Source organism: Melanerpes formicivorus, unplaced genomic scaffold (assembly GCF_026170545.1).
Source record: "Melanerpes formicivorus ecotype bairdi unplaced genomic scaffold, bMelFor1.0.p_v2 SCAF_13, whole genome shotgun sequence".
NCBI lineage: Eukaryota > Metazoa > Chordata > Aves > Piciformes > Picidae > Melanerpes > Melanerpes formicivorus.
In genome coordinates this window covers 14,138,411-14,282,589 of record NW_027142365.1, presented here as the reverse complement: position 1 = coordinate 14,282,589, position 144,179 = coordinate 14,138,411, and the positions used below count along the sequence as shown (strand labels likewise).

The window sequence follows — 144,179 nt, the reverse complement described above, 5'->3', positions numbered from 1 at the left end:
AACAAAACTGATATCTCCTGTGGGAATAAAATCCAAACAGAAAAAGAGAGATGGAGAAAGAGAGAGAGACTTAGGCTTAATCTTCCTTATTATTTGATAAGAAGCATTTTCTGAGTAAAGGTACAAGCCAGCTGTGGTTCTGATCACTCCAGTATGCTGTTCCATACCTGAGAGTAGAAAATGTTTCAAATATTTAACAAATCAGGGCTAATTATACGGAATAATTGAATCCTTAATATAAAGCCAGAGAGACTTTATTCTTCTAACGTTACTTGCTGCTGATGTGAATACCATGAGAAGAGATAAAGCCACAGACCTGTTAGTACAAAGGAGACAGTAAAAAATTACTTTCAGTTTTGAGAAAGTATGCTCTGGATGTAAGGTAATTATTAAAGTTCAGTTCCCTTTTTTGTTGTCATGTGTCATCCTCCCCCCTCCCAAAAAAAGAAAGTTATTTTAATTACTGCTTTTTTATACCAAGTGTCTGTTTTACTGAAGAGAAGAAATTACTTTCTTTTTCAAGCAATGCCTACTAGAAATGAGAGTTCCTCAAGGGCAGTGTTTCATTGGTTAAGCCTTTATATATATATATATATATATAAAATCATATGTCATAACATTTCACAGGATTCATGAGGTTCAAAGGCAGAAACAACTGGAAGTTCTGATCTGGAGCCAACAATAAAACCCCTGTCTAGGGTTGGAGTAATTTTTGCCTTTTTAAACCCCAGATATAGGAAAAGTAGGAAATGTTGTTTGTTACCATAAGAGCTACCATGAGTTATGAGTATTTGCATACATTAACATGCACTGAAAGCACAGCCATTCAGAACAAACAAGGTTCATTATGAAGACAAACATGCAGAGTATGACTGAGTGACAATCTACACAATGGCTGATTTAAACTTTATCAGTCTCCTCCATTCACCCACCATTTTTCTCACCTAGGAATAATAGCTGAAGATTCCTTACATCTCTTTGGCCACTTTTTATTTTTGATAAACCCTGGGCTTGCCTCTGTTTAGGTGAGAGAATGCACTAGGCATTGCTGAAACCTCTGATACGGTCTCTGACTTCTAACAGGCAACCTTAAATGAATCTCTCTCAAGTAGTGGAATAGGTAGGAAAATGGTTTAGCAAAAAGACATACACAGTTCCCTTAAACAGTTCAACTTTTAAGGCATGTCTGCATGCATTCCTACTGCCTGTGACAATAGTAACACTTCCTTTCAGCCTAATAGGTCCTGAGCCCCATCCTTTGTCTGCTGATTAACTGCTCTATTCATTGACCAGACCACTAATTGCATGCTCCTTATAGTTACCCTACATTACTGTAAGAATTAATGAGACACAATTACAGCTCCCAGAAATCTCAGGCCTAGCCAACTGCAAAGCACTCCAACTGAATAAGAACTCCCCAAGAAGAAAGAGAAAAATTCAGCCCATTGTTCACAGGAAGCTGAATGTTTTTTTGTTAAAAAATTGTATTTATTTGAAGCTGTTTCATAATTAGGCCCTGGAGAAGGGGGGAGGAAAAAGAGAGAGAGGGAGAAAATAGAGAAAGAACTTGGGAACCAGCATTCACTGAGAAATCACAGTGGATGCACAGAGATGGGCAGACAGCTCAGATACAAGGAGAAAAAGCATAAGGGATGGAGTGCAAGAAAAATGAGTGTTGTGAATACTATAAACATCTATAACCCATCAGCTACTTAAACAGGGCATGTCCCATTGTATGGGAATTACCACTAATACAGGCTTGCATTTGACTAATATAGATTCAAGCTTGAAGAATGCAAAAGACGCACAGGGCATGCTTCTGCAGTCATGTCTCTACTATGACATGCAGGAAGAGGATTTTAATTTCCCACTCCCAGAATTTAATATGCATTAGAAGTCGGTGTCATTAGCCATGAAAGTCAAAAGGATGGACAGAAAATGAGGTTTTTTGAAAACCAGCCATATTGAAAACTGCACTCACATTTAATCTGTGTAATCAACAGCCACTGCTATTCAAAGTCTTAGTGACTACAATCACTACCTATTAGCCTGTAAGTAGTTCAAAAGCTATTATTCTCACTTGAACAATTTTGCAATACACAAGAGACAGCATTAAGTTAAGCAAATTAACATACAAGCCAAGTTCTTTGTTGTGAAGTTGTCTTCTTCCATTGGTTTGCCTTCAACATTATTTTCACCATATAAATTTGATTTAAATTTCACATATAGTTTGACAAAGCCACTGGTACTTAAAGCAGAGTTTGAAATGCAGCACTAGACTTTCTAGTCCCATTTCCCAGGGTACAATTTATAGCAGGCACTGAGACCCCAAACTAAAAATGTCACAGACCAGCACTGCTACATTCCAGAATCAACACCTTTGGAGAGAGACAACACTTTTTGTATGACTCTACAGGGATTCTCAATAATTGCACCTAACTGCTGTAACAGTTTAAATTCATGGAAAAGGGATGTTCTTCTGATACTGTCGCTCACTGATAGCGCAGCAGAACGCTTGCCTGCATGAAGCAGACAGTCACCACCATGTGGTGCTGAATCCCAAGCAGGAAACAAGACACGAATATGGATCAGAGACCTTTGTGTTCAGCGTATAATAAGTCCAATATCCCTGTCACAGAACAGCAATCATTAACTCGGGGATCTTTTGTTAAATAGCCCCTGTGGCTGGACTGGTAACAGCAGGGACTGAATTTGCAATTTCTATATCTCAAAATATCTGCCTTTTATGATTATGATCGCATCCAATGCCATAGTTACATCTCTACTTAACATCTTCAAGACTAGATTCAAATCTAACAGGAAGACTGCTAGCCTGCAACGTCATGCATTTCCAAATCTCTAGGATTTGAAGTAAAAATACTGTTTTCTCTTAACCTTGGCTGATTAATCAACCTCAGTGCAGGACCACAGAGCTTACATATGCAGGTTTGGCTCTGTCAGTATTATTTGAAATACACTTTCCATATATCTTGAAAGTGTCTTTGAGGAAAAAGGAAACCTTTGTCTCAAAACATCACCCATCTTGTTCAAGCTATTCCTCTTTCAAGTCCCCAGAAAGGAACAAGTCCAAATTCCTGCAGAGTGTTGTGACCTCAACCTTCAACAAGTGTGATCAGGAATTATTTCTGCTGGTGCTAATAATGTATTCCTGTATCTGGTCCAGCCTTCATTTCTGATGTTATAAAATAACTTGAACAAATACAAAATATGCATGTGCTTGAGGCTAGCTGTAATTTTTAGTTAAGGTCTCTTTCTGCATAAGAGGAACATCAAGAGCCCACTCTTTAGGTCATCAATTCCAGCTAAGGTAGAACATCTAGATGAAAGATAATTGAGTTGCACAGGAACTGCATCTTAAGAAACAAAGATTTCAAGTCATAAACTGATGTCACTTGCAGAATTTCTACTCTCTTGTTCCAATACCAAATTCTTTAGAGCTGTGATCTACAGCGCGGTGCACAGGATCAGCAAAGAATAATTCTGATCCATCGAGTGCCGCTACATGATTACTTTTTCTGGAACTGACTGACCCATGGGATCTTACATTTTTGTACCTCTCATTCTTCAGTTTGTCTGTTGGACATCACACACTTCATTGGTAGGGAGATTCCTTCCTTCCTTTTCCTTGTTACATCTGCATCCAGCCTCCTCTTCTCCAGCAAGTAGTTCAGTTAAATAATCCTAATGCCTATACTGTCTCTTGAGTGTGGTCCCAAAACTTTCTACAAGCCTGGAATCACCGATAGGACAGGTGACTCACATGCAAATCCATGCATTGGCAGGCATTATTCATGCAACCTGCAGCTGTACGACAACCCTGGAGACAGAAGATGAACAGGAGACCGAGATCACATACTACTCTTAGAGTTGCTTAAGAGGTTGTTGTTCAGAGCAACGTAAGCAAAGGCTATGATGTATCATCCCTGTGTGGAGAGTTGGACTTGCATATGAGTCCCTACAGGATGGGCCCCACATCTGATTTACACAGGATAATACAGAAATTATACCAACAAGACTCCTCTTCTTCCCAAGCAACTTATACCTGTCCCTCAAGAGAAGTGAAATGTACAGGTAAAAGAACTTCTTACACAGCTTCGGCACTCAGGTTTTTGCTAGCATAGCTATGTCAGCAAAAAAATTATATCCCTCCCTGACAGGGCTCCTTGATAACACTTTTAAGTGCAAACCAGGTGTCAGTTTTTCTGTCATAGCTGGAATGGAGTTCTGCACTAGTCATGTGCTAGATATGTAGCCTTTCATGACCTGGAAAAGCCCTTGCTTCCAAGAAGGTCATATCCCATGATCATGTTTTCCACAGGCATAATTGCTCATGAGCACTGATTAATACAGCACTAATATAACAAGTCTAGTCAGTCAAAATATGAGTTCAGCCAACAAGCCACTTACATTCCTCATTCCCATCTGAAAAATGTTTCTTTACACTACACTGAAGCCACCAAAAAATCCAGTGCATTGGAAGCACCACCACGTCTATGTGAAAATGTGCTGTAATTTTTAGATTAGACCAAAAATAATGTAATATCTATAAACCTCTGGACATTTCAGTTGGCTGCATTTGGCATTCAAAAAGATTTACATTATTCTAAGAACCGATTCTATTAACTTGGTCCAGAAAGCAATCGACTACCATAAATCAGCTTTACTCTTGCAAATGAAGGGAAACAATTTTGCCATCAGGCATCAACATGCTCTCTTCCATCCTCACCTTATTTACTGCCTGCCCAACACTTTTTCCAATTCAAGGTATTTAGGCTCCTAACTCCTACTTAGGATCTTAAACTCTTCACTCAGTTCTACAGGAACTCAGCCACCTCCACATCTCTTAGGTTTCGTCAGTGTAGATGTCTCTCTGATGCCGGTCTCCCTGTATGAGGCAGCCAGAAGAGTATTAGGAAGAAAATCCTAATGCACCACTGGCTCAGAACAAAACTCCCACTCTGCCATAAAAACATTTAAAGTCCTACACATCAGACATTTAATGAGCATTAGATGAGCAGAGTATTGAAGAAATGCAGAGTATGGGGGAAAGGAAGTTACAGGCAATTACTTACTGAACCTCCCCACAGGTTCAGAAAATTCCTCTGTAAAGCTGCCAGCCTTTCTTCCCCCTCTGCCCTGGTGAAACCACACCCACAATACTGTATCCAGTTCTAGGCTCCCCAGTTCAAGAGAGACAGGGATCTGCTGGGGAGTATTCAACAGAGAGCTACAAGGATGATCAGGGGACTTGAACATCTCTGCTGTGAAGACTGAGACCTGGGGCTGTTTAGTCTGAAGAAAAGGCTGAGAGGTGATCTTATCAATGTCTATAAATATCTGAGGGATGGGTGTCAAAACAAAGGTGCCAGGCTCTTTTGGGTGGCGCTCAGTGACAGGACAAGGAACAACAGGAGGTACAAGCCAGAACACAGGAGGTTCCACCACAACATGAGGAGGCTCTTCTGTATGGTGAGGGTGACAGAGCACTGGAACAGGCTGCCCAGAGAGGCTGTGGGGTCTCCTTCTTTGGAGACTTTAAAAACCCACCTGGATGCATTCCTGTGTGTCCTGCCCTAGATGATCTTGCCTTGGCAGGGGAGTTGGACTGGGTGATGTCTGGAGGCCCGTTCTCACCCCTCACATTCTGTGATTATTGTGCACCATTTGTACTACTGCAGAGCCTACAAGCTCAAGTCATGTATCAGTCCCACAGGTATGCAAAGAAAAGAAAAAACAGAAAAGAAAAAAAGAACATGCCTCATGCCTACAGATCTGAGGAAATTAATTCAAGCCAAATATTAGCCATAATACATTTGTTAAAAACATTTATTGGCTTGGAGTAGATCTAATTACTATCATCCATTGTAGAAGTATCATAAAAGTATTCTTCATACTGCAGTTGAACAGGCTTAGAAAGGAGGAATTTGCATTAAACCATAAGGAGGAATACGAATTTTTGCAGCATTACTGGAGATCATCAGGAGAAAAGCCCTCTCTGTATGCAGTATTTTTTTTAATAGGTAGCTAGAAAAAGTATATTCCATGTAAATGACTTATTGAAAAAAAAACAGAAGAAATGGGAACCACTCCAATAATTAAAATGTTAGAGAGCTTTCTGATATAAACATGAGGATGTTTGTTTATATTCCCCACCAATAAGCTACCTTTCTGTTCAGACACCTTGTGTAAAGATACTTCACTCTTACCATGCACAAAAATAACTTATGAGAATGCAGCAAAGGGAATTTGCATCTTTCAATCAACCTGTTACTAATATCTTCACAGGCTAAACTATATTTTAATGGAGGCCTTGTCAGCAACAAGCGGGTTAATACTTTCTTTTTCGTCACACTTGGATTTTATTTCCTTTACATCATGATCTACCTTGCAAGTTTAAGAAATGCATCATTTATTCATGACCTCTACTTCCTTTCAGACCCCCTCAGTTACACAGATGACCAGGTTATAGAAAAATCAAGTGGTTTGTCTGGTAACAGTTAGTGTCAAAACAAACTACATACATTGCATTTCTGTTAGCTCAAGTCATGACAAAAATAAACTGAACTGCAAACAACCCAAACCCCAATGCTTGCTTTATGTTTTTAGAGAATAAACTCTCATAATTAAACTTTCTACTTTTCCAAGTAGCTGACTATGTATTCCTGCACAGCAGGAGGTTCTCTCCACAGACATATTGACTTGGACAATAAACAAAGCAGAAATCTCTGACTGGAATTTACAGCTATATTTAACTATGCATATTGTTAGTAAAATTTGCATATCTGTCTTTCAACATTAAGAAGGGGAAAAAAAGTTTAAATTCAATGAATTTGGGCACTGCATTGCTTAGCAAAGAAAAAAAAAGATTTAAGTTGTAATTTCCATACTTACTGAGGGTGTATGTCAAAGGAAATCTGTGCAAAAAAAATCCTTTTGCTGCCTTGATGAGATTAGAAAGATGACAGCATGTTAACAAAGATAGCTTAAACGGTATCAATAAAATACCGCCGAAGGGCCACTAAATTCTTGAAAACATTTGCAGCATCCCTTATCTCTGTTCTTCAACCACAAAACACTTAGAACCAGTTAACATATTTTGAAGAAATATCACCCACCTTTTCCCCGCTGTGTCAATTTTCCCCACAGAGCCCTAACAGATCACTCAGCACTGCCTTTGTACAGTTAAAGATGGCAGAATCTTTGACTGATAGTTTTTCACTGATTTTTTTCTTTTGTCACAGCAGTAACTGTGAGTCATCAGTGCTTCCTTTATTTTTGTGTCTCTTTTCACAGCATCCTGGAATATCTGGTTGCCTTAGGAATTGGATTTAAAGGAATTAGAGGTTTCAATTCCTTTACAAGTAAGTTACTTCACCTGGGTCTGCCGATCCACGATAATAAGATATTGAGGTGCAGCTGGACCAGCATAAAATGGTTTAGATCAGCACAAATACTTACACACTGAAGAAAGACAGTCTTACTACTATGAGGTACTTTTCCAGTATAAATGCTGGATGTATTGCAGGGATTAGACTGCTGGTTTGGGTGGGTGGGTTTTGTTGACATTTTTGTCATTACTTGTAGTAGCAGTACTGCTTTCTTTTAAACTGAAGCAGTGACATTTTATCAGTAAAGCTCTCATTAAATTGTGAAAATTCTCACACTACAGTGTGTGCTCTATGGCTTTCCATATTTGCACTTGCTCTGAGCTGGACTTGAAAGGTGTTTCTAACTTCTGCAGAGGCCTTCAGAGTGTGGCTACTCCTCAGCTGGAGAATGCAGAAGGCATAAACAGCTTTCTGGCAAAAGTGAGGAACTTGGTCATCACCTACAGTTGAGTGGCCCAGTTTTTCTCTTCTTCAATTTCAGACAAAGCAAACACAACCATTAGCACTGAAGCAATAAGATTTCGAACACCCCAGTGAGATGCACAGATCAGCTCACACCTCTCAAAGTCACTTCTAGCGTACCTTGCAGACTTGAGAAGGAGACCTCCAAATCCTGTTTCTGAAATTTTCCTCCAAATACAACTATTTTTTTTTCTTTTTTAATAAACAAGGTATGCTGTGAGAGAAGCACACCACAACCAGCACCTCCAACACTCAGGCTGTTGCTGTAAACAGCTTCATATCATCATAAGGTCTGAGGTTGATGAGACTATAAAATAATTGCCACAGGATACTATCTTTTGTGAGTGACTTGGAAGTCACCAATGCATTATCTGCATTCTGCTCCAACACAGCAAACCAATAAACAAAAACTATGACCTCCAGCAAGGTAATCATGAGATACTGAGAGCTCACCAGCATATCTTCTTGACACACAATCTTAGTGGGAGTCAAGGCCCTCAATTCTCCAATTCCAAATTGCTGAATATGAAACCAAACCAACAATTAAACATTTCAGAATCAGGCACCAAAATTAATGTGTTAAAGATTAATTCACTCACAGACTGTGTGTACATGGTCACCTCATGGGGCCATCACCAGGAAGACAACAGATCTTCTTAGAAGAACTGGCTTTACCTGAGGCTAATTAGCAGATATGCTGACTGTAAATAAAAGCAGGAGGTGGTAAACAGAAAAGAATAGGAAGTTGATGGGGCTCCCAGCTGATGCTGTGTGTCAATAAACGTCAGCTGGAACTTAGACGCTGCTTTTGTAGTCTCTTAAGGAAATCATCATTACCACATTACTATGAAAAACAGTCTAACCTAATCTCCATGCATCATGCTAGGGAAGATATTTTTTATCACCTCTACATTTGTTAATTACAAATCCAAGCATACTGAAGTTTTGTTCTACATACATGCTGAAAAGATTCTGGTATTCACTGCCCGTTCTCTGCTCCACAGCCCCAAAAGTGAATTCCCACTGCAAGTTGGATTTTGTTTGGTGTTTCCTAACCCCCTCTCCTATTTAAAGACCTGATTTCACAAACCTTTTCTCAAGAAAGCAGACACTTTAAAATAAGCAGGATCACTGACCTGAGGGTAGATTATTTTGCATAAGAAAGTTCTGCAGGACATAATCTTCTCTTTTTCTTGATATTTATTTAGAATAGAATAAACCAAACCAGGTTGGAAGAGACCTTCAAGATCATCGCGTCCAACCCATCAACCAATCCAACCCACCCAAACAGCTAACCCATGGCACCAAGTACCCCATCAAGTCTCCTCCTGAACACCATCAATGACGGCGACTCCATCACCTCCTTGGGCAGCCCATTCCAATGGGCAATCACTCTTTCTGTATAGAACTTCTTCCTAATATCCAACCTGAACCTCCCCTGGCGCAGCCTGAGACTGTGTCCTCTTGTTCTGGTACTGGCTGCCTGGGAGAAGAGATCATCATCCGCCTGTCTACAACCTCCCTTCAGGTAGCTGTAGAGAGCAATAAGGTCACCCCTGAGTCTCCTCTTCTCCAGGCTGAGCAACCCCAGCTCCCTCAGCCTCTCCTCATAGGGATTGTGTTCCAAACCCCTCCCCAGCTTTGTTGCCCTTCTCTGGACTCGTTCCAGCAAGTCAACATCCTTCCTAAACTGAGGGGTCCAGAAGGTGTGGCCTAACCAGTGCAGTGGACAGGGGCAGAATGACCTCCCTGCTCCTGCTGGCCACACTGTTCCTGAAAAAGGCCAGGATGACATTGGCCCTCTTGGCTGCCTGGGCACACTGCAGGCTCATGTTCAGCCTGCCATCGACCAGTACCCCCAGGTCCCTCTCTGCCTGGCTGCTCTCCAGCCACTCTGACCCCAGCCTGTAGCACTGCATGGGGTTGTTGTGGCCAATGTGCAGAACCCTGCACTTGGATGTGTTCAATCTCATGCCGTTGGATTCTGCCCATCTGTCCAGCCTGTTGAGGTCCCTCTGCAGAGCCTCTCTACCCTCCAGCAGATCAACTCCTGCCCCCAGCTTGGTGTTGTCAGCAAATTTACTGATGATGGACTCAATGCCCTCATCCAGATCATCAATAAAGATGTTAAAGAGCACAGGGCCCAGCACTGATCCCTGGGGCACACCACTACCTACTCCTTAAATGAAAGACATTAAGTAGTCTCAGTCCAATTACTTGTGCACACATGTTTATTTCATACCCAGTTACTTCCCACAGTTCTTTCAATTTCAATAGTGAAGAGATTTTGCTTGCTTCTCACTTCTTGATACTACCACGAAGATTCAGATTAAGGTACACAAATGATGTGAGAGAGGTTGCACTATTCTGACTATTCTTAACACACTTTTATGGACAAAATTCTAACCTCTCACTTCACACAATTTCTGAGATCCTTTTGAAAGAATTTACATATTTTCACATACCTTTTAGGAAAAATGTGGACATAATATTTTTTGCTGTTTCTTCCAACTCATGAATTCTAATGTACTAAAATTTCTTTCTTCTAAAATGACTACTTGAAGTAAAGTTCATTGATTGTGTAGCACTGTGCTTCAAACAAGTATCTGGATTCCACATATGAACAGCTGGAAAGTGCTACCACCATAGAAGCTCACTCTTATATGTCAACATTATTTCTCTTCTCTATCCTCTTTCCCAACAAACTCACAAACCAAACCATTTTGATTGAAAACAAAAAGTCTTATTAAAAAAACCGCTAGTGTAGCATCCCATTAAATCTGTGGCTCACCTACCTTATGTGGCAGAACTTCTCTATCAACTAGATTTACCATTTAAATTATAGTAGATCACTTTGAGGGATTCCCTACTTCCAGCACTCCCTTCAAAGAGGAAAGACCATGGCACAGTATTGAAGGTGCTAGGCAGCCTTAGCCTTGCAGACTAGGACCAGTAGATGTCCAGATTATAGCACTGGAAGAGGATTACAGTAATATTTTTCAAATCAAGAGGTTTTAGTTTTCAGTCAAAGCCTTCCAGTCCTCTGAATTCTGTCAATGCATGTAGTTTTTCCTGAAAAATAAAGACAAAAGTGAAAAAAAAGTTTGTATTTTTCAATCAAAAATCCAAGCAAGATATTCCATAGGTCTAACAAGCTCCTGTTCATTTAATTCCAGTTTACCCTGTCTGTAAAAATACTCTTTCTTCATGCTTCCATTTACCCTGTCCTCAAAAAGTTCCACAGTTTCATAGTTTTGTTCAATGCATGGGCCATGCAAAATCCCCTGTGCCTTGTAGCTAACCAGCATCTGTTCTGACAGTCTCTGGATAACACTCTGTGGCCTGCAATAGGAAGATCAGCCTAGACAGCCCCTTCTGGGTTTAATCCATGAAATTACTGCCTTCAGTCAAGGCCTCATTCTAAGAAGGTTATTGAATTCTTCTTTTCAACCATTTTTATAAAAGCACCATTCATTGAGCTATCCAATGCAGACAATTCCACACTAAAATTTATTGGAGAACATTAGGTTGGAATTAAAAAGCTACTTTTAGGTTGGAACTCTGCAGTTACAAATATCTGCATTAAAAAAAAACCAAAAAATAATAACATCAAGAGCCAATTTACTAATCTCAAACTAAAATGAGCAACCCAATCTAGTGGAACCCTTGGCAAGGGATTTGGCACTAGAAGATCCTTGAGGTCCCTTCCAACCCTGACAACTCTGTGATTCTGTAAAATGCCTGGTAGTTACCATTGCCCAGCTTGCCCAAATGCAAAGTCTCACATGCAGACTCATCTTAAACTTATGTTTGAGGGACCAGTGATACATCTACGTTTGGAGGAGAGGCAACAAATATTTGTGGCAACAAAGACTAGTCAAATGGGTTTGCAAAAGGTTGTAGTATTTGTAACATTCTTGCTGGCTTTATATTTCTGCACAAATTGATGAGCAGACATCTGTTTGGAAATCCCTGCAAAAAGTGCTCTCAAGTAACGTGTATTGCTATAGCAAAGCTCAGCTTTTCAGAAAGAGCAGCTGCTGTATTTTCTGGAATAAACACACAAACCATTTTGAAGACTTGACCCTTGATTCCTTCCTCTCAGTACTTCTAATGACTTCAAGGAAGTCTCAATATATGAGGAACACAAAATAGGCTCTGATTCCATATCTTTGAGCGATCCAGGCTGCTTTTCAGTCACAGAAAGTAAAGCAGCCTCCCCACAGCTGTGCTGTTTCATATACCTGAAAGACAATTCCAAAAATTATCATGGTCTTACTAGGGAATTTGGATATGCAGTCATTACGAAATTGCCATAAAGTTCCATATTACCAATTTTGTCATTACTGAACAGCTTCAAGACACACAGGATCTTTGTGCTGCACCTCTTTTCACACTGTAAAAAAACCAAGAGCATTTGAATGACAGTAGAAATGAAGCCAAATGTACTGTTGAGAAACTTGGTATTCTCTTATTTCTAGGAGAGTTATAGTGTAACTCTAAACTGTAACATTCAGCATGTCTCCTGAGTTTCCTCGCTGAAATATAGCAATGGAAATTTTACAGCATCTGTGTTGGTTTTGGAAGCCATCACCTCACATCTGCTGTCTCTGTAGTGCAGAGCTTAAGTTCAGCGTAAAAAGGTACTTTGTAACAGACCGTAGTCAACCTGACAGAGCAGTAATTTACAGCCTCGCCCAGCTCTGCTGACGAGACTCACTCGTTTACATTCTGGAGAGAATTTTAAATAAGGCAACCTTCAAGCAGCCACCAGCCTTAACAGTCACTCCTTAAAATGGAGCATCGCATCCAGGACTGGAAAGGGTCCGTCACAAAGATCTCAGAGAGATGACAAACTGGTCATTCCTTTTACTTCACTGGGCAATCTTCAATCTCCTACCATTTTCAGTAGGGTATTAACCAAGTTAGCACTAAAATAACTTTGGGGGGAAAAAAGTCTGATTCTGACCAGAAATAACAACGAACGTATAGTAGTAGGGCTGATTTCACAGCCCGGGCTGTGAAACGCAGAGGAGCGCGGCCACGTCCTCCAAGCACTTCCCCGTCCCGTCTGTGCGCAAAATCTTCCCTCAGGTGGGCGCTGGAGTCGAGAAAGAGGTTTTGCAAATTACTGCCGTGATTACAGAGTAAATGTGTTTATTGCCCCATCATTGCCCATTTCCTCTTAACAGGGTAATCCGTGCGCTCGTTTAAACAACCAGACAGGCAGGCAGGAGTGGAGAGGATCCTGTTGGCATAGCCAACAAACTTGGGATTGCTGTTTTGTTTTGCCCCAAGTGCTTAATTCCCTCCCGGCGCCCGCTCCACTTCTACCGCACCGCCTCCCGAGGCATGCTCGCCCCCTCGCCCCCGCTCCACTTCTCCCGGTTTGAAACCCGGCGAATCACAAAATTTCATGCCGCCGAAAGACAAACCCCGCCGCGCCGCCACCCCGAGCGGCGTGTTCCCGAGATTACAGTCATTACAGCCCCAGCGTGAGCTCCACACGAGCGCGAAGCGCAACAGCGCGTCAATTAACAAACAAACGCCCCGTCCTGGGAGGACGACAACCCCCCGGGACGGCCCCGCCGCGCACCGAACCCGCGCCCGCTGCACAACGCCGCTCCCCTTAAGGTGGTCTGGCTATGGAAGAACAACCATAATTCTCCACTCCCCTTTCCCTGGAGCGGGCCGGCAACAGCAGCAATTTTCCTTCAGGGCTGCTCCAAGGCCGCCGGGAGCAACGGGCAGCCTGGCGCCGGCCTCCGCCCGCGCTGCTGCGGGGCAGGAGCCAGCCCGCGGCCTGACGCGGAGGCGCCTGCGCTAGGCGCAGGGCATGGAGCCTCGGCTCTCTCAGGCCCTAACGGCTGCCGCTGTTCGGCCCCTTTGCCGGGAGCGGGGGAGCCCTACGGGTGGCCGGCGAGAGCAACCGCGTTGCACCTCAGCAGGCAGGCGCCCCGGCTCTACCGCGCCGGGGCCACCGCGCGGGTCAGAGAGCCCTAGGTAGTTGCACGCAGCTCTTCAGCCAGTCACCGCCTCCGGCGCCGGGCTGACGCGAAAGCCTGGGGTGCTGCGTCCCTGCCAGAACCGGTCTCGTGGACTCCCGACCGGACCGCAGGACACCCGCCAGGGGCAGCCGCGGCGTGGGGCTGTGGTTGCGTTCGGTCCCTCCCTTGGCTGAACGGGCAGCAGCTCGAAGCTACCAGCTAGCTATGCAACCCCGCTGCAGAAGCTGCCCTTGCCGGGAAGCGTTCACCTGCCGGGGCGCGGGGCCCTGTCCGCAGTCCTAAGGGGAACTCCGCCACCGGCTGCTCCCCGCTGCGTGGGTACCTGCAAGCCCCATGTGTGTGTCCGCTCACTGAGCTGTTCTGCCTGGCAAGTGCGCTCCTACTCGCGACTAGCCGTCACTCCGGAACTCTAGATACATGAACCTGACATTTTGTCCCTGATACTCAACCTTGGGCATGACCTCTGGTGCAGGAACACGAACAGTGCTTGTCGGCTGTGCGCTGTACACGCGTGTACCGACAGGTGTGCGCTGGGGCGTCTTTAGAGACGCGGGAAGCCCGAGGCGGCGAGGCCAGGTGCCAGCCAAGCACCGCGCGGTGCCACCGGGTCCGCAGCTTCGCCGGCGCTCCCGTCTGCTTCACCGACACGTGCCACAGCCAGCCCCAGCACGGCCTCAGCGTCGCGGGGCAGGACACCCAGCACACGCCAAGCGGTACCAGCGTTTGCAACGCTCAAACCAGAAAAGGCTGGCAACTCCCGCAGGCACCAAAGATTCAACAAAACAGCGCGTCCGCGGAGACTCCGGGCAGTTGCTGAACCGCTGCTGCTCCTGGAGTAAATCTGACTTGACCGAGAGCCCTTAGCGACAAGAAAGAAGCGCTGTACAGCAGCCCACGCACTCGGCAGGGAGCGCTTCCGAATGCAGAACCGCACCTTCCGGTAGGGACAGAAACCTGTACAACGCTGAGAAACCCTACCGCCGCGTCCCTCGCGGCTCAGGGGTTCGAGGTGCACCCACCGTGCTCACAGCTGGGGCACCGGCTCCACCTTAAGGAGGGCTGGGGGCCGGCCCCCCTGCCGCCCGCCCGAGCCTCACTGATAGGCGGCCGAGGCCGCGGAGGTGGGGCCTGGCGACACTAGCTATAAATATTCATGAGCGCGCGGTAGCCGGAGTGGCGCTGCCGGGGCCTGAACGCGAGAAGTTGTGCCGAGGCGCCACTGCGATCGCTCCACGGCTCAGGTGGCGCAATCGCGGCCAGGGGCGCCCGGCAGCCGGCTTACCCTGCAGAGAAAAGGGCGGTAGAGAGCGCGGACCGGCCGGTTGGCGACCAGCCGCAGAGTCGGGCAGGCGGCAGGAAGAGCTGCTCCGGCCGCCGTAGCACCGGCCCTGTTGCTGCCCGCCCGCTTGGGGCGGTGGGAGCGTGGGGCCGCGGGACACACTGTCTGGTCCCCGGGACGCCTCAGCCATCTTGACCGCGCCGCGCGGGGGCTGACGGCGGAACTTCTTTGTCGCTGCTGCTCCGTGCCCGGCCGGCACTGGAGCAGCGGCTAGAAAAGCGGCGATTCCCTCTGTGCAGCCATCCCCGCGAAGAACCATGCGACGGCGGCTGAGGGGCCTTCCTTGAGCGGACCCCCGTTCTCTGGCTCAGCGTTGGGGCTTGCTGGCGGCTCCACCTAACCGGGTGCGAGAAGGGCTGCTTGCCACCCCCCCGGGCGACGGAGCCCCGCGAGGGCTGCGAGCCCTCTCACCTGCAGCCGGTACGGAGGGGACCGCCCTCCGCCCCCCGGAGGGGTAGCTGGGGCGGGGGGCTCCTGTGGCGCCGCGCTCCCGGCGGCTGCTGAGCGGGACGGGAGAAGAGCCGAGTTGCCGCCCGTCACGGAGCATGGAGTGGAGTTACCTGTTGGAAATCGCCTCGCTGCTCGCCGCCCTGTCCCTACTGCAGCGCGCTGGCTGCGCCGCCGCCTCGGCCGCCGCCGCGTCCTCCTCTTCGACCAAGGAGCTGTCGTGCCAGGAGATTACCGTGCCCCTGTGCAAGGGCATCGGCTACAACTACACCTACATGCCCAACCAGTTCAACCACGACACGCAGGATGAGGCCGGGCTGGAGGTGCACCAGTTCTGGCCGCTGGTGGAGATCCAGTGCTCCAGCGACCTGCGCTTCTTTCTCTGCAGCATGTACACCCCTATCTGCCTGGAGGACTACAAGAAGCCGCTGCCGCCCTGCCGCAGCGTCTGCGAGCGGGCCAAGGCCGGCTGCGCCCCGCTCATGCGCCAGTACGGCTTCGCCTGGCCCGACAGGATGCGCTGCGACCGCCTCCCTGAACAGGGCAGCCCAGACACCCTCTGCATGGACTACAACCGCACGGACCTTACCACGGCCGCCCCGCCGCCCGCCAAGCCTCCGCCCCGCGGCGCCAAACCCGGCGGCCCTGCCAAAGCGCCCCCCGCCGCCGCTCCGCCGGCCGAAGCCCCGCGCAAGCCGCGGCCGCCGCCGCCCTGCGAACCGGGCTGCCAGTGCCGGGCGCCCATGGTGTCCGTGTCCAGCGAGCGGCATCCTCTCTACAACCGCGTCAAGACGGGGCAGATCGCCAACTGCGCCCTGCCGTGCCACAATCCCTACTTCAGCCCCGACGAGCGCGCCTTCACCGCCTTCTGGATCGGGCTCTGGTCCGTTCTCTGCTTCCTCTCCACCTTTGCCACCGTCTCCACCTTCCTTATCGACATGGAGCGCTTCAAGTACCCCGAGCGCCCCATCATCTTCCTGGCCGCTTGCTACCTCTTCGTCTCCCTGGGCTACCTGGTGCGCCTGGTGGCGGGACACGAGAAGGTGGCGTGCAGCGGCGGGGCGGGGGCGGGCGGCGCGGGGGCCGGGGCTGCGGGGGCCGGCGGCGGTGCGGCTGCGGGGGCGGCGGCGGCGGGGGGGCGCGGCGCGGCGGGCGGGGCGGCCGAGCTGCAGCCGGAGCTGGCGGTGGCCGAGCACGTGCGGTACGAGAGCACCGGCCCGGCGCTGTGCACTGTAGTCTTCCTGCTCGTCTACTTCTTCGGCATGGCCAGCTCCATCTGGTGGGTCATCCTCTCCCTCACCTGGTTCCTTGCTGCCGGCATGAAGTGGGGCAATGAAGCCATCGCTGGCTACGCGCAGTATTTCCACCTGGCCGCCTGGCTGCTGCCCAGTGTCAAGTCCATCGCGGTGCTGGCACTCAGCTCCGTGGACGGTGACCCCGTGGCTGGCATCTGCTATGTGGGCAACCAGAGCCTGGAGAACTTAAGGGGCTTCGTGCTGGCACCACTGCTCATCTACTTGGCCATTGGTTCCATGTTCTTGCTTGCGGGCTTCGTCTCACTCTTTCGCATCCGCAGCGTCATCAAGCAGCAAGGTGGCCCCACCAAGACTCACAAGCTGGAGAAGTTGATGATACGCTTGGGGCTCTTCACTGTGCTCTACACCGTACCAGCTGCCAGCGTGGTGGCCTGCCTTTTCTATGAGCAGCACAACCGGCCCCGCTGGGAGGCCACGCACAACTGCCCTTGCTTGCGTGACCAGCAGCCCGACCAGGCCCGCCGCCCTGACTATGCTGTCTTCATGCTCAAGTACTTCATGTGCCTGGTGGTGGGCATCACCTCCGGTGTCTGGGTCTGGTCTGGCAAGACCCTCGAGTCCTGGAGGGCCCTCTGCACCCGCTGCTGCTGGGCCAGCAAAGGTGCTGCTGTGGCGGGGGGCACAGGGGCAGGAGCAGGTGGGCAGGCAGCAATCGCCGCAGCAGGAGGACTTGGGGCTGGAGGTGGTGGCTCCCTCTACAGCGATGTCAGCACTGGACTGACGTGGAGATCAGGCACTGCCAGCTCTGTCTCCTACCCCAAGCAGATGCCCCTGTCTCAAGTGTAAGGAAGGAGTAAAGAGGCCAAAGGTTAGAGAATGAAGGACACTGGCCTGCCTAAAATGCCCTCTCACTGTTTGGTGCCATTAATGAACCTCTAATGGTCCTTATTAGCCACAGCTTGTATAGAACAATGCAGCTGGCAGAGGCTCCAGCCCCCTCCTCTTCCCCCTCCATTCATATGCAGGGAGCATGTACTTCAAGGAGCCAGCTTATTATTTTGCTGGCAGAGGAGGGTAGAGGCTCACCCATGTCTTGAAGAGGGCAAGGCAAAGCGGCTTCTGATTGATTCTAGACTAACAGCAGTTCTTTCCTTATGGGAGGGAGGGCCGTTCTTCCGCCCATCCTGAGGTGGGAGCTTGCTGGGACTGCAGGTTTTTGGGATATTGATGACCAGGCAAATGCCTTACAATACAGACTGAATCAAAACTTGTCTTAATTATACACCCCAGCTAAATACGGGTTTCCTACATTAAAGGATGTATTTATATAATTATTTGTTACCTTGTACAGATGTGTAAGATATGTATATATCCAAAGCTATACAGTCTGTAAATTTTTTTTGTAAAAAAGTTTAGAGGCTACCCCTGTAAGAGCAAATATGAGTATTCTATTTTGTCAATAAAAATGACTTTTGATAAATTACTTTTTTCGAGCTTTCTTCCTGCTCCTGCACCGGGTATTCCAGCTGCCATGCCTTTAGGTACAGTATACATCTGTGCTCCAGTCATTACTGTGTAATAGATGACTGCCTCTGTTAAAGCAGTGAGATACATAGGCACAAGGGAACAGAACAAAACAAAACTAATCAGCAAGTTGTATTGAAAAAGTGCTTACCCAAACTGGGAGGTGCCTTACCATATTCTCCTTTGCTTTTTGAAAATGACAGTGTCTTCGTACCAAGACTTTACAGAAGGGTCCCCTCACATGGCATGTTAAGTATCCTTTTAAAATGGCTGTTATTTTAGGAATGTGCACACACTTCTCCTATCTGTTGTCTCCAGTTCTGTAAGCACCTGCCTTCCTGGGGATGCATGCCGAAGTGTAAAAGGTTAATGTTCAAAATTCATAGATCATGTACTACAGTGGGACAGCGAGTTGAGATTTGTTAGTTCAATCTCGTTTTAACAGATTAAACTAACATCTTAACTTTTGTATATCAAATATGGTCCTTTTTCAAGAGAAAAGGTATTGTTCTTCTGTCAGGACTAAGCTAATTTATTTGAGCAGAAGGCTGTTGAATTAACAGAAGAATGCTTTAGCAATTGTTGAACTTTTTACCTGTCTGCCCAGTGGCTCAGAACATCATTCCTTTAAGAGGAGCTAAATGAATAGGGTTAATCTGTAGGGAACTTGGTTTCTTTTGAGTTTGGGAAAACTTTGATCTTTTCTCTTCACCAAATGTGATGTATAGTCTGAAGTTTCTTTCCCTGCTGCCCAGTTCCTCTTGTTGCAGACCAATTGGCCACCATGGAGCCTTAAAGTTCTTCAATTAAAGGGACGTGGGACTTTTTTTTTTTCCACTTTTTCTTTTTTTTTTTACTTTTTAAAAAATTTTATTTTAAGAGGAAGACTTGTAACAGTTAGTGAACACCAGAGGGAAAAGGGAGAGCAGCCTTTTAAACAGCTTTTCCCTGCATTGTTAGCCAGACTGCAGGCAGCAAGGCATGGCTTGGAGCATTATAGAAAAGGGCTATGAATGCCCTACAGGTGGTCTGCTCACATAATCTCCCCAATTTAAAACATTTTCCTTTACAGGACAATTGCATTACAAAACTCCCTTCTCTTTTGCTCCTAATTGAACCAAGGAACAACTACAAGATTTTCTTTAAAAACATGAGTGTCTTAAAAAAAAATATATATCTAGTAACTACATTCTGTTTTCTAGAACGCAATCGCTCAGAATACTCGGAGTAAAAGCTGCATTAGACATGATTCCTGATATTTTTATGCCTTGTGCTTATATTCTGTCAAATTAGCAATCATTTAAAAGCAATTGGTTAGGTTGGGTCCTAGTAGTGAAAAGATAGCCCCGGGTCCCTTATTAAGCTGTCAATCATGATAAGAGATGGGCAGCTACCCTGCTAATGACACAGATATCAGTCGTGATTTGTGGGAAAAACCTTGTTCCATTGAGCACTGACTTGATTATTGGTATCCCTTTGAAAGATCTCCTAACTTAATAGACTCCACCACTTCCACAAAGTTACCAGGATCATGAAAAGGAGGAATTTAAAATGCTAGTCTTTAACTTCTTGGAGGGAAAAATTGTCTTAGCTTCTCAAATGCAAAAGATGTTCAGTTGGGATGTATGTTTGCTGCCTATCTATGCAGCAATTGACCAGGATCAGAGTGTTGATTATACCTGTAAGTTGAAAAGGCCCTACTCTTCTCCTGTATTGCTGGAAGCATTTTTTAACAGTTGAAACATTTAAACCAACATTTAAACCAATGTAGCAATTTGCCCTGCTGTTAGTGGGTCTACAGCAAGAGGTCTTCTTCCTGCTGGGGAAGCCCCATGTATCAAAGCACAAGCACATTTTCAGGTAAAACTCTGTGTTACTTCCCGGGCTAGCAGGCTCTAGCTAGGAAAATTGGAGAAACAGAGCCACAGCTATTCTGTGAGGATTTGTTTAGGTAGGTCTCTGCACGCAGCTGGTGCAGGTTGCTAGTACTGAGATAAAAGCATTTCTGCTAACAGGTAGGAAGTGGCCCTGTGGCTTAACTTACCCTAGAAGGAGCTAAGAGATGCTGCAGGTGGATTTAGGAAGGGAGCCTCACATCTAGTTAGGTTAACAAGGTGTCTGCTTTGTATGAGAGTAATAACACAAAGGTGAAAATGAGAAAAAAAATCAAAGTGCTAGAAACAAGAGCCTGGAGAAATGGTGCTAAAGAAGTTAATTTACAGGTGCAGATTATTTTGAATTAAGATTTGTGCCTTAAGAAGAAAAAAATTCAGAAAAAACAACAGCAAGGTGTTTAGGTATACCAGAAATAAAACCACACAACTACACACAACTTCACATTATTATGACACCCCTTATCAGACTTCAAGTTTGCTATGAAGACCCAAAAAGTGAGGTGGTAGGAATTGTGTTAACTTTCAAGGTCTGATGATGAACTGCCTTTGTCCTGAATTTGTCCAAGAGCTACTAAAACAGACCCAGCAGCCCCATGGCCCAAGCCCCTAGCAGTGGAGCAGGATTGCCCTTGACATCGCTGCTGGCATGGGCTTGCCCATGGGTGATGGCAGCACCCACACACCTGGCAGCTCTGGAGAGCTAAGGGAGAGCTTCATTATCACTAATGTAGCTCCATAGTACAATTTACATAGCAACATTTGGAAAGTTGGATAGATGAGCAACTAAGAGCCTCTTGCAGCTCACAGAAAGGTCTAACTGCTCTGTTAAGAAGAGAGAAACAAGGCTTGGGGTTTTTTCTTCTCCAGTAAGTAACATACCTTTAATGTTCATTTTCTTTCCATGACTCCTCTCTGCTATACATGTTCTGCATCTCTGCTTCAATAGGAAATCCCGTGGATTATTCTCCTTGTGCCGTAATGACTGAATAATGCTGGCAGCCTCCAAAGGAACTGTCTCAGCTGCCAGTGGGCCTTTTAAAAAAGGCAGAGCAGCACAGGTGTGCTGCAGAGCCTCAGGAGGGGCACCACACTTGCTCTAAACCCTGCTGCTGAGGCCCTGGGAGATACCTGGAAGTGATGTGCAAAATTTTCCCTGTGCAGGGATAGCCTCTCTTTGGTAATGAATCATGGAAGGGAGAAGACTTCAAGCAGGGAGGAACTGGGAAAAGTGGTCAGACTTTTGAGAAGGTTGTGAAGGCTGAAACTGGTACTTAAAGTATCAGGGTGCTTACCCATTAAAGCATTCTTCAGATGTCCTGAAAAGAACCCCAGGTGGAGCAAAAAAGCTGGAGGCAGGGGCACCTCTGTGTGCGTGCCACCCACATTGTGCTTCACCCCAGTTTCAGAGCCCAGGCCCTTTCCAGATTTCCTTGGACAAACATCTTGCTAGGCACCTGAAGGTAGTTTGTAGGAAAAATCAACAACAGTTTTTCCCCCAAGAGGAATCACATGCTGGGAGCCAAAGCTGAATGCCCAAATTTAAAAAGGAATCAGAGAAAGCAATTGTTACTAGAGTCCTTGGGAGAATCCTAGGGCTACTTTGAAATATAAAAACTCCAATACAAACCCAGTGTTTGATCCTGGTGACTGTGCTCAACATGCTTCTTTCACAAGCACATGTCTGCCCAGTAAGTTGACTTTAATCAATAAAGAGAAGTAATTTCATATGGGACTGACAAGCCACCTAATATAGGGGGAAAATGAACTGGTGATAATGAGTATTGAAAAAGTACAAAAGATAGTCCTAGAGTGAAAGCTTACCTACAATAAAGATTATGTTGGAGGAAAGCTCAGTGCGGGCCAGTCTAACCAGCTTGTAGAATCACAACCAGTTTCTAAAGTGCCTGTTACAACCTGCCTGTAGCATGCCCTGCTCCTGCACCCCATTTCCAGAGCCACACAGCCTGGGCTTTTCTAGGCACACACTTCTTTCAGTCCCACCCTCCATGTCCAACTAAGTTTCTGTCCCAAGAGGGAAGGAAGTGAGGAACAATTTCTCTCCATTGCCCATCCTGGCCATCTTCCCTCTCTTTTTGCCTTGCATATTTCAACTAGATGGTATGATAAAAATAGCATACCTCTTCCTAGAATTAAAAAGGCTGGGCAGCAAATGTCACCTTAAAAGCAACAGGATGAGCCTAATAAGAATAAAGAAAGTAATTTACAAGTGATGGTCTAAGGAAGAAATATTAAGCAAGGCAGACTCCCTGCATGATGATTTCTAGGCAGCCTTTAAGAGAACTCAATTAGAAATGTTCAGACAGCTTTATTTATTTAAGCTTTTATAAATGCCCATCATTACTGTAATCAGGAATATGAATTTCACTAGTTCAGCAGAAAGGATTGCACATCATGCATGCTATGGTGGTATGGAAATAACTAGTGTCTGGTATTAAAATGTGGAACCATAATCTGAGGTGACTAAGGATAGTCAAATCAGTTCAGAAACTAGCACCTAAGGTCAAATGCTGAACCAAGGGTTTTGAAGGCTGAGATAATACTTTCTCATTCCTACAAGTCAGTTATCTATGATCTCAAAACACTCACATTCACCAGTGAATTAACAGTCAAATTTCTTCTTGGGAGACACAAATTGTGCTAGTAATACCCAGCCTAACAAAACTTAACTGCAAGTCTAGGGGAAGAATATGGATTTCCTGACTCCTATCTTCAATACCACTCCATTTTACAAGCACACCCTCACACCTATGTCCTTCCCACCAGTTTCCCTCCAGCGCTCCCCCGCAAGGCCATGGTCCCGTACAACCATAGTGGATGCAGTTTCTCAGGAACAGCACCAAATCGATCTCCAGTTTTCAGTAAAGCTGACACCCTCAAACACCAATCCTGCTATTGCCTTCACAACTTGTAAAATACCCTGGACCTTACATGGGTCCTGGGTGAGAGATGCGATCCTTTTCACCGGGAAGATACGAAGAGACCTGAAGGAGTCAGGTGAAAAGAAACAGGGCACCGTAGGGTCACCCCGTGAGACTTGCCAAGCCAAACCTGGGCTACGTGTGCTGAAGGGATGTTGTAAATTCGGCTTTTAGAAGACTAGATGAAAATTACTCATTCTTCCCGTTCTCTAAGGCAGACAGGTCTGGAAAAGAGGGCTTACGACAGTTTTGAAGTTGCATCGGGCAAGAAATCCCGGCAAACGGAGGAACTCCCGTGGGAATCAGTGTGCTGCAGAAGGTTCGGCGGGCGGCGGTGGCTGGAGCGGGACCTGGCAGGGGCCCTCCGCTCTGCTCGCCATCCAGCAGTGCCCCCAACTGGCAGAGGCTGGGAATTTCACGCCGGGGCCCTTGCCCTGCTCTCTGCCCTCGGTAGCGACGCGCTCAGCTCTGCGCTGCCGCTGGTGCGCGGCGGAGGCCGTGGGGAGGGTGATGCCTCTTCCGCGGCACTTGCCGCGGCAAGCACTGACCTGGCACACACCTCCTGCGGCCACCCTCCGGATAGAGCGGAGTGGCACTTCAACCAGCGAGGGAAAATACAGAACTAGGCTGTCCTTCCTTAGAACATATGTTTAGTCAGAAAAAGGTGGGCAAGTTATTTTTCATACTCAGTAGATTACCCAGCAGAAAGCTGGACTGTCTCTCTTGGATGCTACCTGGTATAATTTATTGCAGGGAAAAAAAAACTAATAGCTGTCCTTTCCAATTGTTTTTGCTTTATATGTGACTTATTCGATGTTTCCATGTATGTTTTAAATGCCCTACCTAGATGTTCTTTACTCCAAACATTTGTCATTGCGAAATTACCCCTAACATTCTTCACCAAGAAGCATTAGCCTCAATTATTCTTTCCATTCGATGTTTACACACATACAAACAAAATAAACCTAGGACTAGTACTGGGTGCATTTTTAACATCTTCTGAAATTGGAAGGATTCATTTTCATGCTGTGAACTGATTTGATTCAAAATGCATGTTAGATGTGATACCCTCATCATTTCTCAATGGTTGAAGTCGAGAGAATCCCTTTCAATGTAAAGCAGAAAATGTAGCAATCTGTCTTACAAAACTCAGCAACTGACTTTGGCTTTCTGTCCAAATACAGGGTGGGAATAAAACTAAATCTGACTTTTTGGAAGGGAATGCTTCTCATCCAGCAACAGAACCTGCAGCTTTGGGGCACTGCTGCCATTTGGAGCTACAGCCTCCCAGCACCGTGCAGGGGGCAGACCAACCCCTCAGCAGGCAGCTGCTCTACTTTCTTTTCCAAAACCTGCTGGGCAGAAAACACATTTTCTGTTGAGATTTAAGCTGAGGATACCTTTTTGTAAAACTCTAGGGAAGTGGTATTTGGCCCTTAACAATTTGGTAAACAGCAATTTTCCAAAGTATGAAGCAAGGCCTTGGGAATAGTCAGATCGGGAAACCACGGAGACCCACAAGGAGCTTCATTGCTGCCATCCTCTAGCTCATTAGCGAACAAGAATTGTATGTGTTGTTTTTAGCAGCTAAAGAGTTATTTATGGCTTCTATGTTCTCAAGCCAAAGTGAGTGAGAGGTGCAACCAGGGCAAACGCATCAGAGCAATGCAAATCACTGACAAGGCATCATGAATGCAAGCTGAGCAGAATTTAAATACAATCCATGAATGAGAGGAAAGATTTGCATGAGGGAAAGAATCATTAGAATCTGATTTAACAAGCAGTATATAAAATGGGCCTTTGCAGCTTCAAATGAAGCAAAGCACATTCACATTATACATTCTTAATGGAAAAGAAGAAAAAAAAAAGGGGAAAAAAACAACTAAACAACAAAATCACAAAACCCCTAATTTATTAGTAGAGCTTGGAATAGAAATGGTTTTCACAGAATACATTTAGATCCTGATTCAGAATCTTGTGCTTGATTGCTTTCTTGAATAGAAGTCCATCATAAGCATGTAGGGTGGTAAGGACTATTTAAGTGCATGCCAAAGTCCTATTGATTTCAGTGAGATTTTATAAGGTGCTTAAAGTAAGGGTATATGTTTTCCTAGGACAAGAGTGCTTTTCTGAGTCAGGGTTTAACTCATGAATTTACACAATGCTTTCAAACGTAATTCCTTCTGGGAAAACAGGATAGATAAGAACCATACAAAATGTAATTTTAATATATATATATATATTTTTAATGTCTCAAAAGAAGCTAATGGAAAAACATCCTGGAGAGAATTGTTCAGGGTAGAATTTTCTTTAAGGTCCAAAAGCCAACAGTGAAAACAAAAAAAAAACCCTGTCAAAGTTGAGAGTGAATGCTGTTCATAGAACAGCTTTTATAGACCCTTCATCCCAACTAAATGATGGAAGATATTGAATATAAGGTGTTCTGTAGATCATACTAGCCTCTTGGAAGAACTGGGATATGCTGGCTTACATGAAGTTATATTCTATCTTTGAGAAAAGTAAGAGAATTGCTTTTAAGAAACTCCTGCTATTTTTTTTTACCCCCAGTCATTTGTCACAAACACTGGACAGAAAAACCTTATTTAACGTCTCCAAAAATGCAGTGTGTCTACCTGTAACTATCTTGAGGTGACAGATTGTGATGTGCTGTGTTTTCTGATACTAAGAGATGATATTTCTCTGTCAACAGTGGATAATCTTTTAGTTTCTATTGAAGCATCACTCTAGCTGTGTATTTACATCTCCTAGCATACTCCTGTGGAACTGCAGCACTTCTTTTTAAGCATTTCTCTCAAGTAAGTCATTAGCAACAAAACACAGTAGAATGAAAAGATTTCATTTTGCAGCTGTGGGGCCATATTGACTGTCCTTGTGAAAGTTAAGAATTCAGTGTCAACTTTTCCTTCTGCATTTTAGAAGATTTCAGAGTGTTGCAGTAGTGACTCGCGAGAGGTCTTTCTGAAATCTGTGAAAAGTATGAGCAGTGTGGGTTTGGTTTTCCTGCTCTTTTCCTAAATAATTCTGCAGTGAAATGTTTGACATCCTATGATATTCCAGGTTAATAGCAACATTATACCCCTGACTTTGCTTTCCCTGTCTCTTTTGCTGAGCAAACCCCCTATCACATTTGATGAAATACAACATCCTCTTCAGTAGTACTTCTCCAAGCTGTGATCATTGTTTAAATATTTATTGATGGTTTAAATGACCATTTTCTCTTCCCCCACCCCAGCAAGTGTCATGTTTAGGTGAAGACTGAAGTTCAGCTTAAGACTAAGACATCTAAATTCAGGTAGGTATCTAAACACGAGTGAGGTATTTTTTAAAGATAAGCTATCACATAACCCCCTGCTGCAGTCAATACAGTGTTAGTAATGTAGTCTGTGAGTCCTCTCCCAGGCAACCAGCACCAGAACAAGAGGACACAGCTTCAAGCTGCACCAGGGGAAGTTCAGGCTCAGGGTGAGGAGAAAGTTCTTCACAGAGAGAGTTGTTAGCCGTTGGAATGGGCTGCCCAGGGAGGTGGTGGAGTCACCGTCCCTGGAGGTGTTCAAGAGGGGATTGGATGTGGCACTTGAAGCCATGGTTTAGTAGTCGTGAGGTCTTGGGTGAGAGGTTGGACTTGATGATCTTTGAGATCTCTTCCAACCTTATTGATTCTTTGATTCTATGATTCCTGACAGGTGAGTCAATTCCCTCTGAAATGAACTTGTGGGTCTTAATTCAGCTGCCCTTGCACAGGCTCCAGGTGGGCCTTAATTCACTTGACAGACATAGGTTCCAGGTAGTCCTGGAGACTCTTACCCAGTGTCTATCTGCCTCTCTGAATGTTCATGGGTGTCATGTAATATCTCAGTTACCCTTTGGCATCTCCGAGGATACTTTGTGGGCAATTGATGCACATTGTCTGCCAAGGATTTTGGAGGAGTTATGATTATACCACTAAGAGGCCTTGTCAAGAATAATTCATTCAGTACAACAATAATTTCTTGGAAAGGTATCACCTCTTTTGTCAGTCCCCTCATCTGTAATGGTATCTATGTGCTTTCTTCTACCACTTTGCAGTGTATTAACTTCTGTTCCTTATTTTAAACATTTATATTGCTGCTGCTTCATATCCTGGCAACGTTTGAGGGAGGCTGTTTTAGCCTTTGGTTAGCTCCCTTTCTTCATTTTTCCTCATTTATCCAAACTTTAGGACGGCTGAAAGTACGTAACCATGTATCCTTAAACCATGCAAGTTCCACCAGCTCCTCTAGAGAGCAGCAAATATGTTCAAATGAAACAGTAATGTGATTCAACCTCATGTTCCCTGAGACACAATCTTTATTAACTAAGCTAGCTAAGTACTAATAAAGAGCAAAGAGCTAGAAGGAATGGAGAATTACTCGAGTCTGGCATTTTGAGACATTGTCTGAGCCCTGGCACTTAGTGTGGATGCAGCACCCTACTCTCTGTAGGCCCTGCTTGAGCCCAACCCCAACTCACCGACATCACAATGCAGAGGAGAGAAGGCAATGGGGATGCAGCCAGGGCCAGGACTATGTTTGGATGTCCACCAGATCTGGGGGCTGATACCATTTGAAGGATTTTTTTTTTCCAGAGAGAAAACATCATAATGTTGTTCTAAGGGGCTGGTAATATTTCTGTTCAGAAGTCATGAAATATGTTTCAGAAGTAATGAAATATGTTTCTCAGGCAGTTCATTTGGAGCAATTATTTCCTATTTATCTGCACATTTCAGAGTCTATTGCTACAGACTCTGAAAATTGAGCTGGATTTCTTCTACATTGACATAGTTCTGTGTTTCATATCACTCCGGCCCATGGAGTGGATAATTGTTATCGCTTCTATCTATCTTACCAAATCCTCTGTATTTAGATAATTCATTAATTTAGGTTAACTTTTTAATTTCATACGGATTTGTGCTCTATGGGATCAGCTCTGAGTGACTGGTGGGAGACAGGAGTGGGGCTCTGTAATGCAAATTCTGTTGATTTTTCCTCAGCCATTCAATGATCAGGATCCTTTACAGACTATGCACCATGATTTATGTGAAAGTCTCTCTACAATCAAGTACCTATCAATGTATCACATTTGGTAAACTGCATTATAAATATTCAATGTTTGTATTTCAGGAAAATTCTTTAGAAAGAGGTTTGCTGAAGCAGGGGGGAAAAAAAAAAGAAAAGAAAAGGAAAAAAAAATGGTTGGATTTGTGAATATGAGTTGTCCATACACCTACCTTGGTATACATCCACTAGCACACAGAGATAGCACACAGAGCTTTAGGAATAAGCAGGTATCAGAAAGAAGGAGCTAACTGCATTACACTCTGACTTCCAGAGAAATGAGCAGGAGTGGGTGTCTGAGTGGGTGCTCAATTTGTCAGGACAAGAAGGGCATTGCTTAACAAGCCTACTGGGGTTCTAAAAACATCTTATTCTGGCTTCTTTAAAACAAATAAATAAGGCAAGCCTACCTTCAGTACGAGGAAAAGGCAAGAAATCACAGATGAATATGTAAAAATACATTCTGCTAGGTCAAAATCTTTTCTTTCCTTCCATTACTTTTATTTCTTTGTCAAAAGTAACACATTCAGTGAAAGAAAGTCCCCAAACACGTTGTCTACAGTCTTGCAGGCAAAATAAGTTGCTACACACATAGCGAAACCAGAAGCGAAAGGGCTTGCTTCTGATTCCTGAGCCCAAATCCTCCATCTTTATCAAGAACACCATATATAAACTTCACTTTCTTAAAAAAAAAGAAAAGCTCAGAATCTCAGAATCTGCTGTCATTTTCACTCAGTAAATTGTTCATCAGTGAAAGCTTTTCAAAGGGAATCCAATATTCAACCTATAGCATTAAGCTACGGAACCTGAATTAGAAACAGCTCTCTGTATCCTGGCATTTCCATGCTGTGAATGGCAGAGGATCACAAAAGAGTCCTGGAAGTTAGCACTGTAGGTGCACTCCCGTCATTGAATTATAGCTATAGAGATGGCCTGGGACATTCTGCCTGTCAGACCCAAATGGTCAGAAAGTAAAGTGGGAGAAGGCAAAAGCTGGTGAAGTAGACTGCGACTGTAAACCACTTATGTGGACACTGGACAATTATAAAGATACAATTCATGATTTCTGATCAAATTTCTTTCTGCTTTCAGCTGATCTGATGTTTCAGAACTGGCATTGCTGTGCATCACAGGCCAAGAGTTCATTCTATGCTTTTGAACAGAGCCTGTCTAATCCGCAGAACATTTTAGCAACTCAATTACCAGGTAAGAGCATTACATTGTAAATTTACTTCTCTGTCAGTTGAACATCAGGCTATTAAAAGCAGTACAAAAGACAGAAGTTAAAGAGCAGCCTTTTCAACCTATTCTCCTTCCCTATTTTTGGAAAGGCATGTCTGTATTGCCCTAAAATACTACAAGCAGTAATAATTATTTGTTCTCCATTGTAATAATGATATTAAAATAATGTGCAATTAAAATAGTCTTCAAAGATCCCTTCTAGAAAGATAATCACTGCAATAATGTGTCACACCAGAGCAGGTAATTTTAATAACTTGAAAGAATACACTGAGGATCTCTCCACATTGTTAACTTCAGATTTAATACTTACTTATTCTGGTCTGAACTGAAAGTTTCATGGAGAACAATTGCTGCTAATGGGAAATGATACATTCCCTAGGCAGTTGTCTACGGCATAGTTCACAAGAGAAGAGAGAATCACAGCTTCTCGTTATGCTGATGAATCACAGTGACCCAACCTAGGGTGTGAGGAAAAGAAGATAGAGTGATGATCCCCAGGTGAAACTTGAGGTTTGGCTTTTACTTTGTGTTTCTAAAATGTATTTCAAACTCAAATTATGGGTCTTGTTTAGAAATTATTCTCTTGTTTTTAAATCTATCTCATAGAGAACTAAAAAGTTTTGTGGTTTTTTTTCTTTATATCATGTTGATACTGCAGAAACTCCCAGTGATACTTTTGCTGCATGGAAAATGTAGATTCCATGTCTCTGACAGCCTACTAGTATTTATTTAGCAAGAGAAGTGCTAAGATGCAGTCAAAGATCCTCTGAAAACAACATTTTGTTTAGACATTTTATAATTTTCCAAGAAAAACTGTATTTCCCACATGAAAACTGTCTTATCACAGGTTTCCTGACCAGATCAAACTTACTGCCAGGCAGCTCCATTCCTTTCTGTATAGTCCTGTGTTCAGTACTGCATGAGGCTGCATAAACAATATCTTAGGTGCTGGTCCATAAACTCACCTCAAGGTGCAAGTGGTGCCTGTGCTGCTGCTCTGAATGCAAGACAAACCTTCCCCAGGGCAGCATGAGGACTACTGTGTTTTCAGTGCATCTTCTGAAATGCTTTTCTGAAGTCAGTGGGTTAAGGACAGATTTAAAGACCACTGGCAAACATAACAAGTTTGCTGTTTTGCAGTTTTGTTGGGGTTTGGTTGGTTGTGGGGGTTTTGTGTGGGTTTTTTTGCTTGATTGGTTTTGTTTGGAGGGGGGTGGGGCCTGAGTTGGCCTGAGTGGGGTTGGCCTGAGAGAACTTACAAACCCAGATCACAAATTTAAAAGACTAAATATTTTCTTAAACAACAGCTTGTTGCTTTCTTGATCCATTTCTACTGCATCTTTGACTTACTGTTTCTAGGACATCTAGGCATCTTTACTGCACCTTAACATTCAGTGATATTGAATATATGGAGAAATTAGAGGTTATCCTCTTGGTTCAGTCAAACAGATTTCCTTTCCTATTTTCTCCTCCCCACTGGGAATGGCCCCTACTAAGGATCATTTCTAATTCACTTTGGAAGCTCAGAGCATTTCAAACACATTTCCCTTGGTTTTCCCTTGCTAGTATATCCACCCAGCCTGTAAACCCTTGTCTCTGTAATTAATAAATGTGACTCAGAAATAGTTGTTAGAAGAGATCTGGAGACATTTCCTTAGGAGCAGGTTGTTGGTGACAGAAGTTTCTCCTCACTCCACAGTGAAAAGCCCACGTGAATCCTGCTCTTTCAATACGCAGGTTTTGTAAATACATTTAATGCTTGCTACATTGACTCTGAATTACAAGTGAAAGGTGCCACAAATCCCAAAAGCAGACAGATCTGCAGCTAAGTGACACAAACCAAAAGCCCCATCCCACAAGAAGAAACTGCAAATGGAATAAGGAAGACGTTCACTAATTTAACTTCCCATTCCAAACACAAACTGGATCTTTCTGACTTGAAATGAGACTCCTCAGTTATTACAATCTGTCTAGCTGGAGATACCAAAAAAGCAAACTGTCCAGCCACCATGCATTTATTATTCATCCTACCCCTATTTATATCTCATGCTGAAGGATGTGTGTGATAAGACCAAATCCATATTTGATCCTTGAATTCCTTCTCACAACTGAGAAGCAGCAATGAATCCTAAAAGGTTTCATTGGTGCAAGGTTTTGTCATGGTGTGTGTAATCAGCACAGACCTCGTTAAAGAGGCTCTGGAGGATGAGAAGTTTAAATATTTTATGGTTTTCTGCCTATTGTAAGTTTAATAATTAATGCTGCTCCTACCTTGGAAATGACAAATCATACAACAAGCACACACATGATAAAAGAAACAAACACAACTAATAGAGAGGAAAAAACCTTACTTAGAAGATAGGAATTAAAACCCTCTGTAGCATAGCTCAAGGTCCCAAAGAACTTTGCTGGCAGAAGCAAAGTCTGCCTCCCAACCCAAAGAGCTGCCCATCCATTATCAACCTACTTAATTTTGAGGAGGATACAGAAAGTGAGGGATAATTAAGTGCTAGTCTTTACCTTGCATATGGGAAAGATGATACACAGGTGTTGTGAGCCTGTCTTGAAGACTTCTGCACCCACAGAAAAGGAAGAATGTGAAAGGTGTTATCCCTTGATGTCCTGCACAGGGGGGCCAGCCATGAAGTCATTACAGAAACTAGACCAAGACTAGAGCTGTGCCTAGGACTAAACAGTGTTGTAGCTATTCCAGCTCCTAGCAATATGTACAAAAATGAGCTCTTGCTACCCTCTGAATAATCTGTTTTATAAGACACTACCTCAAGTACATTTCTCTGAGTACATGCTCCTCCACATTCATTCCCACTGATGATCTGCAGCTTATATGCAACCTTCAACCTTCACTGACTCGTAGGTAAAAGAAAACTCAACTCACACACCACTGTGCTTCAGTGCTGGACCAGGCTTATGTAAATGCAACAGAATTAGCACTCAAGGAAAGCACAAAGCATGACAGCAATAAAATCTTCTGTGATTCACTCAGTTTAGACACATTGTCAGTGCAGAAGTCTGTCAGACAAAGAGGGTGAGCACTTTGATATAGACATTGCCACTACATCTTTCTTTCAGGGTAGAAACCATTTTCTTTAAGCCCAAGCCTGAGCTAATCACACTGTGGGAGAAGTAGGTACACCTGGAATAGTGACTCATGTTACCTTCAGAGATGCCTAAAACTGGTCTTGTGATTCATTCTCCCTACTGAAATCAATAGCCCAGGGTGACTATTTCAGATTGAGTCATGTAACACCTTGTAGACATGTCAGTAGTACATGTCAGTCCCCTGCTCTATCAAGCTGCTGGAGCATTCCCTGACACCCTTTTGGGGCTTACATCTCCTAGTCATCTGCTGAACAATTCCTGAGCACAGGACCATTCCCAACAATTAATCTGGATGCAGCCACCTCGTTTTATGTATTTAGCTATTTGAGTTGAACAATACAGACATGGTCTGGCTGTGCCAGCTGACATCAGGGTTAGGCAAAGGTACTGCCATGGCATTGCTAACTAGCATAGGCATAACCTTCCATCAGTAAGGTCCAGGGTTGGTTTTGTGTGGTTTGGGTTTGATTTTTTTTTTCACATTAACATTTTACTACAAAATATGCATTTTTATTTTAGTCACTGTCTACTCTTCGTGCCTTGAGGGGGCTTTGAGAATTTAGTATGAGGAGATAAATAAACCTTCCAGCAGGAGACAATGTACAACTCTGCTTAAAAGTCATGCCTTTCCTAAGCTCATTCTTTTACAATAAAACTAGGCTAGGCTAAAGAAATGTTCACACATACTTCTGGAAAACCAGGGCAATCACATCAGCAACAGTTTACAACTTTTTTAAGTCACTCAAAGTCAGAAAAACATACAGATGCTACAGTTTCCAAAGAACAGCTCCCTTAATTCAGTATCCTTCAAAATCTTATCCAAGGCTTTTGCTGCCTCATCAGTGGAAGGAGCACAGCATATCAGAGTGTCTCTGCAGTGTAACTACAGCCAAGACATCCAGCTGAAACTACCTGAAACCACCTCAGTGTTACAATGATTTGCCCTGCCAGGATCATAGGGTAGCGTTCACTCAGGGCTCTATACCCATTCTGACTTTTTTGACCTCAAGCAACTAGTACTGCTGTAATTTGATTGTGCATCAGGGTTTTTCAGTTCAGCTGAAGGATAATAGACTAAGAGCTTGCTCTGAACTAGAGAGGAAGAAACTCCAAGGTGAGACTTGCTCTGAGGTCTCAAAGTCAGGGCAGTATCTTTAATGGAGTCTTGCTGAAATCTGGGTCTCACTTGCCTGCATGTAGTCGCCTGGTGGCCACCAGCACACAAAGGTTCCTCAGTGCTGTCTTGCTTAACAATAGGGTCCCCTGATACACAGAGCTTAGCACTTTTGCTGTTAAGGTTAGTTCTGGCCATTTGCTGAGACACCACTTCAGGATGACAGACAGCCTCTTCTTCCTCTCCAGAGAGAAGTGAGCAGGAGCCATCGCTGGTCTGGCTGCTATTTGGTACCACACAGTCTTGATTTTGAGGTGAAGAGCTACCATGCTGTACTGGAGGACTATTCAAAATGCACTCATCCTCTACATGGAGGTTTGCCAGCAGCTTGTTCTTTTGGTTTCTTGCTGTCATTCTCTGGAGAGCACAGACAAGATCAACAAGGCTAAGCAGAAAGGACAGACCACTGACCCCCCAGATGAAAACCATCATGATGGATTTCTCAGTGGGCCGAGAAATATAACAGTCAACTGTGCTGGTGCAAGGGGAATGGTAGCAGGAAAAGCGATCAGGAACAAGAAAGCCAAAAAGAAAATATTGCACAGCTGCAAAGGCAGCTTCCAGCAGTGTCCTAAAAAAAAGATGAAGGGTATATGCTCGAGAAAAATTAAGTACACTCAGGTTGTGGGCACCACAATCTGATCTATTGACCACGGCACATCTACCGAGCTCTTTCAGGTCTTCAGGGCTTGACAACTCCTTTTTCTCTTTGCATCCATGCACCAAACCTTGCATTCTTACAATGTGCATAGCTACCTTGTGCAAAACATAAACACTGAATGCAGCATAAGGTAACAGGATAGACACAGTCTGAATGAGCCAGAATCTGAAGTGAGATACAGGAGAGAACAAGTCATAGCAAACGTTGGAGCAGCCTGGTTGCAGGGTGTTGCAGACAAAGCGCTCCTGCTCATCTTGGTAGAGTGGATAGCCTGCTAGCACTACCACTGCCATTCGCAGCAGAAGCATCAACATTAGCCAGACCTTTCCTAGAAGAGAAGAACAGGTAAGAAACAGAATCAGAGCACTGAGAAGGAAAGGAAGGTCTGATGTAGAGGCAATCTCTCTACACACCAGACATTTGAAGAAATAGACTCTTGTAATCAGTCTCCCCTGTTAAAAGCTCCTCTTTGGCTTGGAAAAAGGTTGATGATATGAAAGCTACAAGGGACATCATCAGAGAAACCTGCTGCTCCTGGCCAAACAATACATGGAGGGACTGTTTACAAAAGCATGTAGTGATAGGATGAGGGGCAATGGTTTTAAACCAGAGCAAGGTTGACCTAGGTTGGACATTAGGAGGAATTTCTTTACAATGAGGGTAATGAAATATTCTAGCAGGTGTTGAAGGCCCCATCTCTGGAGACATTCAAGGCCAAACTTCATAGAATAACAGAATTGTCAGGGTTGGAAGGGACCCCAAAGATCATGCAGTTGCAGCCCCCCTGCCACAGGGAGGGACACCACACACTAGACCAGGTTGCTGAGAGCCCCATGCAGCCTGGCCATAAAAAACTCCAGGGATGGAACTTGATGGAGTCCTGAGCAACCTAAAGTCAGAGATGTTCCTGCTCACTGCAGAGTGGGTTGGACAAGAAGAGCTTTGAGGGTCTCTTCCAACTTGATGCATTCTGTGAGTCTATAATTCTGTGATATCACCTAACCACAAATAAACTGAGGCCTTTCCATTTTATCTTTGATCACCCAAACTTCAGTGGTGGTTTTGCTGTGTTGCCACAGTCCTGCTTACTCTCCTTTCAGCGTAGTGTGGGCCAATAGGGAACACCAGCTGTACAGAATCAGTCATCTTTAGCCAGCAAGGTTTCGTCCTTAGGTAGCCTTTCTTCCCTGCAAGGACCTCAAGGTGTTTGAAGCCCCTCAGTTAATTAAGCTCAAAACACCATATGCTATTTCCCTATCAATTTTTCATTAGACCATGTACAGTGGGGAGTACTGATTAAGAAAAATCAATGGATCCTTAGGAAGTAGTTTAGTGTGACATACATTGTAGTGATAACCCCTCCATGCAATAACCTCCCTAGTGACTCAGTCTTGATTAAACATGCTATAACAAGCCCCTTCACTGACCCCCTTGCTGCTTAGCTGGATACTCCCTGCAATGCACAGCACAAACTACAGCAACCCTCCCCAGCTGGAGGCAAAGGGTCTTTGAAAGGCCCTTGAAAGTTTTTCTCTGGCTCAGACTTTGCTCAAAGTAGCCTATGGAAAAAAAACCAAGTGTCTTATTTAAGTAAGAAGAGGGGGGAAAGAGAAGCATTGAAATGACTGTTAGCTGAGGAAAAAAAAAACCCAACCAACCAGCCATCTGTATTTTGGGTTTTAAATGCATGGGAACTTTATAAAAACCAAAAAATGAAAATCAATGGTAATTAACTACAAGAGTAATAAACCACAATCATCTTCCTGTAAAAGAGAAGTGGTTGAGGTTTTTAGGTGTTTGGGTTTTTTTTTTGCTGTTTTTACTTTCTTTAAACTTTTTAATTCATCACTAATCTATTGGATACATTCCACTGTTCACTTTAGGCAGCATCAATAAAGTGTTACTTCTGAGTATTTTGACCACAGCGCCTGTGACAGCTGCTGGAGCTAGCTGGAAGCCTAAACACCAACAGGAGCCAAATTTTAAAACCCTGCCAGAATTTTTTACATAAATTTCAGAAAATAGCTATCAGAGAGGGAGCAAGGATCTGTTTCACAAGAAATGAAGTACATTAGCCACTCACATCATATATCTAAATAACAGCTTCCCAGCATGAGGATCACGGAGATACTGCTAGCAATTAGTCAGCTATCGGTAGGACATTTGGGTGGCCTCAGGAACGGAAAAGAGCTCTTTTAAAGCACTTACCCACAATAGTCACATTATAGTTGAGTGTGACAATCAAAAGTCCCAGCGAGTCCCAGTGCTCCATGTTTGAGCAAGTTCACAACGCTGCCAGCTCCTGGTGTCCTATCAACGTTGGCTTTTCCAGAGGAGGTTAGACCTAGACAGGGAATTAATAATTAAATAATAAATAAATAAGTCAAAATAAAATAATTCTTCGTGAGGGTCAAGGAGCAACCCAGCCACACCAACGTACTGATGACAGATTATTTTGGTGATTTGCACAGGACTGTTTAGTTTTGAATTATTGGAACAAATCTTCTTAAGGCTTTAAGAGTTTGTCTTGCAAAGGCTCTGGCTTCTCAGATTGCTCCTACCTCTTGTGTGGATCCTCTGTCCAGAAAACTGCAAGCAGACAAATGACGACAGGAGTCCCCTCTGCCATTGTAGACTATTCTTACCCTCCCGGGACATACCAGCCTCCTGGCATTGCTGAGATATTTCAGTGGTGAAAAACGGGGAGAGGGGAGAGAGGAAGAAAAGTACAGACCAGAAAATAACAGATACCCTTCTGTCTCCCCATGAGAACTGCAGATGGATAATAGAAGGAAGGACAAGCATCCCTATGTTTGAAAGGCACTTTCAGCTTAGCTCACTGGAAGCTATTCCAATGCAATTTCCCAAAGCAATTTTATTTCTAAAACACCGCCTCCCTGACAGGACATCATGGCCCTGTCAATCACAGCCACACCATATTTCCTCCTGTGTGCTGAGCCAGCCAGCAGGCTGAGCCTCCCTGCAGGCATGATGAAAAACAGGGGAAGCATGCAAAAAAAAATACATAAAATTAAACCCCCCTAAGGGTAGGGGCTGGTTTCTAAGATGCCACAAGTCACTTACTTTTAATTTATATCAGTTCTTTCTGCCTGAACTGCTTGGTACACTGGATGTCACTCAGAAGATCCTGCGGCTGGTTGCCCAGCGTTCTGAAGCCCCAGCAAGCCACTGCAGCAATGATGGAGTGAGCTGTCTCCTCAGAGCAGGACACCCCACGGGCTGAAGGCTCCTTGAGTGCTAGGTGCAGTTGCACACTATGTCCTTGACACTGTGTGGCTGCATAGGATAGGATAGGATAGGATAGGATAGGATAGGATAGGATAGGATAGGATAGGATAGGATAGGATAGGATAGCATAGGATAGGATAGGATAGGATAGCATAGGATAGGATAGCATAGGATAGGATAGAATAGAATAGAATAGAATAGAATAGAATAGAATAGAATAGAATAGAATAGAATAGAATAGAGTAGAATAGAATAGAATAGAATAGAATAGAATAGAATAGAATAGACCACACCAGACCAGGTTGGACCCCAGGAAAAAAAACACATGGGTCAAAATAAGAGTCTCAGCTTTTCTTTTCTCACTGTTATTGTACCCAGTTCCTCTGGGGAAAATAATCTACTACCACCCACTATTAAACTACTTAGGGGATGTTACTCTGCCATTTTGAGTCTGCTGCAATAGGGACAAATGTCATGACACCTACTGCCAGGAAAGACTATCACAATAAATAGGAAAACAACTGAAAAAGGACTCTGTGCATGACACAGCAAGAGAGAAAAGTGATGTCATGACAACCTGACACCTGAGGGCTGCCAGCAGTCCAGGCACAAGCTTTCCACTGCAGCCCTTCTCATGTGCTTCAACGCAGCACTGTGTGCCTGGGGGAGCAAGGTGAGTTGGCACAGACACTGAGCTGTGTGCTGACACTGCTTGAGTTATGGCCACTGTAACTAGGCTAAGCTTTATGGCCGAACACATCTTACCTGGAAAAAGGGTGAAACTAACCATTTCATAGAGTCAGTTGCCACTGTGCAAAGACTTTCTCCCCAGCTTTCTGCTCACAGGGCATACAATGCCTTGTCAGAACACTCTAGGCATCCCCTCTGTAGTGAGCCCCATCCTAAGGTAACCATAAAACTGGAGTCTGAAAGGATAGCACTTCAGAATTCTTCATCCAATAACTGCAGAGATATTTTTAACTGCAGTAGTAAATATGCAGGAGTTTCCCTGGTTTCAGAGTTGATTTATGTAAATATTTGCCAAACAACCTTTTCTTCTGTTACCAAGTTTTATTTATGGTGTGTGATGATGATTTTATCTTCATTTCCACACTCCTCCCCACTTCATTGTTTTGCAAAGATGTATGTGTAGGAGGAGAAGCTTGGGAAGGAGGGGAAGCTGAAGGAAAGGAACAGAGAAGAGATGCAAATGGCCAAGATATAAATTATGCTGAGATATGAAGGTATTCCTGGTGAAACATCCTTTGTCAAAAATAGCACCAGGAATGCCAAGAGGGTGGCAGGCTCAGCAGCTGCATCCACACAATAGACTATAAATTGTCCCTGTCAATATTACCAGTTAAAATACTCTTGCTCTCTGTTGCTGTGAGACCTCTACCATGTGTGAAAGAGGGATAGCAGCTAGGGATTTAAAGCCCTAAACGCTTGCCTACAGAAATATACCAGGCAACATCTAATCCCTCAGCATGCATGTGCTGAGGTAGGAAGACCCATTTGCTTAGAAAGCAAGCAACATCACCCTCCAGACTCCCCAGGAAGCCTAACCTAGGGCTAGATTTATGTCAGAAAGCTTAAAGTCTATTTTAGCTTTTCCAGACAACTTTGGCTTTTTGATTTTAGCTTTTCCAGACAGCTCATAATTCAGTCAAACCCTTCCCTTTTGGTGGTGTGTCCACTTCCCAAGTTCTGACTGGAAGAGACCCAGACTGTCTAGCAATCTAGAACACATCAGAGCCAATTTTGACTTATTGTACCTTGAGGCCTCCTTTGACCATAACCTGAAGCACTTTGGTAAAAGAATGGCAGGAAGCATAAATATAGCCAATACTGGGGCATGGCTAGCAGGGGTAAAAACTGCCTTTGAAGCACCAAGATGTCTACAGAAGGGCAAAACCACAGGCCATGGACCTGCTCTGCAAGTCTCTGTCATCAGTCTAGCTTTGGGCTACAGGCTGAGGTGATCATTACAAAGAGTTTGGTCTTGGCAAAACCACAGACTATAATTTCTTCATTCTCTCACCCAGCACTGTCTTTCATGCCAGAGTTCTCATCCAAGGATACCCAATACTGGATATGGAGATATTCAACATAACAATTCCCCTTGCTTATTATTTATCTTTAGCTGTTGCCTGTATTCACTGTTTGTCTGTAAAGGCTGTAAGTGAATAGGGAGAGCAATATTTATAGACAAAGAAAGACTCTGGCTCTGCAGTACCACCAGTTGGCATGGCACCATGTTTCACATCAGATGGGGATGAGATGCACAACCCCATCCCTTCGTGCACAGTCCAGTACTAGAACCTCACAGACAACTACTTCCAGGCTCTAAAGTGGTGCAATGTGTGAACTTATATTGAATTCTAGTTAAGTAAGAAAGGCAAGCAGAAAACACCAACATGGGTTTAGATAAAGCTAAACTCTGGAATCCAGTGGTATATCATCACATCTGAATTTAGGAGGGGTCCTAACAGCCATTGGAAAGCTTTTAGAGATCAGCAATGAAATACAAGAAGATGTAATGAAATCTATTTTAAAATTCACAACTGCTGTCCACATTTCTAACCCCTTACCAGAGATCCAGGGTTTGATCCTGCAGACATTCACAGACGTGACTCTATCACTGTGAGTGGCTCACTGAACCTTTCTGAACTACTGGAAATGCTCCTCACTGTAGATCTGGGCCACGTCTCTAGGCTAAGACCTGGGCTGCTTGGTACAAAGCCCAGCAAACACATTTATAGAATCATAGAATCAGTCAGGGTTGGAAGGGACCACAAGGATCACCTAGTTCCAACCCCGCTGCCATGGACAGGGACACCTCACACTAGATCAGGCTGGCCAAAGCCTCATCCAGCCTGGTCTTAAACACCTCCAGGGATGGGGTCTCAATCACCTCCCTGGACAACCCATTCCAGGGCTTCATCACTCTCATGGTGAAGAACTTCCTCACATCCAGTCTGAATTTCCCCACCTCCAGCTTCATTCCATTCCCCCTAGTCCTATCACTACCTGAGATCCTGAGAAGTCCCTCCCCAGCCTTCTTGTAGGCCCCCTTCAGATACTGGAAGGCCACAATAAGGTCCCCTCGGAGCCTTCTTTTCTCCAGACTGAACAGCCCCAACTCCTTCAGTCTGTCCTCACAGGAGAGGAGCCCTCTGATCATCTAGACCTTGGCTCAGAATGACATCCAGAGGTGAGGTACAGTTAGCTTGAAACTGCTTTGGGATTTCTCAATCCAGGATCAAATTGGTCACTCAAAGGGTGCCACTGTCAGCATCATATCCTAAAAAAGCCCAGAAATAGGAGGCATTCCTCTGGTAGAGCAAATCCCACACCTGTCTTACCCAGTCAACACCTACACTGATGACAGGTAAACACAGTGAAGTGGGAGTTACTACAGGAGATTGCACCCTACACAGCACCTGGCAATAAAGAAGCTTCCTTCTACCAATTTAATTAGTGTGAAGTCAAAACGGGTCAGCATAGCAGCCTCCCTAATAGAGAAGGGGATCTGGCATTTCAGTTCAGAGTCTTTGGCAGATAATTAGGAAACAAAACCCACAGATGCATATCTAATATTAGAGTCTATTTAGATTTTTTTCTAGTTAGCAAAAAATGACCTATTAGTGACAAATCTTGCAGTTGTTTGGGCTCTTCAGATGGTGATCTGTCAATTCAGGGGAAAATGAAACCCATCATTCAGAAGGGACAATAAAACATTAAAAGGCAATTAATCTTCATGGTCCTACCTTTAAAATCTGTTAAACACAGCAGAAGGGTGAGAGAATGAAAACATGCCAGCCACAAAGGAACAATAGTAAGGAAGTAATAGGAAAAGCTGCCCAGAACAAATGTTCTTTTTAAGGTATACATAGTGCAGATGCCTGCACATAAACATGTAAGACAATCTTCAAAGCAATCCCATGCTGCATACAAAAGCCTTCTATAGCATAGAGATAGTGTAGGAGCCAACACAGCATGGAGAGCCCTTGTTCTGCACGACGCTGCACACTTTGCATTCCCTGGGACCTCTCTCCATCTGCCACTCAGCTAGCACTGCAGGGGAATACACTCAGAAGTACATTCTCCCCTAAGCAACCATTGTAGCATTAGGGACATGGAGAAAGCAAGAAAATTGTAACTCCAGAATTAGGGCTGTGAAGCCTACACACACTGATGCAGGGGTGGTGAATACTTTCTATTATGAATTATTCAATAGGGAGCTTAAACAATGTGGTCCTACTCCCCACTGCTCAATCTTAGGCTCACTGGTGCCCAGAAGTGGCATTATGCAGAACGTCTTTTAGGAAGCTTCCTAAGAACATGTCCCTCTTAGCTATTTTGTCTACCTTCCGTTCCCAGGAAGGTGATGCATATGCATGTGCTCAAAGATACATAAATGTCTATGAATGTATGTGTGAAACAGCTCTGAAGACCATCCAGAACAGTGGAGTTCAGCTCATTTTCACTGCTCATATTGACTGGACTTGACCTGATAACTTTCACACAAGCTCTGACATCTTGCACTTAACCCTGATGCCCACAGTGCAGTGCGTACATCTTGTTGTCTCCCTCTGCTAATTTAATCAATCTAAAAAAAAAGACTGTATTTTACTGCATGTTCTGAAGGATTTCAACTATTCTCTTGCTTTCTCTCAAACAGATTCCCTTACAATAAATATTTGTAATAATGGGAAGATCCTCTTTCTAAAGGGTACTTGCTTCTAAGAGGACAAGAAATGAAAAAGGCAGTTTTCCTTCAGACCGGTCCAGCAATCTCCAAGCTATCCAGCTGAGAACTTTAAACATTTCAGGACTGATCTGAAGGGAAATTAAGCAATGGGAAGTACATTCTCATTCAGAAGCCCAGGGCCAATTTCTTCCAAAGTGCTTAATTTTACTAAGTAGTAAAAGTACAAAGTGAGTCCACGGGATTCTCAAAGGCACATTATTAATACCTGCTTAACTCCCACTGCAGTAGGTAGCTACACAAGCATGAAACCTGCTCTACACAGTGCAAATGGAAACTGGAAAGTTCTAGAATCCTGTGTTTTATAATGAAGCTTCATCATGGTGGTGTGTGCATGTTCCACTAGTGCCCAACACCTAACAGTAATGAGAGGCTGAATTCCCACATGGGTCCCAAGACAGCAATGGTCAGACAGGCAAAAAGCACGGTGGGCTGGGATCACGTGAACTGTTTAAGCAAGAAAAAATGCCTTAAGTAACTGGAACACAGATTTCATAATGAACAGAGGCTAGGAAGAATCTCTTTGGCTGACTATGCTTTAAATTTAGTGCTTACATGCTATCACTTCTCAGTATGGACGCTGCTAAGTTTGTGGAGAGCAAATACAACACGCACAACAAATGGGGCTATTGTGCTGGTGCTGGATGCCAGTAAATTAATCTGTCATCTTAGATTTAACATACAGGCAGCCACTGCAGAATTCAAACAAGAGTTCTTTACACCTTCTTGTATTTCATGGCTGATCATTTTAGGAAACAAAACCTATGCTGTTGTCTGTTACTGAACACTGACAATGCTTTTCCTACCTGGGCATTCAAACCAAGCACTGAGCACCATGGGGAGAAGGTTAAACTAACACAGAAATGGAAGAGGGGAGCCGAAAAGAGAAATGTCATTTTCTTTTCTCTCCAGCCTTCCTGTAGGATCCCTTCACGTATCGAAAGGCAGCTCTAAGGTCCCCTAAGGGTCTTCTCTTCTCCAGGCTGAACAACCCCAGCTCCCTCAGCCTATCCTCATAGCAGAGGTGCTCCAGTCCTCGGATCATCTTTGTGGCCCTGCTCTGGACTCGCTCCAACAGATCTCTGTCCTTATAATGGGACACTGGAGTCTGCTGAAGAAATCAGTTCCAGTTTTCCTCTGTTCCCTCCCATTGCTCTGAAGCTTTCAGTTTATTCTGTAATTTGCAAAAAGTTGATTGTTCATGCTACATTGTGAAGGGGAAAGTGCCAAACCCTGCAATCTCATATCGCTGGATTTACCTATTCTTAGTAAGTCAAAGAATGCAGACAAATGCATTCCTTGGGGGGATGGGGGGTGGGCAACCAACAGGTTCAAATGACATTTAAAATAATTGCTTTTTCTATTAGCAACTGCCACAGAAATTCCTTATCTAATGCTATTAATAATAATAAGAAAAAAATGTTCACATATTGAAATTGCCAAGGAAAACTCAGCTCATTTAAAATGCTATGAAAAAATAAACAATGAGCCTGAAACAGAAAAAAATAGAAGCTGATAATTATTTGCAGCCTATGGATTTCAGAGAAAATCCACAACTGATTTCTTGCCCTGGTCTCTGGTTTAAAAGAAGTTGTTTTAAGAAAAAGTCATAATGTCCCAGCTGGGCATCAGATATCTAAGCACCCAGCTCTAGCTAATGCATGGGTTAGCAATCTGCACGCTTTAAGGAGCAGAACAACTTCGTTATGCCACATGCCAGCAAACAGAGCAGAACAGAAAAGGCCTTTCTGATGTAATGACAGGCCACCACAGAAAAGCAATGATTTCATGGTCTAGATTTCTCATAGGTCAGAAACACTGAGGATGTTCTCACCGAGGTTCAGATGTTGATTCATTACTGAAGAGAGAAGCAGAAGAATCAGGCCAGTCCTTTGTTCACCGAAGCTCAGTGTCAGGGTGACACAGCCAGAGTTACTCTAGATGAAGTCAATACTGCTGCTTTATGCTTTGTAACATTTATTTCTGTTCAGCTGAGTAAATCATTGATCCAAAGCCTTAAACCCAAACAGATCTGGAAGATCACTTTACCCGACAATGTTCAACAGTATCAAGGTTTACCCAACATTCTCCCTAGATTAAACAAATCATTCCTCTAGCTTTAGAGGACAGATTTAGAATTGGTGCCCTATAAAGCACCATTAAAGTACAAATTCAAGTTCTGGATTCATTCCTATAGCAGAATGTAAGGAACAGTCATAAGTAAGTTAAATATTTAACATTGCAAACACTGGTGATGATTTGGATATTTAACATAGAATCATAGAATCACCTGGTTGAAAACAGACCTGAAGATCAGCGAGTTCCTGTACCCAATTGTTAGGCCAAATCTTTTCACTTCTGTGCAAAGCAACTATGTAAAGAAGCGGGAAGATAATTTTCCATCTCTGGTCACAACTCTGCTAGTGCTAATGAGGAATTACTGTAACTACAACAATGGACTTGGAGTTGGTTGAGGGAGTTTGGGGAGGTGGAAGGTGTGTGGGGTGTCTGCAATTCTCATTCTCCCAGCCTATGGCTTCGCAAACATGTACTGGGAGGTGTCACAAGTAGGAGACTCACTTTACCCCTCTCTTTACAGTGTTCATGCTGATGAAGCCTCACAGCACTACCAAACCACATCCAGCAGCTTTTGCTCTTAACAGGAGCTCTTCTACTTTTTTGTTTTGTTTTTTTGGTAAAGGCTGCCTTCAAACATTCTTGACCTTATACTAGAACTTGCTGAAGTCTGTTAAGCTTTAGGATGAACCTTTATTTTAAGACCACAAAGGGAACAGGATGCAATTATGTAAGCAAGGTGACCACCACAACATTCCAAGCACTGCTGGAGTGTGTATCGACATCAAGCCAATCCTGCAAGTCTAATGCTCACTATTCAAGATTGTTTGGTGTATTTTATGTTCCATCTTGCCCAGTAGAGCTTGGTCTTCCTCCTCCCAGAATTCATGGTAGTATGATCTGCACATCCTGTCCCACTGAAGGGAGGCAATTATCCCTCAAGATCCTTGCCTAAAAAATTAGCATCATCATGCTACCTAAAGGATCATCATTGCCTCTTGGTATTATCACAAAGATACAAATATAAGTATCTCCCATTATTTCCTGACCTAAAACTATGCACACATAATTATGCCTCATGACCTTTCTAGCATATCAGTCCCCATTTTTTGCCCTTTTTTGTCCACAGAAGAATGCTTAGTTTGTCTTAAATACATGAAAGAGAAGTCCATGGTCACAGGATGATCTGTATTGTTTAAATAAAAGGCAGGGAGTGTATCACAGCTTCCAGCTCCCAAGATATTGTTTCCATGGAGAATAATTTGGACCAATGTCTAAAATAAAGGGGCATAAAAACCCAGAGGCAATGAAGCAAGACAAGAGAAGAGACAGAGAAAAATCAGCACCAGACTAAAGAGTGCTGCAGCGCCTCCTAAGTGAAGGAAGTATCTTACCTGATGCCTGGTTAGTAAAGCACTCATGTCACACATGCTAAGTCTTCATCTGCCTTTTGAAGAGGTGTTTCACTGCTAGGGAATTCAAAGTGGACAGCAGTGCTAGTTCAAACATTTTCTATCTTCAAAGTTTTCCTGCAGTAGTTACTGCAGCACCCCAGTTTGTCAAAGATGCAAGGAAAAAAGACCTGAAACCTCATTATGTAAATACATGGAGTAAAGGAGGTAAGCACATTGTGAAAGGGTACTTCACAAACACCAGTTCTGACATTTTACTGTTATTTGCTGTTCTCCATCTGTAGAGAACACTGACATCCTCACAGAAGATTCAGTCCAGTGTCTTCTTGATTAAGCTTTACAAATTCTTTATGGAGATTCTGGGTAACTCATATGGGAAACACAGGTAGAGCAAGTCAGGATAAAGGCTGATGAAGACTCAGATCTTTCAAGGTCCCTTTCAACCTTGATTGTGTATATTGTCACTTGTCAGCTCACCAAGAAGTTTGCTTAGCATATCATCACCCAAGAGTATCTCCACCTGTAACAGCTGAAAGTCTCCACCAATAATCCTGAAACACATTAGACAAGGTATAAAGGGTATGAAACCACCACCACCCCCTTTTGTTATTTTTCACATCAAATTCGATCAGATCAACCCTTCTAGAAGGAACACAAGACATACATTCTATTTATACTGCTCTGTCACCTACCTTGCTTCAGTCTGCCATCCTGCTGCTTCTTCCTTTAATGAGAAGAGCCTAGCTTTCCTTGCTAACACCTTCAGCCATTTTCAAACTGCAGGTCTGGGACTCACCAAGCACTTCCTGTGTGTTCACATAAGAAGATCCAGAAAACCAGGTTCATAGGATAAATTAAATTAAATAAGCTAAGGGGAATTAATCCATATATGCTGATCTCTCCCCCTGCCCCCCAACCCTCCCCCCAAAAAAATAATTCCTGAAAGGGACACCATTACCCTGCCGTGGGGCAGGATTCAGTATGTTTTTAGCAACAGAAAATATGTCTCATTTGAAGGACTGATAGAGTGCGTGGAAGGTGGACAAAGAGATCTGATTTTGTCTTCTTTTTACACTTTCATGAGGTGCCTCCAGCATGCACAGCTCCAAGGAACATTGTCTGTCAGAATGATATATATCACTGACAAAAAAATGAAATCTAAGTGATACAGAGACAAGTCTGCAGAAGCATCTCTGTCTGCAGAGGGATGCATGAATTAAAATCCCTGACAAGCCATCCAGTTAGCAATGCATAAATGACCAAATGAATGACCCACTGGCTCAAACACACAGAATCATAGGATCACAGAATGGTAGAGTTTGGAAAGGACCTCTGAAGATCATCAAGTCCAATCCCCCTGCCAGAGCAGGATCACCAAGGGCAGATCACACAGGAATGATTCCAGACAGGTCTTGAAAGTCTCCAGAGAAGGAGATTCCACAACCTTTCTGGGCAACCTGTTCCAGGGCTTTGTCACCCTTACAGTAACAAAGTTTTTCTTCATGTTGAGGTGGAACTTTCTGTGTTCTAGTTTGTATCCACTGTGCCTTGTCCTATCACAGGACACAACTGAAAAGAGCCTGGCCCCTTCTTCTTGACACCCATCCTTCGGATATTTATAAACATCAGTATGATCTCCTCTCAGTCTCTTCTTCTCCAGACTAAACAGCCTCAGGTATCTCACAGCCTTTCCTTGTCAGACAGATGTTCTGGTCCCTTAATCATCCTTGTATACAAATAATTCTTTAAGACAATGATGCTTGAAGGGACAGGTTTATTACACCTCTTATGCCTTTTTGTTCCTGAGCCAGTGAACAAAGCAGTAATGAAAACAAACCTTCATCCAGAAAACATTTACAGCAGGTTCTGAACTGAAAACCACAATGTATTTGTGCTCTTATTTAAAGCACTTCTTAGGCCACACCTTGGGTCCTGTGTCCAGTTCTGGGCTCCTCAGGTTAGGAAAGATGTTGAGTTGCTGGAAGGTGGCCAGAGGAGGGCGACAAACCTGGGGAGGGGTCTGGAGCACAGCCCTGTGAGGAGAGGCTAAGGGAGCTGGGGTTGCTTAGCCTGGAGAAGAGGAGGCTCAGGGGAGACCTTAATGCTCTTTACAACTACCTGAAGGGAGATTGTGGACAGGTGGAGGTTGGTCTCTTCTCCCAGGCAAGCAGCACCAGAACAAGAGCATACAGTCTCAAGCTGCACCAGGGGAGGTTTAGGCTGGAGGTTAGGAAGAAATTCTACACAGAGAGAGTGATTGCCCATTGGAATGGGCTGCCCAGGGAGGTGGTGGAGTCACCATCATTGGAGGCGTTTAGGAGGAGACTTTATAGGGTGCTTGGTTGCATGGTTTAGTTGGTTAGGTGGTGTTGGATAATAGGTTGGACGCAATGATCGTGAAGGTCTCTTCCACCCTGGTCTGGTCTAATCAATTCCATTCTCGGTTTGCTTCTCCTCCCTTCTCGCACCCAGGCGGTTCTCCAACCTTGCAATGGCATTTTCCATATGGTAGTGTTTAAAACAAACTACACTAAACCACAACATAATCCTAAAGAATGTTTAATTTTTAATGATACGGTATAGAACACCTTGCAAACCAAAGACACTCACTAAGATTCACTGATAGGTACTGTATTTTTGGCAACCCTGGAACAAATCAGAAGTTAAGGGAAAACAAAAAGAAAAAAAGGCAAAGAACTATTCTGTACCCATGAGGAAAGAAACCATCCATCTCTACGCAGAGGGGGGGGGAAAAAATCCACACTTACAGCAGATTTTTTTTTTTCCTTTTAATTCTTAGTGCAAGAAACATAACCAAGTTAATCACAGAATCAGTACTAATTAAGAATATGGAAAATTCTCCTATACAGAGGTAGAGTCCAGTGCACAAGGCTAAAACGATATTCAATAGTCTAAACAAGACTGAGCCAGGTTTTACGGAATCCACTTTTTAAAATATCAGACTGTATGTACATACATACAATAAATAGACTATACAATCTTTAGAGTAGTTTAATAAACTTCACAAAAAAAAATTCTAGCAGATGCATCGAGATCTTTACAGAATCCAAGGTTCATTATCTCTTATCGCCCAGAGAAATGGATGAAATCAATAGTCCCGATATCAAGTTGAATGGAAAGTACTTTAGCAAAGTGTTGACAAATCAAAATATTTCACCTCTTTTAAAGCCTAAATGGATGCATTTCAAATGCTCTGAAAACATGGTCCTTTTGATACCATCTGTAAAGAGGTTCCAAATGCTGTGATTTCCGTTTGTGTTGTTACTATAAACACTTTCCTTACATTCCATGTTCAAGGGGGAAAATGGACTTGGATACTCACAGTTCTGAGGCGTTGGCACAATGAGAAGTGATGAGAATTAGATTATTTTAAAGGCCCAAAGGACATCAGGAGAATTTATGGACAAAGCCTTCATGTCTCAAACTACACAAACCAGTAACAGAAAGTTAGAAGGAAACTGTTTGGTATTACAATTTCAATCCTATCATTGCCTCTCTAGCTGGAGGCATATGATTAGCATTGCACTGGAAGTCAAGTGTGCATCTCTGGGCCCCTAGGTTTGCTACAAGCCCACAGGGCTTAATAAAACAAATATGGAATCTTTATGGTTCACCACAGTAGTGCATAAATCAAGGACCTCTGTTGCCATTCACTTCAGTGATAGTCACAGGATTTCAAGGAACTGAGAGTTTGCAGCTGTATCTTTCTAAAGTGTGCAGAAAAAATGTGGGGGAAACAAAACCACAATGGAGTATTGTAAAGCAAAGATGCTTCTACTGATAAGTTATCTTCTAGAAAAGGTTCTTACAAATCCCAAGGGGGCAACAGCCACTGTAAGAGGGAATTAGTAACAACAGAAGAGCTGAATAATCAGAGCTGCAAATCATGTTCACAGTTTGGTTACCTTTAATTTCTGTAAGCACCTACACTGAAAAACACCAGGGTCTGTATTTTAGCTTGCAAACAGATCTGCTTGTGACAAATACCTTGTTCAGATTTTCTACAGGCCTTCTCACTGGAACCATTGTTTGTTTTTTTTTAATTCTTTTTTATTTTATACAAACAGACTCACTTTTGATTTAAAGTAAACACATAAAAATGGAGGATATTGCTTGCAACAATGGACTTGGAGGTGAAGGAATGAACTAGTCAGGCCATACAAGCAAAAAAACCTAAACCAAACCAAACCAAACAAGCTCTGTCTAAATGAATTCTGCTAAACTTCTAATGCTATGAAAATCTGCAAAAGGATCATAAAATCTCTTGCAAATTTCAGAGATTTGGCCCAAGTCTTATCATCATCATCATCTGAATACTTTAGTAACTGTATCTTTCTATTAAGGAAAAATAAATGATTCCAAGAACTCAGGAAGGCACACACACCCAAGTATACTATAAATAAAACATGAAGATCTTCTGATCCCTGTACACACTTTTGGTTCAGTACTATGGTCAAGTTCTCTCTTTTGCAAAACAATAAAAGGCATACAAGAAATATAACATATGCATAATAATGATGGAGAATAATGCTAGTAAGACAGTTTACAGAGCAAAGTGCAGTGAAAAAACCCAACGCTGTTTATTCAGGGGCTTGTGCTACTAGTAAATACAGACTTTGTATTTGCTGCTGTGCAAGGGGAAGAATTTATCCTGGGAAGCAGCAATAAGGAACATAAAAAAACCCAACAAAAAAGGCAGCAACAACAACAACAAAAAAAGATATTATTAAGAGAAACCTTTAAGATGGACTCTCCCAACTTCGCTCCTCTAGTGCACAGTCATCTGACTACACGGTGTGTTTTCATGCTGCCATTTCCCTTCATGAGTACAGCACATTAGAAAATGGCACAGTTCTTAAATAGTTGTCTGCTTCTACTTCATTTGTTTGTTTGTTTGCTTCTTCTTCCAAGCACCTGTTTTGCTGTTTTCCTCATAAAAAGGGTAAAGCTGTTAGTGAAAAGTGAGAAAACAAACCACCTGTTACCCATCTTCTCTGCCAAACACCGGCTCCTCCACGTCTCCTTCCGCTAGGTATTTTGCTCATGTGCTACACAATGGGGAGGCACTGTAAAGGCAGCTTGCCAGATTTAAAAAGAAAAAGAAATCAAAAAGTCTTGGTTTGTTTGTTGTGTATTTATCTTCTTGCCCCCAAGCCCACCCCGAAAAAATATGGATGGATGAAACAGTACATCTGTAGGAATATTCCAGTCTCCTCTGTCAGGGGATAATAGCAGGGCACCACCTAACCACAGTCAGATTGTCAGCACTGACTGACCGTTTCTTTGCAGCTTTCCTGAAGTCCTTATACTTATCTTCACACAAGCGGGAAATGGCCTGGAAGAGAAAAAGAATGGAAACATCTCAATTGCACTGACCACAGCCAGACAGGTAAAATACACTAAACTTTGCTTGAGCGTGTCCAGAGAAGGGCAACAAAGCCGGTGAGGGGTCTGGAACACAAGCCCTATGAGGAGCAGCTGAAGGAGCTGGGGTTTAGCCTGGAGAACAGAAGGCTCAGGGGAAACCTTATTGCTGTCTACAACTACCTGAAGGGAGGTTGTAGCCAGGTGGGGGCTGGTCTCTTCTCCCAGACAACCTGTGCCAGAACAAGAGGACACAGTCTCAAGCTGCACCAGGGGAAGTTTAGTCTGGATGTTAGGAAGAAGTTCTTCCCAGAAAGAGAGATTGGCCATTGGAATGTGCTGCCCAGGGAGGTGGTGGAGTCACCATCCCTGGGAGTGTTTAAAAAGAGACTGGATGAGGCACTTAGTGCCATGGTTTAGTCAATTAGATGGTGTTGGGTGATAGGTTGGACATGATGATCTCAAAGGTCTTTTCCAACCTGGTTGATTCTGTATTCTGTATTCTACATAGAGGTAGAATTACAAAAAGTCACTTCACTAAGCAAAAGATGGGAACAGCTTTACTTCATTCACCTTAAATGAAAGAAACGTAACTGCTTGTGAAGGCCTCAGTGAGCATATCCCAAGCCTCTTCTTTCCAGGTTAACTGTCACAAATCTCACTGAGGTAGCCTGACAATGCTCACCCACTGCTATATGGTAACTCAGCATAGAACGGCTTAGGTTGGAAGGGACTTCAGATATAATCTACTCCAACCTCCCTGCCATGGGCAGGGATACCTCTCAACTAGACTCAGCTGTTCAAGGCCTCATCCAGCCTGGCCTTCAACACCCCCAGGGAGGAGGCAGCCACAACTTGCCTGGCCAACATATTGCAGAATCTCACCACCCTCATACTGAAGAGCTTCTTCCCAAGATCCACTCTAACCCTGTTCTCCCCCCCAGCTTCAAACCATTCCCCCTTGTCCTATACCTAGACACCCTCATGAAAAGTCCCTCTGCAGCCCTGCTGTAGGATCCCTTCAGGTACCGGAAGGCAGCTCTAAGGTCCTTATATGTTGAAAACTTGACAAAACAATTGTGAGAACTGAGAGTATATTTTGGAAGTTTAAATAAGGATGGCAGTTATTTTGTTTTTCATTTCCTAAGAAGTCTTGTAATGATAATTTTCTCTGCTGACAAATGGTCTGGCAGACTACTCACCCTTCTGTGCTTACACAGCTGACATTCACTTGCCCTTCAGAAGGGGAGAATGATTCCTACATTACCAGGTTATTTCATACAGTGCCAGCTGGAGATGTAACTCATATTCAGAATAATTTAATTTGCACTGAAAATACATGGAAATGTTTAAAAAAAATCTTTCAAAGAGAGAGACAAACTATTAAAATGCTGACTACTACTATGCTGCATTAGAGTCAACTCTAGCCATGTTTAAAACAAATGTTTGTTATGGACCTCATATGCACAAATATACTGTGTCTGCTAGAGTTCATATGGCTGGGACAGGCTATGGTTGGCATCAGTAGGGATGACAGCTCTGGTAATCAGACATGCAGAACTGCAGAGAAAGCTCACTGCAAGGAGTACTCAAGGTCAAATGGAGAAATAAGATGAACTAAAACACTATTTTTGTTTACTCAGGATTGCTTTTAAGTGCTGTCTTAAGATAGGATGTTTTAAAAAAAAGTACTGTCCAAACAAATCCAGTACCAGTGTTTGATTATAAAATGAGGCAACACAAACAGCCTGACTACACTGACCATAATTGTCTTTCTTGATCTTCACTTCTATAGCACTGAAATTTGTAGCAGTGAAGTTTATTAGTCCTGCAAAGGGCAGAGGCAGATGTGACAGAAGCACACAACTCACAGCTGAGAGAAAGTTCACCTAATGCTTAGGTCAAGCCAGACACAAAACATGGTTAATAAAACCCCAAATCAAACCTAGGCACAAAAGCTACCACCACCAAAAAGAAACTAGTTGCTAGTTTTCAGTTAGACATTGAATTTCCTTGTGTTGAGATCATTCTTGAACATAGTTCTCTTTCTTGGTGCACATAAAGAGAACAATAGAATAAAATAAAGCAGATGTTCCTGCTGCTTTGTAGGCCATAACTTAATTCACTTAAAAACTGCTTAGTAACATTTTATTGCCCTCTACAACTACCTGAGGGGTGGTTGTAGCTGGGAAGGGGTTGGTCTCTTCTCCCAGGCAACCAGCACCAGAACAAGGGGACACAGTCTCAAGCTGCGCCAGGGGAGGTTCAGACTCGAGGTGAGGAGGAAGTTCTTCACCGAGCGAGTCATTCGTCATTGGAACGGGTTGCCCAGGGAGGTGGTTGAGTCACCATCTCTGGAGGCGTTCAAGAGGAGACTGGACGTGGCACTTGGTGCCATGGTCTAGTCATGGGGTCTGTGTTGATAGGTTGGACTCGATGATCCTCGAGGTCCTTTCCAACCTAAGTTACACTGTGATACTATCCATATTAACCAGGAGCTCGATGCACCAAGAAAGTTTAAGTAATTCAACAGATGAAAAGGATATCATCCTGAAACAATGTGCCATGGCATGGCAAATAGGTATACTGAGGTGAAGCTCAGCTTCATTCAGCTGCTAAATCAGCCTATTACCTTAGGCATCAAACAGCCAGAGAAGGTGATCACTTCCAAACTGCCTGGTTCACAGGAAAAACGTTGTTCTGGCACTTGGTGAAACAAAATGAAATTTCTCTTGGAAGTGGCACTTCCTATTTGGCATCTCTAGTCTCCGGTGATTAATTGTATGGATAAGAAACACATTGCTGTTTAAAGCAAGTTTATATCTAAAGATGCCTCTTAATTTGCAAATAATATACAAAATTGACATTTGGAGCCAGGCTGGAACATATGGGGAAGCAAGACAAAAGCAGAAAGCTGTAAATATTTATTATTGTTCTTCAGTTAAAAATAATTCCAAGTAGTTTATACACACTTTTCTGTCATCTGATATTTCTGTTGCTTGTATTGCTAGTCAAAGAAACCAGTTTTTGATGGTCACGAGAGGCTGTGTCTCACACAAAATGAAACCATTCCTAAAAGCAGGAGCACTGCTCAATCATGTGAAATTTTGTTGGATTTGACTGCAATTATCTGTAATCAGCTAGGAAAATGCATACTTCTGTAAAGCCTTTGACACAGTCCCTCACAACATCCTTCTCTTTAAGCTGGAGAGATATGGATTTGATGCTGGATTGCCCAGTGGCTAACAAATTGGTTGGATGGTCGCATCCAAAGCGTGTTGGTCAACAGCTTGATGTATAGATGGTGCCAGGTGGTATCCCTCAAGGGTCTGTACTGGGAGCAGTGCTCTTCAATATCTTCAGCAATGATATCGACAGCATGATAGAGGCACCTTCAGCAGGTTTGCACATGATCCCAAGCAGAGTGGTGTGGTTGGTAAGTCTGAAGAAGAGGATGCCATCCAGAAGGACCTGGACAGGCTGGAGGGAATTTCATGAGGTTCCATGAGGCAAAGGGTAAGGTTCCAGGGGATGGTGAAATTGAGTGTAGCCCTGCAGAAAAGGACTTGGGGGTGCTGCTGGATGAAAAAGCTGCACATCAGTGTGAGCTTGCAGCCCAAAAGGCAAATGGAATCCTGGGCTGCACCAAAAAAAGCATGACCAGCAGGTTGAGAGGGGTAATTCTGCCACTTTGCTGTGCTTTGCACACCTCACTTGGACTACTGTGTCCAGCTCTGGAGCCCTCAATACAGGATGGACATGGACCTGATGGAGCGGGTCGAGGAGGGCATAAAAATGATCAGGGGGAGGAAACACCTCTACTACAAGGATGGGCTGAGGGAGCTGGGGTTGTTCAGCCTGGAAAAGAAAAGGCTCTGGGGAGACCTAATAGCAGCCTTCTGGTACCTGAAGGGATCCTACAAGAAGGCTGCTGGGGGACTGTTTACAAAGGCCTGGAGGATGAAGCTTTGCCTCTGGTGATGGGAGCAGGGAAGCAAAAAGGAGCAAGGAGAAACACAACAGCAGTATAAATTTTGGCTGCATGCAGATGTTTGTGCAGGGTAGAAAGGCAGCAGGACTGGCTATGGCTTCACTGCTGGGAATGCACAAAAGCACACAACTGTGAGTTCTGCAATATCCTCAAAAACTGGACCAATCAGGGAGAATTCACCAGAGAAACAGCAGAGTCTGGAAGGTTTTTGTGTAAGGAAAATGTGGACAGAAGAAGAAGAAGGTGTGATGCTGGGGGTTCTCGATTGATGGAGAATGAAAAGAAGAGCAATCACATTACTCCTGACAAAAGAGCAGGGGAGTTTTGCTCTCTCTTTTCTTCTTGGCTAAGAGGGTTCTGAACACACACACTGCAACCAATCACTGTGACACTGGGAAGCTGGAGGGATATAAAGACATTTCTCTACTTGCAGCTTACATATTTTTCTTCTCTTTTTCGTCTGCTTGATCTGTAGGACTGCACCTCTTGAGGGTCAAGAAAATACAGCACATAGTTCAAAGGGTTTGAACTGTGTGCTCAAGCACTATCCTAACAATAAAAAGCTGTGACAACACAGAGTCAGTTAAATTGGGAGGGCACTAACAAAAGCGCTTACAAAATCCAGCCTTCAAATGAGCACAGTGCTAAGATCACAAGCAGGAACAGGGTAGGCACACTTTGTTATGTTACCCCAGAGAGCAAAATCTGACTCATATTTGTCTCAGTACATGGGAGAATAACCAGGTGCAAGAGTAGGAAATAACAAAATTGTGGACTGAGGCTGGAAATCCAACAACCTTCTTGGCAGAAAAACCTTTCCCATAGCAGAAAATAGTTCTCAGGAGAAGCAAAGGAAGCCTTGACATTTGACATAATTAAAAGGCAGGAGAAAATACACTACAGCATATGCTGGTTGGAACAAAGAGCACTGGCACATGGACAGACTGGATGGTCTAATGAAAGGTTATTTGCCATTTTTAACTTGTATGGTTTCATACTAAAAAGCAAGGTTGTCAAAAAAAAAATGGGGTCATCAAAATGGTTTCTGGCTACTAGGTGGACTGGTATAACAAATCCAGGAGACTTTTGGGCCAGAGGCTGGTAAAGGCTACAAAACAAAACAACCATTCATTTAGTCATTTATAAGACAAAGCTGCTCTTTAAGTGTTAGTTTTGAGAGCAATAAGTAAGGGAAAACATCTACTACAGATGCTCCAGAAAGCAATGTTATTTTTAGCAACTACTGTAACCTTTTAAAACACCTCTAAGTTGATGGATCTTGTCCAGCATTTCCATTTGATGGGAACAGTATTTACTAGACTTGTCCTTAGTCTTTTTGGGGATGTTTTTCCAGCACAGCTATGTCAATCTCATACTACTTGCAGTAACAGCAACATAGACCTAATACTCCTGCTTTAGATGCATAAAAGTGCTTGAAATGGCAAAAGTAGCAAAAATGTCTTGTAATATAACCACTTCTCTATGCAAGAGCTTTCATGATCTCAAAGCCCAGTAAATAAGTGGTTGCAAATCTTAGGACTGAGCAAGGTCTTTTCAGTTTACCAGACAAGGCAAATCTTTCCACTTGCTGTAAGTCTGGTGTCTTCCATCATAGACTGCAGCTTTTCTACTGCTGTCAGAAGTGTCACAGCCTGTATGGCACTACATCTACTGAGGGATCCAGGTAACTGTTTTAAAAAGAAACCTCTGGGCTGAACAGTACACAGGAGACCTAGAAAAGTGCTGCAAATGCATTTTCACAACTCTTGGCAAGCTAATAACTGTGCTCAACAAAGTAAGATATAAATTACGCTGTCAACAAGTTTCAAGGACACACTGATGACAACCAAGTATTGCCAGGGAACAAGGCAGCTCCCATCCCGTTCTGTCCTCCTGGTCATAGAACAGGGGCAAGGAGCTGGTAGACCAAGGTGGTTTCACAGCAGATCCTCATCCTCTTCCCTCAAGCAGCTAGCCGGGCTGCTTTACAGAGAACATCAGACAGCAGCACAAAGCATCCCCAGCACAGGAATATTTTTGATAATATGGATTTATTTTTAAGGTATTCCATTATTTCTTTTAATCTATCTAGTCCAGAAGAACCATCAGTGTTCTCTGGGTATTTAAAGTAACTTCCTATTTCCTTTTTTCCCTTAAGGTTTTAGGAGCTATCATAGTTACCCTCAGCTGCAACTGACGGTGTGGGGAAACACTGTGTGCTATATTATCTTCAGCAGGTATGTAATGGCACTTATTGTCAAGATCCATAACCTACTATCTTAGTAAACTACCCCTTTTCATTTAAGTTTTACAGTTTCAATGAATTTTCATTTTAAAAAATTCTCAATTGTAACAACATCTGATGCACTTACATCACGCTCCATGCACAGAAGTAAGTTACATTCTTACCAGACCTGAGAAACTTAGAAAGGCCATTTAGAAAGAATGAGAAATATGAGCTCAGTGAAATCTGCTTAGATTCCTTCCCCACCACTTTCTATTCCAATTACAGTCACAAATGAGCCAAGTAACTCCCTTGCATCATCTTCCTCACACAAAAAATGTACACAGTACAGCCTGCTTGCTTTACAGGAGCACCTGGAGTTTCAGAACGTGCAAAGCTCACTCTAACCCAGAGGCAGCCTACCTCCAGTGCAAAGCACATATATAATTAAAGACATGCAATGTTAAAAGCAGTTACAAGCAACAAAAAGTATGCACACTCATGCAATAATGCCCTTGTTTGGAAATCTGTATCAGAAAGCTCAGGAAAAAGAGATTCCAGTCTTGCAATGGGGCTGATGCTTTTAAAATTCCTCCTGTGTCTGTGGCAATTCTCAGTGCCCTGCATTTCACAGGTCCAGACCATCTCACCCAGTGCTTGCTGCACATGGTACACTCAGGTCTCATAGGCATTCACCATTTATTCACCAAAGAGGTGTGCTCATTCTGTTTTTCTGTTACAGAGAAAAACACCACAAGAGATAACAGACTCTACATGTAATGAAGTAGTAGAAGATAACAAGTGCATGAAACAGTTATTCTCAGCAATATTTATTAATATTCTGTCTTTTATGGTGGATAATCAGTTTCAAGAAATCAACCCAACACACAGAACTAGGCTGTGAACAGTCACTGTAAAACTTGTGGGTACTTTTACAAGGCCAGTTCAGACAACTGCAACTGGAAAAGAAATGGAAAGCAAGACAAGGTATGAAGCAAATCAGGCTAAAAAAAGATGTCCCTACATCCATGAATACCCAAAGCACAACCGAAGCACTTACACAATAACCTAATCTCATGGCAACATTTAGGAAGATGTGGGGGAAGGGAGAAACAATGCCAAAATTCCAAATTCCCCCAGCTGTGAGCAATCTAAAGAGAAAGAGTCTTACCTCAAGTTTATATGCCCTGTCCCTGCTGAGCGGCTCCAAAGGAGAACTCAGGTTGTTTGCTTCTGCCAGGGAGCGCAAATCAAAATAATACTTGGCATAAACACTGGAGGGAACATTAATATTGAACTGCAGCAGCTCAAGAAACTGACGTTCCAGCTCATTCCTGAAAAAAGAAGGTAAAGGTGAAGACATAGTTCAGACTCTGCTTTCTGAATGCAGTTTACTTTCAATTGCACATGCTATAAACCAAGTTCATTTCTTGTTCTTGCCAGATGCAATTATGCTAGCCTAAGGTCTGACCTAGTCTACCAAGTTCTACTGGCATACATAAGCCAATGAGGAATATGAAAGATGCTGAACTTTGCAGCTGCTACTGCAATGCCAACCAAATCCAGATACAAACCTTTGCTAGTGGAAGGGCACCTTAATCAGTTTAGCTAACACAGTCTGGGAAAGAAAACCTCCCTTGTAGTTTCTGCTGTACCTCCACTAGGTGGATCTGCACACACAGCTATGCAAACACAACAGGCAGTCATGCCCAAGGTTTGTCAGACAGTTCTCACAAATGCTGGAAATTAACACTTACATTACTGAAAAATGTATTTATTCTCTCCAGCTTTTCACAATCAATCACTTAGAATGAAGCAATTTTTCCTAGAACACACTAGTGAGCATTTGTTTTTCACTGCCTAAAACAAATGTGCTCATCAAAATACCAGATAGGAAGAGAGGTCCTCCTTGAGCTCCCACTCTGTGAAAACTTTGGTATGGCAATACATTATTACCTACACCAGCACACTGGAAAGTATGGTAAGAAATCAGCAAATCAACAAAACTAAGGACTGGAAATCACAAAACGTTAGGGGTTGGAAGAGACCACAAAACATCATCCAGTCCAACCCCCCTGCCAGAGCAGGATCACCTAGGGCAGGTCACACAAAAACACATCTAGGCAAGTTTTGAGAGTCTCCAGAGAAGGAGACTCTACAACCTCTCTGGGCAGCCTGTTCCAATGCTCTGTCACCCTCCCTATGCCAGTGGTAAAATACACTTCAATCAGAAAAACAAAAGCAATTTGTGTCCTCTATGTAAGCAACTGTCACAGACCTCATGCCATCTATCAGCATCCACCATGCTTAGATACAAGGCAGATATACAAACTTTACATAACTTATGAGAGAGCTTCCTGTCTCCCTCATACACACAGCTCTTTGCATTCATTCACCAGAGATAAGCACACTGCACTCACATGTCTTCAACCGTGATATCTTTCAGGATCTGGCAGTAATCCACGTTCCACACTGCCTGGTCGTCCCAAACTTTGGATGCCAGTAGAATCGCACCCAGGACAATTCTCTTCCAGTTTGCTGGGCAAATATCTATCTCTGCATAAGTTAAAAGTCTTTCAAGATATACCTGTGGAAACAAAGTTGAAACTTAATCCATTTTGCTATTAAGCAGGGATGAAAAAGAGAACTACTGTTCTATTCTCATAAGCCCATTCCAGCAATTTTAAAAGATTAATTGCTCTCCAAAAGATTCCTTTGTGAAAGCTGCAGGTTTAAATACAGAAATAAGGCATCAATGAGAATAATTAGTAACAGATGAAAAGTTGCACCGAAGTAAAAAGCGTGCACATACTTAATACTACCTTCCCATCAGCACATACTTCAGAAATCAGATGTAACAATTAAATAGGAGCTTGTTCAGCATTATTCTTACAAGATCTTCACTGCCATATTTGAGCATGTTTAAGGATATGAAATATTGCTCCTAAGCCCTTGGTGATAACTTGGGCTTAACTCCAGACATACAGTTTGTGGAGTGGGACTTGGTGTCATCTTCTGATAAAACCAAAGATGATAAATATCTTGTCAGGAGGAACTGTGTTCAGTGTGGCTTCTGGCTCCCTTCTTGAAGATGCCTTAAAGGTCAGCATTTTGTTTTGCTCCTTTGCTGTGAGATGCCTGACTCAGTCTGGTATTTAAGTGTATGTGTGCAAGTGAAAGAAGACAGAAAAAGAACAAGAATTCTTCTTGCAGAAAACATCTGCAAAAGTTTGAGGTCCTCAGCTGATGTGGGAGTTCACTGTAACCCAGGACTGTCTCCCACAGGTACACCTATGCTGGCACATCAGTCTAATTCTTCAACTTTCAATCCAGCCCACTTAGACACACAGAGAATCTTCATTCTAGCTCTCTCCAGCTCTGATTTGGAAAGGTGACTCTGCAGGCAGTGAAAACAAAGGCTGCTATATACTTGAGCTCATCCTCACACCAGCAGCATATGAACACAGCCACATGAACCGTCTCCTATTCAAACGTGGGGAAGTTCTTTATTCCTGAAAAAATGGAAGAATTTCCATCTCAGAGCACTGCAACATACTAGGCCCAGGCTGTGGTAACAGCCAAAGCACTAAGAATTTGACTTTGAGTAGAAAAGAAGTAGACTCTGCCATGCACTTAGCAGCCTACACTCCTGAAGGGGGATGCTTCTGGCTGCTGCAAAGATGTGCTGCATCAGTAGAGATTTCTGGAGAGGGGCCAGGTGGCTCTCAGCTCCTTTGAAGAAGGCGGCTGGTGGGTAGTTAGTGACTACGCTACTCATCCCAAACAAATTTATGGCTGGTGGGAGAACACCACCTGCTTTTGCTGGCAAAAGCAGCAAGCAAGTCTTCCCACACATGGGCAGACATGATCCACCTCATTAAATACAAAACAAAACACAATAAAACCTGAGTATGTTTTTGACCCTGTGATGGTAAATGAGACCTATGGAAATGCCACCATCCTGCAAATATATCCATAGAGTGCATAGTGTCTTAAACACAGAGATTATCTCCTTATATATGGGGTTGGTATCAAACAGACTTGGGATTGTGTGTGCACTATGTGGTTCAGCACATTCAGGTGTTGTAAAGATTTTTCCTGTCTTAATTTTCAAAGAAAAAAACCCCACTTTCTGCGTTTTCTTCAGGATTAGCTGCTGCTCAGTCATCATAAAGCTGAAGTTCAAAAGCTCACTGTAGAAAAGGACACTGTAAATCTCATCCCAGACACTGGAAGGAATTTACTTACATGATAAAACAACCAAAAAATGCAGAAGAAATAATGTAGTGATAATCATCTGGCTTATTTTGGCAGAAACTTCTTTACTGAACCAAAACTAATAAACAATAAAATGAGCTTTCAGTATCTAGACTTAGAATAAATGCCATGAGTTGCCTCCATCCACTTTTAACAGCTGCACCGTACTTAGGGAAGGGAACTAAAGCTTACAACAAATTGAAGCTGTTACACCAACGTTATTTTTCTTCAATTTAATTCATCCTCTGCAGTGCCTCTTGTGAAAGTAAGCTTTTGTGGCAAAACATCTTGAGCACTTCTGTACTAAACATTCAGAAGTTGAATTCCACAAAGACAAGAGATCTATTTTGCCTTAATTCAACACCTAGTTTTCCTCAAACACTCTAGTGGCTTCCAAGAGCCATCTTCATCACTTGTGTCATTACCCACTTAGTCCCATGACTGCATGTTTATAGATATTTTTTTTACAGAATGATAACAAGACTATTTAAATACAACATTAAAGTTACTGATGTGACATTAGCAGAAACTCTCAGCAGCTTCAGCCAAATATTTCATGCTGTATTTTTCCCAGCTTGCAAAGAACAAGCACAACTCAGTGCTAATACCAACAACTCTACAATCTTCAAAACCCATTTGTAATATAATTCAGTTCCTGGCTGAAATGAAAATGCAGTTCTGATCTGGAAAATATCAGTGGACATTGTTCCACCAACACATTTTCACTTCCAAACACCATTATCAGCCTGCTGTGTTTAGGAATGAACTACATGGCTTTATGTCGGTCTAACAAGCTGTGATGGACAACACTTGCACCTCATTGGAGACATTTCAATCACTTGAGCACGTGTCAGAAGATACACTACACAGAGTTAAGACTTCAGAAGAGCAATATTGGATTATTATTTTTCATCTCTCCCCACAGACTTGCACCAAGATTTGCAATCATTGACCTTTGCACTTGAAATGTCTTCAAGTTATTATTTAATCCTAAGTGAAACCAATTAGGTGATTTGCCTTTGTTAAGAATTTAATTTATCAATTAAAGAAAATTACCAATCCGTGGGTATAAATCCAAATTGGCTTTGAGTTCAATGAACTCTGGAGAGGTTCATTTGCTTAGATGCAGCACCACAGGAACATCATTACATGGCTTCAAAATCCGTTTCAGGTCGAGTAGAGGGACAGAAATTATTTGTTTCAGCACACATCTTGAGCTCATAAATCTGCCAGACCCAAAACAACTCCACGCTGACCTAGTTTGGATGCCTCTGATCTTAACTCCCAGGACCTGGAGTTGCAATAGTATGGTGGAGAAGCATTTAGCTTTCCATTATCACCACTCATCCTGGGGGCATTTTTTAGCCAAACACAGAACTGTAATATGGCACAAATAGGATCAGCAACCACATCCAAGGTCCAGCAATGCTGCTCCAGCAGGGCCACTGCCGAGCCAGAACTAATCCCTGAGATGATTATTTGCAGTTGGGTGAATCCATCCTGGACTTACTAGCTGAGATCAGCTCCAGTGCAGGGAAGTCTGCACCGGGAAAGGGAATCCCAGTGAAAAGGGCCAAGAAGGAGCTCTTCTGGGGGCATTTTGAAGCCAGGAAAACAGCATGGCTCTGCTACGGGCTGGCAGCTTGTGGCAGGCTGCTCAGGTGGCGCAGGCAGAGCCAGCACTCCCCCTGGCATCTAAACAAGATGAAACGACCACAGCCAAGAAGAAGCCTCAGCAAGGGCAGTGATGGGTCACTGCTCACTGAGCACAGAGGTGAGCTCAGCTGACCGTAACTGCTCCCTTCCCAGAAGATGACCCAAAGGACAGCAACAAGGCTGGTGAGGAGTTTGGAGGGTGTCACACAAGGAGCACCTGAGGGATATGGAGCTGTTTAGGCTGGAGAAGAGAAGGCGGGGGGTAGATCTCTACAACTACCTAAAAGGATGTTCAAGTGAGGCTGGTGCTGGGCTCTTCTCCCAAGTATCAGTGATAGGATGAGAGGAAATGGGTTTAAGTTGTGCCAGGGGAGGTTTAGATTGGACATTAGGAAAAAATTCTTTACTAAGAGAGTGGTGAGGCATTGGAAGAGGCTGCCCAGGGAGGTGGTGGAGTTGCCATCCCTGGAGGTGTTCAAGAAGCATCCAGATGTAGTGCTTCAGAATATGATTTAGTGGTCAGGGTAGCTCGGTTATGGTTGTACTTGATGACCTCAAAGGTCTTTTGCAACCTTGATGATTCTATAATGCTGAGTGACTGATAGTAACAACAGCATCCAGTGTTGTTCCAGTTATCTAGGATGTAATGCTCCCCACAATGCTGGATAGCACAGAGTTGGTTACACAACACCCCAAGCAACAGAACATAAAGAAAGTGAAAACTGAAGGCAGCCCTGAAGAGCTTCAGTTTTAATTAGTGAGAAATAGTATCTCATTTTTTCCATCTCAGAGGACACTATAGCATACTTGGTATATTATATAATACTCTCCAGGAGAAAGGAAAGTTGAAAATAACAGAGAAGGCTTGTTGGGGTTGGGGTTTCTTTGCTTTTTTTAATTATTATTTCTCCTTCAGGAAGACATACACCAAACATTAAAGTGTCAAGCAATTTCTTTTCAGTATCTCATAATCCAAAGGAACATTCAATTTTTATTAAAATCTTTTGGAAGATTTGTTTCTGGTGCTTCATTTTGAAGGTGCTCAGCATTACCTTCTGATATCCCACAGATACCTCTTATCAGGAGTTCAGTCTAAGCACCTAAAACACCTCAATTCCTTTTGTAGGCTTCCCTAAAGCAATAAAGAAGGTTTTGGACAGATTTTATGAAATTTCCAGCCTTGAAAAAATTCAGAGCTCAACTGGGCAGGCCCTGATCAGCCTGACCCAGCTGGTCACGCTTTCAGCAGAGGTCAGACCAGGCGTGACCTCCAGAGGCCCCTTCCAATGTAAATTATCCTGTGATTCCATCTGTCTGCAGTACTGGAGCTTCCTGTGGTGCATCAGAGAGGTCAGAAGTTGTGCACTGCCTCCAAGGAGGCTGAATGGGAGTCTCAGCATGCTAAAGGAGTGGGCAATCACTGAGAAATGTCACTGACATTCTGGAACAGTTCTGAATTTTGAGGCAGGAGCAAGGGCAAAGCATTATCTTTTCTCATCCTGTTTTTATTGCTTCCTGTCAAATTCTCTCTCTACTTTACCAATAAAACTCTAGTCACTTTAATTATTTCTCACTTGATTTACACTGACAGAAAGCAAATTATCTTTTCAGGATTTTAATTACTGTAATAGAGAATCTACAAACGAACATGTTTTTGAAACACTTCATTCCTTCCCTCTCCCATTTAACCCCCCTCGCTAGGTAGCCCAAATCATAAGCTGCAGGAGCACAGAATAACTGATGAGGAGAGTTTCTATTCCAACACAGTCTTCTCTCTTTAATGAGAAAACTTCAGTGTGTCACAATGCCTTGAAACTAAACATCCTTGCACAAAAACGATGTAATTGGTAGTGGGTCCTAGTAGGCAAATGACGGCTCTGATCCAATCGCTAAATTGCCATATGCTCTGTTCTAAGCAGTCAGCCAGTTCCCTACCACGGCTCTCCAGAAATAACTGTGCTTTGCAATTGCCCAGCTGGGCATTTAAAATGTTCCACAAAGGTCTGGTGCCATCCATTTGGTGGGAAAGGACATCACATCGTCGTGGTCCTCGCAAAAATCATCCTGTTGTTATTTTTTGAGACCAAATGTTGAGCAAGAATAACAAATGCAGACAGAAAGCTCTGACAGTGTGAACAACTGCAAAGTGCCATTGTAGATATTCATAAGAAGGACTAATGGAATTGAAAGAAGAGGCACATTTCACCAGGTTTGCCCTCTAATTAACTCTAAGGCAAAGAACTACAGTGCATATAAAGTACACTCAAACTTCTAGGCAACATCAACCTCCCAGTCTAAAACTGGGATCAGTATTCATTCCTTGCCCACACAGAAGCCCTTAGAGGTGCATGAGGAAATACACAGACATTCTTCAACTGAATGTCCTCTTCTCTTGAGGATTTAAGACAAATTCCCTCCCAGTACCTGGCCTGAATGTTCTCTTTTTATGAAGTACATATCTCAGCAGTCCTAAACCAAGACCTGACTAAGAGACATGCAAGTATTAACCAATAATCATTCATGTATTCTGTGATAGACTAGTCAAAAGATGAGAATAGCCCTAAAACCAGGGACCAGAACCTCAGCCTCCTGCTCCCACCAGTGCCTATAGCACAAGTACGAAGTTCCCATTCCTCTCTGTGTTCTCCAGAGCATATCCTGAACACATGGTCAGCTGCCAGGGGTCTCAGGATCCACAGCACAGGTGGAGACCACCTTCCTCAGATGTGGTAAAATGGTGGACTTCAGCCACCTCCCAGAGAATACTTGAAACCCAGGACAAAGGCAGACACCACCAATACTGAATACATACAACTGTTCTCATGAGTTTCTTACACCTGGAGTAGCCCAGCTTCAACAATTTATGTGGCTCACCCAACCAGGTCCACAATTCCCTCCAGTCACTGGATGGAGAGTGCCAGCATCAAACCAGGCAACAAGCAGTACTTGGCTTTGTACTCTGAGGGCTTCAGAGTTCACTAGCAGCATGAAGATTGGTAGCTAGACTGGGCCAGCTGAAAAGGCCCTCTGCTGCAGACCACTCTCTCTCTGGACTCTGATCACCTCCTTCTGTGTTTTTGTTTTCTTTTAAACAAGTAACAGTTTTTCTTGTTTGGTTTGATTTTTTAATATTGCAACTGAAATGTGGAAGAAGGAAAAAAAGGTATTTTATCAGCATTTCAAAGTAAAAATATCCCAGTGAAAGCAAATCAGTTAAACGATTTCCTCTTTCTTCCAAACACATGAAAACTTCTCTTCAAATACTCTCATTTTCTCACCACAGTTCAACAATAATCACTTTCTCTGCCTAGCTGCTGAAAATGTGACTGATGAGAACAATAAGAAGCCAGGAACATCTGGCTGGATTAATTAAATCCCTATTTTTCATAAGGAGAATTTATTCTTACATTCCTCAAATTTCAAATTATCCTCTCAGTCACAGCATGAACTTTGCAATGTATTTCAAAAGAACTCTCCTCTGAACTTCCCAGAAATAACTCACCTCACCTACTGCATGCATTTGCATATCACTGTACCTGATCAGGCTGTAGCAGACAGACCCAGCAGATCTGCTTATCTCCATATTTACAAATGCAAAATGGAACCTCTATGAAACTACTGCAGACATAGAAGTACACTGCAAGCCTTAGATCTGGCCTGTTTGCAAAGAAACCACAAACACACTCAAAAAGTCATGCCAAGGCAAAGCAGAAAACTTGGATCCTGCTCCTCGCTAAGTCTAGTTACTAGGATTGTTTTTACAGAACAAAAGAACAGAGCATAAATATTTCACTCTCACAGCACTGTGTTGTTTTCCTGTTTGCATGGATATCTCTCACCTTTTTTATTTGCTAGTCAATTAGGAGATTAAGGTAAGCACTATTTGCCACCTCTGCCCTTGAGGAGATGGTGAAGATCACATGAGCATTTCTCAGTTGTAGCAAGGATGGGAACATTTTGGGTCAAGGGAGAAGCACACATGTATTATACAACACAGACAAGTGAAGAGTCTTGCAGCTGGGAAACAACAACCCCATGGACCAGTACAAGTCGGGGGCTGACCTGTTGGAGACCAGTTCTGGGGAAAAGGACCTAGGAGTCCTTGTAGACATGGCCATGAGCCAGCAATGTGCCCTTGTAGCCAATAAGGCCAATGGCATCCTGAGGTGGATTAGAAGGGATGTGGTGAGTAGGTCAACAGAGGTTCTCCTCCCTCTCTACTCTGCACTGGGGAGGCCTCATCTGGAATATTGTGTCCAGTTCAAGGCATCTCAGTTCAAGAAGGATGTCAGGGAACTGCTTGAGAGAGTCCAGCTCTGGGCCACAAAAATGATGAAGCCAGTGGAACATCTTCCTACTGAGGACAGGCTGAGGGAGCTGGGCCTGGAGAAGAGGAGCCTGAGGGGTGCCCACATTCATGCTGATAAAGATGTGCAGGGCAGTGTGAGGAGGACAGAGCCAGGCTCTGCTCAGTGATGTCCAATGACAGGACAAGGGGCAATAGCTGCAAGCTGGAGCAGAGGAGGTTCCACAGGAACAGAAAGGAAAACTTTTTCACTGTGAAGGTGTCAGACCTCTGGAGCAGGCAGCCCAGAGAAGTCGTGGAGTCTCCTTCATTGGAGACTTTCAAAACCCACCAGGATGTGTTCCTGTGTAACCTGCTCTAGGTGATGATGCTCTGGCAGCAGGGATTGGACTGGATTATCTTTTGACATCCCTTCCAACCCCTAACATTCTGTGATCATTTTTCTCACAAAGTCAGGTCACAGAGCATCTAGTTCAGCTGTTCACTGGGACAAAACCATTATTTGCAAGACTTTAAATCAGGAGCAGAACTCCTAAAGCTGGTTTTAGTCTTATGGTATTATTTTATAAATAACTAATGTGAATTAGTATTTAATTGTTTCAACCTGAGATTTTAATTTTGCCCCCCTATCAGTGTGGGAAATCTCTTGGCAGCTCTGGAGGCTGTGTGAAAATTACATTTTTTTTGTTTAATTATAAATTGGTTATTCTGTACTAGTGGAGGCTTTAATTGAAACATTTTAATTAAGTGCTTGAAGCAACACAATGCCAGCTTTTTGCTGGAGACTAGCTTATCTAAGTGTCTGAAGTTTCACATTTACTCAGCTCCTCTGCTGAACATCCCGACTGCTATCTAACCAATTGTAACTGCTGCTCCTACCTGGCTAATGGCATGTAAAAAAGACAAACAGCAAAGTGCATTCAACCACACACCTTAGTCCATGTTAATGAACCGGGCAGTAAAGATGGGAGGCTAAAGTAGTTTAAAAAGAATTAAGGTGAGTGAAAGAAAGCTAACAGTTGCAGCATCTTGTTCAAAATGTACTGTGATCTCCACAGAGACACTTCCTGCCTTCTGGCAATCCTCCCAGGAGGAACAAGTGGCAGACATGGCTATCAGATTGCTCTCCAATGGACAGCCAGACCATGGCAAAACACTGCTCCAGCAGGGAATGCTTTTCTCTTCCTCTCTAGACAGGAGATCAAAACTGAAAGTGCTTGGAGGGCTCATAAGGAGCAATACCAACACTATTAAGATTTCAGGAGCGTGGGGAGGGCAGGAAGGGTTGATTGCTTTTTAACAGATTCATTTCTACATTTGAACATTTCAGAAAGAACACGATCTGTCTCTGGGGCCTCTCTTGGTGACTCTAACAAATAAAGGAAAGGGATCTGGAAATACAGAGGAAACTGAGAACAGGAGCAGCCTTGTAAACCACTATTTACCCAAGAACTCTGAAGCTTTCTGGAAAGAGGGGTCAGACAGGTGCTATTATCCTGAATGTATGGGCAGAAATTAACAGAACAGTAACACTGCAAACATCTGCATGGCTGCTTTCAGAGCTGCTTATCTGCTTTTGTGTTGGGTAAAAAAATCCAAGCCACCTAAGCTTGACTCTGTGATATAAGAACTGAGTTAAAAAAACCCCAAAACATTTATACCTTATTGCAGATTACACCAACAGAGTTACTTGTAGGGAAACCACATGAGAACCAGAAGAGGCAAGCCAGTAGTTACAGATGAAAGATACTGAAATGTATGTCTGGGTTAACTAGATGTATGGGGAAGAACTTTGCATTCATTGCAATAACAGGATGATATGGTTATTAAAAAAAGGCCTTTTCCCTTTGAGTAAACAGTGCCCTCTCTGGTCAAGTAACTTAAGATTGAACAACAGATAACCACCACAAGGTTCCAATGTACTTGACAGTAGATTCATTAAACTACAGAAGAACATATTGATTCACACAACGTGTCTTGCCTCTAGCAGAAAACACTTAGGAAGAGAAGGGAGTAGGAAAAGTACTTAGTGCAATTATGTAAAAGTCAGGCAAAATATCATTTCAGAAAACAAGTAATGGCTGAGTCAAGTAACTAGGTAGAGTAATACTTCAAAATGCACGAGTGGAGCACTGCAGGGTGTTTCTTGCCCTATTTTCTCTCATATTCCTGCTCTGTACTGGCTAGTACAATTCATTCTGACTGTCCAAAGGAGAATAACTTGCCAACTAATCTTAGAAGCCAAGGGAGAGAGATTAACGGAGGAAATGAGTAAATTTGAGCTTCAAAAACCACCTTCTCCAATTTCCCTTCTTCCATCTAAAGGGCCTAACAAAGCTGCTACGAAACCACATGTCATAACACGGTTAAAAAAACACAACTTTGTTCATATAAAATCTGAGTCAAGAACACGGCCAAAACTGTGCCTGAAAGCTAAAGGCTTGTCAGAATTTGTAGCATAACAAATTCAAGAAAATGAAGAAATTATCAGCTGGTGGAGATCACTCCCTCCTTTAATCCACACTGCTATGTTGATCCACACCAGCTGAAAATCTGAACCTTCTTTTGTGTCATGCTATTTTTAAGCAGCTAAACTTGAGAGCAATTGTTCAACCCTACAGAGTGGTCCTGAAAGACAAGCACAGTGCAGTTAATAAAGAACCATCACCAACATGTCCCAGTCACTCACCAAATCCTCCTTCTGTCAATTCTTATTAGTGCTATCAAATTACCTACAGATGCTTATGAGTCGCTGCTGAGAGCAACAATGATGCACAAAGTCTCCAAAAGCCTTTCTGCTTTTAACATTCCCTCTTGTTCAGACCCCTTATGCCACTGCATTTTCTGTTAGTCACCTCGGTGGACTGTAACATTACCACTCTGTGAGGGCAAGATATAACCCTGCTTTCTGTCACACATGTGACCTAATCTCTTCTTCCACCACTTACTCTCCCCAAGTAAAGGAACTCTAATATCTCTTCCCAAGAGACTTTCTTGGTCCCCATGATCAGAGGGCTGGAGCTCCAGTCCTATGAGGACAGACTGAAAGAGTTGGGGCTGTTCAGTCTGGAGAAAAGAAGGCTCTGAGGTGACCTTATTGTGGCCTTCCAGTATCTGAAGGGGGCCTACAACAAGGCTGGGGAGGGACTTCTCAGGATATCAGGTAGTGATAGGACTAGGGGGAATGGAATGAAGCTGGATGTGAGGAAGAGGTTTCCTCACCATGAGAGTGGTGAAGCCCTGGAATGGGTTGTCCAGGGAGGTGATTGAGGCCCCATCCCTGGAGGTGTTTAAGACCAGGCTGGATGAGGCTCTGGCCACTAGAGTGTGGGGTGTCCCTGCCCATGGCAGGGGGGTTGGAACTAGATGATCCTTGTGGTCCCTTCCAATCCTGACTGATTCTATGAAGAATTTCCCTGGCAGCACCTAGCTCTATTAAATCATGCAAACCCAAACTTTGGGAACAAAACTGGGTCTGTCAGAGGGTTGATGTCTTCTCTCAGACACTCACCAGGGTGACAATGGCACATTCAGCAGTCAGTTGAGCAGCACTGAACAACGTCCGGACAAAGCGGTAAATCTGTTTCTGCTCCGGGTCATGTTTGTCATAGTCTGGTGGCACTTCAGATTTCTAAGGAAGAAACACTTCCAAATAGGTGACTGAAACAAAACGAAGCAGACAGAAAGAAAGACAGTTCACGTGAAAGGGAAGAAGAGGCAGCTGGACTTACCGAAAGCGGATGAAGGTTTTCATCAAAAATATCTAAGAGCATTCTTCTGTCTGTGTCCCTAAAAGCATCAAAACCAAAGCAGAGTCATTATCTGAAGGTGACAGCATGCAGCTCGCAGACACACGCAGATCATGACGACTCCTCAAGCTGCTGGGTGCTTAGAAACGGTGCAGAAATGTGGGGCTTGGACATATTCTACCCTCAGGTTCAGTGTGGGATGAAATCCACATTACAAAGGAAGCTAAAAGTCTCAGCTTTCGGTGCCCCAGATACACAGGTTTTGTGCTCTCTGCTTCACAGCCTAAGAAGTCCTCCTATAAACTTGCAAGAAAATCAGCCCAGCTTACTCTCCTTTTCTTAATTTCATCATGACAACCTTTAAAAAAACCTCTTAATTCCTCCTCCTTTATTATCAACATTATGAACATTACCACCTATACAGCATTTTGGGTGACAGGTTGGACTTAAAGACCTCCAAGGTCATCTCCAACCTGGTTGATTCTGTGATTATTTTTAGTTAGCGTCTAGCTTTACATACTCCACTTTTCCTTCCTTTGGAAATCCCTATCCTACTAGTAATTTCTGAAAGCAAAAAGCAGTACATAACAACCAAAAAAAAAAACAAAACAATCAGACAAAGCAGTTTTCCTATTCATTTGGTTTATTTGCTGTTTCTCCCTCAGATCCCTGTTGCTCATGATCAGTTTGATGCAACTCCACAAACCCAACAAACATCCAGTATGCGACATTAGATTTTGCTGTGTGTAATTGTGGCAGGAACATTAACAATCACAAAAGTATGTGGTAGAACAGTACCAGTTAGAACTGGACACTCTCTGGACAGATGCATTCATGTGACCTACTTACTACAATTCCATCTTTATTTATAGCATCCCTGGTACTCTGGCCACAGAGTTCTTAAGAGAGAAACTACTGAATATGGTCTCTATCTTTACTCAACAGCACGTGTCTCTCAGGGCACGCAACATGAATTCCGGTCTGGATTCAGGTCTACAAAATGTACTTATGAGGAGGTAACATTTAAACCTCAGCATCTGAAGGTGACTTTTTTTTTTGCGCCTGCTAGCACTTGAAATAAGTGTTTCTAATTCTTCTGGTTTTGTATTTTATTTTAGGGAAAAGGAGTACCTAAATTAAAACAAAACTCCAGACCCAGATAATTACTAGAAAATGCCTACCAGCAAAGGTTTTAGGTCAGACTTTTTCACCCCCCTCCATGGGTTGGACGTGATGATCTTGAAGGTCTCTTCCAACCTGGTCTATTCTATTCTATAATAAAGCTAGTGTCTTAACATAGGAATAGTCTCCCTGGAATCACTGGTGTGCTAGAGTAAACGGTGGCCCTGCACAATGAGAAGGGAGAAAGAAAGACTCTCCTGGTTTGTTTCTTCATGCTGTAGCTGCTGCATGATATAAAGGCATATTCGACCAAAAAACCTATTCCACATAGAAAAATATCAGAGCTTATAAATTCTTGTCTTCATTGAAACTAATATTATTATCTTAAAAAGATGAACCATCTACTAATTTATCATGGTTAGTTTGTTGGGGTTTGTTTTATTTGGTTTATTTATTTAGCAAATCCACCAGTGTTTATGCACTGCTCTGAAAAGAAGCCAGGTATAGTCTTTCATCACTTGCTGCATAGCTTAGTACAACAAAGCTGCAGGAAGCCAATCAATGTAACAATGGTAGGAGACACTGGGAGAAGAAGGAATGGTAACTAGAATGTTACAATCAAATGAAATGTGGGGAACACATGAAGAAATATTCTGTTTCATACAGAGTTCCTCAAAAAAATAACACTGGTGAGAGTTTGGAATACTAGGAATTAATTTAGGTTTAAGTTTGCTGTACAGGAGATAAACTAAACACTGCCTGAAAAGATTTCTTCTCTGGCAAAGCAGATGCTGGACTCATTTTCTGTCAAAATCAGCCCTGAGTAAGAGCTACAGTGGTTTTTTTACTCCCCATCCCCCCAACAATGAACCAAAATCTACCACATACATCAACAACTTCCTTTTCACCTATAAAGGCAGGAAGCAGAACCTGCTTTGCTGTTGCTGTTTCAGCAGCAAGTACTACTGAATGCTGTTATCACCTTGTCCCTCCATTCCTAAATCAGAGATAACTAAAGACAGATCAGTGACTTCACATCCTTCATTTCAGTCATTGACACACAGGAGCCTGCTCCAACATCAGCACCGAGCCCATCTGTCCTGAGTGCGGCAGAGGGCGTGTTGACACCGCAGCTCCTACTCAGGGCAGCTCCAGGAGCGGGAAGCAGCAACCACCTCTTCCTGAATAAACCACTTCTCCATCCCACAGGAGAAAGGACAGCAGCAACTTTCCCAAGAAGATAACACTCAGAGTGCATTTGATTTAACACACTGACATGGGACTCATTATTTTCTAAAGGTTTATCCTCTCTGTCTAGTTGTAGGTTAAATTTAGATCAAGCTCACAAGTGGGCATATTTTACCAGCAGGCAGAAATCAGCTCCGTGGCAGTCGGCACAAAGCACGTCTGATGTGCTCTGGGTCTGGATTCCTCTTGCACAGCTGTGAGCTCTCACTGAAGTTTCTCACCCTTTGTGGTCCCTAATGAGCCCTACTCTGAGCCTTTTACTCAACTGGCACGATACCTAAGCACTTAGGAATAACTTCCACAAAACTTCAGAATCTGATTACCCTGGAGATCTCCATTATTTAGTCAAGCACAGTAAAATCTGACTAGTTAGCCAAACTGACCCAGGAGTGATGGAGGAAAGGGTAAAAAGGGAACCACAGACAGATAAACAAGTAATGCAAGCATGATCACCAACAGCTCATTTCCTGGGAAATGAGATTAAAGGTTTGGGTAAAGATTTCACTCCAACTTCTGCTTTACACATTGTCATGTTTCAGTCCAAGGCACACTGACGCCTTGAAAAGTCTCATAAAAATTTTCAGCAAGGAAAACCTCTCTGCCCTTGTGCACTTCTAAAGGCTTCTCTTTAGATGTCAGCATTGTGTCAGTAAGTGTGGTGGGTTCCAGTGACCTGAAACATGGTCCCTAATGACGTACCAGCTTAACTTTAAACTTCTGAGCAATCACTTTTGTTCTAGTCAGACTTCTTACAGTCCAGAAGAAAAAACATATTAGTGGCTTGCTAGACCAAGATCTATGCCAAGTTCTGTGAAAAGACACATGGAAAAGCCATGGACACAAAAGTTAGTTGGAAGTATACAATCTCTCCTTCGAAATGTTGGGAAAGACTATTCTATGATACAGTGACATAACACGAGGACAGGTAACATAAGATACAAAAGCACAAGTCAACATTAAAAAAATCTGATTTACTTATCAAGTTACATTTTAGAGAACCTATTTTCCATTCAATTTCAAACAACTTGACTGAGCAGAAACCTAAAACATAGTATACCAGAAGAGATAAGCCAGGACCCACTCTGTTTCTGAGGCATCTTGAATTACATCTGTTCACAATGTTTGTCTTCCTCTGTAATTAATAGTTTGTATTTCGAAAATCATAGCATCATAGTATCAGTCAGGGTTGGAAGGGACCACAAGGATCATCTAATTCCAACCCCCCTGCCATGGGCAGGGACACAAATCCATCGACTGATGTACACACTTAACTTACAAAGGTATAGCTAAAAAATCTGAAAGACAGATTTCTCTGGAACTGCAAGACATGAAATAATGCAGAGGTGCACATTAAACACTGACTCATCAACATTTTTCAATGCTGATCTGCATTTCCAGATTTTTATGCTATTTAATCCTCCATTTTTTAGTTTTCTAAGCTAAAATAACATCTATGTAGATACAAAAGAAAGTGTTTCTCATTTCTGGCACAGCAAAGAAGAAAACTGCTACCCCCAAAAGATTTTATTTTGAAAGAAACAGAGTATGGATTTTTAGGATTTGGGCAGTTCATTTGTTTTGATTAAAGAGATCCTCAGAACAAGATTTCAATATTCACATACCTGTTTTTGATGTGGTAATATATTGCAAGAGCTACACTGTAAAGAAAAACATAGAGTTAATACCTCAGGACTGTCAAATTCTGTATGAATTGTCACATTAACGTGCAAATTTAAAACCAAGCACAAGGCATGACCCAAAGCATGCTCAACAGCCTATTCTCTTCACTGTTAGATACCAGGAAAACTGATGGAGACAATTTCAAAGTCCAGGTGCCTCATTTTCAGTAGAAATGAAAACACCTATATTCCATACACCGAGTTGCACACACCTTCCATAGAATGCCCTGCTCCACTAAAGGCAATGATAAAACTCCTCCTGACTTGCAAGGTGTAAAGCAAAGCACCACAGACACTGGACATTCTCTTGTATTGTTTGCTCAGGCTGCCAGACTAGCGTGCAATGTTTTAATCGCCGTTGGCTTATGATTTTCTATTTAAGCCCATTAACTTTTGGCTCTCTTTCTATGTAGTTACTCACATAGCAGACTCAAATACCAGGCTCCTACAGTTTTATGGCATCGAGTTACTTATTTTAACTCAGGAAAGACAACTCCCTGAATAACTTACTGCATTATGCATTTCCCATGTTCTCAACCACATAACAAAGTACCTCTGTTTATATTCTGCACAAAGACAAAAAGTGTCCTTATGCTCACAGAAAGCTAAGATTTTAATTACATCTACAACTAACTGATCTCATTCACATTTGAGCCCGAAGAAAACTAAGAGGTGGCTTCTCATGGTTCTTCTCCAGTTTCCAACTCATGACTCCAGCTTTATCAGAGGACACATGTTTTACTCATGATAGAGTTTTATTGAAGGATAAGGCAGAACCAACAGCACTGCTCCCTACTTGTACCAGCAGCATAAAACCCAGTCAAAACTAAAGGGGAAGGAGAACGGAATTCTATTTGCTGACAATTTGTCAGTGATTCACTGCATGATGCTTATGTCTTACACAGATGCAAAATTCCCCTTTTAAGAGAGTCAGTTGATTGCTCTGTAATTTTATTGCATTACATGAAAACTGACATACTGCATGTTAGGAAAACCACAGGTTGGAGATGCCCCTTCAGTAAAATTTTAAATGATTTCAGGTTTGGGGTTTTTATGAGCCATGTAATGGAAAATATTTTTTTCTTAGTTGAAAGGAAATATATTTTACTGACTTTGTATGAGCACTATAGATGTTTTTCTGGCTGCTTTAGAAGTCTGTAGATCATAAATCCTTTTGTGGACATTTAAAGGGCACTCCTCACTGAACACAAAAAGCACATTTATGAATGAATTTAATTTGACTGAAAGCTCTCTGCAAAATGAATTAGTCCTAAAATTTGATTTTGAATTATGCCCCTAGGAACACACTTGCAGTTCACTTTATGAAAGCAGATGTAAGAATCTATGTGCAGAGCTCTGCTTGGTGCCCATATGGTTGCTTTTGTGAAAAAAAACAACAAAATACAACAACATCAAATTAAGTATAGAAAATATTTACTATTTAGAAATACCTACCAGAATCTGAAGGTCTTACAGAGCTGCAATAGTTTAACTCAGACCCAAGCTTCCTTCTGCTTTTCACACATTGATTCAGCTAGCGTTCAGAGTGCAGGGAAGAAGCTTATGGAGCTTTTCATCAGCCTACCCTGGCCACCCCACTGATGCTGCAGATTTCCAGTACATGAACTAATATTTTAAACACACCAGTGCATTACATGACCCAGAAAAAACACATGAGCTGGCCAAAATACATCCCTCACCAACGTACCTGTCTGCAATAGTCATTTATCTGCAGACTGCCAGGATGGGGACAGGAAACAGTTGCACTACAATAGCAATAATCCTACCATCTCCCCACACTTAATCTGTTAAATGTGCAGCCAGAAAGGAGAGAAGGAGGAAAGACTCCTCAAGAGCCTTTGTGTGCCAAAGTCCAGTTTCTCACCCCACATAAACCCTTTTCAAACTCTCTGACCCCTTGCAGCTTCCAACCCTCCCCATGCAGTCAGCCAGGTCCCAGCCCTGCACAATTCCTCCCACTGGGACCCAGCATCAGCCCTTCCAGCCTGACATACACCTTCTCCTCCCTATAGCTCTGCCCCTCTCCATACACCCCAAATCGCTCCCAAAGGTAACCACCTTGCTCCTCCCCAGCTCATCTTTCTGTCTCCTCTCAGCAGACTGCTGCTGGCCATGACGGCCTTCTTATCTGCTGCATTTATCACTTCTCTCCATAAGCAGTCTCACTTCTGACACAGAAAGGGACCCACAACCCACCCAAAACAATGCATCTATAAAAATCAGCATGAAAGACTTTAAAGCATAAGAATATGAGATTCCAAGAGGCAAAAAAAGAAGGTGCCAATCTAACTGCAAATCCCCTCTCCACTTGCCTCTTTTTTTCTTAAATAGAAAAATTAAGAATATTTTACTGACCACCAACATTAAAGATTTTTTGGATGTGTTAGTCTGAATGTATTTGTCTGGCCTGTAAGTGCCTCTGTAGCACAGATTTTGTCTTCATTTTTCTGCATTGGAGTACTCCAAGGTAATCATCCTACAAGCAACAGCAGCATAAAATGCTTGAACATTTCTTCCCTCATTTTTCCCCCCTTACTGTACAAAATGTAAAGGACACCACTCTATAAATATCAATTTAATTTCTCTCCAAATGTAAAAAGGCAGCAATGAAACCTGAAATGATCATCTGAGATGTCACCCAAGGCCATGTGTGCAGCAACATACAAAGCCCCTCACTGTTGTGTAATAAACTGCCAGTGCCCTTGTACTCAATAAAGAAATTAATCTGACGGCAAGTCATTTCCATTTCAGAAAGTCAGAAGGCCATTTCAGCAAATGAGCATTTCCTCATGAAGAGGAAAGAGCTCTTCAATTTCAGATTATTCTGAAAGTCTGAACAAACAAGTACCCAAGTAAGTTATGAGGACTGGTCCGAAAACAGTACCCAGTTGAACACAGAAGGATTTCAGATGCTGGAATTTGAGAGACTTAGTTGCAGGTTTCTGTTGAGATTTGTAGTAGTGGGAGGACCTATAATAAGAGCAACACCCTTTGCTCATCCTATTCACTGCCTTGGATTACACACATTTACTACTTCAAAAACTAAAACCTTGAAAGCTTACTTAGTAATGGTTCAGAAACACATAGGCAAAAATAAATATCAATCTAATGTAGAATCTAGTTTAAAAACAGCAATTCTACAACCTACCATTTGATGGTATACTTGAGGTTTGGTTGGCTGACTGTGCTGTCATCCAGGAAAATAGTGGAGCAGGAACTGTACTTCCTTCTCAACTGCCCAGGAGGATGCTATGAAAAACATGCAAAAGAACAATGGCAATTATGTAATAGTGAGGCATTTTTCTAAGATGATGTAAGAATTTAGAACAAACCAAATTTCTCTGTCTCTCACAATGACGCACACAGTAACAGGATCATGTTTTGAAGCAATTCAGAAAGTTCAGAAATAATTACCAGTGCAAAAGTCACAACAATCCCTGCCCATGCCTTGACTAATGCTTTCAATCCCCCCTCCCCATCCCTCTGTTCCCCAAAACCATGCAACACTTCTTGCGCAGAATTACTCAAATACAGACAAAGCAAGGATCTGTCTCTGGCCTCAATCCAAGAGGGAAAGAAAAAGTCATGTTAACAATAAAGATTGATTTAGAAACAGACACCAAACCATGCTCAGAGAAAAGAGAATTAAAAAAACCTCACACAAGGCCTAATAGAATGAAGTAGGGCAAAGAGGTCTTTACAGTAAAACTACCAGAAACTGGGAAAGACACGAAGAATCGTTAGACAGGAAGACAAGTGATCAAATGATGTAAAGGAAAGTAGATATTCAAGTGAAAAAGAAACATATCTCTTACTCAAAAAAGTTTGTAACAGCTTTCAATCCTGTTTATGCACTACTGTGGGAAAACACTGAAAAGCTCAGCCACAAAGTGACTATCACAGAATGGCTTAGGTTGGAAGGGACCTCAGAGATCATCTGCTCCAACTTCCCCACCACAGGCAGGGACACCACTCAACTAGACTCAGCTGCTCAAGGCCTCATCCAATCTGGTCTCAAACACCCTCAAGGAGGAAGCTGAGAGGATGATGTTCAGAGGGCTTGTCCTTCAGCTGTTCAAGAGTAGCCAGCACTCCAGCAATCTGAAGAGAATAGTTCCATCATATCAGCTAGTAACTCGCACAGCTGTCAAGGCTCTTTGGTTTTATTCTTGCTTATCGTACTTGCACTAATGAATAGCTTGACCAAGAACCTCTGTCAGCAAAGTTATGACCACTGAGATTACATGTTTAACTGGCATCAGAATAGTTTTAAAATTCAGTTGGCACAGCAATATGGAAATGTTAATTTGCCTTACAATGCATGTTATTTCCAGCGTTTCAGTGGGGAAATCAATGCCAATACCATCAGTGGAACCCACAGGCATCTACCAGCTCTGAGCTAGTGATCATCTATGCTATGGTCCCCTGAGTTCTACCTCAGTAAATACTCCCCTGCCTAATTTCCAAAACAGATATTATTACAAGTGCCAGCACTCCATCATCTCAATAATGTTTCATTTTCCACAGGCAGCAGACTTCTTAGCAGCATTCATTAGACAGAGAGCAGATAGACTCCTGGTAAACCTACATGCATCTGAGTCATCTTTCTGTTTTTCCCAGCTACAAGTGAAACAGCATTCAGTCTTCTGGTAATTGAAAGAAATAATATTCTGATCCTGTTACAGTTGTGGAAACACAATGTTCAAGTTATTTCAAAGCTCACCAATGAATCTTATTTAGTTTCCTCAACCAGTAAGAACATGGCTGAGCTGCTTTTCTTGGAAGTGAAAAAGCTTGCCCAGAAAATGAAATTCATCCCCTCTCAAATATTCTCCAGAGGTTTGGAAAGGTTCTTTGCAACACTTTGGAAGTTCACAAACCATCCACCTTCCAAACTATAATACCTTAAGCAAGGCAACAAACAAGAAATTTAGAAGCACTGGAAGGCATTAATGCTATCAAATGTGTTACCTAGCACTGATGTGTACAGAGAGAATTACTGGGCATGGGTGATTTACAGCTTTTGTTCTACCACAGTTCAGTTCAAATTTCTGGATTAGTCTGTGAGTACCTTCCACAGGCATGCTAAAGGCAGAGTAACTTGAAACCAGCTGAAAATGAGACTGGTTAGTGGTTGGAAAAAAGAGAGAGGTGTAGACATTCAGCAGTAAAAAGGAAAGAAAAAAAAAAAAGTACATGAAAAGTTTTAATTCTACATTCTATGTGTCAACGTGTTCTAAAGGTTTAGATAAAATTCAAGACAACCAGACTGGATTCATTCAAGGCAAGCACGAGTGAAAAACAAAAGAACTCTGTAGCAACGCCACTATCAGACTTAAATTTTCTTATGTAAACAGCACGCTAACATTTGATACGTGTCAATAACTGCAGCCACACACCTTATTTCTGCAACTACCACATCACAGAACACTCCACAGTTTCCAGCCCACATCACACTTTGTTAGGTTTAGAACTTCTCTCACTCCAGTAAAAATATGTAGAGTCTCATGCTTTCCTTTCTGTTCATAATAGCTTGGCAGGAAGGAGTACCTCTCTCAGTCTGGAGAACGGTGCCAAGTGTAAACCTACTATCTGGGTATGCATCCACATTTGTGCCATGTGAATAACTAACTTATCTGTAGATCAACATTCTCAGCTTCAACTCTGACATACAGCTGCAGTCATGTGCTATGCCAGGTAACAGATTTTCTGCCTTTCCAAATCACTGAAAAACACCCTCACTTTCATATTCTGCCTTGACTATGCGGGAAGGCACCTAAAGTCCCCAAAATGCCTTTCTGAACCTCCACAAAATGCTGCACAGGAGTCTTCTCCATCCTTGCAAAGGACAAAAGAGGTTCCTGAGAATCCATCTCAGTATTTCGCACTGTCCTACAGAAAAATCCTTTTCTGTGTCCATTTCAATGGGGCAAGCCCACACTCAAAACTGTAGAGGAGCTTAGTGCCTTCACATTTCAAATCCATCATGGCTGACCACAAAAATCTTCCTTTAAGACAAGTGGAAGAGGCTCTAAGCTGGAAAAATCAGATGAGCTGAGAAAGAATATAAAGCCTTTGAAGAAATTAGCCAAACCCTCTAACATGAATAGGATCCTTCTCTGGTTCTGTCCCAACATTACAGCTGACATAAGGGAAAGAAAGGACTGGTACAACTCCTTTTGCAAATCCCAATATGCAAACATGACAGTGAGAACAGGACACGTAGAGCCTTGAGAATCTCTGATATTACACACACTAACAAATTAAAAGCTTGACTTCAGGTGGGATTCACTTTATATAAACTTTAACTTGCAGTAGTAATATTTTTGTACTCAAGCTAAGCTTCACTACATGCCATGTTTCTCAGCTTCACCAAGACATCTCACTTCACCTCATGCAAAGCTCCTGAAAGACAAAACAGGGAGTCCATTGCTGGTAAAAGCTAATTGGAAAACTGTACTCTAGTTATCCAGGCATCACTTTCAAATTGGAAGGTTGAAGTAAAGGGCATTCCACAGATATATGGTCTACTCAGTATGGATTAACTCACAGAGGGGTCTCTTATAAAAAGAGGAAAATGTTGTATAGGATGTATAGAGTAGATGTAGACAACATCTTCCCACTCTGCTCAGCTGGAATTTTACACCTAGTTTTGACCACTATACTTCCAGAGCAATGAATTAATTTTAGAGTCAGGAGGAAAGAGCATTAAGATTTATCAGAGGTTTGAAAAACCTGATTTAGAAGGAAAAACTGAAAGACTGAAGAGGCTTTCTCCAGGTACAAAGCAACAACAATGGCCTTAAATCGTGCTGAAGGGAGTTCTGATTAAGGTAACATTGTTCTCTGTGACCACTGTGAATGGGATAAGAAAGAGCAGGCTTACACTGAACTAGGGAAAATTAAGATTAGACATGAAATTGTGAGACGGGAGGATGGCAAAAGAAAAAGCTTTGGGGGCTTCTAACAGCAGAGATAGCCTAAGTAATTTGAGCAGATAGAATCTCCATCACCAAAAGTTGTACAGGGGCAAAACAGACACATGCCAAGATTAGCCTAGATGGAGGATTCTGCTCTTCAGCAAGAATCCAGATTGAACAACCTCTTGAGATGAGTTCTGGACCAATTTTCCATCATTTTGTGACTTCTTTTGGAAGAGAGGATTTGTATCTCTTCACTGCAGAAGCAGTTGCTATTTACCTCATTTCAGCCAAAGACATTCAATAAGGAATGCCAGTATTATATGTTACAATGAATGTGAGGACTGCTTTGAATTTCTCTCTTTACAGGAAAAGTTGTGTAACAGGGGAAATAGCTTTACAACTTGCTAAGCTTTTATATGTATTACAGAACAAGCTCTAAGAAATCAAGATTCAATGTACTTCCATTAATGCCAGGTGTTTCTAGCTCTTAAAACGCAGCAATTTTCCCTCACACACAGATAGTACTAAGGTAATATCACTGCTTCATTTTTCTCTCAAGCTTCATCCTGAAACTTTCCAAATAACATATTTTTTTAAGATATCTGAACAACAAGATTCACTTGAAGTTTACATAAAATACATCTTATCAGAAACAGAATGACTCCATTTGCCATCAAAATCATACAAGCTCTGCAGAACTGCTTTTATCTACCTGCTATGATAGGAATCACAACAAATTCCTAAGTAATTCACAATGAGAATACACAAAAGGATGAATTTCTCTCAGTCTTCATTTTCACATCACTCAGAAATTAAACCTAACTCTGTCTGGAATGGTCTTTCTTTTATTAAAACAGTAATTTCAGAGTGTTTGGTGGGAGAAGCATCTGACAGACAGGTGCATAGTGACCAAAACACACACTCAGAACTGACCAGCCAGCTCTGTCCTGAAAGCTCTTGAGCAACACCAGTGTGGCACTCTGCCCTGCTGCTTAGCAGGGTTTGTTCATCTGGATTCCCTAATGAAGCCACACAGCTTTTGTACCAGAGCTGGCCATCAGCCACTCAGCTTCCAGCTTAGCAGAGGAACTTTAGCCTTTTTCAGTGTTCTTTTACACTTGTCCATCAGCAGATAATTTGCAGCTTCTGCCCTAAATAACTGCCTCTTCTTCCATCCAACCAGGTGTAAGTTATTGCATGATTTTGAAAGGTACTATTAAGAAGCATTTTTCCCCATGGAAAAATTGAGGCCTGCTTGCACCCGTCTGTGGAGGCATGCCCATTAGCTTCCAGGCACCACAGGCTGGCCAAAATGCTAATAGGTAAAACTGGCATGTAAATGTAGACACGAAGCCAAATTACAGTAACAAGCCAAAATACCAGGACTGATTCTGACTTGGAAGGAAGAGATTCCTGTTTTGAGGATCTTCTATTGCTTCAGGATGTGGTTTAGTTCTGACAACCTTTTTCACAGAAGAAACATGATTTTACAGGTCAACATACTGCATCCAAGATCAAGCAAGCCATGCAACACAGTTCTCTGCACGGCTCTGCAAAGCTCTTGCATTTCTTTTCATCTTGCATAATTTGATACCAGAGCACAACTAGATATGTATGTATTCACCTTAACAAAAGCTACAGGATACTGCACCATTATATGCTTGCTTGGCCAATATCTAAAATTAAAAGGAGGGGAAAAAAATCCAGTCCAACCACTCTTAAGCAATACCCACTGTAGCTCATCAGTCTATGACATGATTCAATCTTGTCCTCAGTTGATTAGTTTCACTGACATTTGATAACCTCCCAGACTGATGCCTTAGACTAGATCTGTACTTGCAAGATTTTTGCTCTCAAAGCTTGTCCTTACTCACATCAACTACAGGAAAGTAAGGCAGCACACCATCAAGCCCCTGGGGGCCTCAGAAATCACTGGCCATTTCTGCAGCACACAGGGGCCCCTCCTTACCCACTGATAAAGCACCCAGCTTTACAAACCTGAAGGATTAAATATTTATTTGAACACTAAGAACAGCTCAAAGGCTTGTATTTACATAGCACGTAATTGCTAGTGTTGTGCAATTTGACCAGAGGGACTTTACTAGGCTCCCAGCACACCACGTATTGTACGGCAGCCTTGTAAAAGAACTCTCCTTCGTGCTCTTATTCTAGCTTAAGTGATCTTTTGTTCTTCCCTCCACAAAAGTTTGCCACTTTATACAACTTAGTGACTTGAAGTGGTTAGGAGAGGTAAAAAATCTTCACCCTAGAGGACATGAAGGTATTAGGAAACAAATAACCAAGACACATTTCAAACACTAAGTTTTTTAAAGAAAACCTGTTCATTCCAACTTACTGGAAGCTTGGAAAAACACCTTAAACAGCATCTGTTAGGAATCAGAGCCACATAGAGAGTCTGCTGGAGAGGTCAGATGGGCTGTAAAGCCCCCTATAGACCAGCTTTTTGTGATGTTGCAATGGAGAGGAGCAAAGACCACATTAAGCAATCTCTGGGAGCTTCAGGAGCACTTGAGAAGCCTCTAATCTATCTTCCAGTTTATCTTGTTCTTCTCTTCGAGTAAAGAACACTAATTACAATATCTTAAGGAATTTGACAGCAGTTACAAACCTTTATAACAGCCAGCCTCAGGCAGTCCACTTAAAACCAACATTTCACGTTTTATGTTGTGCTTTGCATTTTTCACAGATGAAACCACTTTTCAGACTATGTTCCCATTTCAGTATGTATCTTATTTACTCTTGAATGTGTTTAATTACCAGTTGCACACCCAGTAGTTTTACAACAGGGAAGCAGAACAGCTTCTTTATCCAATTTGACAAGAAAATTTGGGGGCTAGACATGAGCAAATATCATGCATCATTTCAAGCATGCTAAAAGGATCACAAAAACTGTTTGTGCCACACCATGTACAGCAAAGAAACCCTCCATTCTCTTCTAGTCTCCACAGGACTGCTGCCAGGAAGATGCTTGCCCCAGTGTGAATCACTACAGGGTCAGTTATGGGGTTCTGCATGAATCAAGGCAAAGAACTTTTCCCTAGGAGGCTGAAAACATTTTGGTCTATACACAGATATTAGGTTTTTTAACGTAGAATGATAAAGACAGTATTAGTCTGCTGGGATTTGAACCTCTAGTTACTGGGTAGCAGACGGTGAACTCGCATCCAGACCCCTAAACAAGATGATGCTATTGCTACAAGCTCATGAAGCACCTCCAGAATAAAAAGAAAACCACTGTAGAAGAGAGCTAGTACTTCTCTTTATAATATTTCTCCTTTCTTTCCCTTTATCTAACTTCAGAAATATTCCAATAATCAAAAATATATCCCTTATTTTTACTAGATATCACTATTCAGAACGAGATTCAACTCTAAGGGCATACCTTGTCAAAAAGAAAGCACTTGGGCAAGGTGAGCATTTTCATCCTGTGTAAAAGTGACTATTTCTAGAAAAGCTTGATAAACAAAATGACTTTTCCCTCCCCTGTCCTGTTCCTTTTGCCCCTCCCCCAGAAGTAGCCCCTGCAAACAATAATTACGAATTCACTTTCTCCATTTGCACCCCCAAACCCTCCATAAAACATCTTCCTGTTTGCTTTCCTGGAACAGGCAGAGATACCAATGCAATCTCTCCCCTCTGAAAAAAGAAATGCCTCTATCTCCATCTGCAATCTTTATCTCCCTCAGCAGCTTGACTAAGCAGATTAAACGACAAGACAAGTGCACACTGAAGAGGCATTAAAGCCATAACAAAACAACAACTGCCAGTTCAACGGGAAAGGGAAGTAGAGTCTGCTGCAACTGCTCAGAAATTAAAATAGGCTGGAAGAAGCCAAACATACCAGGTACACTGTAAGTAGGTTTTCAGCACCTCCAAGGATGAAAAGGATCCAGCAGAGTTTCCAACCTGTTGCCTCTCTCTTTGGGCTCCATGACAATACTGAGAGATGGCAGCTTCTCCACAGCACCCTGGCACCCTCATTTTAATTCCACTGCCCTTCTCTTCCCCACTCCAGAAAAACAACAGCTGCTGGCTTCTTCTATGACATCTACTGACAAGGTGAATATGATACGTGGCAACTACCAGTTCATGACCAAGTGCAGCAAATCAAAGCAGAAACCCACTAGTAGTATTTGGGGATAAAGGGAAACTATTCAGCCAATTAAAATATTCTGCAAACAAAAGTAAGCAAGAAAGGGAAAGAGCAAAGATGTGACCATACTTTAAAAGTTCAGTCAACATGAATTGTTTTCCACAGGCAACACAGTATCTTTATAAATTGCTATTCTCACCCGTTACTACACAGAGCTAGACAAGCAGTTAAAAAAGCAAAACCACAATTTTGCTTGACAATTCTCTTGCCAGCCAGCCACCCTGAGCACCTGGGAAGCGTTTGACTCTGCCTGCAAAATAACCACTATGATACTGCAGAAAGGGATGAAAATCTTTTGTTGCTTATCTTGTTTATTTATCACAAAAGGAGAATAAAGTATAAGAAACTTACAAAAGAAAGAAGAAAAAAAGGCATTATGGGAAACCCACAGAGGAGTGCTGCATTATGGTGAAGAGTTCTTGGAAAAGGAAAGCAATGCTCCCAAATTTATGTCCTCTGGCTTGTTTCCTCCAGAGAAGATGTGGGGAACTAGAAGTTCACATCAACAAGGAAACAGATGAGTAGCAATATCTCCTGCTAAAAATGCACTTAGTGCACTGAAAAATGGTGGAAAAGAACCACCTGATCGATAGAGTACAGAATAAATTCACTTATGTAAATGCTACCCATCATTTGTCACATAAAATTGTTAAGTCTTCCCTCATATTTCTTCAAATAAGGCAGTCTAGGGAAATTACAACAGTTCCCTGCAGTCTAAAAACCTAAACACAATTGCCAGTTGAAGTCCACAGCAACCACTCCAAAAATGATCACCAAAAAAACCAAATAAAAGAAGGGGGAGCAGAGGGGGCAGGATGGGGCTGGGGTCAGCTTTAGTCGACTGAGTATTTAGGAGTTGCTGGATAAATATTTAAAGATGTGCTGAACAACTCAAGTATCAGAAGCCACATTTGAAAATGTAACTTATGAGTGCTGGCTAATAAACTTAACTTACTTGTCAGGACACAGAGAAAGCCATGGTAAGGACTTTGGCTTCATGAACTTTTAGCTTTGTAATTCAGAGAAAATACTTTGTAAGTACAACAGAGTCAGACATAAGGTAGCAGTAAACCAGACTGCTGAAAGAATTTTACATTGCTGCAACCTTAGCCATTGCTTTGGAGCATACTTGAGGGGAAAAAAAAAGAAAAGAACTATAAAAAATAAAAACATAAAGAGAGAAATTAGGAAGTGGTCTAACATTTAGTGTATCAACTCTATAAACTGCTACATTAAGCTCCTAACACCGCAACTCCTCAGTGATATGATCACCCTTCTTTCTGCAACAAGTCCAGCACTGCCCCAAAACCTTTTATAGCAAGATTTACAACAGCTGCTTCCAGCAGCAGCATTTGTGAAAGTCATCTTTGTTCAATCTGCCAGAGGAATCCTCTCGCAGTCTGACTAATGCACATGTGAGCATTTCAGCCATGACACAGGGTGGACAGCCACAGAAATGCAGTTAATACCTTGCTTTGCAGTGTCTAAATATTCTTTTGTTTTAGCCCTGAACCCTCCATTTTGATGGTAAAAAGCATGCTGCGAGTTCCTGAGCACACATTGAGTTTACAGGAACTCAGTGCATTAGCTTCACAAGTAATTTCATAAAAACACAACTGCACTGCAAATCACCCTCACATGCACACTGAACAAATGAAAGGTTTTACAGGGGAATACAGGGTAAGAAGCCCTGAGAATATCTGATCACCAGGTGGGGCCTACCTTATAGCTTTTGTAAGCCTCACAGTATCTCATGACTTCTCAAAATCTTAACTCTTGGGAAACTGAAAAGCTCAGCTTGCTTTTGGAGCCAGGCAGTACTTCCAGAAACACTCAGCACAAACCAGTTCTGCCACCAAATGAAGCAGTCCTGCCTTCTCATCCCACTTTGGCAGCTCATTCCTGCCTTTCCCCACCTCCTTTCTGCAGGTGCAAGCCCTGAAGTGAATCATGTTTAGGAGCAGATCCATTTTAGCTTTTAGCTATACTGAATCTTCCTGCATTCACGCTCCAAGCCAGTTTAACTGGAGCTGTACAGACATTTGCCTCAGCAAAAAAATGCAGAGGCTGTAAACCACATTTGTTTCTTTCAGCATCTGTACCAGCTTAAAAACTGAATCACAAAATGATGGTCTATATTTCCAGATAAAATTGAGAAGTTCTTCCCATCTCACCTTAAAGGTAAATATTATTTGAGAGACAATTAGTTCTTTCCCTCCTGAATTTTACTGAGGTATAACTCCAGATATTTCAGCACAATGTTTAGCAGCACTGATTCCAGGCACTTCAGCAGTACAAACAATACCAAGTGGGGCAAAGAGCCTGGTCTTGTACATAAAGCAGGCTACAGAGGATTTGCTCTTAGCTTCACCAAGAATTAGATTCAAACAGAAGAGAACTGAAAAGTGCCCAGAATACACAAGCATATCAAATCCCACTCTCCATACTCAGCATGTTCCACACGTCAATCCACATTTACATTGCATCAACATCGGTCAGGCACTTCAGAACTTCTGTGTAAATATCAAATGCTGCAGCTCTCTGCCAAAGCAAACTTGCATACAAATATAATTTAAAGTTTTGAGAGGTTTGGCAAGCCATTTGAAAAATCATACAGACACGTGCAGCTCTTCGTACCAGTTACCTACATACACTGGTTGGGAGCGCAACACTGTCTTCAAACCACAGATCCATTCCACTAACTCAATAGCCCAGGTCTATACTTCTGGATCCTGATGCAGAACAGCCACCTGAAGCACCAGCACCCTCTCACCAATACAAGAAATCACGTGTGATAACTTATTTACTGCATAATACAGACAACAAGGAGAAAGCTGCATAGCGAGGCATTTTCACTTACGTGGTTTATATAGAGACTCTTGCGTTTTTCTCTCACTGCAAAAACACAAAATATGATAGAAATATTACATGACTATTTTTCCTGATTAAGCTTCTTATATACCATTTATAATAAAATGAACAGGAGGCTACGTGCAACATTAGAATTGCTTTTGCACTAACCAAGTATATTTATACAACAAACACAGAAGGAACATAAATGTGTATGCACAAAGGCATTTGGGCTCACTGGTGTGATGATGGATAAAAACTCTCATCCCTTTGGATACTTCACCAGGCATTGATCCTCTTGGGAAAGTTAATATGCAGTAAGCTACAGTCCAAGTTAGCAGTGGATTTGCTGTCTTTTACCAGCTCTCTGTGGGGGTACCCCTGAGCCACCAGTGCCTTCGTGCAAGGTACCTTGCTGCAAAGTGGCCTACACTACCTGGCAGGTATGAAAGCACCTAAATAGCTAAACTGCAGAATTAGTAAATTGTCATCATTACTGTGCACTAACTCCCACAGAGCAGCCTTGAAACCATATGCATTACACCACAGCCTTCTAGAACGATCAGGTGCAAGCCTGGAACTGTTACTCACGTGGGATATAACAATGAAAATACGTTACTTTGGTGAGTATCAACCAGTCACCACAAGCAAGGGCTGCAAGTCAAAGCCACAACTGGCCAAAATATTCAGAAAATGAACAGCAGCAACATGAGATAGATGTAGAGAGTCTTAATTGTCAGGCAAATGCTTAATACAGCTGATTAAACATACTCATCTTTTAAAGCACTTTCCCCACTCACCCCATAGAGAGCCTGTGGAGCGCTGTTCCAGTGAAAATACCACAGCATTTAGGATACAAGACTGCAGGCAACTAACACATAAATCAAACTGCAGGATTAAAATACGAATGGTTTCATGCTGTAGGTGATTAAATGCACCTCGGTGCACCATGATTTGAAAGCTACGCAACCCAATGCACTCAGCAAAATAAGCATGTTGATAATGGTGGGATAGCCTCTCCATCCCCTGTTGGATGAGAAGCCATAACTTAGTGATTTTTAACTATTATTTTTTTCTAACAAGCAAGCAATCTCACATAACCAAGGCTGCATGTGTGAATACTGTGAAGCAATTGCATTCAATGCAGACATAAAATGAAAAGAAGAAAAACTTGAAAAATTCCTTACATAATTTTCCTCCCAGGGAGCAGAAAGGAGAATCACACATGACAGATGTTAGCCATGTCACTTAGTACATGCTCAGATCCACAATTACGGACATTGTACAAGACACAATTAAATAGGAACAGCAGGCAAATCCTGGTTATCTAGCAAATAGTTAAACTGCTTGAAATCCTGCTAAAAGGCTGCACTACACTTCAGTACCACATGCTGCATTTATCACCAGCAAGGGACATGAGTAATCGAGTGGGGAAACAACACAACGTTGGTAGATACTTCTAGGAACAGCCAAAGGATTTGTCTAGTATTGCACACTGCCATGGACAGGCAGCAAACAAATCTGATAAGCTGCAAGTAAACCTAACACAGTACGTGACTGAAAATTGAAAACCTACTAACTGTGCTCAAAACTGCTCAGTTAAGTGTTTAACAGTGTTTAAATCGCAATTTTACCCCATACAAAGTTCTTATGGACAAAATCCTAAGAAGACAGCCTGCAAATACACTTCAAATTCCATTTTAATAATCTCTTTTCCCTACCTTAGTTTTATTTTTTTCCCCCTTGTATCCATTATTCAGTTCCCCAAGAAAGTACAGTCATCTATTTACCAAAGCAAGATGATCACTCACAGCTCATTCCCAATCCCTATTTCCAGTCTCCAGAAGAACATATTAATGTATTTACACACACACCCCCCCCTCCCTTTTCCCTGCTCAAGCACTACTCGTGCTGCATGTTCTTCTAAGCACCACACTGACCTCCTTTCTCCTATTTCTCATGTAGCAGAAATTCAGTTAGCTAGGATTCTCCAGTGAAGGACTACAAGCAGTCAGCTGTGCTTTTGAGCTTCTGGCTTGCCCTGCCGAAGTGCCAAAGCTCAACTCTTTCCAGAACATTATGCCAATGGGGAATCAGGCTGAGCAGAAATCCACTTTGTCACAACTGCTCTCTTGTGTGACCCCAACCCTCTCTTCAAACAAGACACTTAGTGCACAGAGCAAAAGACCTCTTCTGTTAAGCTAAAATCACTTGGCTTCAGCCAGTTTAAAGATAATTTGCACTGCTCACATCGCACAGACCAGACCGTAGAGCTATCATTAACTGTCACTTTGTATCATAAACTCCTAACTGCAATTCCAGGCTTCTGGCTTTCAAGCATGAGAGTTTGACAAAACGAAGCTGAGCAGCTTTAGGGCCAGTTTAAACAATTAAATTTCTGCTTTCTTCATAACATTTTAAAACACGAAAGTTGGAATGGAACTCTTCGAGTGGAAAATGAGATGCTGCCAAATGGTCTACATTTTCCTCATTTCAAGGTTAATGACCTGTTCCTACTTTTGCAGGCACTTTTAGCTGCTGTTGTTGAACTTTTTCCTCCTGTTCCAAATGTGTTCTCCTGAAATAAAAGGGAGTGAGGACATACATACACACACCTACACCTGTGTGTTTATGTAGGTATGTATTTTTCACTGAGCTGCAAAATAAACTTTCTTTGTGCCATGTCTACAGAACCATCTTAATGGTACCCACAGCAGGAATCGAAGACGAATCCTTAAGGATTACATCAACAAAATGTCTCACATTGGAAATAATTTCTGGTTTATCTGAGTCAGAAGGCTAGTCCTAGTTAACATTAAAGAGTAAGCACAGGTTACTTCTATCCACTATATAAATACAGCTTCAAAAGTCTTCTTTGTCTGTAGCCCATTGTTGCATTGATACTGCAAAATTTAGCAAGTGCATTGAATATGTAAAGCCTCATGTCAGTTAGGAGGGGTGGACAACTGTAACCCACTTACAGGAAAGACCATCAGCAGCACCCCAAAGGCAACTGTTGCCCTCATACAAAGAAAGGAAGTTACATTATTAGAGTGCTAAGGTTTGGAAAACCTGGCTTAACTACAACCACACACTAAACAGTGTATGGCTTTTCAGTCACGTAGATCATCCTGCTTCAGAGGCCAAACTTAGTAAACAAGGGAGAACTTGGACTCCAAGAAGTTAAAGACATAAAAGATGATATTCTTTACTAGTTACCTGGGCAGGGGGAGCTACTCATGTAACACTCAACACCTAGAAACTTCCCACAAAGGGTTCGAAACATTTAGAAAAGCCACTTTAGCTATGAATTGAATTCATTTTATTATGTCTTTAACTTTCCTGAAGATTCACTGAACTCTCAAATAATTAAGGATGCATTCAGACTACCAACTATGAAGGACAGGACATATTTAGATGCTTAGCATAGCATCCAAGCTTCAGATAACAATTCAGATTACATAATATTCAGGGATGTCACATTCTGTCTCACCATATTTGGGGTGGTCACAAGCAACTCAAGCACAGCTCCTCTGTCAGGACAGTATGACAGGATTACTAGTGAGACTGAAAGAGTACAGGGCTAATAGAAAGCCCAATGTGGAACTGCCTGAAGGTAACATCACCAACTCACTCTAGCACATAAGGATGGACTCAGCCACTTCCCATTATAGAAACATGTGGCGTACACTCCAGTCACAGGCAGATCCTGGGTAGAACCTTGAGTGCTGATGCCACTCAACTCTCCAATACATGTCTTTTAAGTGTCTGCAGTTCTATCTATAAAGATATTTTCACTTGCAAGCAACATGAAGATTTGCCAGCCCAACATTACACGAGTAATGGAGAGAAGTAGTTACATGTCCACATTAGGTCTTTTCAACACTGCCAGCTCAACTCTTCCCTTCTACATTGTCTTAAGGAGTCTTGGAGGTCCCCTAGACTCCACAGCAGGCTGCCTGCACACCATTAAAAAAAACCCAACAACTGTATTTTTCCCTTAACAAGCACTTTATTGCATTTTGGTGTTAGGCAACATCCTTGAATAGTGTGGTAACTCCTACCGCACACTTGGTTCCACAATGGGCCCAAAGTACAGCCAGGTAAAAAGCTTACTCCTGTTAAGTTTTCCCATCAGAACTGGATGGTTCTTAGCAATACATCAGTAGGCAAATGTATGCAGAATCTTTTTTTACATACAAGCAAAACAATCTTTGGACTTTTTTCCACCATGAGCAAGGGTGGCTAAACAGATCTTACACTGCTCTTAACAGCATTTCTATATTGTTTCTCTACATTTTCTCACTCCAAAAGAAGTTCTTCACATGACTTAAACTAGAATAAAGATTCATAGATCAACTCTAGAATGGGTGCAAACTGGCATTAAAAAAAAAAAAGAAGCTAACAGTTAATTCCATAATGCAATAAATGAACCACTGTTACTACAAGTCAGAATAATCATCAGGCCTAGTAAACATTTTAGCTGTTGGATTTGGGATTTGTTTTGTTTGTTCTTTCAACAAGCTGTAACAAGAAACAGGTAGCATCCATATGGGATTATACAGTCTCAAAACACTATAAAAACACCACAAAACAGACATCAATCTTCATAATACAGGGTACTATGAAAATACTGTCATATTCATTTTGCAGACTACTAAATCAGATTAGAATGGTAAATCATATCCGAAAGCACCTAATAAGGTATTGGCAGAACAAGAGCTGAATTCAGAAGGACAATCTGAAGGGCAAAAGAGGTACTTACATAATCAACTCTTCAATCAGGGGCTAAATGTAAATCCCCTTTGTTCTAGCCATACTCAAACATTAGCAAAAAATACACAGTAAGTGAAAACTGCATTTATTTTCTTTTTTAAGCAATGTGTTTGACAGGGCAGTTTACTATGTAAAAAACAACATCAGAAGGAAGGACAAAGAATTGATATTGAAGAGTCAGTATTACAGTGTAGGAACCGCTTTGAAAGTCTTGGTAGAAAATAATGTGGTTTGCATTGATTATTCATCTACTTCTAAACCAACGTGTCACACATGTCCAACAGGGAATGAAAGCCAGAATAAATGGCTTTTATTCCACTAACTCTATCAAGAGGCTTGCTTAACAGATTGAACTCCAGAGGGATCATTTTGTCTATGAAAAAAATAGAATAAAAATTCAAATAGATGATTATACAAAATCCATAATGAGTGAGGAAGAGAGAATGTTTGTGTGGGTTGGGGTTGTTTTGTTATTATCTCCAGTACCGAGCTCATTGACAGCATCGGCTATGTCAGAAGGAAGTCTGGATCATCTTCTTAGCCAATGTTAACTGGCATTTTCTCAAGAAAATACTCCCCACACGTTTCCCAGAAGTGGGGCCTAACATTCAGAGTTTAAAAAACACCCAACAGTTACACACACACAAATGGATGTAGGGAAAATATCATTACATTTAATTCAAACGTGCACCTTCTACTACCAGCCTGACAAAATAATGAACTGAAGATGTGACTTCTTTTAACTCTAACATGATGCCTATAAAAGCCTCTCTCTTTTTTTTTTTTCCCTTTTTGAAGAGGAATTGTAAATTAAACCCTAATAAAGGGTTCAGAGATAACTGCAATAGCAAATACTGTAATAAATTCAGTAACCTACCATCTGTTTGTGATTTACTGAGAAATATCGTACTGGCCCGTGGATGATCTGATGGGTTGAATTCCATGTTCAAATCTAGGAAGACAGAAAGAAAGAATAGCACAAAACCATTTAGGATTATCCAATGGCACATAGAGATTTTCTCATTCTTTTTAGCAAGACCAAGTTTACATACTTAAGGAGCAACTGGAAAACAAAATCCATCTCAAGGCCCACTTTTTTATCCTTCTTCACACAAGTGGCTCTTTTTGGCATGCAAATCATTTGCATCAACACAGCTTTGGGATTAGGCTTCATTTCTAAAGGCTGCTTTGGATTAAAATAGATAAAGCATCTTAAGAAGTTTGTACACACAGTCAGGAATTATATCCTTTTACCGTCAGTTTCATCCCACCGTGCCCCAAAGCCATTGCTAAGCATAAGAACACAGCTTGTTATATGTAGTTAGAGAAGAATTGAGTATTATAAAACAAATATGCAACCCTCTGTAGATAGATGAGTTTCCAGGATTAGATGTGATTAAAATAAGCACTTATTGCAGATGAATGTAAACAAGCAAAGTCTAGGCCAGAGCATTTTAAACGGGCAAGATTACAAAAACTTGGAACTTTCCCGATACTTCACAGATGAACATAATCCCTGCTGCCACAGCTTCTCAAAAATCAACCCCCAAACCAGTCCTACAAACACTCACCAGCATAAAGATTCAAGTCTATCAGAGCTTGTACAAAATTCTACAAATGGTATTTTCCCTATCAAGGTGAAAATCCATCGAATTTACTTGTTCCCAAACTCCACTTCACTACCAATTTGTCAAAACTCTTTTATGCCTGCATCCACTTGAAAGCCTGCTACTAAAAATAGCACATCATTTTTTATCATTTTCCTGCTCTGCCACTGTGGCTATCTTAACCTTGGTTCTCTTATGGTCTCTTGATCTCCAGATACACATTCTCTTGTATTTGATGCAGGTATTTATGTGAGACTACACATGACCACTGATATGTTTATCTTCAGTGATTATCCCAAACCTTCTATAGTTCTCTCTTTCTATATTTCCCTGTTCCTTCACCATCCATCACCATGCCCTCTTCTCTCTTTCCCTTTTATTTTCTAATTTACTAGGTCTCCCACTTCCCTGCTTTCTCCTCCTGAACACTTCATAACAAACATACTTTCTCTTGGCATTTTTCCCCTTTATGCTTTCTAGTTTCCCATTTCATCTCCCTGCATCCTGCAGCCCATGAGAGGAGCAACCTGATGCACTGCTGCTACCTGGACATCACTTCTGGAATAAACAAGATCTTCCTTCTTACAAGGAAGAACTTAGAAACACCATTCCTTAGGTGAAAAGCGGGCTTAGTATTATTACCAAAGCCATAGAGGATAAGAAATCTGGGAATCATGGGGATGTAATTTTGATTCTCCCAGAAACCAAACTTTTCAGCCAAGTTTGGTGAAGATTCTAGGAATTAAGTTGGACATATGGAGGAAGTTCTTTACAATGAGAATGGTAAAATACTGGAACATGTTACCCAGGGATATGGTTGAGGCACAAGATCAGACTTGATCTAATTGGCGATGTCCCCAGTGACTGCAGGGGGGCTGGACAAGATGATCTTTGAGGGTCTCTTTCAATCTCATGCAACCTGTGACTCTGTGAATGTCATCTTGCTACTAGGAGTTCTGACTTGAAGGACTGTTACTTTCTGTACTTTATTTAGACATAGAGAAGAAAGCAAAACAAACATAGAAAGCCACCTAATGAGCTAGAAAGTGCTGGGAAAGACTATTTTCCATTTCAGAGTAGTTTTTCTATTAAGATGCATGCAAGATGCAATTCTCAAAGTAAAGAGTATTCAGCATTTGAAAGTGGCAAAATGCATTGTCTTTCATCATCTTCTATCAAACAAAAAATTGTCTTTTTGTGTTTGAAAACCACTAGAGATAATTTTGTTAATCCATCATTTGAAGTACAGCAATACAAGTTCAAACAACAAAAACGGATCAGCAACATGAAACTGATCTCAGCTTATAAAACACTCCCCCTAAACAGACAAGTGTTCCTTTCCTTCAGGCTTAGAAAATCATCTTCTCAAGAAGAAATAACAACCCAGTACAGCTTTACAGTCTGCTTGCAGGGCTGAAAAGAAATTGCCACATCCTGCAGTCAAGTTGCAACTCTTTAAGGTTGCTGAGTTATAAAAAGCTGTCATCCAGAAGCAGTAAACCAACAGAGGACTTAAAGTCTTTCTGAAAAAAGTATGACCTCCCAAAAAGCACTGGCCCTTGGATAAACTGTTATTGTTCTGACAGGAGCTGAAAGAAGGCCAACAAAATCCAATCTCAGCAGCTGAGGAGCCCAGGCCAGGGATTTTTGAACCATCTTGGGAGGTGCAGCTACTCGCTGCCAGGCAGTGGCTGTAGCTCCTTCCCACCGCTGAACCCCACAAACCACCATACATCTTCTCTACACATTCCTTCTCTCACATCCTGGATGCCCTGCACAGAAAACCCACTCATCTGTCTTTCTCAAACTGCCTGCACAGAAATCAGGAGAACTTGGGTGTGGGGGGCAGAAAGGCTGACAGCACAGGTTACCCTGCACAAGGTGGCCAGAAGAAAAGCGCTGCTGAAAGGCTGGCTCCACTGAGGAACAGCACAGGTCTCGTGGTCTTGAAGGCAGGAGAAAGCCCCATTTGGTGTCTGCAGCTCGATCACTCCCAGCTCCTCCAGAAAAAAAGCACTAAATCAGAGCATCTCAGACCACATCACTCCATGCCACCACTGCTGGCACACGGGATCATCAGAATCGATGAAGTCTCACAACACGTAAGGAAGATTTCAGTCTCTGGTTGACCTTAGATGTCTTAATTTATTGTCCCAATTGCAAATGAATGCCTTTTGGACAACAAATTCCTGCCAGTTAGTCACTAGAAACTGTTTTACAGAATGAAGAGATGGAATGATACACAAATATTTCACCACCAAAGATAAGGGGCAAGTCCATAGTCATAACTGCAAGCAAATATACTTGAGATTGCATTCTTTTCCTTGCTTAATAGGATGCCAAAATTAACAATTATTTTAAGGAGCATTCCAATTTATCACACTGAAATAAATTCACACTCTCTCCAAGTGTGGGGGAAGGGAGGGGAGGAGGAAGAGTGGATTTTGCATATACCTTAATTTGGTATGTAACTGTGCTGAAGTTTAGGACAACTCTGAGAAGACCACAATGATGTTCACCTTACCCACTGCAAGAGAGGTAGCTTCTAAAGATACAGTAGCTGCCTTCAAATATAGTCATAAAAAGAAGCAAACAGTAAAATAGTTCAAGTTTCAGGCACAGGCTAAAACCCAGGCAAGATTTTAAATCTCAAAACAAGACATCACTGAGACTAAAAATACCGAATACAGCCACACTGCACTTCTGAAAAGGGTAAGAAGAAATTGCAGATGAGAGTAGAAGAGAGCTGCAAGAATGACTGAAGGACTGCAGAAAATGCCTTCTAATGAGAGTCTGAGTTCAAACTGTTTAGCTGATGAAAAAGGGAAACCAGGAGATGTCTGTATGTCACATGTACCTTCACAGGGTGGGAAAACCAAGTATTAAAAGCTCCCTCTAATCTGGCAGGCAGCATAACAAAAACAGTGGAAAATGAAAGAAGAAAGATTGCAATTATGAAGTTGAATGAAAAAAGGGAGGCTAATTAAGCACTAAAGCTCTGCACTGAAGGAATATGCACTCAACTTATTTTCATGCTTTTCCTTTTCTAGAAGATTCCTTCAGACAAATATCTTTAGGCTTTAGTCCAGCACAAGTATTTAGGCTCAATTTAAGGACAACTACATGCAAGTTACTGCCTTATGATTCATATGCAGGTCAGATCAGATGATCCCATGGGCTTCTAGCCTAAGCTCTATAAAATCTTTAGAAATAGTAATATTTAAATTATTAAGCACAGAACCTCAGCAAATCCCAGTGGCACATTTGTAAACTTTCTAAAACTGCACCAAACTCTGCTGCAGTACTTCAGAACAAGCTATGTTTGCAGACTTGTGGTTAGAATACATCAAGCAAGATAAAACCAGAAAAGGACAAGACAAAATTTTAGCAAGAGAAAGAATAATTTCTTCCAACTCATGAACCTATTAAGACAGGCACCAGAAGAAGATGAAAGATGGGTGCTGTAGCAACTAAGTCCTGAGCAACATGTATCAAAGCTTTTGCCATGACACAAACAGGAAAACCCAACACAGTGGCTGCTTTTATAACAGAGTACGTGGGATGCAGCACAGGCAGCAGGTCTGAAAACGTGTTTATTCTATCAGAAAAATAAGATGTTGTTTCCTTCCTTTTGAACAATGAAACTTCTGTAAGTTTGCACTGCTAAAGCTCTGATGCAGATTCAAGAATGGACTACAATCTAAACTGAGTGAAACACTTGGTCTGAAATAATCTGGTGAAATTACTTTCCTTCCTTCCCTTCACCCTGGGACCACAAGCTCTCACTGCCACTGTTACCATTAAGGAAAGAGAGAGTGTCACATATTAGTTTAATGACCTATTGTATGCTTCAAAATGAAACCAATCCATGTTTCTTTAGCCCAGAAGGCTTTTGGACTTTATTAGTTATTCAAAGGGATTTCATGTCTATGCAGGGCATGTCACAGAGGAGCCTGCAGCTGACCAGGCACTACATAAATTCCTTAACTTCTTTGCCATCTTTTCTCCACCCACAACCTGACATTACAGAACGACTGCCTGGTATGGCCTGGTAGGTGGAAAACAACAAAGGTGCTTACCAAGAAATGAGAAGAATGCGAGCAATGAGCCATGTTTAAGCCCTACAGGGTTCTAGGCAGTGTGTTGAAAGGGAAGAGAAAACAATTGTCACAGGAGCAGAAGGAAAGGGAAACACAAGTGACCTGAAGGAAGGGAAAGGCTTTCAGGGACACACCAAGGGCAGAGCTTTCCGTGCACCCTGATGTGTGTGGGGAAGTGAGAGACAGTCGTGCAGTTCCCAGCAGGACATAAGATGTTATTTCTCCAGCTAGTAGAAAGAGTGAAATTGCTGCTCCAGCACCCAGTGTACCAACCCATGCAAAAGAGCTGGTGGCATCTGTGGGAAGAGAAACAGAAAAAGCACTTTCCAGGAGCAGACTGGGTGATGAGTTTCCCCAGTGCTGAACCTAGGAAAAACTGCTGAAATACATTTCAAAACTCTCACTTTTACTCTGGTGGGCTGCTCTCCTCTAGTACCAGCAATTACTTTTAAATGCAATGACAATATTCCCTTAAACATGGCGTTACTGTAATTCCCTGAGGAATCGGTAAGAGCTAAATGGATACCTCAGCTAAGACAATCTTTCTCATCTTTCCATAATCAAATGAAGCAAAAACCCAAAGATAAATAAGACTGAAGAGCACAGAAAGAAGACTAAAGGAAGCACTCTCTCACTATTATTATCATCCATTTTCTTAGACTCGAAATCACCATAGTTTATGCAAAGAAGCCACAACACAACCTTACATTTGTCTCCAAAACAAGACTGCATTTTACAGGCTGGTTTCACTTGGTAATAACAATAGCTGCATCTGCTTTTACACTAAAGCTTCTGAGACATGTGTTGAGGCCTCTGATTGTCTTCATGGCCTCCTCTGGACCTACTCCAACAGTTTGATATCCTGCTTGTGTTGGGGAGCTCAGAATTTCTTTGAAGCAAACTTTAATGTTTTCAGTACTTCACAGTTCTCTATCTCTATATACACTGAAAGAGGAAAATTGCATCTTGACTCTTAAAACTGAAGCAGTATAGTTTATGAGAGAACAGATTTAAAATATCACTAGACAAACAAATATTGCCTAGTAGGAACTGTGAATTGAAGCTGAACCACAAGTCTCTACAATCCAACCTGTAATTTTAGAAGAAAATAAATTCCTTGGATATTAGATCAAACTTCTTCACTGGAAGGATTCTCAAAAACTGCAACAGGCTCCTCAGGGTGGTGGGTGAATCCTCATCTCTAGAGGAATTTAAAGGACTCAGAGTTGTGGGGATGTGGGATGTGGTTTAGCACCAGACTTGATAGAGTTGGTTAACAGTTGGACTCAATGATCTTAAAGGGCTTTGCCAACCAAAATGATTCTATAGTTCTATAATGCTGTATCAGATCTGCTACTAGAAGTTTCAGCTCCTGCCACTCAAACAGGACACAACCACAGCATGAAGATTTATCAGCATCAGACCATAAGATTTATCTGTACCTTTTCACAGTACTCCATGGCTGGTGTAAGCAGCAGCTAACCCACCCCAAAGGAGAGCATCTCTCAGCTGTGTTACTGCCTGCAGTATTCTTGGAAAAATGAATGTTACTGATGATCTTCCAGTACACTTCAACAGAGATTATGAAAAGAAAAGAAAGTTGGAAATTGGAAGGCTTTCAAGAGGCAGTTGGCTGGAGGGGTAAACTCCTTCAGGTTTGGCTAGGTCTCTGGAAAAACTTGGATGTGATCTTTGCTACCCTGGAGCTATGGTGTTCTCTGTGCACCATTCCAAGCAAACAACGGGCATGACATTTCTCAGCAAGTTCTAATTACATGGTGACTCTGTTCCAGGCTCGGCTCTGCTCTTGGCCTTTGAGGGAGACACAGAGATAGTTCATCAATATAAGGAGCCCTCTGTGGCAAATAATACTTGTTTCTGTAGTTACTCCTGACCAGTCAGCCAAGTTGCAACACAGAGCAGTTCTCACGGACACAGCTGTATTTATTTTCTCTTCTAGAAGGAAAATCACATATATAACTTTGCAGAGAACAAGATTGAGCAAGGTTCATACCCAAGGGTTTTATTTCTGTATCAATTTTCAGGCTTAGCATTGCTTTCCCAGCAATCTCTCCCAACAAATCAGACACATCTCAAGAGCAAGTGAAATCACCTTGCATTATCTGAAGTACAAGTCTCTTCCTTAAGATCATCTTACATTGAGAGCAGAAAATATATCATTAATAAACCTTTCCATCTCAAATTCATTTCACAAATGTCTTTTATATATTCTAATACTGCATTTAGTTTTTGCTTTAACTGTAACTAAAGCAAAGTTTAGTAGCCTTATTGATATATAAGACAGCAGAAAAACAAACCAAACCAAAGAGCTTCCCCTCCCTGCTCAGACAAGCGGAAAGGAAAGAGATAATTTCTCCACATTCAGTGAAGACTTCAGTATGGATTTAGAGAGCACCAGTTCTGTGTAACTGTTAATTCAGGAGCATCCCCACCCTTAAACAGATTTATCCACTGCAAAAAGTACTTAACAAAATACATGGCTGTGCATGTATCTATTTACATCAAACTGAAGTACTGCTTCCCTGGCTCTTGAGTATAACACAAAGCATGATTCTTCACTACAGTATCCTAAAACACTTGAAGTATCAATAAAATACAATGAGGGAATGTAGAACAATGTCCACCCTAAAAGCCAATTCCTTATTTCAAAGTATCTCTGAATGGAAATCTAAGGCCAGCAAAGAGGAACAACTTCTCACATCCAGTACCTTGAAGATTTTTCAGTTTCCTGTTCGAATCAGTAAGTGATGACAAGCACGTGTGTGAGCCTGCCTCCCTTCCTTCCTGCCAGCGTGCTCAAGACATGCTACAGCACAAGGGGACACTGTTGAATACTCAGTTGAAAGCTGCCTGCCCAGAAAACATCCTGCCAATGTTTTAAAGAGAATTAAAGTGTTTTTTTTATTAAGCCTTCAATGGAATCCAGACCAAGACTCTCACCTGGACCCAAAACTTGTTCATGTGCAGGATATCCAGGGATATGAAGCAGGCATGGATACAGACAAACTGACTCCAGAAGGACAACATTCCCTATCATGAGATTGGTTTTCATGGCTACAAATTCTTTCTAAAACACCATTTTCATTATACTGAATGAAACTTTTTTGTTCTGAAAGTCTAGTTATACAATGGGATTGAAAGTGGAGACCTGCAAGTCCAACACACCAGAGCTTACAATGCTTCTGACTCCTTGGCACCGAGCAGGAAAGGGTTTTAAGCCCAGCAGATTGAGGGAACCACAATAGGGTTCACCAGACACAGCAGCCTCCCTCAGAAGGTCTCAGGTATGCAGCCAACCACCTGCATGGTCTGACACCATTTTTCCAGAAGCATAGCCTGCTCTGAATATTCTAAGACATACATATAACATGATGATGGCATTATTCCCACAAGCCTTTTTTTACCCTCAGTAATCACGTGTGATCTGGTTGCCCCCAGTGCAAGATGGAGAGCAGACCCCTAGTGCACATTTTAAAAAGAGCATCTTGCTTTGCACTTCAGCACCTTGCTGCACACCTCACATCAGTGCTCTTTTTCTCTTGGCCAACCTTTCCATTTCCTCATTAAACACCACTGTTTGGCACTTGAGAACACAGTACTCAAGTTTCCAGGTTCCACCTTCTCTCTCAATAACCCTGCTCCATTCAGTGCCATAAAGCCAGCTGATCCTCTGTAATTGTGAGCATATCAGAAGCACAGGCTGCTGTCTCTCCATTCCAAGTGCGCTGCTGTGTAAGGTGGCAGAATGTCACCACCTGGACTGTGTCACCACCTGTTTCCAGTGGGTTTTATTAACACTGTAACTACTGCCTGCTTCTGTTAATGTCACTCATACCCTGATTGGGATGCATGTAGCAACACACCTTGAGTACTGTGTCCAGTTCTGGGCCCCTCAGTTTAGGAAGGATGTTGACTTGCTGGAACGAGTCCAGAGAAGGGCAACAAAGTTGGTGAGGGGCTTGGAACACAAGGCCCTATGAGGAGAGGCTGAGGGAGCTGGGGCTGCTTGGCCTGGAGGAGACTCAGGGATGACCTTATCACTCTCTACAACTACCTGAAGGGGAGTTGTAGACAGGCAGAGGTTGGTCTCTTCTCCCAGGCAGCCAGCACCAGAAAAAGAGGACACAGTCTCAGGCTGCGCCAGGGGAGGTTCCGGCTGGAGGTCAGGAGGAAGTTTTACACAGAGAGAGTGATTGCCCATTGGAATGGGCTGCCCAGGGAGGTGGTGGAATCGCCATCACTGGAGGTGTTCAGGAGGAGACTTGACAGGGTGCTTGGTTGCATGGGTTAGTTGATTAGGTGGTGTTGGATGATAGGTTGGACGCGATGATCTTGAAGGTCTCTTCCAACCTGGTTTATTCTATTCTATTCTAAAAGGGAAAAAGCTACTATGCTATTACCCTTAAACTGAAATTTCTGCGTTTCTCTAATGCCCCAGTGACACTGAGCACCATGAATGGTTTTTTAGCCTTAACACATTTTTATTCAACATATACACCACTTCAAAATTTAGTTTTCTTTGCCCTGTTAGATCCAAAGGTAGAGAGAACACAAACAGCTCTGAAAGACTTTTAAATTTCAAAGAAAAGGGGTTTTAATCTTATTTTTCTTCCCATAAATATATCAGAAAAAAAAGATACACTGGGATTTATTTACGACTCATTATGATAATCATTCCACATGATGCATGGAAAATCTTTTACAGATACAAACTGTACCACTGCCGAGCTAAACAACTGCTACCTGCTGTTGCCACACTAAGTGTTTGCCTTGTCGTTTCCAAACATGCTCTCCGCCAAAAGAAGCATCAAGCCATCAATGTTCCAGATAAGACTGACTGTGATCCCAGCCAACCTTGCCACAGATTTCACCCAGAGGTTAGCAGCTGGCAGAGAATTATTTATCACTGAGTCAAACATAGCAGCAGTCAGCAAAAGTGCTGGGTTAACCTACTGCAAAGTGAAGCAATTGTGCTTGAAGACACAGATCAATACAAAGCCAGCAGCATAATCATCACTTCACAGCTGAGCTGACATTATAAACTTGAATCTCAGACTGAAGATCTGCAGCTTTGCACCAAGGTGCACATGTTTCACTGTCCCTCAAAACACAGATATTACTGCCACACAGAAACAGAACGACCTCGAGGATGTGTTGTTGTGTTATATTCTGCAAATCAGGCAGGGCACAGGAGCTTGAGCTGTAGCTGAACTCTTCATATGGAAAAAAGTAACTTTGTGCTAATGACTCAAGTTCCAAGAAGCACTCTCTCTAGCCCAGCAGAGCAGAAGGAGCTTCCCTTCCACATTCCTTTACAGCAACAACTTGAAAAAATACCAGTGAAAATGGCATCCTTTGAGGATCTTTTCTTTATCCTTCAAATCCCTACAAAGTTGTGTGACCTAAAGCTCAAGAATTTATCAAACAGCTAATAGGTAATATATGAATACAAATGGGGGGAAAAAAAACACCACCACCACTCTATCCTGGTTTGTCAGAAAATTTAGTGCAAGTGTGTTGTAAAACACTTGTAAGGGTACATCTACAACTTCAAGGGCAGCAGCTCTTTTTTAATATGCAAAAATATGATTTGCAATCTCTTCTGAGGAATATCACAGAATACTTGGTAAAATATAATAATGGGCTTTCAACTTTTCCCCTGCAGATTTGTATTCACATGGCAACCAAATTGCCATGCTACCAAGATACAGCATTAAAGTCAGCACTGCATGCAGATTGCCATCTAAAACTGAAAAGCAAGTGGCATTAAATGAAAAACCTCTCTCATCACTGAAACTCTGCAATTGTGCAGGCATGCATGCAAAAACCCATCAAGCCATACAGCTAGAGCATGTCTGTGTGCATACACACACATTCGAGTCACTGAGCACTTCCATTACTCTTGCCCGACACCCTCCATACAAAATCTTTCATTTCACCGACAAACCTGCCTGGATTCCTACAACCTCTCTTTCAATCCACTGTCTCATGTATTACTTGGACCAGTTCATTACTGGTGGAGGATGAGGCAGGAATTCTATTGCAAAACAGAATATGGTTATCTATGGCCATCAATCTAAAACAAAAATGGAAAAGGCAGAGTGGACACATTAAGACTTCCCTTCAGCTTTCCTGATACATTTCTTGACACAGGTATCAGGGAATTAATTCAAATTATACCAAAAAAATGAAAACAAAAGAAAGAAATCAAACACTACACTGGGCCAGTCACAGTTTGCTGTAGTCTGCTTCTAATCATTCACACTGACACTATGTGCTGCTTATTTATTAAGCAATAGCTCACTTCCCTATTACTGGAATTGTTCCATGTACCAAGGCTACTGGAAAGATTCATGCAAATGTCAGACCATATGCAATGTAACATTTCTGGACAAACACTTCACATTATTGCCTGGCAGGGAAATGCTAATTTAACTCACCATGTTCAAGTCATTTGAGCTTTTGTGGCCTTAAATAGCTCCATGCTTTCAAACGTTCATTGCCAAATTCAAGCCTGTGCTCAACCCATCAGGTAGACACACAGTGAAAGCAGCAACAGTGAACTGCTACCACAGAACAGTTAAAATCACCTCATGTCAGTCCACAAAACTGCTTTCAGAGTTGCTATGACAAAGGAGAATCAGAAAAACAACACATCAAAACAGAAAAGATAACACCTAATGCAGCACACTGAGCAGAATGATTTCATCAATTCTCCTCCAAGACAATCTACTGAGGGAATCTACTGACAGGGAAGAATAACCACATCATTAGCAATTTGTACTCCTGTCAGGAATGCATTTAGTCACACCATAGATTAAGTGTTTAAGAATTGCTAAGCAGACAAGAAATTTTCCAATCTGAAGGCTTATGTCTAATCTGCCAATATAAAAATTAAATACAGTGAGTCACTTCACTCAGGACAGCAGTTCCTCACCTCAAATCTCATCAGAGGCTTTTTCATTACAACATAACAGACAGTTGACAGCACAGGAGAGGTTTTGCTGGCAAGTGCTGTATGTACAGAAGCAGATATCCAAACTAACTATGACTGCACTTTAGAAGCCAAAAAATGTCCAACAATTTGATGCATTCAGGAATTAGCACATAAAATTCACGTGTGGTATTTACCTGAAGGTCCTGCTCTTCTGAAGAGCCTCTTTTGAACAAGTGTCCTGATCTTTAAAGTACCTGGATACAACGAGGAAGAGGTGAGCGGGTTGCTGATACAGGACACTGTTCCTTAAAGGAACAGCAAAGATTTGCACAAGGAATATCTGGTAGATAGAATCTACCTGTGCTTACAAAAGGCTTTAAACAAGGGGACCTGCTTCTGAACCTAAGTAGACATTCGGTGTTCAGATATTCTGTGCTCAGAAAAGCCAGGTACAAACTGCTTAAAAGACAGGAAATTAAGCACAGGACAAAATGGCCACTTTTCAGCAACCATTCTCTGTTATTTTTCAACATATTCAAAACCACAAAGCAAATTTAATAAGATGGCAACGGCTGAAGATGACCAGACACAACACACACACACTGCATCAGTTACAAAGAGTGTCTTAGTTACTGCTCAACAAAACGATAGATGCAGTTAAATACAAAACAGTGGGGGGGAAAAATTCTAGATTCACCTTCAAATTGATGAGCTTCAAATATTCCTACTCAGGAAATATGTCATAGGAATTGGGAACAAACGCAACTAGCGTGGTCAGATTCAAACCACAGGAGAGGAGGCTCTTCAGCCAACATTAACACTGTGGAACTGCTTCCCACATGACACACAAGTTCCTGCAGTTTCAAGAAGTTCAAAAGGGATTAGCCAGGTTCCTGGATGGCAAATTCACTATGAATTGCAAAGTACATAGTAACTGCTCAGGAAGTTCCCAGGGTGCAGTTTTAGGGCTACTAGGTACTCTGAAGCATTGGCTCCTGCAGGAGTCACAGAGGGCCGGGCAGCACTCTGAACACTGCTCACATTAACATCCTGTTACATTGCAATCTGATAAACCAGCAAAACAAACAGCTTAAATTAAACCACATAGGTCCTTTGTCTTTGAGAGCTACTAAAATATCTGAATTGACTAAACCCAAAGCAGAGAATTTACTAGAGCAGCATGTACCTTTTAAGCAAGGACAAAAGCTGTCACTGCCTAGCAGTTTAACATTAACTAACTTTTCTCCACTGCTGTAGTTTTGTCAACTTTCCAGCATCAAATTTATTGCAGCATATGGACTTTCATCCTCAGAGAGCCCCAACCAGACATACATTTGTCTTTCTGGTAGCTGTTGTTCTGGAAAGCAGTGGGAAAGGGAGGTGCTGTATGCCTTGTGCTTCGACCACAGGAACCAAAATACAGATGAGTCAGAAGCGAAACAAGTTCAAACCAAATTTTCAAGATGAGCCTAATCATTCATCTGCTACAGATCACGCTACTGCTCCAGTTAACTCTCAGGTCAGTGGATTGCCATGCTGCAGTTTGGTTGGAATAATGCTCATGCACCATCAAAAACTATATACACAGCAGTCCACAGCAAATTGCCCAAGGATCTGGACCAGTCCATGAAGAATTGGTTATCAACCTTTTTGCTATTGGTATATATAAGTCACAGGAATTGGGAAGAATAAAGCCACATACTAAGTCTCCCATTTGCACAACAATGACTGGAGTTGTTAGTTCTGCAGGACAGATTTACAGTGCTCTTGAGTAGAGAGGAAGAGAGGCTTTAGGGTTTGGACTTGGTGTTCTGAGTTTTCTTCAATGTGCCTCTTTGAAAGTGGAATTAAACACAGAGGATTTTGTAGGCCCTTGCTATCTGTGAAAGGAACACAAGAGGGATGTCAGCTTACATCTGGGATGCTTTGCTTATTATGGTCCCTACATTTTGCAGTGAGCAGCTGCTTCAGGTGCATGGAACAGCATGAGAAACAGGAAAATAAATCTGCCACACTGTTCAGTGAGAGTCAGAGGAACTTTTAAACACTTCAGTACCTGTAGGTCAAACTGCCACTGCCCTTTACATCCTCAAGACCTTGGTGGAAATAGGCTGTGTTACTGTTTCTCAAAAATGCCACAAGTTCACAGAGACACCTCCCACATTTTGTAAATCATGACCATTGCCAGCTAGAGAAACAAATCCCAAATGAAATGTAACAAAACACAGGAACAAGCGAATCCTCTTAAATTGTGATGTTTAAATATTCCTTAAGTGCCCTAAAATTCTCCAAAAAAGGATGAAGATACAATGTTGCCTCATGATTTGAAGATCCAGCTGACTTCTGACCACCTGCAAAAAGACAGTAGAGTTGTCTTTTTCTACCTGCCCCACATCTGCATCCTAATGGCACAGAAAAATGACTTCACTGACCAGTTTCACCTACTGTCTAGGTTCAGCCTTCATCCAATCTGTACTTCATCCTCACTACCCTCCCCAAAAATTCCCTGCTACTTTTGCTGCAATAATGCAAGAATTGGCAGCTCACAGCCTCCTTTCATATCAAGAGAATTAATTTCACTCTGCTGTTTGTACTTTGTCCTAGCGACATGAAACACACAGAGGATTTGATTATATAATCTCCAGATATGTGGGAGGGATTTGGAGGCTTGCCTAAAAATCTGCCACTTCTTATGCATGCACTCAAAAGCTTGACAGTATGATTTTCCCAAGTATACATCCATGTAGCTGAAATCACAATTGAGTTCCTTTTCTGTGTCATCAAAAACGTATCCAGTACAACAAAAGCCACTCAAGCAAGTGGGTAAACAAAGAAATTAAAACCACACAGGACATCCACTCAGTAACTTGAGTTTGGTCCTGTTGTAAAGGACAAGAGCTCCAAAGAAGTTAATGGATTTACATCAATTTATGCTAGCCAGTAACTTCAGTGGTTCCAGCCCAAATACCAGCAGATCCATCACCATTAAACACAGCCACCAAGCTGATATCGATGACACTGCTGTTGGCAGCTTTTTCTGTGGCCTGGCTGAACCTTAGCCTTTCTCAGTAAGCACTCAGACACTCAACACACCAGTTGTTCTAGTGACAGCAGTGCTAGACAGGTCTTCCTGACCCCTTTGCCTATCACTCTTCAGTGTGCCTTGGTCTTAAAGCAAGTAGAAGTCCTCCACAAATCAATGAACTCAGGCTGCTTTCATTTAACAGCAATAGGCTAAGGTCTTCAAAAACATCACAGAAAAAAAGGAGTTTTTAATTGACTTTTGCACTATGAAGGAAAGTTCCAATTATTCTATTTGAAGACTCACAGAACTGAAGTGTAGAAAAGAGACAAGGTTCAACTCGACATATTTTTACAGCACAAGTACTAGCAAGGTGAATCTAGCTGAAAGGTATCAGCCTGTGAAAGATCATCAGCATCACCTTTTTCTCTTTTACAACCTTTAAAACTTGATGCTGTCTCCAATCTGTCCAACTTCAAAAGCAGAACAAGATTTGACCTCAATATGATTATACCTGCACAGTGAAAAATCACTTTGAGTGGTTTTAATTTTAACTTTTACCTTATATTTCTTGAGACCACACAGATGAAACTCAGCTAACAACTGGACACCAATTTACTCCCATATAAATCAAGTGGAAAACAGCTAATCTATTTCAGAAGGCTTTTTAAGATCCTACATCACTTCTAACCAGAAGAGACAAGAGATCATAGAACCATTTGGGTTGGAAGGGACCTCAAAGACAATCCAACCTCCCTGCCATGGGCAGGGATGTCTCTCAACTAGACTTAGCTGCTCAAGGCTTCATTCAACCTGGCGAGTGGATGATCTTCAAAGGCAGTAAGGATGGAGACCTGGGACACTGTCAATTTTAAGCCCCTGGAAGTTAGCACAGATTAGAGCCTGCAACAGTTGGGATGTAAAGCTCCATTTTGCAAAAGGATAACAATAAGCTTAAAACCAGGAAATCTTTCAGACCTGCTAAGAAACAATACCACGGCCTCCTGAAAGACAGAAAGCATAGCAGATGTCCCAGTGCTGCTGAGATTCTGAGGCTGGGAGCAGCCTGAGGAGTGTTCCAGTAGATTGGTGGCAGCTCCCCAGATCTGATCCATCAGATCAGCTCTGGAAAAGACAGTACACTACAGATCAAAATCCCTGCATTTCTGCCATTTGGTGAATCCAACAATTCCTGCTTTCTGTTTTGCAGACACTCTGCCAAGAGCAAGCATGCAAAGAGCTACTCTAACGGTGTAAGTAATCATGCAGGCAGTCTACTGCCAGGTGTTTTAAACTTGTGAGACCAGAAGACAGCAGAAAACTGTTCCCTGAAAATCTAACACAATGACATCTTTTTATTCTGATAAAGCACACACTGTTTTTTAACATTTTTGTACTGAGTTTGTCACATTACTGTCAGAAGGATCACAGCTTTGCTAAAAGAGGGCATCCTTCCCAAGCCACCACTTTTTTCACTTCTGACTCCAAAGTAACCTTAAACATTCTAGCAAAGAGAAGAGAAGCTGGAAGGCTCTGCTGACATGTCTGGGCTTTTTTTTTTCCCCAAGCAAACTTTTCTCATTGTTTATAACTGTCATAAGAAAAACCTTTCTCTATGCTCTCCCTCCCACTTCTGATCACTTGGAAAATTTCATATCCATTCCACAACAAATAAGTGTGTTTCCAAATGTGATGCAGTAGCACATACAATCAAGTGGAAAAACACTCCTTTCAATCCATCACAGAAAGCAGTAAGCAACAGGGAGGAAAATGAATTATTAGAACAGAAGCTTGCAAAATATTTCTATTTACCTCCCCTTCTTTTACAAAGATCAATTTTTCTTATAGGATTTCTCCAAGGAAAAACACAACAAAAGAAAACACCACCAACAGCCTTTTTAAAGCCAGTTTTGTATTTCCTGGAGCAAATAAAAAAGTAATTTTTTGCCAGCTATGTACAATCTCTGTAGCATTATAAATGTCAGCATTTACAAAGAGATGACTGATTGCATATTAATTTTCCTTAGGATGCATGCTTTTCTGTCAAACTGAACTCTCAACAGAAGTTTTACAAAATTACAGATGAACACATCAGTAAATGAAGTGCAGAAGCACGAAGACAATTTATGTAAATGACACTTGACAGTAATCCAGGCTGCACTAGTCTCCACTGTACTCACAGATTCTAACCTCCATTGCCCATTTTCTCACTTCATTTCCAACTTCTCTCGTTTCAGCTCTGGCAGCTCTAAGCCTTCATTATCTTCTATTCATAAAGAGAAGAAATCAACAGCAAAGGATAGATCACTTACCACAGAGCTGATTCCACCACAGTTAGTTATCGCAGGCCTTCATTATTCATAGGCAGATGAAGGTTTGGACAGATTATTGCTGAAGGCTCTTAAATATAATTTGGAAGAGAAACCTGTCTGGCCTTTTATGTTTGATTTTTACTCAGGCCAAAAGCAGAGCCTTGGGCAGACTTTCTTTCTAGTTCATCCCACCACCTCCTGCAAATATTTACATTCTCAGTGCCACTGATGCAGTCTGGTCTCTACATGGCTGCTACCCTCCATGGAAGTGACTACTCTGTTCTCTTGAGAAGATTTAAGATATTTGTACATACACATTATATTGTGAAGTAGAAATATTACCACAGTGTTAGAAAAAACTAACTCTTCTGCTCTTGGTGGTGTAAAACTGAACATTGTGACACGTTTTGGATATGTTACCCTTCAAATGGAGCTCCATTTTCACTTGGTCTTCAGTAAACCAGAGACTGGAAAATTATGATCTTACCCAACTCATCAAAAGTTACCCCTTGTGCAACTGATATAATTTCCCCATCTCCAAGCACAACTGAATTAGTCTAATTAGCAGCAGCTGGTGATCATTCACCACTTGCTACCCTGTTGCTTCATCCAAACAGTTACTTTACCATTCTCCCCCTTATGCAAGGGGCTCTAGTAATCCTTTCACAATAGTTTCCAACACTGCCAGGCTTTGAATGTGTTTTTTTAAATCATTATTATATCTTACTAGCTAATAAAACATTTGGAGAATGTTTCTCTAAACACTGTCTAGACCACAATGGGTGAGAAAATGAGCCAGAAGATTCCGCTCTCTGTATTGAAAAGTGGAATATGTGCGCTTTGCAAGTCCCCATGCCTCAACTTCAGACATAACTGTACAGGGAAAAAAACACCAGTACAAATTTAAAGGTTGGTAGTAAAATTATTTTCAAGATGAGTACCTGCAACATAACAGAAACAGCTGAAGAAACTCTGCTTCTAAGACAATATAACCTTGTATTTTGGAATGCAAATTCAAAGAAACCAGTGTCTGACCAACTTTCACTTCTCTCCTCCCATTTTAGACAGTGGAAGAGAGCAGATGGGGCACCACAGAAAAGCTATCAGAGGACCAACACAGGAGAACTTACAGGTAAATTAGCAATTAGGGGTAGAATCACAGAATCACCAAGGTTGGAAGAGACCTCAAAGATCATCAAGTCCAACCTGTCACCACAAATCTCATGACTAAACCATGGCACCAAGTGCCACGTGCAATCCCCTCTTGAACACCTCCAGGGATGGTGACTCCACCACCTCCCTGGGCAGCCCATTCCAATGACTAACAACTCTCTCAGTGAAGCACTTTCTCCTCAGTCTCTGAGGAGATAGTCACTGAAGAAAGGGGTGAACCTGGATGTCCATCAACACTCCCTCCCTTCCTTGTTTACTTTCATCCTTGACCTTTTTTATTCTATATGGTGGCAGAAAGATGTAGCAAAGCTGAACTAACCTAATTCTTTCCAATATTAAAAGAAGTACAAATGTTAAAGATGCTAATAAATAAATAAGGTATGACTAAAATGAGCAGAAAAATACTACAAATTACCATTCTATCAAAGTCTTTTTGACATAACACCAAAAGCCCCAACATAATTTCACTTTCCTGTAGTGGGGTTGCTTGAACAGAAAGAGAGTACAATAATTAAAACATTTTAAAAGCCCTTCTGCTATGGGGAAAAAAAAAAACCACTAACTAACAAATCTCAGCACAGTCATTCCAGGTTTATACAAATTTGGTTGATTAGCTGGAAGATCAAAAGACTAAAAAAGTACATCAGGGAAAACAATTACATACCAGGTTTCAGAAAAATAGCAAATCAGGCATTCAGAAAGATACTGTGTCTTACTTACCACAATCATCACTTCTCAGGCTTGAAGAGATATAAATAGCAACTTTTCACTGAGAGGTTTATTATATTTGATTTTGAAATAGCAGGAAGTCTGACACTTCTGACAATGAAGGACTTCACATGAATGTACTCCTCATGAATAATTAATAAAAACTCAGTCAGCTGATTCTGCTGCTTTAAAAGCAGCTTGGTTCTTTTGTTTCAGACAGTTGCTACCCTTCTACTTGAAACTCTAAGGCAGGCAGCAACATTATTTCCCCTCATGCCAAACCAGGAAAATACTCCTTAAATATATAGGCTGAAACAACGTCCTAGAAGAAAAACTTGATTGATGAGAAGCTCACCATGAGCCAGCAGTGTGCTCATGTAGCCTAGAAGGCAAATCGTGTCCTGGGCTGCATCCAGAGGAATGTGTTCAGCAGGGCAAGAGAGGGGATTCTGCCCTTTGACTCTGCTCTGCTAAGACCCAATACTGCCTCCAGCTCTGGTGTCCCCAGCATAAGAAGGACACAGAGCTGTTGGAGTGAGGAGGCCAGAGGAGGCCACAAAGACTGAAGCACCTCTGCTATGAGGACAGGTTGAGGGAGCTGGGGTTGTTCAGCCTGAAGAAGAGAAGACTCTGGGACCTGCTTTCCAGTAGCTGAAGGGATCCTATAGGAAGGCTGCAGTGGGACTTTTCATGAAGGTGTGTAGAGACAGAACAAGGGGGAATGGTTTGAATCTGAAGCAGAACAGGGTTAGACTGGATCTTAGGAAGAAGCTCTTCAGTATGAGGGTGGTAAGACTCAGGAACAGGCTGCCCAGGCAGGTTGTGGCTGCCTCCTCCCTGGGGGTGTTGAAGCCCAGGCTAGATGAAGCCTTGAGCAACTCAGTCTAGTTCTGCAAAATGCTGTGTGAGAGGTGTCTCTGCCCCATGGCAGGGAGGTTCTCTCTAAGAAAATTAAAATTATAACAGCCTAACTTAAAAATATTTTGAAAAGCAACTTGCACTTTTTGATATTTTAATTTTCTTGGTCCTTACTGCAAGAATAGGCCATGTAAACTGGTAATTAATATTAAGAATATCTTTAATACCTTAAGATGCTTTGCATAAAGTACAACAATCTATTTTTTCTGTATTCCACAATGAAGTAAATAAACACTACAAGCAAAGTGTGTCAGTCTCAGTCAAACTATATACACATGTCCCAAAAAGTGTAATGCAATATAAAGTTCTGTTCTAACATGTGAGATACGGTTGACAGACAAAGGGAATTTATTCATTTTTACATTTTCCTCACATTTTTTACTGAGAGAGAACCTGGATCCTTCTTGCCTTCAGAAGCAGAAGTACCTGTAGTGTTATCTGAGATACCTCCATATGTCTGTGTTTATTCTGAGGACAATGCTGACAGCAAATTCACTAGTCAAAGAAAAAAAAAAGTAGTAAAAAAAAGCTAGTTTGTCATGTTATACAGCCCATAAGAGTAACTCCACAATCACATTTAATATCTGTTACTGTAACAAAATTTCAAACACAATTTCTCCTCCTAATGCATGACATGATCACTACATGGACATATTTTCCTTTTTCAACTAAATAAATGCAGCACAGCTGCAGCACAGATGGAATACTCTGAAGGCTAATAACATTTACAGTTATGAATGCTATGCTGGAAACATAAGTGTCACACTACAGGACATAAATCTAGGGCAGCGTTCCCTTCACAGAGGCAATCCTTGTCTGCAAACTCCTCATTGTAAGCACATCCAACTCTTCCTAAGGTCGCACTAAAAGGCTGCCAGAGTGATCAAATTTGCAAACCAGAACCAACAGCAGCAGCTTTGCCAAGAGCATGAACCACTACCTAACGTTCCATACCCAGAAAGATTAGTTCCTAGGCACTTAAATGAGCACTAAATTAGCATGCCTTTCCAAAATTACTCTGTCTACCAACTCTGCAGTGCAAGAATAAGCCTGATAAAACTCCTGAAAGATTAGGGAAAACACTTCTATCCACAAGCTCTATTGTGTACCTTACCTTGGAACAAGATGTGATCGTAGAAGACCTGGGCCCACAAAGTGAACAATGCATGAGAATGATGGTGAAAAGCTGTCCTGTGACCACTGTTACATGACCAATGCTGCTGAGTGAGATATCAAAGAGGCTGTGGCTCTGAAATTCGCAGAGGAGTGAAATAGCAAGCTGAACTAAGTTTGAAAGGCAGCTTTAACTGTAGGTATTTCCAGTGTTCTTTTTCTTTCTTTATTTCCCCCCCCTTTCCATTCCCAAGCCGTTCTATGATTCTACTTCAGTTTGACAGCTGAACAACTTCTTTTATTAAAATATCCACCCGAGATAAAAATCTCTTGGCATTAATGAATTTAATGCTCAGAATGAAATTAATTCATTCCACACTGCATTATAGGAAAAAAAATGAAGAATATACTGCTAACAAATAATTTTCCTAACAGTTATTGTGAAGTTGAGATCCCTGCAGCCCTGAAAGAAGTTTTAAAAACTCAATTTCATTCTAGATAATCTATTTGTTGTACCCAGAAGGCAAGAAGTAGGGGAGATATATATATTTATCTTGTATCCTGTCACATGCACTAAGATGTTCAAGAGAATGAGTGGTTCCTCCTCTAGAACTTGGGGGTAGAACAACACAACTAAAGCTATTTGCCTGTCAGCTTCCAAGGCATGCAACAAATGATGTAAGTTCTTTGAAACATCTCTGAACTACTTGTTTGTAAATGATTTGCTATGCTAGTAAGTAACTATGCAGATCCTTATTCTGAGTAAACACCAACCACATCAAGTCTTAGCATCAACTCAGGCAAATGTTTGCCCAGTATCACTTGGCCTGTTAAAAAAAGGACAAAACTCATGCAGCTGGCAGAACTGTTTTTAATGCTCTCGTTTCATTAATGTGTGCTCTCTTTGACTACTATGTGTTTAGTAAGTAAACAAAGTAGCTAAGCTGCTGGTCTCATTAATCCCCAGTTCTTCATTAAATACCAAGCAGCACTTGTTTCCCTGTGAGCTATTTCCCCCTAAAAGTTGTGCTTACCTGCACAGAATATTTTAGGCAGACACCTGACTGTTCAACCTCACCTCCAGGAGCCTTCTGGCTATGTTAGCATCCCGCCCACTCAGAGCACAGCAGAGCTTGCTACACTGCTAATATTATATCATGTAAACACACCTCTAAGCTTACCAAGATTGCTAGCCTGTTTTGCATCTTTGTGCTGTGTGCCAGATTGAACACAGCTCTAAATGTGGCTTCCAGTACTACTGTATTTCTAATCAAACTATAAATCTCTTGCCTGTCATGGAGTTAAACAGCTAAAAGTGATTTGCCCTATGCTTAAACATCAGAAATAACAGCTAGAATTCATTAAAACAAACAAACAGAAATCAAACAAACAAAACCAATCAGACTAACAAAAAAGCCACAACAAAACCCAACCAACCTCACAGCCTAGGAGTGACCAAATACACAACTAAGTTGTTTATTTTATCAGTTGCAACTGTATTTCTGCAGATTTCAGCGTGGAACCACACTTCAAATCACAAAAAAACAACCCCACTATTATGACATTGGTAAAAAAACAGCTTTCTTTTAAAACTTAAAGCCAAAATATGTGGGTGTTTTAAAAACTGCTTTGTGTGATCATCTAACAAGACACTGATGACAGAGGGAAATTGGAAGAATGAATGCAGGCAATATTCAGGGCGTAAAAATAAGCATCTGAATTGCAAATGTCTCATGACACATTATTTCATTATTGCTTGTTCCAGAAAGTGCTACAGTTCACACCAGTGGAGCTGTCCCTTGAAGAGACAAAAGATTTTCCACTTTAACTAGGAGGCATTTAATAGAGAATATTAGACAAAAAAAAAAGCCCAATTCAGTGGAAATCTACACATCTGTATGAGGGCCACTGCTCAGACAGCAACTGTCTTCATCCCTTTGGGCAATAGAGCAGGTACATGACACACAAAGGCTCTGAATTGGGCAACACAAACAGGGTGAGGCATGAACTCTGCCCAAGCAGTTTACCAAAAAATAAAACAGTGATAACAGAATATTTTATACACACAAGAACTCTCCCCATGAAACCCATTTTACTGACTGCTTGGACCTGCTTTTAATTGTGTGTCTGTTTAGATTCATTCTCATGATTCCTACACATACAGAATCATCCATTAATGTTTTTACTCTACAAATCAGGTCCTAAGTAGTCAACCACTACCAGTTATCATCTATTGGGGGGGGGGGAAGAAAAAGAAAAAAGAAAGAAGGGGGGAAATTAATAAAAGAAAGGAAGCAATTGCTATTTGGGTAAAAACTAAGAATGAAAGCCTAAGTATGAAAGTATTGAGCCTGACTACCTCGACTAGGAAATTCCAGCTCTCTCTTTTCTGAACTGACACATATAGAAGTGTCATACTTGCTTCTTTTTTTTCTTTTGTGGTCCACAAACAGGGCTCACAGACAATAGATGATGTCAGCTTCTTGGCTTGTAGATAAATATTGAAGCATAACACTATTTTTAGCTAACTTCCTAAGGAAATCAGGCCAACTGTGTTAACACTCAGCCCTTTCTCCCAGTATTTTTGAAGCCACAACCAGCTTCAACAGATTTTTATGAAAGGCTAAATATCTCAAATGTACAACTTGCCTGTGCATTTTGGTAAAGCTGGTGTAGGGAAGGGAGTGTATTAAAGACCTAATTAAAAGGAACAGGGGAGCTGGCCAGCACCCTGCCACTTCCAGCACAGGGACAGCATTCACACCCAATCAGAGATACAAAAAAATAGAAGATGGGTCACAGCAGCACAGAGTACAAGTAATGAACATCTATTCACACAATAAAACAGGGGAGAGAGATAAAAAAAAGAAAAGAGACACTTCATTAGACTTTCTGCTCATGAAACAGCACATATACATCTGCATATAGCATGCTATACTTTGTCTTGGCAGAAAGATTACCTCAATTGTTTAATGGGACTTACCCATCCCTGATTGAAACAATCCTAAGTGCTCCTTACAATCTTTAAAATATGTCTCTTGGCACTACTAATTTTATGGAGAAAGCTGAATTATGTTCAGATTGAATTTAAAGAACTGAGATAAATTGCATTAGGCTACTTAATACAAACGTTCATTCTGAACAGCAACCACATGTTTATCCTCATAGCCCGGAGGAAGAAGGACATAAAGGTGATCCATCTTAACAAAATCTCCAGATGCAATGAGAAGCAAAACCAAGGAAAATATAGCTAACAGCATCTGGTTTTCCTCTGTGTCAGTGGCCTCATTGCTGGTAACTGCCATACATTACTTTTGGATCATCAGCTAGGAAGTCACACCACCGTGAGTCTATTCCCATTAACCTGTTTCTGCAGCTAATTTTCCTTCATTTTCCAGATGTTCTCTTTTGCTACACAACAGTACCATCTATTTGCACATCTTCTCTTGTCCTCAGGACAGGACTCCAGCACTGTGGTCACACAGTTCAGTACTTCCCCCTCAAGATATATTGTTTCAAAGTTACATTATTTATTTCTCTTCTCCCTCTTTTTTATTTATTTCTCTTGCCCCAGGGCTTTATTTTTTTTGTTTACTATATTTTCTATTTCCTCTTCCTTACCAGAAAAGAAACTGGAGACAACTTCTCTCTACTCTGCTAACATCAACACTGAACACACATTAGTTATTTCTTCACTAGGTTCACTTGTTATGTTTTCTTTACCGACTTCCATCCATCCAGCAATAAATGCAGCACAGAACAAACACAAAGCAGCTACATCAATGGCTTCCCACTCCCCAGCAGCCAAGCTACATAGTTCTCCATTATTACAGCAGCAGAATCAGAGCAGCAAAAAATCCTGAGAGGGCTCACTCAAGAGCTTCAGCACTGAGAACAGCAGGAAGAATTACAGTATGCAAGGTCAAGTAGCAACGATTCCTTAGGTGCTGATTTGATCTTCAGTCCACAGGCAATGCCTTTACTGCAGGGGCCAGATGTCTTCAAGGAGCTAAAAAGACCAAGTGTGATAGAGAGATGACCCAGAACACTAAGACTGACTCTGAAAAAGACAGAAGCATTTCTAATTCCAGAGAGCCACAGAGATGCTGAAGCTGAGTAGCACAAGGAAGCCTCACCAATTCTTTTGCAGGAAAAGGCCACACTACATTTACGTTTTCAGTATAAGAAATGCAGTTGCTAAAAAAGAAGATTGCTATGTAGGCTAAGTGTGCTAAAGCAAAAAACAAAACAACACAAAAATAACACCAGCTTAAAGGAAGGTTGTGGCCTAGAAGAATTCAAGATTAAAGGAGTTTGCATGAGAACAGTAAGAACGTGCATGAGAACAGGGAACATCCTAGAACACTAAATAGCTTTTAAATGTCTAATTCCACCACCTCTCCCCCCCTCCACCCCCCCAAAAAAAAGGGCACAAAATCCCTTTTCTAGGCTCACACTCAACCTATCTTGCTAAATAAAGCCTAAATTGTGGGCTAATCACCTCAGCCTCTGCACAGCTGACAGAGCTGAATCCAAGGTACAAGTTATTCTGTACACATTTCAGCAGGAAGATAAGAACCAGAAACTGACTCCATTCGAAGAAGAGGTACCTTGAAAACCCCAAACCAACACACACCAAAAAAAATAGTCCATTAACATGCAATTAAATTACTGCATCCTTCTGGTGTGTTTGTGGAATGGCAGAAAGAGAGCAAGCAATATTTTTAAACTGTGTTCACAACTGATACAGTGTGGTGCTGGCAAGATTTGCTCTCCAATACACAGAAGTCTGCTGCTTTCACACACATGCTCTGAATTTCTCTGATCTCCTCATGCTCACTGCCCTTGAAATGGCTTAATTCCTCCCAGACAGCTGGCAACATCCTTGCTTTTCTTCCCAGCAATTCTGACTGATCCTTGTGTCCTCCCTGTCCCCGATTTCTCTAACAAGCTCCCAGTCTTCCCACACTGCCTGCTCATGGTAGGGAGGTTGGATCTACTCAAAGGTCCCTTCCAACCTAGGCCATTCTATGATTATATACATGTATACATCTACAGAAAAATATAGTATGTATTAAATATATAAGTATTACCTATATGTATACATAAATATATATTTATACATAAATATACCAAGAAGTCTATTTTTCTATGACTTTTCTAAATGTGTGTGTGTGTAGATTTATACATCTTGCACAAACAAGACAGACATAAAAATTACTATAGCCTGGCAATATAAATATTATTATCAGTTTCCTGTCTTGGTAAGAACCTCACAGAGATGGTTCAGGAAACATTTCAGGTGCTTTTCCCCTCCCTAGACATCTGAGCCTACTAACAGGAGTCTGTACACCATCAGATATGCTGCCCACCTACACCAAGACTTTCACCTTCAAGACACTAGCATTAAAAATTTCAGGGAAAAGTTGAAATAGAGGTAGACAAAAGAGAAAAGAAATAAATGAGTGGGCAGATGTAGGTTTTCACCTCCATAGATATCACTCAAATTACAAATGATGCCAAACAGCAAAGCCCCAGATCTTGTCTCCTATTCACCACACTGTTGGTTTTCAACTCTCTGCTGCATTGCCAGTTTATTAAAACCCTCCCCATTTTCTTAGCACCAAGCTGAAGCAATTGTATTAAAAACCTCCCAGCACCAAGCTGAAGTAATAGTATTTCTCAGTGTTCTATACTCAAGATGCTAGCCTAAGCATCAGGCTAAATTCAGAGTGTTTATAAACCACTGAAGGAACAGAACTAAATGGTTTTTCTGAGTGAGGTACTTTTGCAGAATATCTATCCAGCATTTTTAAAGCGTCTATCACTGTAGGATCTGCTGATAAAAAAAAAAAAAAAAAGAAAAGCTTTGTTCTATTTAAGTCTCCAAAGATTTTTCTCTCTCAGTGCTGGAACACACTGAACAGAAGGTAGGAAAAAAAATTGTCACATAAATGCAGGTGCAGAAAATTCCTACAAGTCCCACATTATGTTACTGATTTCCTTTTTGCTTTGTGCACAAATGACCAGCTCAAACAAGACAGAATCAGATGCACACAGCAGCCAGCCTGTGAACTCATCAGGGGCACATTTGAAAAGCATGTACTCAACAACTAATTGCTTTGGGAAAGAAAACAGCACAGAGTGTTACACCTACAAGGACTCTAGACTAATTGTAAGAGAAGTAACACTCAGCCTTGAATTACAACAGGCCTAAGTTTATTAGAAAGCCCCAGAAACTTTCTCCTGCTCTGCACCACAAAATATATGCAGAATAACAACATGCTTGGGCACAGCTTTATATTATTATGCCAAAACCTTCAATCAGAACAACAAACTAAGAAACACAAGTCTTGGGGACAAGTCTTTTGCCATCTATTCTGCATGCTAACACGTGCATCATCTACCCTTAGCATCACAAGCATCACCTATGAACTCATAAGTACTCTGCAATGTATTTGCTAGTGAAAAAAAATCTTTACAGAAGCTTGTTAAACATCACTACTGAGACAGAAGGACAAACACCTCAGCAAGGTTTAAAGACAGTTCTGGACAGATTGAATATTCACATCACAAAGTGCTTACTGAACTGTCATGTCTGTTCCCAGGTCACTGACAGAGGTGGCAAGTGAGTGACAGTGTTGTCCCACAAGAATCCATCATGAACCAGTGGGAAAAACCTCAGAGCAAGCCCAAACTAACCCTGAGACTGTGACAAAGAACTGACAGCTCCAGAAGTCCTCTGGGGGTTTTCAGGTTGTTTTTTTTCTTTTGTGGGCTTTTTGTTTGGTTTGGGTTTTTTCCTGCAAGGCTATTTCTGTACTTCACAATGTACATCCAGAACCTAAAATCAGTCTCCATTGTACATTCTTCCTCCTGGCCTGCTAACAGCTCTGCCCTCAAAAGCCACACAGACAGCATGTCAACACATTTGATGCCTTCCCAAAGCAGTCTTCACCACTAGACCTCACCTGGACAGCTTCTCTGTTGGAAAACTGCAAAAATAAAACACTATCTGGAAACCTCAGACCCACAGAAGTTCAAGGCACTGTAAATCTGGCCCCAGACCCAAATTTATCCAAAACACATACCACTCAGGAAATAAAGGAAACTAGAAATATCACTGCAGAACAGTTTGTTGGCAGAGAAATTAAATACATGAACAGGTGATCATGGCCAAGTAAGGGAAGAGAAATGTCCCAGTCCTTCTTATGCTTAGCAATGCAGTTTTAACTGCTCCCTTCAATAACACTGGGTGCAGGAGACCCTTCCACAAGCCATTCATTTTACTCTCTGTTTCTGGAGTTGCAAATGTCTTTAATTTTTCTGGATTAAACTTGCATTTTCATTTAAATAGGAGGAAGTACACATGTAGACTTTGCCTTCAACAAATACTCCCTACAATAGCAACAAAAGCTCAGCAGAAACTAATGCAACACAGGCAGCTATAGACACAGTTGTGCCACTGGGATGGTCCCTCAGGCAGCAATGAACACTGGCACCTCCTATTGCCAACCACAGGAGAACATTCTGGAGCCCACAGAGTGAAATCAAAGCAGACTTTTGTTTAGCAAAGTTAAAACATGCCCACTCAGCAAGGTCTATAAACCAGAAATCAGTACTCAGCTCAGTCTGCCAACTGGATTACAAATATAGCCCTTACACAGACCAGGAAGGATAAGCAAGAACTTCCCATCAACTCTGCACACTGCAGATGGGCATGCAGCTGGGAGGAAAAAACGGGGGAAAGAAATAAGGAAAACCCTTCAGGGGGCATGGGGATGTCAAATAATGGATAAAATCAGTAGCCTACCTTAATGAAAACACAATGCTGTAAGCTAGTGGCCACTACTGTAACAAGGCACGTTGAACAGTGACACTTTAACACACTGATCAAAATACTGCATACTTCTGCAAGGATTTCCACCTAACACACCATATACTATTTTGCAGCATCAAATACCTTTTTCAGCATTTTCCTCTCCAGGGCAGCAATTCAACGTGCTAAGATTAAATAATGTTACCTCTCTGCTGGGGGGTGACAAAGTACTTCAGTGACAGCTGTGTCCCATAAACAGAGCTAAAAACTTCATCTCATAAAGCACTTCAAGAAGATAGTTACAATAAACACAGTTCTGGAGTAGAAAAACAGGAGCCTCCAAAGTAGGCATTTTGCAGAACATATAAAGAAAAGTTTCTATTAATATTTTTGCTTTGTACTGCTCCAATTTAATTCTATCCATCTTCTGTTACTGCTTTGCATGCCACCAATTGCTTTCATCTTTCATTTCCTTACAAAAGCCAGGCTGCCTGCTCTCAGTGTTTACCAAGTAATGAAAAACATGTTCAGAGGGGACAAATTTTCTGCTTCAGAGAGCTCATCTATGGAAACTCAATCTTTGATTGTGTTTCAGTTCTATCAAGCCCTCAAGTTTTTGGAGTTCTGGGAGAAGAAAAGGAAGATTAGTTACCTGCAGAATCCTCACAGAAGGGAAAACTGTCAGCTGTAGAATACAGAACAGAAGTCTCTCTTACAAAACCTATTACAATGTTTACATACTTATAAGCACTGTATTTTGAAGCATGGGAAGCCACAAAGCCTCATCAGTTTTAAAGGTGATTTAAAGATCTCATTAAAGGCATAGGAAATTTAAAGAGGAATGTCGAATGTTCTGAAGAACAACTTGGTTACTCCAGGTTGTTTTTTTTCTCCACAGCTCAGTATTTTAATAGAAAAACAGCTTCCTTAGGATGAGGAGTTATTCATGATGTTATGTAATCCAACTAAACCAGATAAAATCCTCATTCCAGGAGTACTTAAGTGACAATATTCTTAGAGGCATAAGGGCAACATTCAGAATTTGAGACTGGATTAGGAGATGTCAAGGTGCAACATAAGGCTGCTATAAAGGACTACGACTCTTGTACTGAGCAGACACGGCACTATGGATGCAGCAATGCTGTTGTATACTATTACATCAAAAAGATTTCCCTTAACTGTAATCTCCATCTCTGTCTCTGGTCACTAACTATAAATAGCACCAACCTTGAAGCATGAGGAAACAACAGGCCAAGTGGAACTCCTGCTAAAAGACATTGATTCAACCGCAAGCCCTCATTCTGGCACTGGCAAATCATTTCTTGAGATCTAAGATAGAAAGTCAGAAACATTAATGCTGTACTCACTAGAAGCTCAAATAATCCAAGCCTGAAGAAGGAGGAAGTATGCAGTTTGCTAGGGAAATAAATACAGATTTTAGTCCTAAGACATAAGCAAGTAATGAATCGTTTATCTGGTCAGATTTTGAGGTCTGTAAGTCCACTTAATCCATTTTCACAGACAAGGTTCCACCTATGGAAGCTTCTGCATTAAACTAGGACTAAAATGGAGGTCAATAAGGATGATGATATAATTTGTTAGTAGACATAGACAGAAGCATATTTAGCATTGGGCTAAAGATTCCAGGCACAGAACCTTAGAAGCTCAAGGTACAGCTACTCAGATCTTTATATTGTTTTTTGTTGGTGTTCATGCAATGGTCAGTATTTTATTGCTGGGAAAAGGCTTGCCATAGCTGGAAGATACTGAGGTGAAGAGATCTCTGCTGACATAAGAGTGTAATTCCGTAACAATCCGAATTATCAGGCTGCATTGCAGCCATTGCCCCTGTGGTGGGTTAACGCCTTTTTCTGAAAACAAAGGAAGAAAGCAGGGTGGAGGGCTTGCGGGTACTTTACCCTCCCTGAAGGGCCCCTTGTCATAGTGCTACATGCCTTTGTAAAAAGAGTCCCTCTCCAGCTTTCTTGTAGACTCCCTTCAGGTACTGGAAGTCCACAATAAGATCTTCTCAGAGCCTTCTCTTCTCCAGACTCAATATCCCAACTCTCTCTGCCTGTCCTTGTAGAAGTGGTGCTCCAGCCCTCTGATCATTTTTGTGGCCCTCCTCTGGACCCTCTCCAATCACTGAAATAAAACAGACAAGATCCCCTAGCAAGATCTAAAACAATGCCATATGGTAAGTAACAGGGGATGACTTATTTTCCTTTTTTTTTTTATTTTTGATTACCAAGAACACTTAGAAACATTTGCTCAGATCTTCACAGAATTTATGATACCTTTTATCCTTCGCAGGAACCACTGTGTATTATCTATCTTTATCAGAAGGGCAACCACTGCTAGAACATTACATCTCAGGGATATTTCCTTAGTCTCAGGCATACTCAGGAAAGCAGGACAGAAATTCCCAGTGTGAGGGGGGCAGTACTCCTGACCCTTCTCATCTGCAGTGCAACTAAGAAACTGTAAGAGCACCCTTAGTTCAAGTGAGGTTTGCAAGGAAAGCAAGGCAGTTCACAATGACTAACCACCGCTTGCAGTGAATCTACACCTTACAAACAGATCATATAAGAGAAAACACATCAACAGACAACACTGAACTATTATGTATCACAATCTTCCAAAAGAAAATCAATGTGAAAGCACATTCAGAATGCAGAAGTTTGCTTTCCCTTTCAAGAAAAGCATTGAGTTTGCTGATTTTTAAAGGCTTTTTTTAATGCTGATATAGTAGATCCAACCTGTTTATTGCAATAATCTACAGCTTAGCCCTATAAAAATGGTAATTACAGAAAACATAGCTGGGACAGACATGTGAGATGTTTTCCTCCTACAGCTCAGTCACGTTATTAAAATGAAACCTCGGTGCACCATTCAAATCTAGTGTAATAAGCATAGCCATTTTTTCCTTGAAGGAAACTAATTAATCCCAAAGCTCTCTCAAAGCTTAATATAAACTTATGCAGGGTTAGGAAAAGCAAGAAGCTTTGACCTTGTCTGTGCTGCAATATTCTTCATCTACCAAAGTTTGATTAAAAAGAAAAAAAGCAAGCATCTCAAACAAATAATAAGGAAAAAAAAAACCACACTACACCCAAGAACATTATAAAATAATGCCACATTAGATCACTTTTATTATTCCTTTTGTACAAGTTGTGTAATCTCAACATTGCTGATCAGAAGTGAGGTTAAAACCACAACCTTTCTCCAGCACAAGGCAGAAACACTATTAGAAACTCTAAATTCCCCTGCCAGGCAATATGCCAGAAGATAGCTCCAAATGTCTGGATTTCTTCCCAAGTGTGTGAATGTGAAACACTGGAGGAAGAGCCAGCTGCCTCTGTGCTCCCCTCCCAGGAGCAGGAAGCACTGACACACACAAGCCAGCAGATGAAAGGCGCTGTGCAGCATCCCTGTGTTTCCCAGTACCCTGCCTGCTGCTGCTGAAAACAGAGCAAGCGGCAAAGATCGTGGATAGCTTCAGGCACTCTTGAAGAGGTAGGACTGACCCTGTCTTATCTTTGGCAGCTTGCCTTACCAAGTCATTTGAGAAATGTGGGTGTTTACTGCTAGAACTGAGCCAACAGCTGCCAAGGCACAGACAGACACAGCTCTCTGCTTCCCAGCTGTGTCCCCAGGTACTGCTGCCCCCAAAGTCCTGCCCAGAACCCCACTGTGGAATGCTCACCAGATGTGGAGCTGGACATGGGTGCACAGAATGTCCACTGCCATGCATTTCCTGGCAGACAAGAGTTCTTCACGTGACAGACAGGGTTTGGGCACCAAAAGATGAAGCTCTGGCCACACAAGTCCTTCCAGCCAGGGCCAGGGGGCAGCCAGGACAGCAGCACGCAGGCTGTTCCCTCCTGCACCATGCACACAACTTCCAGTTTGCCTCCACAATCCCTCCAAAATCATTCACAAGCATTCTACTAAAACCTAACATCTTCAGCTCCCTTTACTTTAAGAAATAGAAATCAATAAATGGTGCTAGTTTCTTGCTGTCAAGGCCTCGTTGGTTTATGGCATAGCTGGTAGAGATAATGCACCAACATGAAGTGCAGGCTGTCAGGAGCTATATTACGGACAAGCCTTACTATAGCTAAATTATGTCCCAGAGGCTACATGACAGACAACTTTCCCTCTATTATCATCAGAGCAGCACACAGACAGGAGAGAAAAAGAGCAGAATATAGCCAGTTCCTTCTGGGAGAGTAAGGAAAACCAGCATTTGAATAAATGGTCTGGATAGAGATTACTGGTTGCATTTCAAACTGATTACTGAGTTCTTAATGGAACAGAAGACTAAGGAATAAAAACATAATTTATCAGTCAGAGCTGGTATGTGAAAAAGTACAGTGACCAAGAACCACTGATAGCATTGTTTAGATGAAGACTAAATCCTTAAGAAAACTAAAATAAAGTGGAAATTGCAGAGGCACATAAGTTCATAGCAGATGTAATATAATGTATTATTAAAGGCATGGCAAAACCTGACAGCTGGAAGCAGTGATAAATGCATTTAGATAAAATCTACACTTAACTGTGAGAATAATTAGCCTTTTAACAATCTATTCAGTGATATGGAGGATTCTTCCAAGTGATCAAATCAAATATATTTAAGAGGGAATACTTTTCGTTTGGGTTTGCTACAGCAAATTAAGAAGAGCATACATGAGGGATGCATGCATGGATTTTCATGATACCCCAACAAAAAAAAAAAATCATTCCATTTGAGAGGAGACTTGCTCTGGATTCACATGAACACAATGTTTCCACAAAATCCTTCTCCATCAAAGAAAGTGAACTTACTAGTACTCTTATTTCCTACACTGCCTCAAAGCATCTAAGACTGCCACACGGTATAGGATGCTTGAAGAAAAAGCACCTCAAAATAGCTAAGACCTCTGCATAGCAAGAGTGAATCATTACAAAATTTGCAGCAAGTCATCTCTGTGTGAAATCCCTGACGGGAAAGACTAAGCAGGGGCAGGTCCTACATCCAGGCTTCAGCAGCATGCCTGTGCTAAGGGCTGGCAGCTCAGGTGGCATGAGCAGAGCCAGCACTCCCAGCAGCATCTAAAGAAGGCAGAAACAACCACACCTGAGAAGCCTCAGAGAGGTCAGTGATGGCTCACTGCCCACCGAGCAGAGAGGTGAGCTCAGCTGATTGTAACTGCTCCCTTCCCAGAAGGCCCAGCACGGTGACCACACAGGTAAAAGCCATTGCCAGGAGCAATGTGAGGACCCAAAGAAAGCTCTCCCTCAGGGAGTGTTTTCTACAGTCCCTTCAGTGTCAGGGAAGACTGCACTGAATACTGAAAGGAACAGGACAACACAGCTGATGAACTTGTGGCTCAGGAGCCAGTGCCACAAACAGAAGTTTGGTTCCTCTGATCATGAAAACACTTCCGTGGCACTGGGCCTGCCAGGGACAGAGAGAGTTCAGCTGTCTTACAAAGAGAGAAGGATTCTCACATGTGAGCTGGCAAGGCTCATTGATAGGGCTTGAAACTAGGTTAAAGGAGGAAGGGGATAAAACCAAAATCACTAGAGAAGAGCCTAGCAGTGGTGTGACCACGTCAGGGGTGAAATCAATAACCCAGCACATGAGGAAAAAACTTCGTTACTGAGAGACTGGTGAGGTGTTGGAACAGGCTGCCCAGGGAGGTGGTAGAGTTGCCATCCCTGGGTGGCCAAGAAGCTGTAGATGTGGTGCTTCAATATAGGGGTCATGGTAGTTGGGTTACCGTTGGACTCGATCATCTTAAAGGTCTTTTCCAACTTTGATGAATCTATGCTTCGATACATACACCAACATAAAACCCCACCCAATCTCTCAACTAAACCCAAATCTATTCCATAAATCTTACAGTGTTGTGTTTGAAGGAAGCAATTTCATTAAGAGAACTAGATTCACTTTTTATTTGGTCTAAACTGGCAGGGTTTATTGCCTTACAGTCCTTAGAAAACTGACACAGGAACTCCCAGAACTTGGGTACAACTTTAAGAGCTGCCTCAACCATGGAAAATAAAGACAAGTTTTCTTCAATGTAGTTCCACTGAGTTCAATTAAGCTTATTTGCATCACATTAGTATTTAACCCTACATGAATTTTAGTGCTGAGAGAAGAGTATTTAAGCAAGCCATTCAGGGACCCTGAAATTCTTACTGGAGTCTGAAGCACCAGCATTTCCCTATCCATTCACCACATCTTCTAATGTGCTTCACAGGCTTTTAATTCTCTCACAAACATTACTTGTTGATGTGGAGATTGCTTTGCTTGAAAGATACGAACTGCTGTTTTTAATGCTAGCTTACAGCATCAAGATACTGTCTTTGAAAACTAAAAATATTCTATAATGGGAAAATGAAAGCATTTATACTAAGGGGAAGAGAACATATAGTAACATTAAAACAAATTCTCTTCCAAAAGTCAGGCACAGTGTTTGCAACATTACTGAATATCTGAATGGCTTTCAGCTTTCTTTGTAGATGTCATCGATCCTTCATTTTTAATTCCATCTTTCTGGTAAACAGAGGGCTGAGGATATTTCTTTACTGCTCTCTGCATTTGAAAATACAGTAAGTCAGCCACTGTTAATACAAGCACAGGCAGGAATACAGAGAGTGCTGTTCACTACAACCTTCATTTGCAAGTAATTTCTGATTCTCCATTGTTTCCTAGGTCAGCATACCACCATGGAAATGATAATGATCCCTTTTAATGAAAGGAATGAAGCTAATGGAAATAATTAATGTATTAGTTACTTAAGATACATATACACGTGCCTGGCCTGACTCCTATATATTGTTGTAAGAAAACTGTGACTTTCCTCCCACCTGTTTTAAGATCCATTAAGAAAACACACTAACCATGAGTTTATTCATGGAATCAAAAAATCCTACCATGACCCCATCCTAGATAATAACTTCAGCCTGCTAGGATAAGAAAGCTTACTTGTTGCAAACAATAAACCCTGCCATGAAGTAAAGACAAAAGGGAAAGATCCAATGAAAATATAGTGAGTGAAAAAAGAAACCAGACTTAGACAGCAAGACAGACAGAGGTAATGCCACTCAGCAACAACAGAAAACTGCTTTCTTGAACCAAATCTTGGGTTTCTCTCCAAAAGATAAATATTATCAGGCTCTTGGAAGATGCTGCAGAGATTTTTTTGCAGAGATCAAACAGGCTCCTAGGTCAAATCATTTTCCAGATTACAGCTAGGTGTCTAGGAGACATCAGCATTAAAACTTGACCAGCACATGCTTTCCTTATTATTTTCTAACAGATAGGGCAAAAAAATAAAAAGAAAGTTCCTGAGTTACTTGAGGAAAGAGAATTGTATCAACCAGTGGGAAGTTAATAAGACTGTTTATGAATCAGATGGAATAGCCTTTTCTCAACAAATGCTTTGCTGATCAGACAGCTGAATATTAAGCATCTTGCAAGTGCAAGCTCCATGTTGCAAATTATTTAAACAGGGGATGTGCTCACAAAGGCCCTTGTTTAGCAAACTTATTCTAGGACTCAATTGCAGGGGAACAAGTTCAGGTATTTTCATGTCATGACAAAGGTAAGTGTTTTACAGCTAGCAATGGACTTGAGTACACAAGTAGTGCTGAACTGGAGCTTCACAATACTCAATTATACACTATTGCAGCCCTGCCAAAGCAGTTGTATCAGGAGTTACTTTTCCTCCTCACTTCCCTTATTTGACAGGTTACATGTAAACATTTTATTTCTGGTATACCTGCAGCAAAACTACTCTGTCTTGATGAAAAACAGGATCAAAATCCCCATGTAAGACCTAACAATGGCTCAAGCAAGTCAGCACATTCTCTTGAAATCTAGGTGCCTCCACTCATTTTTGTCACAGAAATAAGACAAGCCCAGTCAGACAGCTACAGCAACATTTGGTAGTGTGGTGACTTAGTATGTGACATTCCCTAAAGGTTTGATTGGCATCGAGTGATGGAAGGAGCTGCTTGTGGAGTTGATGGCATGGCCAGCAGGTAAAGCACAAGAAGCACTCTCTGCAAAACAGTTTAGAAGTGGACAACACGACCACAGGCCACCAAAACTAAGGGAAGCAAGAGTACCAGATATAGGCCATAAATAGGGATAAAACCTCCCTCTTGGGCAGCCGAGCAGGACAGGGTTGGGCTGCACATGCAGCTGGACCCCAGCAACAAAATAGTGACAGCCCAGCAGTCCTTATTTCCCTCCCAACCCCCAAGGTGCCACCTAGTTCGCTAGGTAACCCTGGCCAGAATAAACCCATCAACCACCTCAGAGCTCAGAAGTCACACATTTACTCCCTCAATACAAGGAAACACTTTTTTCAGCCACAAATCCTGCCTTTCAACTAGGAGATGCCAGATTTGAGTCCTCAAATAGAAACCAAGGAGATTCCTCATTTACATGAAGAAAGAAATGCAGTGATGTGGTTAGAGAAGATTTACATACAGCTGGACACATGGAAGCACAGGCAGAGTATCAATTACAGAGATGATAATTACCAAGAAATTTCTCCCATTGCAAATCTTTATCCTCTGAACTAACTACATCTCAGCTTTTATTTAGGAGCAAGCAGTGTACATGCATTCCGCTACCCTTTACAAAGAAAAACCCCAAACACCCTCAACTCATGCACCATGGCTTATTTGCAATCCCAAACTGTAATTCAGGACATAAACTGATCATAAAGCACTAATTCCCAAGAGCCATGATGAAATTCATGGAGCTAAAAAACCAAAACCACATCCAATGCTACTTAGAAGCCCAAAGACACAGTAGGGAAATACAGAAATGTTACCAATGTGTGGATAACCATCAGACAGATCTGAGGAAACAAGGATTATTTGCTTGGTTGTAAACCACACAGGAGAGGTATGAAATGAGGAATGTGCAGTAAATGCTGGAATGCAAACATGATGTAATCTGAAACAGGGGTTTGAAGGGAACATTAAATGTTATGATGCCATCCTGGTGTCATCATACAGCTCCTGCTCCAGAATACACCATGTACTATGCACTTCTCAGGGGTCAGGTAAGAGGAGATGGGATCAGAGATAGGAACTTCTCTATGGTGTGGGTAGAAAAAGATTGGGCTGAGAAGCACAGGCAGAAGGCAAGCAAGGCAGACTACAGCAGACATGTACATAACGAGGGATGAGGGAAGGAGAGAAAGATAGTCTTGCTACAGCTACAGGGACAAAGGAGGCCAATGATCAAAAATACCTGTGTTTACCATCCAGCTCAAAGCTACTTCTAACATTATACGAGCCACACAACAACAAAAAAAGTTAACATTGTACTTTAAAATTGACACTTTCTGGAAGAATTTTTAAATATAAAGTCTTAGGTGCAAAGATTTCATTCAAGAACACAGAAAAACAAATAAATAAAGAAATTGAGGGGAGCAAGTCTACCTTACCCTAGTCTTTATTCCAACAACGCCAGGAGGTCTAGCATTCACTTCTGGAGCCTCCCAGAGCTCACAGATATCCCAAGGACAAATGCCATACTGGGTTTACAGCACACAGTTACCCAGCACCCCCAGCTAACCTCAGCCACCAGGAACAGAAGGAAACAAAGGCATCAGTGGCATGCCCAGGTCCTTGCTGCACATGCCAGTTTCATCATACAGCAGCTTCTTCCACAGCAAGCAGCTCTCCTCTCTTTGGCATACAATCCTTGGCAGAGGTGACAATCTCAGGAACTAGAAGACTTCACCTCAAAAATCACTGTACATAAACCACTATCAATACACCTTATTTCTCCTAGAGTAACAAATACATTGATATCCATGTGAAGCCATTTTGAGATAATCCATGCAAAATGGAGCACCTCTGCCATGAAGACAGGCTGCAGGAGCTGGGGTTGTTCAACCTGAAGAAGACTCTGAGGGGACCATAGAGCTGCCTTCCAGTACCTGAAAGGATCCTACTGGAAGGCTGCAGAGGAACTTTTCATGAGGGTGTCTATCAGTAGGATGAGGGGGAATAGTTTTAAGTTGAGGGAGGTAGGTTTATACTGGATCTTGGGAAGAAGTTCTTCGGTATGAGGGTGGTAGGACTCTGGAATGGGTTGCCCAGGGAAGTTGCGGCTGCCTCCTGCCTGGGGGTGTTGAAGGCCAAGTTGGATGAGGCCTTGAGCAGCTGACTCCAGTTGAGAGATGTCCCTGCCCATAGTGGGGAGGTTGGAGTAGATGATCTCTGAAGTCCCTTTCCAACCCATTCCAATCTATGAGTCTATAAAATCAGAAACAAATGAACTACTGATGTGCTCCATTAAAATATTTTCTCTTTTTCTACCCACACTGCTGTTAAACTGCAAATTTATATCCAAAATTTAAAGCATGCAGTAAGGAGAAAAAGAAATGGGGAGGAAGGGGAAACAAGAAAACAAACCAACCAACCCAGACAACAAAAAACCACACCACCAGATATGTGAAAATGCAAGAATAGTTGTTCAATTCAAGTTCTCATGTAGTAACATAAAGCTGCAGTGTTTGGATTGTATAAACTGTGATTAAAATACTTGTGATAAAAATAACTCTTTACTATAACATTTCCTAAAGAAATGTGACTTAAGGTCGACAGCTCACTTTTCACAAAACACTCACTTCCAGTTAAATTTAACTTGGCAACATCCCTTTCACTTAAATATACATTTTGCCAAGGGGAAACAAGGTCCTTGATGTAGAATTTACATCACTGCTTATATGTGGAATGTTAATTATTTATTTTTGTGGGGGTTTGCATTAGCTTTCCAAGGCAGTATTAGCTTGTTTTTCCCCCCACAGAATAACCAGTTACAGCTCTCCCACTGCGTAGCATTTTAATCACAGCCTGGATCTCTAGGACCATCTGAGTCAAAGGACTTTTTCCTCCTACCTAAACCCTTGAAAAAGTACACATACCCCTCTGTAAAATTGAAGTTCTGATTTCCTTCTATCTGACACAAAGGATAACTGTGTATTGTCAATGCAGTACACTAGACTCTTAACATTCCAAATGAATTATCCTAAAAGGAAGGAGGACATTTAGCTGCAGAAAGCATGATTTTTAAAGCTTAAAACACAATTGTATTTCCAAACTCTTACATATCCTTGCTACCTCCACTGACTGACTAAAATGCATCTGGATCTCTGCCAGTTAGGAAGAGTCACAACAAAAAGCTTTGGGAATGACGTGCCACTGAGAGATAGGGAGCTCTATGAGAGATAGGTGGAACTGAGACATAGCTTATAGTAGATGCACATACAAAAGATTTTGTCATTAACTCATGAAGCTGGATATTTATCTTGATGTTTAGCTTACCTTCAACACTACTACCCAGGACCACACAGCAAGAAATACCAAAATATCTTCATTTAAGAATCTTTTTAGGGACTGTTAATTCCAAATGCAATTAAATTTATCATTGGTTACTATTAAATAGTCAAAACCCTACAATTTCAAACCACACATATGAGCAACTACACCAAGAGGTTAATTACATTCCCTAATTTAATAGGGATAGTGAATAGGGCAGGGAATTTCAAATTAAAAGATCATCCTCAACAGACTTCACTGAATTTAAACTGCCTATAGCTGTAGTTGAAACTGTGTTAGCAACTAGAAATAAAATGCTTTCTAGTAAGAGCTGAAACTGTTTTGTTGGGTTTTTTTTTTCCCCCAAGTACAAACACATCAGAATAAGACACTGAAGAGTTTGCCAAAATGTCCCACAGTAACTTCACTTAGCATTATAAGTTTTATCTCTGTTGATTTCAGTTCTATAGTTTCACAATCTCAATTAATGAAACCAAAACAAGTTCTTTGAAGTCCTCTTGAAACAAAAAGAAAGCAAATCAAACATCTATCAGACGAGATAATAAAGCTCCTGATTCAGAACAGCTGTGTTACTATGCCAGGACACACAGGAGACTGCAATCCTGCAAAACAACAACTGTCTAACAATAAAATTTTCTGTTAAAGTTGTCTGCATGCTCCTCAACATAACTTCTTGCAAACTGTATTTCACATGGGTATTTAAAACATCATTATTTAAGGAGGAAGAGAGGGGACACACACAAAGTCATACAGACTACATCTCACTGAATCCAAACTGTATAAATGATGGGGTAACACACAGCTGTTTTCAAGCTAGAAAAGCATACACTGACGGTCGAAAGAACCTTCTGTAAGCACATAAAATTAGGTTACACAGCTATGATCACACAATGGAGAGGTTTTCATTCCTTTTAAAGCTATTATTACAAACAAAATCTCAACAAAACCTGCCTCAAAATACAGTAGTCCTTCCATTTTCAAGAGACAAAGACTTTTAAGTCTTGTAATTCTGCTTCAAGTACCAACTTACCCAGTCAAGACTGTTGATCTTGTGTAACCTGCTTCCAAAGAAAACCTCTATCAGATAGCAGAGCACTAATTAAATATGCTAGAAGTTCAAATATGATTAGTCTTAGCATGTGTGCACCTGAAAGCTTCTATAGCTAAATATGAAGCCTTCATAAAGGCTTTCAATGTAGTGATTTGACGTGAACACAATGTGAAAGCGGGGTTTTAAGAAGGCCTCATGTAACATGATGGTGCCTCTGAGAAGCAGGGCATAGTGCAGAATAAACAAATGAAGCTGAAAGCAGAAGAAAAACGACAGATGTGAGGTATGCATCACCAGCAGCATGCAGTACAGGACTAAGTTCAGTGGTGTGGGCCACAGCAGGCTCGGGATTTGAGAGGTTGTTTTTTTTGAGGCACAGGATTGCAGTGGTACCAAGGTACCAATAATATCACCTCTGAGAAATGCTTAGGTAGGTAATGCAAACAGTACTGAAAAGCATACAGATCACCTCCATGCAGGAATTCTGGCTAAGGCAACATGAAGCTTTGCTGTAAACCAAATACATTTTTCTTTTTCAAGAGCTACACCTTTCTATGATCGAGGAATGTCTGTGTGCAACATGCTAAATCTTTAATTTGTTTCTGAAGTGCCTGTGTCTTGACTTTTGTGAATATAGGTCAGTTCCCTCCCAACGTGCCCCAGCTTTGGAAAACATCAAGATTGCCGTTCAGCAAAATTTCATTAGGTATATGGGGCAGACATTCCAAAGCTTCCTTGTGTTTTGCTAAAATCTGATAACTCTTACAAAACCCAGTAGAGAGGGATATACCAATACACTCATCTCCTTTTAGAGACTCTCACATGCAGCTTTCAGGAAGGTGGAGGGAGGGGAAAAAAAAAAGCCTTCTGAATGAACAAATAAATGGCTTTATAAAAAGCAGTCCAAGTCCATTCTTAGCAGCCTGTGCATTATACAGCAAAAAAATAGCATGATTGGTCCACCAGGAAAAGGGCTGAGATTTATCAGTTGGTGCACAGTTGCTCAGGATGACATTATCTGAGCTAGCAATGAAGAATTACCTAGTGACAGGAGGAGTTTACAAAGAGTGAAATAATAATAAATAAATAAATCTTACTTTGAGGAGGCAGGGAAGAGAGAGGTAGGGAGGAGACAGAGGAGAAGCTAATCATTAAAAACTGTTTTTCCTTCAAATAGAGACTAGATAGATGGAGAGTTCCTAGGCTGTTTCAAGAACAGCCTTTTGGCCTGTTTCACTAGAAGCTATCAGCTTTGCTGTGTGTTATTGTATTTGTGACAAGACATCCCCTTTGCCCCATACTTGAAAAGCTTACTACAGAAATCATACTTCAAACAGAAAAATCATATCTGAGCACATCAGCACATGCTGCTTCTTCCTAAGTCAAACCAACAGTGGGTCTGACTGTGTGCCCTGCTGACGTAAAGAAAAAGTGTGGCTAGCCAGAACTTAAACAATGCACACAATCAGATGCTTACATGCTTCACACAGCAAAGGCTTATATGCAAACAAGATATAGAACCCAATACATTAAGGTTTCTACCAATTCTACTTATTGTTGTCACTTAACACTTCTGTAAAAACAAAAATTCATGGCAAACAGAGCCATGTGTCAGACATCTCAAGGCTTGCAGACACAATTCTCTTAAGAGTATATTTATAAGTGTGAAGTGCTAAAAATTGTCGAAGCTCCCCTCAGCAATAACTCAAAAATATACAGCAACCTCTGTATGTTACAGTTATCCTCTTCCTCTCTCAAAAAATCCCCAAGCATACAAAAGCCAAACAGAAGTAAAAACCTATTCAGTGTTCTTCATTATCATGAGCTGCTACAGAAGGAAAAAACAACAACAACAACCCACATTCTGTTGACTGCACAATATACAGACAGCAATTTTGCAAGTGTGTGAAGTTTTATAGAAGTCTTTTATCTTCTCATAATTTTTTGTGGGGAAAAAGAAAAAGAAGAAATATAAATTCACCATTCTTTTCCAGAATAAGTAATTTGATACATTCCTCATCGCATCTCTTTCAAAATCCCCATCTCCTTCAGATATCACTTCATAAGCAGTTGTGAAATCTTACAGAAGCTGTGATTTTCTGGCAAGGTACCAGTGATGCAGAGGCAAAATCTTGCCATAAAACACATTCCTACTGAATTAGAATCCCTCCAATGTTCTCTGAACAACTGCTACTAGATTGGGGATTGTACTTGGATTACAGGAGACAATTCAAAGGCATGATCCTGAAGGTAGCTCTGACAACCATTTTCTAATGAAGTATGTGAGGCTGGCAAACATCAAACAGTTCCACTAGTACTAAAACTTCCAGTTAAATCACTCCTAAAGGTTTGACATCTCTTCCCTCCTCCTCCTTCTCTTTCTCACTCTCATTACTGCCAGAAACAGGGCCTGCAACAATGAAAATCACTCCTCTTCTACAAGCTTAACCAGCCCACAGCTATCTAAAGGTTCTAAAAGTTCTTGTTTTATTAAAGTGGCTTTATACACACACACAAATGAAAAGAATTCCCATGAAGATGGACATGAAACCAACTCCCACATGAAACATAATAACTCAGACAATGCATGTCATGATTTTTTACAGTGTCCAAAAGCACCACTCAAAATAAACACCTGCTAAGGACACAAATTTGCGTTTCCAGAGCCAGACTGTCACATGTATTGAGCATGATGGAAGGAGTCTTGATTGAATAACATTGAGAAATAGAATTTGAAGTGTCAAAAAAGTTTCCTTCTAGGGTATTACTCTTGTCATCACGTTAAAACAAAACAAAAGCAAACAACCCCAAACAAGCAGACACACACACACACCCCAGACAACCAAACTCCATTTGGCAACACCAGCAATTTAAGAAACTGTTAGAAATACTTTAGAACTTGCAGGGACACCAAGGAATCAAAATCAGGGTTTTTTTCTTCATGACACAGATAACCAGACTATTCTCTCACTATAAAGAGCATCACTGTAAACTGAGGAAGAATATCCTTAAAGTTCACTGTTGTGAAGGGGTTTTTCCCCACCCCAGTGGGAATGTAAAAATCTGTATGCCACACAACTGCAATCAATCTAACAACAAAAGCACAGTAGCTAGTCTAACAGGGACTAACATTTCAGAAACACAGTATCAACTTACTACATTCAGTAATCACTTTGCCCTTATTGACCAAGAGACCTTCAGTAAATATGGCTTCAGAGTAAGAGATTTACAAGGGACATTGGTTTACCCAAAGCGTCTCCAATTGTTTTGTGCGTACAGACACTTCTTGTCCACTAGCCTCACTGGTAAAAACTTATTTCTCAGAGTCTATCCATTAAAAGGGGCAAGACTAGAGTAAGGCACAAAAAGGAAACCCAGAATGGTTTGCTCTTTTTCAGAGCTGAAGACAACTTGGCCCATTTGAAAGTGCGATGCTGCACTGACAGCAGACTCAGATCAAAGCCAACAAAATCTAAAAATAAATATAACAGGTATTTTCTGTGTTCCAAGAACAGGTTACCATTCTAGGCTTGACACCTGCCACAGTTTAAAGGAAAAGAGAGACAGAACGCACACGTGCTTTGATCCAACAAATGAAACAGCTAACCAATAAAAGTATTTTTTGGGCAACTAACTAAGATGCAGGAACTTATCTGCAACAAATGTACGTGCACATAACTACTTCCACTTATGCCCTTCTTCCCATCCAGAAGGAAAAAAGAATACAAGCAAACCAAGATGACAAAGCAGGTCAAGAACAAGGCACAAATCCCACACAACTCTGAGCAAAATCTTGACTGCAGACTGTGTTGCTATGGATGGAGAAACCCGTACCATCAGAGAGAGCTGCATACTGCTACACTGGACAACACTGCTGTTGGAAGAATTCATCATTCATAGATCAACAATTGGTTCTTTCATCTCCCCAGCTTTCTCAGGCAGGACCACTATGTATTTTTGTCCACCTACTGATCCTGCTACACTTCCAAGTTTTCAGCTGCATGCAGCAAAGACATCTAAAGAATATTCAATATATCCAGAATGTATCTCATTAAGAGAGATAAGCAAAGAGGGAACCTCTCTGCTTCTATGGGCCTTGTAACTTTGCCAGGGTCAAGAACTGACTTAAAAGAAAACTCTGTAATAAAATAAAAATCAAGTCAGCTAAGGAAAAAAAAATGCAGAAGGCAAATTTACGTGCACCAAATGTCCTCTTGCTGGCTTTCTACCTAAGGTAGTTCGTGTAAACTAATCCATGAGATAGGTGACCTTTTACCAAGTAAAGTTTTAGGACTAAATACTTCAGCTAATCAAAAACTAAATTACATGGATACATTAAACAACATCTTTAAAATTAAGCTGTGCTCTGCTTAGCCGAAACAGCAACACATTCAGTCATGACTAAGGCAAGGGAAATGTGGCTTTTCTAATATCCCTGCAGAGAAGGAAGCCAGGGATAGGTGATATCCATCATTTCAAAGCGCAGTGCCTCATCATGGCAGTAACGGGGGCAGAAAAAGTCACCGCCAGAGAAGGTTGTCATGCAAAACATCTCTCCCACTTCTACTGCCGGCTGGGTTTGCCCTTTAAATTTTCAGCCCTGCAGAGGCCTGGCAGGTGACACTCGGCAGGTAACGTTCCCTCAGTACAGCCCGGGCTGCACTGCCCAGCCCTGCCAGGAACGCGTCCCTGGGCTGGAACCGAACCCAAAGATATGTGCCGAGTCTTGGAAGCGTGGCGAGTGTCAGCGATGCTATCTCACGGCACCCCGCAGACAGAGGGGCTCGGTAGTGCAGTCCGGCAGCAAAACCCTGCACCTCGCCAGAGAATGCGGCGGGGGAGAGGGTACTTAGCCCTAACTGGAAGGGTCCCACACACCTCTCTCTGGGAAAGGTGCCGCTTTGGAAGCTAAATCCCGTGCAGACCTACCGCGACACCCCCGTGAGCCCCATAGGGTCGGACGTGGAGAACCAAAACCGAGCGGTCGCGGCACCGAGGGTCACGGTGTCCATGCAGCGGGCTCAGCGACCGGGCAGGGCAGCGGGATCGGCCGGCCCCACCCGCAGTGGGGACCGCGCGTGGCAGAGCCACGGCCCGGTGGCAGGGAGGGGAGAGGAGGGAAATGGAAGGGATGCGGGGCTCCCCAGGCCCCCCGCCCGCTCTCACCGTCGATGTTCTCCCGGTCGCTGATGTGCTGCAGGTTGCAGCCCGTGTCCTCCCGGCTCAGCTCGGCCTCGGGGCGGTAGGACTCCAGGCGGGAGTGGGCATTCCTGCGTAGCTTGGGGCTGGAGGAGACGCAGCAGGAGGTGGTGTTCCCCATCTTCTTTGCCCGGGCCCGGCCCGGCTCGGGAGGAGGCGAGGGGCAGCCGGTCAGCAGCGGGAAGCCATGGGCACTAGTGGAGACGAGGGGCACCAGCAAGAGAAGCGGCAGCAGCTGCAGCGCCCTGCGGCTGCACTCGCCGGCGGCTCTCCCTGGCGGTTCATTCGCGGAGGCAGCCCCGCAGCGCGGGCCGCCGGCGCGGGCTGCGGCAGCTAAGCCCTCCTCCGCGGGCTGGCAGCGTAGGGCCCGCCGAGGCACAGCCCCATCGCCGGCGGCAGGGCCGCCGCGCTCCTCCCCCGCCCCCGCGCGGCCGCCGGGCCCGCTCCACGCACGCACCCACCCACGCGGCAGCGCCGCAGCCTCCGCGGCAGCGGCAGCCGCAGCAACAGCCGCCCCGGGCTGCCCCCGCTAACCGGTTCCGGTTCAAGCGGGCGGTAACGCCTCCCGCCGGGCGAGATACGAGCGCCGTGCCCGATGCAGCGGGACGACTCGGAGAGAGGTGGTCGGCTCGGCCAGCCGCGCCGGTGGCTGCCCGGGCCCGCCCTCAGCGAAGGCCCCGCGGTCTTCCTGCGCTCTGGCCTTAGCCCTCCCGCGGCCCTGCCGCCAGACAGGGGGAACCTGGGCCCGCTGCTGGAAGCTTCCCCGCTCACCCTACACACGGGGGCGCACGGTTGTGCTTGGGGCAGAGCAGGGCGCGCCGCTCGCCAAAGGGAGCGAGGCGGGAGCAGCAGCTGCAGGGCGCTGCCTCTCGAGGGATAGCCGCAGGGCTGGGAGTCTGGCCGCCCGCCTCCGCCGTGTCGCCGGCCCGGTGGGAAACCCCAGATTGATTTCCGCAGCACGGCATCGCCGGCAAGCCCGGCGTGCCGGCCGCGGTGCTCGCAGCTTCGCCCCTGATCTAGGCCCAAAGAGCGACCAGACCCCAGCCAGACACTGCCAGCCCAACGGCTGAGGAGTCCGCCTACAAACACCAGATGCTCACCCCTATCTCTTAGCTGTTGTTGTTGTTGTTTTAAACCTACAAATTCTTGAGAACTCCAGTCGGACAGCGTGGAAGCTAACTGGCTGGAGAGGAAGCAGGGTGTTTTAAGGTACCCCTGCACAGAGCTTTCCTACTCAAAATCTACTTTTTTGGTATCGGTGTAATGCTAGAGATGGGGATTGTATATGTTTCACATAAGGGTTTTGGGGGTTTTATGTTTAAAACCTCTACTGGAGGTCTGAGTCATGGCAGCTAAGTGGTTACACTGATAATTTACTGACAGAAAAAAAAAAAAAACACATTTGTGTGTTTATAACAATTGCTTGGACTTCCAGCCCTGTGTCCAGGGAACCATTACTTGTTAACTCTGTCATGCATCTCATGATATCTGATGTTTCACAAGATCTGGCCAAGTCAGATGATTACACGAAAGACTTCCAACTTTTCATCCTACATTTTTTTTGTAGATCACACATTGCAAGGAAAAAAAAAAATATTAATTTTTAATTTCCAGCTATCTTTGAATGTTTATTCAATGCAAATGTACCCTAGTGTGGCAAGAGGACAAAACCAAAAAAGAATGCCTTTTTAAAACCTATTTTGCAGATGTTTTCAATAAGTAATCCTGTGATACCTCCCAGGACATGCACAGGCAGTGGTTTCTGAGTTACATTGTCCCTTTGCAGTAGAGTAACTTCAGTAAGAATAGTCTAGCATCTTTTGTGTACTAGTGTCTTCGTCAGCTTGCATGAAAACAAAGGAAATTAAACATTTGCTGGTTTAGAAGCATTATGTTGCAGGATGTCATGCTAACTAGTGCTTTCCACCAGCATGTAGGTCATTGCTTGCTGAGGATCCTGGGGATCCACCTGCCCAGTACATCCTGCTCCTCCCCTCTATGCTGAACCAGCTTGCAGCCCACATCTCTGCTCAGACCCAGCCTGGGCATGAACTGTGCTGTTGTGGGCAGGTAAATCTCAGGAGGCATAAGCCCAAATCAGAAAATACCAAACACAATTTTGTAAGAATCAATTCCTCTTAGTATGTCTACAGTAGAACAATGACATGTTGCAGAAAGGCCTAGCTTACCACATCTCATGGGAGGGTATCGGCAGAACCAGGGAGACTTCTGTGGAAGTATTATCTGTTTGACTGCCTGTCATGACTCCAAGTTCTACCTTCCTGCAGAAATGAGAGCCACACATTTAAGGTCCTTTTGACCTGTAGTCTCCCAGCACAACTGCTCCTGGGGTGCCAGGCCCATTGTCTTTTATGAACATGCTTGAATATACACTGG

At 42.3% G+C, this 144,179-nt stretch overlaps 3 protein-coding genes across 7 annotated transcripts; 1 reads left to right on the top strand and 2 right to left on the bottom strand.

The window, feature by feature from the left end:
• The first annotated feature begins 15,064 nt into the window (after positions 1-15,064).
• On the top strand, positions 15,065-18,404 carry FZD8 (frizzled class receptor 8). The gene has a single exon (XM_068146285.1). The coding sequence runs from the start codon at positions 15,764-15,766 to the stop codon at positions 17,765-17,767; it is 2,004 nt and encodes a 667-aa protein (XP_068002386.1). The 5' UTR covers positions 15,065-15,763; the 3' UTR covers positions 17,768-18,404.
• A 15,309-nt stretch (positions 18,405-33,713) lies between these two features.
• Positions 33,714-36,841, bottom strand: GJD4 (gap junction protein delta 4). Its single transcript, XM_068146438.1, has 2 exons — positions 36,778-36,841; positions 33,714-34,897 (listed from the first exon to the last, which is right to left on the bottom strand). Exons 1-2 carry the CDS (start codon positions 36,839-36,841, stop codon positions 33,714-33,716), a joined length of 1,248 nt encoding a protein of 415 aa, XP_068002539.1.
• Positions 36,842-48,655: 11,814 nt separating this feature from the next.
• On the bottom strand, positions 48,656-142,190 carry CCNY (cyclin Y). Of its 5 annotated transcripts, none has more exons than XM_068146279.1 (10): positions 141,750-142,187; positions 95,316-95,390; positions 89,673-89,707; positions 78,864-78,964; positions 75,638-75,673; positions 71,628-71,685; positions 71,408-71,527; positions 60,098-60,264; positions 58,849-59,011; positions 48,656-51,433 (listed from the first exon to the last, which is right to left on the bottom strand). In XM_068146279.1, the coding sequence occupies exons 1-10, from the start codon at positions 141,901-141,903 to the stop codon at positions 51,317-51,319; spliced, it is 1,026 nt and encodes a 341-aa protein (XP_068002380.1). In that variant the 5' UTR covers positions 141,904-142,187; the 3' UTR covers positions 48,656-51,316. The 5 variants fall into 5 exon arrangements, with proteins under 5 accessions (XP_068002380.1, XP_068002384.1, XP_068002382.1 ...); XM_068146280.1 differs by lacking the exon at positions 48,656-51,433 and adding an exon at positions 58,421-58,636 and having other exon boundaries at positions 141,750-142,190; XM_068146283.1 differs by lacking the exon at positions 89,673-89,707 and having other exon boundaries at positions 141,750-141,763.
• Between the last annotated feature and the right edge of the window lie 1,989 nt (positions 142,191-144,179).

Coding starts and splice junctions, on each gene's coding strand:
- CCNY (XM_068146279.1), bottom strand. CDS start 141,903: ATGGGGAACACCACCTCCTGCTGCGTCTCCTCCAGCCCCAAGCTACGC. Junction 75,674..78,863: donor CTCAAGTATACCATCAAATG/GTAGGTTGTAGA, acceptor TTTTCTTTACAG/TGTAGCTCTTGCAATATATT. Junction 51,434..58,848: donor ACAGGGCATATAAACTTGAG/GTAAGACTCTTT, acceptor TTTCTCTTCCAG/GCCATTTCCCGCTTGTGTGA.
- GJD4 (XM_068146438.1), bottom strand. CDS start 36,841: ATGGAGCACTGGGACTCGCTGGGACTTTTGATTGTCACACTCAACTAT. Junction 34,898..36,777: donor CTATAATGTGACTATTGTGG/GTAAGTGCTTTA, acceptor CTTCTCTTCTAG/GAAAGGTCTGGCTAATGTTG.
- FZD8 (XM_068146285.1), top strand. CDS start 15,764: ATGGAGTGGAGTTACCTGTTGGAAATCGCCTCGCTGCTCGCCGCCCTG.